The sequence below is a fragment of the Mesoplodon densirostris genome, chromosome 17 (genome assembly GCF_025265405.1).
Source record: "Mesoplodon densirostris isolate mMesDen1 chromosome 17, mMesDen1 primary haplotype, whole genome shotgun sequence".
NCBI classification, from domain to species: Eukaryota; Metazoa; Chordata; class Mammalia; order Artiodactyla; family Ziphiidae; genus Mesoplodon; species Mesoplodon densirostris.
In genome coordinates, this window is record NC_082677.1 from 17,927,036 (window position 1) to 18,043,482 (window position 116,447).

General features: G+C 39.0%; 1 protein-coding gene and 1 non-coding gene across 3 annotated transcripts; one reads left to right on the forward strand and one right to left on the reverse strand.

Moving 5' to 3' along the window:
• The first annotated feature begins 23,006 nt into the window (after positions 1 to 23,006).
• Positions 23,007 to 113,373, forward strand: KPNA3 (karyopherin subunit alpha 3). 2 transcript variants are annotated; one of them, XM_060079681.1, is made up of 17 exons: positions 23,007 to 23,159; positions 70,725 to 70,769; positions 83,401 to 83,490; positions 83,683 to 83,712; positions 83,800 to 83,852; positions 83,991 to 84,086; positions 87,335 to 87,420; positions 89,434 to 89,520; positions 89,885 to 90,054; positions 91,456 to 91,500; positions 104,279 to 104,410; positions 105,343 to 105,471; positions 107,719 to 107,823; positions 107,922 to 107,993; positions 108,153 to 108,315; positions 110,339 to 110,433; positions 110,818 to 113,373. In XM_060079681.1, the coding sequence occupies exons 1-17, from the start codon at positions 23,091 to 23,093 to the stop codon at positions 110,914 to 110,916; spliced, it is 1,566 nt and encodes a 521-aa protein (XP_059935664.1). In that variant the 5' UTR covers positions 23,007 to 23,090; the 3' UTR covers positions 110,917 to 113,373. The 2 variants fall into 2 exon arrangements, with proteins under 2 accessions (XP_059935664.1, XP_059935665.1); XM_060079682.1 differs by lacking the exon at positions 23,007 to 23,159 and adding an exon at positions 28,891 to 28,916.
• LOC132477820 (U6 spliceosomal RNA) lies at positions 92,354 to 92,460 on the reverse strand. The gene has a single exon (XR_009530326.1). It is a non-coding gene; the product is annotated as a U6 spliceosomal RNA (small nuclear RNA).
• Positions 113,374 to 116,447: the final 3,074 nt, after the last annotated feature.

The following is a 116,447-nucleotide window of genomic DNA, read 5'->3' on the forward strand; positions in this document are numbered from 1 at the left end:
TCTGTGGACGAAAGGGCTTAAAAGTCAGTCCTTTTGTTTTGGAATGTGATTAGTTGCAGCGTGGGTAGCATTTTCAGGTTGCTCAGCAATAACAGGGCCAACGCTTGGCTGGAGGATGACACCGGGAAAGAGACGTGGAGTACTCCTGCACCCTCCTGCTGCCCCGCTCAGTTCTTCCTGCTGCGTTTGTACTGCTCTGCCACTCCCAGGAGCAGGGCCACTTTGGAAGGCTGGGCAGGCTGTGCACTGCACAACTCCAGGGAACTACAGAGCCTGTGTTAATGACGCCGTCTGCACTTCTGCAGCATGGCAGCTTCTGGCAGGAGCCTGGTCACCTCATGTCATCTCTGAGTTTAGACTCCTTAGTCCTAACTAGGGCTATTTCCTCAGGACCCTTCCTTTAGTCTCTGCTAAGGTCAATGGGTAATAATGGCGTAAATCCATATTAGCTCTTTAAAATTGGTATTTCTCTGGTATTTCTACGAAAATCTTTTTTCCAGTGATGAAATCCCCATGTGTATTCATCAGGATAAGCTGACAAACAACTCCCAGATCTCAGTAATTTAACAAAGTTAAGGTTTATTTCTTGCTTCTATCACAGTCCAATATAGTGGTAGGAGAGAAAGGGGACCTGGCCTCTTGCTCTTTCAAGCTCCATCCATCCAGGGCCTCTGTCATCATCTCCAAAAAGTCCTTCACTGGGTCTGCTGCAAGGGAAGAAAGAGCATGAAAAGGCTTCTCCATCTGAATGGCCTCTGACTGGAGGCCAACATACAACCTTCACTCACATTCCATCAGCGAGAACAAGTTGAGGAGCAGAGTGCCAAGGAGGCAATGCTGATGCTTGGGAATAACCAGCTAGTCTCAGCCACACTATGGGAGGTAGCAAAGCCTTACTGCAGTTAAATTACGAAGCCTGTACTACAGAATACTGTAGAGTCCCTGGCCCCTCAGAGAGGTGAGGGAGAGGGAGATTTCTGGTGGGACACCTTCCTGATGCTTTTAAAACTTCATGTAGCTACATTCCTTAAGCCACCTGCCAGGTGGTAATTGCTTTCAGGACAGGAAAATTTGGAAGAGGAATTATTCAGTTATATCCCTTTTACTAGCTGGAGGCCCAGGAGGTTTTAATTTGAGAGAGGGAATCCATGATGTGCTTCAAAGATTTGGTGATTCCCTGGAGACCATAAGTAAAGCCTTTGGTTGCAGGGTTTTTTGGGGGGTTTGGGGAGAAGGACCATAGTTTGGCACATAGAAGGCATTCATTAAATATTCCTTCTAAAAACTCAAAGAGGGCTCTGTATTACTCAGTGTTCTCCAGAGAAACAGAACCATTAGGATGTATAGATATAGAAATTTATTTTAAGGAACTGGCTTACGCAAGTCCAGAACCTTCAGGGTGAGCTGGCAGGCTAGAGACCCAAGAAGAGTTGATACCATAGTTCAAGTCCAAAGGCTGTTGGGCTGGAGAATTCCTTCATGCTCAGGGGAGGTCACTTTTGTTCTATTCAGGCCTTCAGCTGATTGGATGAGACCCACCCACACTACAGAGGCAATCTGCTTTACTCAAAGTCCACTTATTTAAATATTAATCTCATCCAAAAACACCTTCATAGAAACATCCAGAATAATGTTTGACCACATATCTGGGCGCTATGACTCAGCCAAGTTTAGGCATAAAATTAACCATCACAGGGTCCTTGAACCAAACAAAGGGTAGAGGTCAGGAACTACGGTTCTAAGAAATTTCCACCATTCTTCTTCCTTCCCTCTGGTCAGGCTTCAGTGCTCAGCCCAGGTTCTGTGCCTAGCCCTAGAATAGGTTACTTATTTTGGCGGCATGTAGAAAATCCACCTAACAATTCCCTTCTAGTGGCTTCCTCCTGTTCCACATTAAAAGAATTGGCTCAGGAATTCCCAATTAAGCTTTAGAAAATGTTAAATAATGTTAAAGAAAGCATTACTTGGGATTTCCCTGGCAGTCCAGTGGTTAAGCCTCCGTGCTTCCACTGCAGGGGGCACAGCTTCCATCCCTGGATAGGGAACAAAGATCCCGCATGCCACGTGGTCCAGCCAAAAAATAAAATTAAAAAAAGAAAAGAAAACATTACTTTTCTCCTGGGGAAAAAAAAAGTTTTGACAAAACCTCCAGAAATATTGCTTAAGGAAAACACTTTAGCTTTCCCACCCTGTATATGTCAATGATAGTATGTCAGTGGCTACGGTATATATTTTTAATGCTTATATCTTACATCCCTGCTTCTAGTTAGTCATTGTTTGAATAAATCCTCCAGCAAAATGAAGTACCTCAAAATCACAGATTATTGGGCCTCCCTGGTGGCGCAAGTGGTTAAGAGTCCGCCTGCCGATGCAGGGGATACGGGTTCGTGCCCCGGTCTGGGAGGATCCCATATGCCGCGGAGCGGCTGGGCCCGTGAGCCATGGCCGCTGGGCCTGCGCATCCGGAGCCTGTGCTCCGCAACGGGAGAGGCCACAACAGTGAGAGGCCCACATACCGCAAAAAAAAGAAAAAAAAAAAAAAAAAAAAAAAAAAAAAAAAAAAAAAAAATCACAGATTATTATTATTATTATTTGTGTGTGTGTGTGTGGTATGCGGGCCTCTCACTGTTGTGGCCTTTCCCGTTGCAGAGCACAGGCTCCGGACGCGCAGGCTCAGCGGCCATGGCTCACGGGCCCAGCCGCTCCGCGGCATGTGGGATCTTCCCGGACCAGGGCACGAACCCACGTCCCCTGCATCGGCCGGCGGACTCTCAACCACTGCGCCACCAGGGAAGCCCCAGATTATTTTTTATTCCTTTGCAATTCTCTACAGTGTTGAAAATGCTACTGGCACAGGCAGGAACACCGATTAACGGGTGGTGTCGTCACGTTCTGTTTTATTTGACTCCACTCATGTTAAACCACCAGCTAGCCCTGGTAATAAAAATAGCCCAGATTTATCTTTCAGGATTATCACCCAACTTTGACATCTCTACCATGCTTCCACAGAAAGAGCTTCACATAAAGAAAACTGAGGCAGGTTTGGGAGAAGAATCATCTTACTTTATGGCTATTTCTTACCATAGGTAAAGTCTGGTGATTTAATGCAGATATTTTCTCCCATCCTTCTCAACCTAACTTAAATTTCATCTGAAAGAGTCCAGTAGGTTCTGTCTGCAGGAAAAGGGCTCTTTCTGCCCCTGATTCTGCAATGGCCCCTACTTGTGCTGTAATGCAGTATGGCTGAGACCTCTGTTCCTTGACCTGGGAAAGAAAGGATGTTCTGTTTTGTAAAGTGCTGAGGGACGTAGATGGGTCAACACTGCTCTATTAATATAAAATGAGATTATTCACCAGCTGTTCTTTCACTGCTTTCAGCAGAGCCACTGAAACAGTTGCAAAATAGCAAAGGGTTCCAGATGGGAGCGGCCATTGTTCAAAATTCAGACAACCCAGTGGGCACGTCAGGTAATGGGCTTTGCGCCTGACCGGTGCAGAAATTCAGTAATACATCACGGGTTTTGCATGATGGGTCTGTGCCATTGGGAAACCACAGCACCCTCCTTTTCCTTCCCACTGGCTTCTTTTTCCCCATTATTTTCCCCTTTTTCTTGTATGACCATAGATCTCCCTAAAAATCTGTTTGAGAGGAGTTACTAGATAAAGTAAAAACCAACCCAGTTAAGGAGATAGTAAATGTTGTTTTGACATAAACTTTGTCTTTTAGAGCCCATGATATGACCTACTATGTGTTTGATTTTCATACAGTCATAGAACATCATCCAAGATGGGAGGGAGAATGCCAGGGAAAGGGATCTATCTGGAGCAGCGCACTCCTCAAGCTTCATGTGCACACGAAATAAGTGGCCATCCTGTGAAAATGCAGATTCTGATTCAGTAGGTCTGGAGAGGTACCTGAGAATCTACATTTCTGAAAAGCAGTCAGGGGATGGACAGCTCTTTGAGTGTCAAGGGTCTTGATTCAGTGTTTTTCCCATTCACATTTTGCAGCAAATCTTGCCCAAGATTTAGAAAATACAATCCAAAGAGGTGATCAAGGTGGCAAAATTGTTCTCCTTAAAACTAAATTCCTGGGACTTCCCTGGTGGTGCAATGTTAAGAATCTGCCTCCCAATGCAGGGGACACGGGTTCGATCCCTGGTCTGGGAAGATCCCACATGTCCACGGAGCAACTAAGCCCGTGTACCACAACTGCTGAGCCTGTGTGCCACGACTACTGAAGCCTGCGTGCCTAGATCCTGTGTGCCGCAACAAGAGAAGCCACCACAATGAGAAGCCCGCGCACCGCAATGAAGGGTAGCCTCCGCTCGCCACAACTAGAGGAAGCCCTGCGCAGCAATGAAGACCCAACGCAGCCAAAAATAAATAAATAAACAAAAAAATTTTAAAACTGAATTCCTTAATAAATACTTTGTTACAGAAATACATGTGAGAATAGAGCATCATACAGTATCCATTTTTTAAAAAAATGGTTCTCCCCTTTCTACTGATGTATCATTCAACCTTGATTGTCACTTTTGTTGATTTTCTACTGAAGTGTAAGTACGGGATACCTATTCTCTCTTTGGATACAGTTTACTAACCTAAAACTACCTTTCCCACGAAATAATGTGGTTTTTGAGAATGAATTTCCTAGATGGCATCTTGGTCGTGTGACAGGAAAGGTCAGAATCTGGCTCTGCCAATTAGGAACTGAGAGACTTTGGACAAATTGCTTAACCTCTCTGATCCTTAGTTTCTGCACCTAAAAGAATAAGTGAGGAGGGGAATTAAAAAATTAAAAAGAACATTTTTTAAGTGGGAAAATAGGACTATCTACCTCACAGGATTATTGTAAGCTTTAAAGCAAGATAATGTACTCAAATTACTTACTACATTACATGGAGTAAGTACATAAGCCACGTGAAGTGTTCCATAAACTGAGCTTCAAAACAAACAAAACCCTGAAGTTTACATTTAGAATTGCTAAAATGTTTTCCTGTAAACCATTTTGGAAGGAAATCTTTCCAAAACATTTCTTACCCCCTACCTTGTGTACAGTGTATTCTGAATCTAATTTAGCTCTTTCCTCATGACTCAGGGTCCTTCTTGTGAACATGAGTGACTGCACTGTCCTGGAACACAGGCATGACCTCAGGGCGATGATGATCTTGGTCTTTCTAACATCCACCCTCCTGCCCCTTCCCCGACTAGCACTCCCTCAGCCCTCTGCTCATACTTCCACAATAGCTCTTACCACACAGAGGCCAAAATTATGTTTACCCAGTTTTTTGGCCTCAGACCCCCTTTCTTGGGGCAGAGGCCAGGTCCTCAGTAAATGCTATTGAATGAAGATCTCCCCAGGCGCCACTTAAAGGGTTGGGTGTCAGGAACTCAGAAGCATGCCTTGTGTTCATCCATTCAGACTCTTTAAAATGCCTCCATGTTCTCAGCAAAGTGCTAAAAGCACTGCTCTATTTTATCTTTTAAAGATAGCCAAAGACAGAAATTACATTCCTCTTTAGAATCTTGTAATGGTTTTTAATTATTGCAGGGCCAAGAAGTTATTTATCCTTCTGGTAAATTTTAAACCCATTCATTTTTCGTTCTTTGTTCTTCTTTCACTGGCAGTAAGGTCATTGAAGCCAGGCAGCCCTGGATTCAAACATGGATCTAAAATGTGGTAGTTGTTTGACTCTGGGCAAGTCACTTCAAGACTCTGCTGCTCAGTTTCTAAATCTGTACGATGGGGTAATTACAGTCTGCAGAATTGCTGTGTATATGGAGATGACAGTAAAGGTATTTCCAGAAGTCCTCTTGGGGAGGCATTTTAACATCCTCTGCTTTGATAATCCCACTAGGGTTAAGGGCAGGGGTGGGACTCTAAAGATCCTCCCTGAGTAATACTAGATGGCTATGAACTAGACTTCCAGGGAGCATGGCCTGTTAACAGTCAGGCATTTTACTTGGCAGAGCACAGAAGTGAGCAGGATACCAAGCTGCTTTGTATGGCCAGGACTAGTGGATCACTTCTCAACAACCATTCTCTCCCCACACTTTGTCCTTGTTGCCAGAACCCACTTTCCAACTCTAGAGGCTAAAACCACCAATTAGTTACTACAAGCCTGTAACCCAACCCTGGTAGATGAGTTTAAAGATAAATCTTCTGAGATATTACTGGGAAACATTTTCCTTCCTGATTTAGGGTGGGAGGTAGGGGACATGAAGAGAAATGCTCCTCTTTCTATCTTTAGATGTAGTTATCTGCAGATATAATTCCTGGAGCTATGGCAGCCATCTTGTGACCGTGAGGGACAACTCTGAGGATTAAAAATCTACCTGCTGTGGATGGCAAAGGGAAAAGGCAGAAAGCACCTGGGTTGGGTGGTTGATGACATTGTTATGCCTCTGAATTAACCAAACCTGGAAATGATACCTCCAGCAATAATAAACCTTATTGTTTAAGTGATATTTAAGCTATATTTATATTACATATTCTGTTACCTGTTACTTTATTATACATTCAGCATAAAATTGAGGTGGCTGAGCCTTGGAGGTGGGAGAAAAAGGAGGAGACCTGCTGGTAGCACAGCAGGAGAGGTGGTCAGAGAAAAGCCACTTCTGTTGAGGATTTTGACTTCTATTGGATGCGCAGTGTAGAACTCTGTTCCACTCCTTTAGGGATGCATCAGTAAATTTCACATTGCTTTCAAATACTTTTGGTGCTAATGGATTGTATGAGGGACTTGAAGAAGGGTTGAAATCTACATCAAGAATGGTGCTTGATGGGGAATTCCCTGGCGGTCCAGGGGTTAAGACTTGGCGCTTTCATTGCCGGGGCCCTGGGTTTGAGGGAACTAGGATCCTGCAGGCCCAGCGGCACAGCCAAAAAAAAAAAAAAAATGTGCCTGATGAAAACAGAGACACACCTGGAAATAGCAGTACTTCTAGGTTACGTAAGGATTAGAGATCCTATCTGTCAAACATCTAGAATGATGCCTAGAATTTAGGACATATGCGATAAGTTATAGATGCTATTATTACCTTATATTACCAGTATTTTTTTGGGGGGGGGTCTCACCTCACGGCTTGTGGGATCTTAGTTCCCTGACCAGGGATTGAACCCAGGCCCTCGACAGTGAAAGTGGGAGTCCTAACCACTGGACCACCAGGGAATTCCCACCAGTATTATTATCTCAGCTCCTGATTTGCATCCAGAAAGGAGGCAGAAATTAGATGCTTATGGGTGGGGCTGTACTTCGGGGCACACCCAGTAGTAGGCTTTGAGAAGAAGCTCTGTGACAAAGGCTGTATGAAGACAAAAAGGAGCCAAGCATTGCTGGCAGGAGCCCTGGCAGGTGGGCAGGGAAGTCCAGCAGAGATACTGTGACCCTACAGATGGGGCAAAAAGCTAGATCCAGAGACTGGAGGGAGAGGGAAATGGGGAGTTACTGCTCAAAGGGCATAAAGTTTCAGTTATGCAAGATGAAGAAGTTTGGGAGACCTGTTCACAGCAAGGGCATATAACACTACTGTACTGTAAACTTAAAAATGGTTAAGATGACAAATTTCATGTTACATGTTTCTTACTACAGTTAAAAAAATAGGGAGGATCCCAGCTACTAGAACTAAGGCCTGCAGTCAGAACAGGCTCAACAGAAGCCTGAGAATTGTTTGGACAGAGGCTTCCTGAATTTCCCAATGAGAAAATTACTGGAGATAGCCTCATCCACCAGAGGGCAGACAGCAGAAGCAAGAACTACAATTCTGCAGCCTGTGGAAGGAAAACCACATTCACAAAAAGAGAGACAAAATGAAAAGGCAGAGAACGTTGTACCAGATGAAGGAACAAGATAAAACCCCAGAAAAAACAACTAAATGAAGTGGAGATAGGCAACCTTCCAGAAAAAGAATTGAGAATAATGATAGTGAAGATGATCCAGGACCTCAGAAAAAGAATGGAGGCAAAGATTGAGAAGATGCAAGAAATGTTTAACAAAGACCTAGAAGAATTAAAGAAGGAATCAATAGCAGAATAACTGAGGCAGAAGAATGGATAACTGACCTGGAAGACAGAATGGTGGAATTCACTGCCATGGAACAGAATTTTAAAAAAAGAATGAAAAGAAATGAAGACAGCCTAAGAGACCTCTGGGACAACATTAAACACACCAACATTCACATTATAGGGGTCCCAGAAGGAGAAGAGAGAGAGAAAAGACCCGAGAAAATATTTGAAGAGATTATAGTCGAAAAATTCCCTAACATGGGAAAGGAAATAGCCACCCAAGTCCAGGAAGTGCAGAGAGTCCCAGGCAGGATAAACCCAAGGAGAAACACGCCAAGACAAATGGTAATCAAATTGACAAAAATTAAAGACAAAGAAAAATTATTGAAAGCAGCAAGGGAAAAATGACAAATAACATACAAGGGAACTCCCATAAGGTTAACAGCTGACTTCTCAGCAGAAACTCTACAAGCCAGAAGGGAGTGGCATGATATATTTAATGTGATGAAAGGGAAGAACCTACAACCAAGATTACTCTACCTGGCAAGGATCTCATTCAGATTTGATGGAGAAATCAAAAGCTTTACAGACAAGCAAAAACTAAGAGAATTCAGCACCACCAAATCAGCTCTACAACAAATGCTAAAGAAACTTCTCTAAGAGGGAAACACAAAAGAAGAAAAGGGCCTACAAAAACAAACCCATAACAATTAAGAAAATGGTAATAGGAACATACATATCAATAATTACCTTAAACGTGAATGGATTAAATGCTCCAACCAAAAGACACAGGCTCGCTGAATGGATACAAAAACAAGTCCCATCTATATGCTATCTACAAGAGACCCACTTCAGACCTTGGGACACATACAGACTGAAAGTGAGGGGATGGAAAAAGATATTCCATGCAAATGGAAATCAAAAGAAAGCTGGAGTAACAATACTCATATCACATAAAATAGACTTTAAGGAATGTTACAAGAGACAAGGAAGGACACTACATAATGTTCAAGGGATCAATCCAAGAAGAAGATATAACAATTATAAATATATATGCACCCAACACAGGAGCACCTCAATACATAAGGCAACTGCTAACAATTGTAAAAGAGGAAATCGACAGTAACACAATAATAGTGGGGGACTTTAACACCTCACACCAATGGACAGATCATCCAGACAGAAAATTAAAAAGGAAACAAAAGCTTTAAATGACACCATAGACTAGATAGATTTAATGGATGTTTATAGGACATTCCATCCAAAAACAGCAGATTACACTTTCCTCTCAAGTGCACATGGAACATTCTCAGAATAGATCACATCTTGGGTCACAAATAAAGCCTCAGTAAATTTAAGAAAATTGAAAGCATATCAAGCATCTTTTCCGACCACAATGCTGTGAGATTAGAAATCAATTAAAGGGAAAAAAAAACGTAAAAAACACAAACACATGGAGGCTAAACAATATGTTACTAAATAACCAAGAGATCACTGAAGAATCAAAGAGGAAATAAAAAAATACCTAGAGACAAATTACAATGAAAACATAATGATCCAAAATCTATGGGATGCAGCAAAAGCAGTTCTAAGAGGGAAGTTTATAGCAATACAAGCCTACGTCAAGAAACAAGAAAAATCTCAAATAAACAATCTAACCTTACACCTAAAACTAGAGAAAGAAGGACAAACAAAACCCAAAGTTAGTAGAAGGAAAGAAATCATAAAGATGAGAGCAGAAATAAATGAAATAGAAATAAAGAATAGCAAAGATCAATAAAATTAAAAACTGGTTCTTTTAGAAGATGAACAAATTGATAAACCATTAGCCAGACTCATCAAGAAAAAGAGGGAGAGGACTCAAATTAATAAGATTAGAAATGAAAAAGGAGAAGTTACAACGGACACCACAGAAATACAAAGCATCATTAGAGACTACTACAAGCAACTCTATGCCAATAAAATGGACAACCTGGAAGAAATGGACAAATTCTTAGAAAGGTATAACCTTCCAAGACTGAGCCAGGAAGAAATAGAAGATATGAACAGACCAATCACAAGTAATGAAATTGAAATGGTGGTTAAAAATCTTCCAACAAACAAAAGTCCAGGGCCAGATGGCTTCACAGGTGAATTCTATCAAACATTTAAAGAAGAGCTAACACCCATCCTTCTCAAACTCTTCCAAAAATTGCAGAGGAAGGAACACTCCCAAACTCATTCTGTGAGGCCACCATCACCCTGATACTACAGACAAAGATACTACAAAAAAAGAAAATTACAGACCAATATCACTGATGAATATAGATGCAAAAATCCTCAACAAAATACTAGCAAACAGATTCCAACAACACATTAAAAGGATCATACACCATGATCAAGTGGGATTTATCCCAGGGATGTAAGGATTCTTCAGTATATGCAAGTCAATCAATGTGACACACCATATTAACAAACTGAAGAATAAAAACCATATGATCATCTCAATAGATGCAGAAAAAGCTTTTGACAAAATTCAACACGCATTTATGATAAAAACTCTCCAGAAAGTGGGCATAGAGGGAACCTACTTCAACACAATAAAGGCCATATATAACAAACCCACAGCAAACATCATTCCCAATGGTGAAAAACTGAAAAAATTTCCTCTAAGATCAGGAACAAGACAAGGATGTCCACTCTCGCCACTATTATTCAACATAGTATTGGAAGTCCTAGCCACGGCAATTAGAGAAGAAAAAGAAATAAGAGGAATACAAACAGGAAAAGAAGAAGTAAAACTGTCACTGTTTGCAGATGACATGATACTATACACAGAGAATCCTAAAGATGTCACCGGAAAACTACTAGAGCTAATCAATGAATGTGGTAAAGTTGCAGGATACAAAATTAATGTACAGTAATCTCTTGCATTCCTATACACTAACAGTGAAAGGTCAGAAAGAGAAATTAAGGAAACAAACGCCTTCACCATTGCAACAAAAAGAATAAAATACCTAGGAATATACCTACCTAAGGAGGTAAAAGACCTGTATTCAGAGAACTGTAAGACACTAATGAAAGAAATCAAAGATGACAAAAACAGATGGAGAGATATACAATGTTGGTGGATTGGAAGAATCAGTATTGTGAAAATGACTATACTACCCAAAGCAATCTACAGATTCAGTGCAATCCCTATCAAATTACCATTGGCATTTTTTACGGAACTAGAACAAAAAAACCTTAAAATTTGTGTGGAGACACAAAAGACTCTGAATAGCCAAAGCAGTCCTGAGGGGAAAAAAAGGAGTTGGAGGAATCAGACTCCCTGACTTCAGACTATGCTACAAGGCTACAGTAATCAAGATAGTATGGTACTGGCACAAAAGCAGAAATATAGATCAATGGAACAGGATAGAAATCCCAGAGATAAACCCACACACCTATGGTCAGTTAATCTATGACAAAGGAGGCAGGGATATACAATGGAGAAAAGACAGTCTCTTCAATAAGTGGTGCCAGGAAAACTGGACAGCTACATGTAAAAGAATAAAATTAGAACACTCCCTAACACCACACACAAAAATAAACTCAAGAAGGATTAGAGACCTAAATGTAAGACTGGACACTATAAAACTCTTAGAGGAAAACATAGGAAGAACACTCTTGGACATAAATCACAGCAAGATCTTTTTTGATCCACCTCCTAGAGTAATGGAAATAAAAACAAAAATAAGCAAATGAGACCTAATGAAACTTAAAAGCTTTTGCACAGCAAAGGAAACTACAAACAAGACGAAAAGACAGCCCTCAAATGGGAGAAAATATTTGCAGACGAATCAGTGGACAAAGGATTAATTTCCAAAATATATAAACAACTCATGCAGCTCAATATTAAAAAAACAAACAACTCAATCCAAAAATGGGTAGAAGACATAAATAGACATTTCTCCAAAGAAGACATACAGATGGCCAAGAAGCACATGAAAAGCTGCTCAACATCACTAATTATTAGAAATATGCAAATCAAAACTACAATGAGGTATCACCTCACACTGGTTAGAATGGGCATCATCAGAAAATCTACAAATAACAAATGCTGGAGAGGGTGTGGAGAAAAGGGAACCCTCCTGCACTGTTGGTGGGAATGTCAATTGATACAGCCACTATGGAGAACAGTATGGAGGTTCCTTAAAAAACTAAAAATAGAATTACCATATGACCCAGCAATCCCACTACTGGGCATATACCCAGAGAAAACCATAATTCAGAAAGACACATGCACCCCAATGTTCGTTGCAGCACTATTTACAATAGCCACGTCATGGAAGCAACCTAAATTCCCGTTGACAGACGAATGGATAAAGATGTGGTACATATATACAGTGGAATATTACTCAGCCATAAAAAGGAATGAAATTGGGTCCTTTGTAGAGATGTAGATGGATCTAGAGACTGTCATAGAGAGTGAAGTAAGTCAGAAAGAGAAAAACAAATATCGTATATTAACACATATATGTGGAACCTAGAAAAATGGTATAGATGAACCAGTTTGCAGGGCAGAAATAGAGACACAGATGTAGAGAACAAACATATGGACACCAAGAGGGGAAAATGGCGGGGCGGGGGTGGTGGTGGTGTGATGAATTGGGAGATTGGGATTGACATATATACACTAATATGTATAAAATAGATAACTAATAAGAACCTGATGTATAAAAAATAAATAAAATTCAAAAATTCAAAAAAAAAAATAAAGAAAATTACTGGTTCCAGAGCTCAAGTTGAGGCTTACCCTCAACCTGTCATGTAGAAGTCAAGTTGCTTCAGGAGCGGTATAATACTTTAAGACTCCGTGCTTCCACTGTAGTAGATGTGGTTTCCATTGCTGGTTGAGGAGCTAAGTTCCCGTGTGCTGCGTGATGAGGCCAAAAAAATAAAAATAAAAAAGAAAGAGTGGTATAATACTATGTGTGTATGTTTGTGGGTATGTATACGTATAAAATTTCCTCCTCTCTGTGCTTGTATGTGTGCAGGTATGTATCTCCTTACCTTACTTAACCTCTCAGAAGGGCCTTGGGTGTCAACCTAATTTATCCTGATGGCTATGAGGAGCCTTCAAAGCAAGGGACTTGCTTTGGTCAATGGGATGTGAAAGGACATAGCACAGACACCATTTGAACTGAGGCTTTAAGGGCTATTGTGCATGTTTCCACCTATTTTCTTGCTCTTTGCTGTTCTGGCACAGGAATGGCATGTCTCAAATAAGAGCTACTCCTGCAGCCTTGGTCCCAGAATGTGAAAACACACGGAGCAGAAGCACAGCCTTCACCAATATAGTGGCAGACATGATAGCAGAATAAGGAGCACTGGTTGTTGCAAGCCACTGGGAGTCAGGGAGTCATTTGTTAGTTTGCTAAAGCTGACTAATACATCTGGAGAATCACCTATTGCCAACACACAGAAGCAGGAAAAATAATAAATCATTGTTTTCAGCCACTGCATTTTAGGATCCTTGTAAGGCAAAAATAGATAACTGGAGCATCCTGTAAAGAAGTGATGCCAGCTTAATCCCAGGTAGGGTAGAAAAAGAGAAGATAAATTTGAGAAATATTAAAAGGGTGTATTTGAAGTCTTTCAGTCACTAATGATAGAACTCAAGCAAAAAATGGAATCTATTGGCTAAAGGCATTGAAAATGTTTGAGGACTCAAATGATGTCACAAGGTTGTTTCTCTCCATCTCTTGACTCTACCTTCCCTTAGTTGGGTTGGTACCCTGGACTCAGAACAGTGGATTCCAGCAACCTTGGGTACAGCATCTCCAGGCTCATGTCTTTCAAGGTTCAAGTTCAGTTTTCTACTGAGCTTCTTTTCTGGTCCTGCCCACAAAAGCCTGAGATCCACTCTGAATAGACTGGCTGAGGTCATAGCCCACCCCTGAGACAACCCCTATGGCTGGGGGGAGATGGCAGTGGCTGCAGAAGAGGATATGTATTGGTTATTGGGTCTTTTTTTTTCTTCCTTTGGCCGCATTGCAAGGCTTGTGGGATCTTAGTTTCCCGACCAGGGATTGAACCCGGGTCCTCAGCAGTGAGAGCACAGAGTCCTAACCACTGGACCACCAGGGAGTTCCCAGTTATGGGTCTTTCTGTTGAAACTCAACCAGGTTTTTTGAAATGAAAGTTTATTCAGTTATATAACTTAAAAAAAAAGAGAGAGAAAATTTCATGAACTATTCCAACTTCAGGTGCAGTTTGATTTAGAGCCAAAACAATGTGACCAGGATTCACCTCTTGACTTTTAAAAATTACTGCCAGCTGAGATACTCTTCCTATTGAGGATTTTGAAAACCAAGGAGAATTGCGTTTGGTGAATAGACTACAATCAAGTGTTTGGTGTTTGGGGCTTCCCTGGTGGCACAGTGGTTTAGAATCTACCTACCAATGCAGGGGACAAAGGTTCAAGCCCTGGTCTAGGAAGATCCCACATGCTGTGGAATAACTAAGCCCAGTGCACCACAACTACCGAGCCTGCGCTCTAGAGCCCGCAAGCCACAACTACTGAGCCCACACGCCACAACTACTGAAGCCTGGGTGCTCTAGGGCCCGTGCTCTGCAACAGGAGAAGCCACTGCAATAAGAAGCCCACACACCGCAACAAAGAGTAGCCCCTGCTCGCCGCAACTAGAGAAAGCCCACGTGCAGCAACAAAAACCCAAAGCAGCCAAAAAAAAAAAAAAAAGTTCTGGGTTCTTCTTTTTAATTGGTTTCTGCAAACATCCATAGCTATAAAATATCAGTCTTTTTTTTTTTTTTTTTTTTTTTTTGCGGTACGCGGGCCTCTCACTGTTGTGGCCTCTCCCGTTGCGGAGCACAGGCTCCGGATGCACAGGCTCAGTGGCCATAGCTCACGGGCCTAGCCGCTCCGTGGCATGTGGGATCCTCTGGGACTGGGGCATGAACCCGTGTCCCCTGCATCTGCAGGCGGACTCTCAACCACTGCACTACCAGGGAAGCCCCAAGATACCAGTCTTGATGTATGATCATAGGTTTGTGAGTAGTAAGGAATTGTTCTTTGTTTAAGTTCATTATTGTTCCAGCTGCCCACAGAGGCAAGAGTGTAAAATGAATCCAGATACCCAAGCTTAGATCCTGGCTCTCACACTGATTAACTGTGTGACCTAGGGCAAGTCATTTTAACTACTCTGTGCCTCAGTGGATCCATCGGTAAAATAGGAAATGGTATTATCTACCTACCTTGTAGGATTGTTAATAATAAGTGTGAATCACTTAGAACAGTGCTTAGAACATGTTAAGTACTCAATTATTCTCATTTCTACAGTAAACAAATGGCTACTAATGAAGACAGGTTTTCAGAATTATGGCTATTTCAAATGGCAGGGCTTGGCTTGGTTCAGGTTTTGCTTTGGCAGTTAGTGACTGGAACTGTATCTGCTCATACTGTGGGTCAGAAAACATTCTTATGGTATTTTTCTATGTATTTTCAATGTATTCTTTTGTCCCAGCCATGTTCCCATCAGTCACTGGGCTATAATCTTCTAAGAGAGATGACTGCCTTCATTGGGCTTCTTTGATATGAAAGAAAACCTGAGCAAAGCTCAACTAAATTCTAAGGAGAAACAAACTAAAGTTTTCTTTAATTAGAATATTTTGCAATCCACCTTTGAATAGTAAGGACAGAGTATTGTCCTCTCTCTTTTTATCACCTCATTGCATAATCTTGCTTCTCCATTTTATTTTTCTTTGAGAAGCTTAGAAAAACCGAAATTTCCAAATGAGTGTGACGTTAGCAGTTCATATGATGAGATGTAAGTTACCCATAGCTTCTCTTGGTTATTTTTGTTTGGGTTGTTTTGTGATTGATTGAACAATTGTCCTATGAGTCTGGAATTATCTTGGCTCTGGCTGATCGCATTCCTATCTGTAATGTGTCCCTCTGTGAGAGTGGCAGGGATTAAGCTCTGTGGGCACATTATCCACAGCTCGCTCTTTCAGTTTGGGATGCTGTTATACAAGGCTCCAGATTGATCTGAAAGTGGGGAGAGTGGGAGGGGCTGGAGAGATGCCTAGATAAGTTGAAGTACTTTCAAAAGTCCTGGAGTGGGGCTTCCCTGGTGGTGCAGTGGTTGAGAGTCCGCCTGCCGATGCAGGGAACACGGGTTTGTGCCCCGGTCCCGGAGGATCCCACATGCTGCGGAGCGGCTGGGCCCGTGAACCATGGCTGCTGAGCCTGCGCGTCCGGAGCCTGTGCTCCGCAACGGGAGAGGCCACAACAGTGAGAGGCCCGCGTATCACACACACACAAAAAAAGTCCTGGAGTGTGCAACTAGCATGGGTTTTATCTCCAAGCTAAAGGGTGGTGGGGAGGGGGGAGTGTGAATTTTACTTCACTGCTCTGCAAGCCAGACTTAGATCACCAATAGACATCCTGTTCAAATGCAGACATTTGCTGGACATGTTCCTGAATTAAATTTTAGGGATGGTTTGGGAATCAGAAATCTCCTGGGTCAATTTATGGGTTTAAACAGCTACCCACACCTTAGGTTTCTCCAGGGCAATTCAACTTGTTGTTTTCCTATAGAAGTTTGATGTCATAAATGAAGAAACAAACATATGTGTATCCGGGGATTTCCATGGCAGTCCAGTGGTTAAGACTCCACGCTTCCACTGTAGGGGACACCGCAGGTTCCATCCCTGGTCTGGGAACTAAGATCTGGCATGCCGTGTGGCACGGCCAAAAATTTAAAAACAAACAGACAAAAGTATCCTATGATGTTTTTAATTTTTAAAATCTTTTTGAATAGCCAGCAAGATTTATTGAGTACTCATGGTATGAAGAAAATATTGGTGTCGAATATTTGAGTCTCAAAAGCTTGAATTTTTGATCCCTAAGCATTAATAATAATAATAGCTTTATTAAGCAATTAAAATGTGCTGGGCATTAACTGACTACTTTACAGGTGTAGGTATTTCTGGCTCTACTTTATAATGTAAATAACTGAAGCTTTGAAAGTTTAAGAACTTCCTGTGGTCACAAATCTAGTAAAGGATGGGAATTAAACACAGGCCTGTCAGTTGCTAAATCTGTGTTCTTTCTAAGGCAGTGCCGTCTCATGGAACTTTCTGTGATTATGTTCTATATCTCTGTGGTCCAATATGGTAGACACAGTATTGGTGGCTAATGAACACTTGAAATGACACTTGTGTGACTGAGGAAATCAGTTTTAAATTTTATTTAATTTTAATTAAATTTAATAGCCGCATGTGACTAGTGGTTGCACAGCTGTAGGACATCACACTGCCTCGTCTATAAACACTCAGGCTACCGTGATTTCATGCGTAGTGGATCTAGATATCGAAGAGAGCAAATGTGAACAAGTAGTTGGAGAAAAAGATAACCTTTCATCCGAATCAAAGTCATTTAAATTACAGATTTTAAAGGAAGGTAGACCTCAAAAGGCTCACAAAATTTAGGTAGGGAAAACTTCTTTTGGCAAGCTTCTATTGTATATTTTACTTAGGGATTATTAATATATTGACAATGTTGATTATAAGGGACATAGCAACTTGAAAACAGGAAAAAAGTTGTGCCTAGAACTATAGTCTTACTGCAAGATTCAGTTCTCTAGGCGTTTTCCAATCTAGGAAATCACGAATAACCCAAGTAGTAAGGACAGAGGAGTATGTTTACAATCAAACTAATTAACCAAGCTTTTTTGATTTCTGTTTTCAGGCGTCTCCTGCCTCCAGTTATCCTGTTCTCCGTGAATGGTTTAGAGCTGAATATTTACAAACTGGAGCCTTTACTGCTCAATATTAATAAACAGACTAGGCCTCCTACGAAGGGTGATATGCAAATGAAACATAGGTGCCTACTTAATAGAAGTCTACATGATAGTCCCTTTTTTGTCTGACCTCTGGATTTACGGTTTGTCTGGATAGGTTCCAGCTCTGCTGACTTGATTGTAAAATCTCTTTTCACTAGAGACTAACTTTTCACACTTCTTTAATTCTTTCCTTGGTAACCAGTCTACCTAGACTTTTTTTTTTTTCTAACAATTGACTATAGCTTCAGTGTCCTGTGGAAACCCTTTCATTTATACTCGATGAAGGCAGTGTCTCAATGTGTTGTGGGCCAGAACAAGGCACATGGCTCTCAGATGCAAGGGTCCTGCAGGAGACAGGTAAGCTGGCCAGACCCTGCAGATGCCCCAGCTCCAGGCTGTGGAACTACTCCTGTCCCCATCCCTCTGTGCATCTACACTCAGAAAAACAAATTACCAATGTGGGCCCTGGAATCAAATTGCCTAGGCCCTGTTTCCTCGTGACCATGAAAGAGTTACTTGACATTTTTTGATCTGACCATGGGGAAGGAGTCCATTCATTCACTTGTTAATTCATTTATTCATTCAGAAAATGCATGAGATCCAGTTATTCTCAGCTGGGGAATACAAATATTACAAGCCATTTTAAGGGTTTCCAGGTGAGTGAGAGAGACAAGACTCAACACAAGTTGCAGCAATATGGAACAGTAGGTGAGTTCTTCTGAGGATCAGAGAAAGATATGGGTCCTGGTTGGAAAGAGAAATAACTAGGATGAACATAGCAATTTCAAAGCACTTCACGCATTTTAGAACTTCTCACGAAAACCGACGATTCAGAATCCTCATTTGTAGATGAGAAGATGATTCAGGGAAGGTAAAGTGACTTGCCTGGCTTGCTCTGGTAGGAAGTCCGCCCTACGGTCTGAGTTTTCAGATTCTGAAGTTCTCTCCACTGTACCATGCTGGGAAAGCTTCAGGGAGAAGGTGACCTCTTAGGCTGAGTCTTTAAAGAGGGACCAAATTTGACAGGCAGAGATAGGCCAGGGCCTTCTAGGTAAGTGGAAAAGCAAAGATGTGAAAGCTTGAAAGATTAAGACATACTTGGGAAAGGGTGAGTAGAACATGTTAGCTGAAGCATAAGCTATGTGTAGGGGAGTCAGAAGAGAGAAAAGTGTACTGCAGTATGACTGCATCACACGTGGTCTTAACCCCTACGCTGAGGAGTTGAGAAATGATTTGACAATCACAGAGGGAGAGGAGTGTACTGAATACCGGGAGAAGAGGTAAAATCAGGAAGATCTGGGAGGTGAGTCAGACTGTTGTGGAGAGGATGGGGGAGGCAGGGGAACCTGTTAGGAGTTATTGGGGGAGGAAGAGCTGGATTCAAGAAGTATTGAATGGTGAACTGACATGGTGACTGGGTGAGGGAGTTGAAAAAGGCAGGGAGTAAAGACGGTTGTTAGCAGGAGTCCCTGAAAGAATGTTTATGCCATGAGCAGAGTTGGTGGATTTGCAGAAGGAGTTGCCCTAGGGGGAGAATCATGAGCTCCTTCTTGGATCTGTTGTTTGTGGTGCCTTCTGTGAATTGTCACCTGACTGTCCACTGGGAAGGTGGGTAGTGAGTCAGAGGAAGAAGAAAAGTCTGACTGACTGCCCAGGCAGAGGGGCCTTCCTTCCTGTCTCTGCGCCCCACCCCCCTGCTCTTTAATGTAAGTGCCTAATGAATACAATGTTTGGTAGATGGTGGACACTCAAAGTACGTTTGGAAAAGAAATCCATTTGAAAGTTGTCAGAAGTTTTGGGACAAAGGCAAAGACTAGAGTGAGGGAAAAGAGAGATGGTGGCTAATGGTGACAAGCCCCAAATGTGAGTCACTGGAGACAGTCATTTCCAAGAGATGGAGGACTTTGGAAGGCCTGGTGGGGTTTCAAGTGGTAGAAACCTGGTCCAGTTAAGAATGTGGAGGGACTCTGGGGTCGGGGTACTAAATGTGTGGATGTGGAAGTCACCAGAAATAATGGCAAAGAGTAAAACTGACTAAGTTAGAGCTGGGTAAGAAGGGACCCTGCTCTGGACCCTGCCCCCCCCCCTTTTTTTTTTTTTTTTTTTTTTTGCGGTATGCGGGCCTCTCACTGTTGTGGCCTCCCCCGTTGCGGAGCACAGGCTCCGGATGCGCAGGCTCCGGACGCGCAGGCTCAGCGGCCATGGCTCACGGGCCCAGCCGCTCCGCGGCATATGGGATCCTCCCAGACCGGGGCACGAACCCGTATCCCCTGCATCGGCAGGCGGACTCTCAACCACTTGCGCCACCAGGGAGGCCCTCCCCCCTTTTTTTTTGCTGCGCTGTGCAGCTTGTGGGACCTTAGTTCCCCAACCAGGGATTGAACGCAGGCCCTTGGCAATGAAAGCTCGGAGTCCTAACCACTGGACCGCCAAGGAATTCACGACCCTGCCCTTTAGAGGACCTAACTCTGGCTCTCTTCTGCTGCACTCCTCCCCTTGCGAAGTCCATGGAGTCAAGGGGTCATGCTCACTGGAACCTGTGCCCCTAGACGTAGCTCTGGATACCAGGGCTCTGGGATTCCCTGTTCAAACGGCCAAGCCTGCTTCCAGGGCTTCTTCCCAGGCTTCTTTTCTGGGTCTGTTTTCCTGGGGGCACATGATGCCACAGTTTTGCACACTTTAGGCCTGAGCAGTGGCCAAAGGGCATCTCTTGAGGAGGGTAGGGGGATGTGAATAGAGCTTTGGGGGTGAGTGGGGTGGAGCCAGGACAGGGGAGAGAAGGGGAACAAAAAGTGGGCTTGGGGCTGGCTTCCATCCTTCTTTGCACGGTCACATTCTGAAGCAGAAGTCCAAGAAGTCAAGAAATTTAAAGTCAAACCCAGACTTCCAGGTTGTAAAGGAAGCGCATTTGTCAATGTCAAAGGTTAGAATATATTTTGAGTTTGTAAGCTTGATTTATAACTTTTAAATTTTAGATATGTGACATGTAGACCTCTATTTGGGATCTTGCCCTCACACATTAGGAATCAGCAGGATCTTATAAGGATCTTCATGCTGTGAGCCTTGACACCCATAACACATTTGGGGTGATAACTTGTTTTATTGTCTGTCTACTCTGATAGATATGAAGTTGTGTGGAGGCAGGATACCAGGCTGCCTTGTTTACAAATATATCCCAGTGTTAGTACAACGACTAACCCATGGTAAGTGCTCACTAAGTATGTCTAAAATTCTAAAATGGTAACTTACGTGATTGGTGATAGCAAGTGGGTGAAGAGAAGAGGTACAAAGGGATAAAATAATCTGAAAAGAGAAGTTCTTGCTAAATTGTAATGGAGATTGAGCAACAGTCTGGAAGTTTCTCTTCAGTCAATCAGGAGGAGTGGCAAACATGCAACTTCTATCGCCTTAAGAACTAGAGTTGAAGTAATCTACTTATTCATTCTGAGCTTTAGGTGTTTTTTCTCCCCAGCAACTGAGTGTTTGGACCAGCATCACACAATGTGAGGGCTTGGAGTTCTTAAGTGACTGATTCCCTAAAGTCCAGTAAAAAATATAAATCGACATTTAAAAATGAAGAAAAAAGAACCCAGCTTTTTGGTTTCCCTTGAAAAATGGGACCTTTGTCAAGACCGGCCCACAGTCCAATATGGCAACAATGGTCTGAAGCCTTTAAATGAGCCTGTGTTTATCAACAAGCCACCACCCACCACTCACAAAAGTGGCCCAGACATAGCCAGGCCAGCAAAGGCCTCTTAATTCATGACCCCTGGACCTTGGGCTCTCTAAGTCCCCTTTGCTTTGAAAGAATATCTTCTTCAATCTCTTCATGGTTCTATTTCTCCCAACCTTTGAATGACCTCAGTGTCATTTGAACTGTATTATAACATCGCTTGTATCTGCCAGAGATTCTGAAACTAAATTATTTCACATACATTCAGAGAAGCCCACCTGCTCCAGAAAGCAACTATTAGCGTTATGGATCCAGAAAGCAACTATTAGCGTTATGGATCCAAATTTCCCGTGATCATTCCTACGATGACCCTAAAAGGAGATGCTAGACTGGAGAGTCTGCGTATCAGGGCTTGACTACTTCCTGAAGGCTGAGAAGATTATGTGTGGTGGCAGAACGGAGGTATTGAGGGCACATAAATGCAGGAAATGCCAGAGTGGAGGCTGCAGAACGGGGCTCGGGAGGATGATGAAGAAACAGACGCTAGAGCGCTAATGTGTTCAAGTATTTATTATTCACGACGTGCCAGGCACTGTATTAACAGAGGGCTTCAGCAGTAGACCTACCAATGTCCCTACTTTAACTGAGCTAATTCCGATGCAGTAAAGCCAGGTAACACACACACATAAACACATATATCACATACATACATATGTACATGTCAGGTGGAAATAAATGCTAATTATAAAACCAAAGCAGAGCAAGGGAACAGCGAATGAGGGTGGCTGCTATTTCAGGAGACTCCCCCAGCCCCCCACCCCCACCCCCACCCCCACCCCGACCCAAAGAAGCAAGGGAACAAAGCACGAACCGTGGATTCGTTTCTAATTTTCTAGGCTACGGGGAGAGAGGTGCGCCTCCCAGGAAGCCCCGCCCCCTCCCTCAATGGGGCGCAAAGTACCAACTCCGGGGGAGCTCCTCCCACCCCACCCCGCCCAGAGGCGGCCTTGGGGGCGGAGTCTCGCGCCCAGGCGCTCAAAGCGCAGCGCGCAGAAAGCCGCGCGCTTAGGGTTCCCGGCATTCTCCTGGTTCTGTCAAGGCAGGGAGAATTATCCCCGCCGAAGAATGGCATGCTGGGAGCTGTAGTTTCCTGCCGCAGCTCTGCGTCTCGGGGGCAGTAAAAGCGGCTAAGTCTGGCTCCATTTCTGGCGCATGACTTGCAGCTCCGAGGGGTTGTGGGGAGTCCTTGCTGGGGGGGCGGGGGTTGGCGGGGGTCATCCCGAGAACCATCGGGCACATCCAGTCGGCTAGCATCCAGGCCGGAGGCCGCCTGCGTCACGTGACTCAAGGCTCTCCAGGCTCCCGCGGTTCCTCAGCGCTGTTCCCGCCCCGCCCCTCCCGTCTGTCCGCCTGAGCCTCCCCCGGCGCTGCTGCCACCTCGCGCTCGGAGGCGTCACAGAACGTGCTCTTCTCTCCCCCTCCCCCTCCCTTCCCTCCGGCCCTCCCCCACCTCCCCCTCCCGCGCCGAGACTCGCCGCCGCAGCCGCCGGAGTAGCCGCCGCCGGAGCAGCGCGCAGCCATGGCCGAGAACCCCGGCTTGGAGAACCACCGCATCAAGAGCTTTAAGAATAAGGGCCGAGATGTAGAGGTGAGTGTGCTTCCGCGGCTGGGGCCCGCCCGGCTCGCCAGCCTGGCCGCGCCGGCCCTAAGGCGGCAGGGAGGGGCGGGGGGCCGGCGCCGGGCTGGTTCTTGCCGGCTCGCGGTGGGTCGGAGTTGGCCGCCGCCTCTCGTCATCGCGGCTAGGGGCTGGCCGGAGCGGGCGGCGGGACGCGGGCCGGGCTGCAGCCGCCCCCCGGAGCTGCCGGCGCAGAGACCTGGAAATACCGGGGTTTTCGGCCCCGTCACGCGGGCGCGGCCTGCTGTCGGCGAGGAAGAGGTGTGGAGCTGAGGCGGGGTCCGCGGGCCGGGGCCTCGCGGGCCGGGGATGCTGCCGCCCGGGTCTGTCGACCGCCCCACCGAGGGGGCGGCCGCGGCTCACGCCCGCTCCCCATGCAGCCTTGCCCGGCGCAGCCCCCTCAGTGCCTCCCGCGCTGCCGCACATGGAGCCTCGACTCTGCCGGTCCCCGCGCCTACCTTCTGCGAGCCGGGCCCAGGCGGGCGGTGGCGGCCCGCAGAGGGGGGTGGGGACCAGCCGGGTAACTGACTTGTCGGAGGGTGGTGGATGGGGGAGGGTAGGATGCGCCAGGACCGTTTTCTAATATTCCGGTGCGGTTCTCTGGAGCAGTCGTGCTGAGCTTTTCCAGCTCATACTCTCCTTACTGCTGGCATTTGGAGCAAGCTGAAGGTGGACAATAGTTTACCATCTATTGTGTGGAGGCTTTGGAAGAGACGTTGTTCCGACCTCCGCGCACAGGACCTGTTTTCTGAGCCTTTTCTTGTAGTGGGGGTGTGCATAGGGTGATCATTTCTTTGACACGTTTTACTGAAATAAATTGGATATATACGTTCATACGGCCTTGTATATATTTCTTGCTCCAAACTGGTAGAATTTCCAAATGATTGCAAAACTGTAAACATTCATTGCGGTTACTCTGTTGCTACTCAGCATGTTGCCATTGTCTCATTAAGGTGACATTAGCAGGTACTATTTGCAAACTCGGCTTATCCAGGCAGCGCTAGAGGTCTCTCTGCAGCTACCAAAAGCAGTGTAGTTTAATGCACAAACTTCACTGGGACTCTCACCTCTGGATTTGTTAGGGGGAAAGTGTTCCAAGTCCACAGCCTCCTCTTCTAATACTAGGTGACATGATTTGCAGTTTTGTCATTCTTGCTAAGGGGCCATTGTGACTAAGAAGTGTGCATTTTATCCTTTCATAAAGAGAGAAGGTGGTGAGGGAAAATAATGCCAGTCAGCGTTCTGTTTTGTAGAAAAATAGAGAAAACACCGGCCATTTTTTGGAGCTATAAAATTACATACCAATTAGGAAATACTATGGAATTCCCATTTGATTGAGACAAATAAAGTTCATCTATCTCTGTCCTGGTCATGGTTAAATTTCTTTTATGAGAAATATTGACACTTAGAAGCAAAAGTGAAACCTAGGGAATAGCAACAAGAAATTCTGGAACTGCCTCTTGTTATTGGTCCACTTGATGATAGGACTTAAGTTTGAATTTTGCCCATCAGTAATTGTTCTTGAAGCTAACCCCTATTATAAAACAAAAGTTAATGTAGTTTGAAAAAATACCTGTATTGTTTGTACAGAAGAACTAATTAACATTCTTTCCTCTCTTGGATACTGGTACAGGTTTTTGTCTTATTTTTTACCCCTATTGTTTCTGGTGGCTCAGTGATACCTAGTAAGGACTTCTGTACATAATAGGCACACAGTAAATATCTGCTGATAATCAGAATGTAACCAGTGACTTCTGGATGCATGCTTGCTAAGCCTTTCAGCCTGAAAATATTGGTGACATTACAATTCCCAGGATTCAGGAGGGTAACTAAGGCATGAAATAGCAGACATTCAAATGGTAGTTCCGTGTGTCAGATACTATACTAAGAGCTTCATGATACCTCTTTTAATCCTGTGACAACTTTATGAGCTAGGTGTAACATTATCAGCACTTTACAGGAGGAAAGTACTTTAGATGAGGAAACTCAAGACTGTGTGTACAGCCTGCACAAGGTCATGGAGTGGGTATGAGCATTCATTCATTAATTGTCTATTGGGTATCTAACATTGTTCAGTCTGTACCTCAAGGAGTTTACCTTTACAGTTCTGTAGGAGTGTAGGAAAGTAAACTGATAATTACAATGCAGTACATCAGTAAGTGTATTCTGAGAATGCATGAGAAGATCCTGACTTGGAGCTGAACAGTCAAGGGAGATATTCTGGTTGATTCCTAGTGGATGAATGGGAGTGAGCTGACCCTGAATGAAAGAAAGTTGGCCTGGGAGAGGGAGAGAGCAAGGAAGGGGGCATTCCAGACATCAGGGAGTGGTAATTGAAGAGTCCTGGGGATGTAGGACTCTTCAGTTACTGCTGTAGTAGGACTGCTGAGAGAGAGGGATGCTAGAAATGTGACTAAAGGATGAACTGGGATCAAATCTGATCAAGTGACTTTATTGTAGAATTTGGTGTAACTGAGACTAGACACCATATCTAGTTTAGTCTTATCCATTTTAGAAACTATATTACACTAGAAACTTATGTTGCAGCTTAGCTCTGTGACTAAATAGCAGTGATTATCAGGCTATTTCAAAAACAGTGAGATGTACTTTGATGAGATAACATTCCTACTTTTTCACACATAGGATAGATAAAAGATAAAACATATTATAAATTATATAGCCAGCTGATACACAAATAAGATGCTAGGCGCAAGAATAAAATACATATTTTCTAAAGAAAATAAAAGTGTGGGGTTACGCTAGGGAATTGTGAGTAGGGAGAGGGTTCAGGAAGAAAGTAGTTTCATAGTCATTCAGTTGGGAATAGCTTCATAGAAGAAAGGTTGGTGAATTTTATAGAAAGTATGGACTAAACTTGAACAGGGCACATGAGAAATTAGTGAATAAAGATCCAGGTGAAAAAGAAGAGATTAGATTAAGGAGTGAAGAGGTGAGACTTCCAGGTGGCTTGTGGTGGTCTGAGAATATTTTTGTGGCAAAGAGTTGCTTGGAAACTTCTTGATATAGAGATCTGAAGGAATTTATTCTAGAGTAGAGTTAGGAGGTGTAACATGATTACAGGAATGGAAAAAGGTGACTGGCAGTAATATCTAGAATTAATTCTGGAGGAATGGTACTGTTATCCCATATGTAAAGAGGAATTTTCCCAAAAATTGAGATCGGGGATGGTCCTAACATGGAATGAGGATTTGAACCTCCTCCTCTTCCGTTCTCTTCCTCTTCTGTGTGAAGCTCACAGGAGAGAAAAGGGATAACGCTTATCGTGAGGTTTATAGATGGAGGTAGGGGAGGGAGTAATTATCATGGACAGCAGTTCAAGGCTTGGGTAGGGTGAATGGATTTTGTAGCTACAACTAGGAAATACATAGTTCCATTTAGTAAATACTTAAAAGTCAAACATGCAGGTAACTGCCAGCCAGGTCAAGTTTTTCTTGCTCCTGTACACTTCAAAGATATGACATTTTCATCAGTGACAACAAATAATTATTTGCAAATTCTTAACACTTACTGAATGTTTACAGTCAACCTGTACCAAGTACTTTATATGGATTATTTATCTAGTCTTCACAGTCCTATAAAGTATGTATGTATTATTATCCACATTTACTTCCAAAGAAACTTGAAGCCTGCAGTTCTTAAGTTACTAGCGCCAAGTCCTAGGGTGGTTTAAGTGGCAGAGCCTAGACTTAAAGTGAAGCCGCATGACACTAAAGCCAGAACTCGTGCTCACTATGCTTTACTGTCTCTTCACTGAGTGGAGCCTAAGACTTGACTTGTATGGATGCATATCTGAAGGTTAATGAATGGGGAAAATATTTAATAAATCTTGCCTATATCAGGGAAATTCCTATTTTTATATTTTAAAACCTTGCAAATAAAAACTTTTGAAATCCTATTTATCATTTGATTTATTTACCTTCTATTTTTTCACTTTTGCAAAGTTTCCTTATTAGTAAGAAGCCAGTTCATCAGTTTCACTGAAAAATAAGAACCCATATCTTTGGCCTTAACACTTAAACTTTAGGCTTCAATTTCTAATACTAGGGATAAATAAATATCTTCTCATTTGTAAATTCATCTAGCACTACCAAACTTGCTTCTCTCTCTGGAACCTTTGTTGGTAAGAAATACTACCTAACTGTTCAAGCTTCAAACCTTATCCTTGACTTTGACTCCCTTCTTCCCTTCCTTCACTTTTCTGTGTTAGTCATCTGATGAGCCCTCATATTTTCACCTTTGTTACCAACCTTACACCCTGCCCTAGTTTAGGCCCCTATCACTGTCTCCTATACAGGTGTGATAGTGCGCCTGGTTTCCCTGTATCTTCCCTCCCCAGTGAACTTATGGATTGATCTTTCTGAAATCTTTCTGTGTTACTTCCCTGGCAAATCATCCCATTGCATTCAGCATAAAATTAAAAGTCCTTAGCATGCCCCTGGCAAATCATCCCATTGCATTCAGCATAAAATTAAAAGTCCTTAGCATGCCCCACATAATTTCATAAAAAGGTCTGCCTTTTCTACCTCACCTACCGCTTTTCCTTATATTTCCTATATATTTTGTATTGCTATCGATGATAAAGTACTTGAGATGGGGCTGTAACCAATACGTTTCCTTCCCATGCCTTTGTATATGCTGTTCTCCTGAATGCCTTCTTTTGCTGTCTGTTTGGTGGGGCTCACTCTGGCAAACTCTTTCTTCACTCATACTCCTTAATATATCTCTGGAACACCAAGATTGCAATTCTGCCATACCATGTCATTATAGTTCAAAAAAACCTTCAGAGGGCTTCCCTGGTGGCGCAGTGGTTGAGAGTCCACCTGCCGATGCAGGGGACACGGGTTCGTGCCCCGGTCCGGGAAGATCCCACATGCCGCGGAGCGGCTGGGCCCGTGAGCCATGGCCGCTGAGCCTGCGCGTCTGGAGCCTGTGCTCCGCAACGGGAGGGGCCCCAGCAGTGAGAGGCCTGCGTACCGCAAAAAAAAAAAAAAAAACCTTCAGAAATTCTCCACAGGGCCTTTCCTGACTAATAACATACTTATTTACAATCAGTCCCTATTTTTTCCCTTCTCTCTGTGCTTTTTTCTAAGTGAGTTTTCCTTTACCTCTTTGGGATAGATTGCTGTGATGTACAACAAATTCTGTGTGTATATTGCAGCTGTTAAAGTATGTGGTCTCTGTCAAGAAGCCCACTCATGGTAGGGACCTTGGGTCATTTAGTGACCAGTATATAAAATTTAATAAATACTCTTTAAAAGAGACTAGATAATGTACTTGGGAGTGAAAGGTACAGTATTATTCTAAAATATTAATAATTTCTTTTGTTATTGACTTTATGGCATTGATACTGTTGCTTACAGCCCTCCTTTGACAATCTGTTCTGCTATAATGTATTTATGTAACATAAACTAATTCTTGCTTGAATGATAAAGAGGAATGATGTTAGTTCATGCAGAATTCATGTTGGTTGATATTTGATTTTTACCAGCACATTAACTGTTTAGCCCTCCCAAGTAGCAGCAGTTGAACACAAGTAGTTGAAGTACAGAAACAGTTGAAAATAGCAAGCCCAGGAGTATGCCTCTTGGCTCCAATTAACCATATGTTCTGTCTTAAAGGTGCTTATTGCTCCGTCTTGATATATTTCCCTCTTTCTTCCTAATTTTGCAGAATATGAAGTTTTTCAGGAATCTATACGTCATATAGCAGGTACACTTATAATTATCTTTTCTCAAATTCACTATCTGGACATATAATCTTTCCTGGTCCTTCTCCCTCATTGATTACTCTTTTTTGTTGGCTTTGCTGGCTCTTCTTTCTTCCCATTGATTATAGGCATGCCTTGGGATTCTTTCCACAACTCACTTCTTTATTGGCTTTTTCTTGCCCATATTAGCAGTTCCCTTAGTTTTAACGGTCATTTCAGTGTGGGGAACTTAAATCTGTTTTAATCATCTGCTGGAAATTAATCACATGAGCATCACATCAGCTTCTCAAGCTGAAAGTGTTTAAAGCCTTTGTTTTTTCTTTTTTCTGTTTATGGCATCATCACTCTCACTGTGACCTGAACTTGAAATTTGAGAGGTATCTTGGACTCCTTCCTCATCTTCCACATTCAGTCAGATGCCAGTCATGTAGCTTGAATCTCTGTGCTGTCTCTGGATTTGGGCCCTGCCTCTCTATTCCACTGCCTCCAGCCTACTTTCAGCCTTATTACTTATCATCTAGCAGTTTAAAAGTTGCCTCCAAAGTGGTGTTCTTCCCCCAGTTCATGAGATTTTTTAGTGAGCCTGATACCTGGTTATTTTTCCAGGTTCTGTGTCCGTCCCCCACCCCCCATCTCCACACCTTTAAGCTCTAGCAACAACACTGAACTTCTTATATGCTTATACATAATCTGGAATCCGGCCCTCCCCTGCTTGCCAATTCTGTTTCTATTCTCAGGGCTATCCTGCTGACTGGAATATCCTTCCCTGCCTCCTGTTGCATGGTTAATTCCTACCCCTCTTAAATACTCACCTCTGGATTTAGCTCTGAGAAATCTTTCTGAATCTCCCCTCACCCCCCCAGGTTGTTAGGAACCTTTCTTCCCTCACTGTGGTTAGATAATATATTTTTATTATGTTTTATCTGTTTCTCCTATATGTACCTCCATTACCTAGTTCTTAGTACAGTGGCTAGAACAAAATAAGCACTAAAATATTTCTTAAATAAGTACCTTCATTGTAAGTATCACCAGCACAATAATTTTCTTAAAGTATGCTTTTTAACTGAAACTTCTACTCTTTCAGTGCCTTTTTTTTTTTTACTGCTTCCCAAATCAAGTCCAAACTTTTTATTATGATAGGTAAAATATTGGGAGATTAAGACACATTCATAGAGAAATAATTTTTAAAATTTTCTTATATGTCAATCATGACAATTTACTCCTGAAGACTTAACATACTTCTCTAAAAAATAAGAGTGCATTCTTAAATAAATACCACATCACCCTGACACAATTAATCATTTCCTAATAACAGCTAATGTAATCCACATTTAAATTTCCCCAGTTGTCCTTTAATTTTTTTTTTTTTAACATTTGGTTGTTAGAACCATGATTCCACAAGATCTGATCACATTTGGTTATATTTCTTAAGTCTCCTTTAAGAGACTCCTCCCACCATGATTTTTTTTTAACATCTTTATTGGAGTATAATTGCTTTACATTGTTGTGTTAGTTTCTGCTGTATCAGCTATATGTATACATATATCCCCATATCCCCTCCCTCTTGCGTCTTCCTCCCACCCTCTCTATCACACCCCTCTAGGTGGTCACAAAGCACCGAGCTGATCTCCCTGTGCTATGCGGCGGCTTCCCACTAGCTATCTATTTTACATTTGGTAGTGTATATATGTCCATGCCACTCTCTCACTTTGTCCCAGCTTACCCTTCCCCCTCCCCATGTCCTCGAGTCCATTCTCTACATCTGTGTCTTATTCCTGTCCTGCCCCTAGGTTCATGAGGACCTTTTTTTTTTTTTTTTTAGATTCCATATATATGTGTTAGCATACAGTATTTTTCTCTTTTCTGACTTTCTTCACTCTGTAATGACAGACTCTGGGTCCATCCACCTCACTACAAGTAACTTAATTTCGTTTCTTTTTATGGCTGAGTAATATTCCATTGTATATATGTGCCACATCTTCTTTATCCATTCATCTGTCGATGGACACCTAGGTTGCTTCCATGTCCTGGCTATTGTAAATAGTGCTGCAGTGAACACTGTGGTACATGACTCTTTTTGAATTATGGTGTTCTCAGGATACATGCCCAGTAGTGGGATTGCTGGGTCATATGGTAGTTCTGTTTTTAGTTTTTTAAGGAACCTCCCTACTGTTCTCCACAGTGGCTGTATCAGTTTACATTCCCACCAAAAGTGCAAGTGCAAGTCCACACCCTCTCCAGCATTTATTGTTTGTAGATTTTTTTTTGAATTTTATTTTATTTATTTTTTATACAGCAGGTTCTTATTAGTTATCTATTTTATACATATTAGTGCATATATGTCAATCCCAATCTCCCAGTTCATCCCACCACCACCACCACCACCCCCCAACCCCTGCCACTTTCCCCCCTTGGTGTCCATACGTTTGTTCTCTACATCTGTGTCTCTATTTCTGCCCTGCAAACCGGTTCATCTGTACCATCTTCTAGATTGTTTGTAGATTTTTTGATGATGGCCATTCTGACTGGTGTGGGGTGATTGTAGTTTTGATTTGCATTTCTCTAATGATAAGTGATGTTGAGCATCCTTTCATGTGTTTGTTGGCAGTCTGTATATCTTTGGAGAAATGTCTATTTAGATTTTCTGCCCATTTTTGTATTGGGTTGTTTTTTTGATATTGAGCTGCATGAGCTGCTTATTGTTTTGCAGATTAATCCTTTGTTGGTTGCTTTGTTTGCAAATATTTTCTCCCATTCTGAGGGTTGTCTTTTCATCTTGTTTATGGTTTCCTTTGCTGTACAAAAGCTTTTAAGTTTCATTAGGTTCCATTTGTTTATTTTTGTTTTTATTTCCATTTCTCTAGGACCCCCATGTTTTTTATTGTGGTAAAATATACATAATATAAAATTTACCATTTTAACCTTTTAAGTGTACTGTTCTGTGGCATTAAATACATGCACATCATTGTGTAACCATTCCCACTATCCATCTCCAGAACTTTTTCATCTTCCCCAACTGAAACTCTGTCCCCATTAAACTAACTACATTTCCACTCTCCCCAGCCCCTGGCAACCTCTCTTCTTTCTGTCTTTATGAATTTGACGCTTCTAGGAAGGAACATCACTTAAGTAGAATCATACAATGTTTCTCCTTTTGTGACTGACTTATTTCACTTAGCATAATATCTTCAAGGTTCATCCATGTTGCAGTGTGTGTCCGAATTTCCTTCCTTTTTATGACTGAATAATATTCCATTGTATGGATATACCACATTTTGCTTATCCATTTATCCACTGATGGATCCTTGGGTTGCTTCCTCCTTTCTGCTGTTTTTCCCCACCATTTAAAAAATGCCATTAATTTAGTGAAGAAGAAATCAGGTCAGTTTCCTTATATTAAGTCAAACCGCATGAAATGGCCATTTTTGAGGTTCAAAACAGCCAAATACCAGCAGTTTCATATGATTCAACCTATCAGACTGTCCTAATTACTGGATATGTCTTTCTCTTTGTGGTGTTGCTTAACTAGTTCCTCCTATTTCTTACGACCCTCTGAATTTTCTGTAAACTGGAGGTTAGTTTGAAAGGCTTAATTATCTTTAGTTTAAGTATTTTTGATTTAAAAAAACCTTCAATTGGTGATGCTGTGTGCTTCAGGATATATCCCAATATTGATGTTAGACTGATCAGGCGGTTCAGATGATAAAGAGTAGTTTAATCTCATGATGTCAGAGTTATCATATTTGGTGAAATGAATTTTAGTTGTTTGGGTGAAATATGATAAAGACTTGAATAACATTTGAAGTGAAAAAGTCACCTGACTTCTTGGGATCCAGTAAAGGAGTTAGAAAATGTATCTAGAAAATCTAACTTCAAAGTCAGTGATATTTTCTTTCCGTGACTGACAGCATTCCTAAGTTGATTTTTTGTTTTCTTAGCATAAGGTTTGGCTATATTCTCATTTCCAAGTCTCTATTCCTTTACCTTCAAAGTAGAGCAGTATTAAATATGTAAGGAGGATGTAGCTATACTTCGTCATTTTGCCATTAAAAAATTTGCCACAGCTTAGGATACGAACATTAACAATTAAAACATGGTAAAATGAATCATGACTATATTAACTTGGAATTAATCATTCTGAACTGTTGAGTTTTCTGGGTTATAAGTTTATTTGTTTACATACCAAATTTTCTTTTATTTTGAAATGTCAGTGTTTCTAAAAATGTCCTATGCATGTCTCTGCCTTCTTAAGTAGAATAAAATTTAGTTATTTTCTTGGTTCTTGAGAATCATCGTTATGCATATGGCTATTACTTTTTGCTCTTATATAAGTGATGCCTTCAAGTTCTTAGATTTGTCAGAATTTTGGCCTTAATTTCTGTACTTATGGAGTTTTTGCTCTTCATAATTTTTTTTGCCTGTCATTCCCTTGCTCTTAGTCTGTCAGCTTTTTCTTTGATATTGTAAGCATGTTTACCTGTAGTAGCTCCTTTCTTCCCTTTTAGTTTGTTGCTTCATATACAGTTTTTATCCTAGTGACTTAGATAACAGATTTATTAAACACTTATATAACATTTGCTATGTGCCAGGGAGGCATTGTTAATTCCAAAGACTGTAAATACGAATAATGCTGTCCTTGCTCTAGGGAAGTTCAGTTTGGTAGGAGAGACCGATATCTAAGCATATGCTTAATGTGCAGTATGATAAGTTCTCTTATATAGGTACATAATTTGCAAAGTACTATGAGAGCATGTAGAAAGGGAGTGACTATATCTGGGGAAATTGAGTAGGGTTACACAAAAGATCACCCTTGAGCTAGGTCTTGAAGGAGGAGTTTGCAAAGACAGAAAGAAAAATAACATGAATAACAGTGACTAAATCATGGAATGTTGAAAGCATAGCATGTTCTAGCAACAGTTGATATGGTGATCTTTTATCTGTTCCCCTTTCTTTTGGAAACAGCATTCTGATTTCGCCTTTGGAAGCTACTCTTCTTCCATTGGATACCTCTTGGTGGAATTTTTAATCTAAATGCTCCTGCTTTTTCGGTTAATTAAAGTGCTTCACTTTTTCTGGATGGTACAAAATAGGCCCATCAGATGCTGTACCCTGGCATTTAAGTCTTGAGTGAGCTGATACTGGGACCTAAGTGATTCATCCTGGCAGAAGTACTGTGAAGAAATCTTCCATAATTCCTGCCACCTAGATCTTTGGAGTTGCTTTCATCCTGATTTTTTCATAGATCTGATTCTTTAGATTTTCCTTTGGTTCTTTGAATTGTGCTGTATTTTTCCAGTAATTCTCCTGTCTCCCCGCTTCCCCTTGTATCTTAAATTAACTCAGATCTGTTTTTTATTGTTTGCAACATATCTCTAATTTAAGGTGATGACTGTCCTGGTTTGGTTAGGACTGAGGGAGTTCTCAGGACACAGGACTTTTCAGTGTTCAGACCAGGAAAGTCCTGGGCAAACCTTAACAGATTGGGTACTCTAACTGAAACAGTTCGGAGTAAGGATAACAAGTTTTGGGATCCAAACGTTGTTCAAATGGAAATATTCAGTATGCAGCTGAAAATAATGTGTGCAAAACTAGCTTGCTTCAGTTATTTTACTCAGAAGTTATCTGAATTCTGAACTAAGTGTGGGGGATAAAACAATGAAAATAATGATAATCAGTGATTATCAATATCAATAATCAATGGTTGTTGAGCACTTACTGTGTACAAGGTACTCTGCTTATAAGAATAATCTTAAATAATCCTTACGAAATTGCCATTATACAGATGAAGAAAATGAGTTAAGTAATTTGCTTAACAATTTATTGACTGGAGATGTATTAATACATCTTTTGTTACCCATACTTTATCAACCGGAGATGTACCAATACCTTTTTAGAGAGTGATACAATTAACATCACCATGCAAAGTTTTTAGAACTTAAAATTCATCAAGGTTTCATTATACAACTTAATGATTGTTGTTATCATTCACATTTTGCTCCATTAGGTTTTTGTTCCAACCTTGAGTATATTATAAATGCAATGTACCATAAAATTTTAAAAAATGACGCATCGCGAAATTTTGAGTGAAGAAGAATTTTTCAGGTGAATTTTATGCAGGTACTGTCTCTGATTGTCCGAGCAACATAATACTGGTGTCTCAGAAGATGATAGCTCTTCAGAGTATAGTTCTGATTCAGACAATGTGAATATTAGACGAAAAAAAGGCAAAAAACCTTAGTTATTGATTCTCATATGGAAATTGAAAATGAAACTCACGGTGCTGGAGAATGCTCCTTTGCTTCTACCGAAGAGTGGATTGAAGACGACATTTCACGAAAATTAGAAGACTTTATAGGCGTGTCAGGTGTAGCTTTTTTTTTTTTTTGCGGTACGTGGGCCTCTCACTGTTGTGGCCTCTCCCGTTGCGGAGCACAGGCTCCGGACGCGCAGGCTCAGCGGCCATGGCTCGTGGGCCCAGCCGCTCCGCGGCGTGTGGGATCTTCCCGGACCAGGGCACGAACCCGTGTCCCCTGCATCGGCAGGCAGACTCTCAACGACTGCGCCACCTGGGAAGCCCCTAGGTGTAGCTATTGAATGTAATAACCCACAAAGTGTTAGTGAAATAGCAGAATTAATTTTTGGTAATGACTTTGTTGAGTTGGTCACTTCCCAAACAAACGTGTATCACCAACAGAATGAAAAATCATATAAAAAGTATGATAAGGGGGCCTCCCTGGTGGCGCAGTGGTTGAGAGTCCGCCTGCCGATGCAGGGGATGCGGGTTCGTGCCCCGGTCTGGGAGGATCCCATATATGCCGCGGAGCGGCTGGGCCCGTGAGCCATGGCCGCTGGGCCTGCGCGTCCGGAGCCTGTGCTCCGCAACGGGAGAGGCCACAACAGTGAGAGGCCCGCATACCGCACAAAAAAAAAAAAAAAAAAAGTATGATAAGGCTTTACAATGAACTGATGTAACCAATAGTGAAATGAAGAAGTTTCTTGGATTAATAACTTTGATGGGACAGATAAAGTCACACTGGAAAGAATGTCCCGACTGATCCCTTACTTGAAACACCTATCTTTGCAAAGATTATGACGAGAAGAAGGTTCAAACAAATAATGACATTTCTTCACTTGAACAATAACTCGGAAACTCCTCTTCCTGCAGACAGAATTACAAAAGTTAAGCCTCTTTTGGATTATTTTCTACCAAAATTTCAATCGATTTATATACCCAAACAAGAGCTATCACTTGAGGAGGCAATGATAAAGTGGAGAGGATGACTCAGATTCAAAGCCTGTAATGCTGGAAAACTTACAAAATGTGGAATTTTGGTCAGGATGGTTAGCGAAAGTGAAACTGGATATATATGCAACCTTGAGATTTACACAGGTGAAGGAAAGAAACTGCAAGAAACAGTATTATCGATCCTACAACCTTATCTCGGTTCATGGCACCATATTTACCAAGACAGTTATTACAATAGTATGTCCACATCTGAAATATTGTTGAAAAATAAAATCAGAGTTTGTAGACTATAAAAGAGAATTGTGGTCTACCAAACCAGTTAAAGGAGAAATCTAAAAATCTACAGAGGGGAGAAATGACATTCTTACGGAAGGGAGAAGTGATTCTTCTTATATGGAAAGATGAGGCTAGTCCGCATGGTGACAACTATTCCTGATGCCTCCGTAGCATCTACAGGAAAGGAAGACAGGAGGACTGGCCATCAGATAACTAAGCCCACTTCTATATTAGGTATAATAAATGTATGAAAGGAGTTGATCAATCTGATCAATATCTGGCAAACTTCAATATCCTCCAGAAAACTCGAAAATGGTATAAGAAAGTGGGTTTCTATCTGAGCAATTGCGGTTTATTCAATGCATTTAAAATTTATTGTAGCCTTAATGCACAGAATAAAGGGACTTACAAGCAATTTTTGTTAGCAATAGCTAGAGAATGGGTAACTGACCATTCTGGTGAATGTAGTGGTAGTCCCACACCTGGTCCTTCTTGTGGCATTTCTAAAAGAACCCCCCCACTAGGACTTTCCTGGTGGTGCAGTGGATGGGACTCCTGCTCGCAATGCAGGGGACCTGGGTTCGATCCCTGGTCAGGGAACTAGATCCCACATGCATGCTGCAACTAAGTTCGCATGCCACAACTAAGGAGCCCTGGAGCCACAACTAAGGAGCCCACGTGCTGCGACTAAGGAGCCAGCGCAACCAAATAAATACGTAAGTAAATATTTAAAAATAAATAAAGAAATAAATACAAAAGAGCCCCCTACAAAGATCCACCTTGTCGACTATCAGGTAAAATAAAAGAACATATTTTAGAGGAAATAATATCCACAGGACTAAAAAAAAAAAAATGCCGTCAGAAAGTGTAGAGTCCGTTCTTCCAGGGGAAAGTGCAGTGAAACACAGTATGTTTGTAATAGATGTTCTGTTCCCCTGCACAGAGGTGCCTGCTCTACTGCCTATCACACTCTAACAAAGTATTAGAATGCTTTAGTAAGACATGTACAAAGTTGTTGCAAAAAGTTGTTTACAAAGTTGCAAAAAAAGTTGTTGAGGGCTTCCTGGTGGCGCAGTAGTTGAGAGTCCACCTGCCGATGCAGGGGACGTGGGTTCATGCCCCGGTCCCGTAAGATCCTACATGCCACGGAGTGGCTGGGCCCGTGAGCCGTGGCTGCTGAGCCTGCGCGTATAGAGCCTGTGCTCTGCAACGGGAGAGGCCACAGCAGTGAGAGGCCCGTGTACCGCAAAAAAAAAAAAAAAAAAAAAAAAAAAAAAGTTGTTGATATTTACTCAAACATGAGTGTTTCAGTATTCACTTACAGAACAAATCGCTGGCCACAGGAGTTAGTTTCTGCAAAAATACCCTGGTCAATAATTTGTTAAGAACGTATAGCCAGGAAGAGGCGAAACTGGCATTCAGTCCTAGATTTCCTACTTTAAAATCCTGTGCCCTGAATAACCATTCTCCTACTTTGCCTCAGGGTTGCTGCTCAAGGAAGACTAGTCTGGAAATGATGTAAAAGCAAACAAATAATTACTATAATGGAATTATGTAGAGAGTACAGTGGGCACATAGGGAAAGCGTGGGTGAATCAGAAAAGGCTTCATGGAGATGACTGTGCCTAAGCTGAAGCTAGAAAAATGTGTAGTCATTTCTTTGGTAGTAAATCTTGGGTGGGCCTGGAAGTAAGAGACAGCATCATATGCTCTGGGGAACTAAATTCATTCAGTATTTCTTACAGGTGGAGTGATTAGAAAGTTGGAAAAGATAGGCTGGGGCCAGATTGTGAACAAGCTTTACTGTGGGGAAAATTTTAAATCGGGAAGTGGGTTTTGTGCATTGAGAACTATTGCTTTGGTTGTACTGTAGGAGATAGACTGGTGAGGGTGGGAAGAAAGCTTGGGAGGAACAGTTAGGAAACTCTCAGGGGTCTTAGAGATGGATGGTCTGACTGATAGCACTGGCATTGGGGGCCAAAGGCAGGAAGTTATCAGAACTATTTACTTCGTATGTTTTACCTTCTAGAGCAGAGGTTAGCAAACTTTCTCTGTAAAGAGCCATAATATGTTAGGCTTTGAGGGCTGTACTGTTTATGTCACAACTGTTCCACTCTGCTGTGAGCATGAAAGCAGCAAAAGACAATAGGGAAACAAAGCTTATTTACAAAATCAAGTGGAGGGCTGGATTTGGCTCACAGCCCCTATTTTGCCTACCTCTGTTCTAGGATGATGTGGCCAGTGGTGAAGGTTTGGAAAATAGTTTAAACAGTGATTAGAGCATTTAAGAGAATATAGATAAGGGCTCGTAGGGGTAAGAAGAAAAGAGGACTAGGAGGAAAGAACCCCAGAAACCACATCATTTTAGAGGACTAGTGAGTGCCACTGAAGAATGAGTCTGTAGGAAGCTTACAGCAAAGAGTCGCATCAGAACTTTAGGGGAGGAACTTCCCTGGTGGTGCAGTGGTTGGGAGTCCGCCTGCCAATGCAGAGGACACGAGTTCGAGCCCTGGTCCGGGAAGATCCCACATGCTGCGGAGCAACTAAGCTCGGCACCACGACTACTGAGCCTGTGCGCCTAGAGCCAGTGCTCCACAACAAGAGAAGCCACTGCAGTGAGAAGCCTGCACACCACAACGAAGAGTAGCCCCCCGTTCGCCTCAACTAGAGAAAGCCCGCGTGCAGCAATGAAGACCCAATGCAGCCAAAAAATAATAATAATTAAAAAATTAAAGAAAATAAAATAAAATTTAAAAAAGAACTTTAGGGGAAAAGAGTTTCCTGAAAAAGGGATAACAGTTGCGGCATTAAATGCTGCAGAGGAGAGGTATGATGAGGACCTGAAATAAGCCGTTCATTGTGGTTGGGGGCTGGTGATTAAATGGAAAACTCAGAGAGTGGTGGAGGCTGGGAGCTAGGTTATAATAGGGTGAGGAGTGAGTCAGAGTTGAGGTAGTAGATGGAACCAGTCAGTAGAAACTCAGTTTAAAAATTTGGTACTCGGGCCTCCCTGGTGGCGCAAGTGGTTGAGAGTCCGCCTGCCGATGCAGGGGATACGGGTTCGTGCCCCGGTCTGGGAGGATCCCATATGCTGCGGAGCGGCTGGGCCCGTGAGCCATGGCCGCTGAGCCTGCGCGTCCGGAGCCTGTGCTCCGCAACGGGGGAGGCCACAACAGTGAGAGGCCCGCATACCGCAAAAAAAAAAAAAAAAAAAAAAAAAAATTTGGTACTCATGGGAAGGAGGGACCACAGGTTAGCTTGAGGAGGAAGTATGCTTAAAAGAATTATTTTTGTTGTTTCTCAGTTGTTGAGAAGTATGGGATTGACTACTGTTTGTGAAGAAACTGGAGCAAAATGGACTTAAGGACCTGGCTAGAAAAGGAATAAATGATTGAGCCTGGAATACTGGGGAGCTGTTACGGATGTGAAGTAAGAGATATATGTTGTGGTTAGGTTTTGAAGGGGCCTCGGTTGGAAAGGACTTGGAAGAAATAGAGATAGAAGTAAGGATGGGCTGCAGTAGGGTATGGAAACTGGAACAGATTATGCCTGATGGCCTCTATTTTCTCTGACAAAGTTATCTCCAGAGAATAAAGAGTCTAAGAGAGGTAATACTTGAAGAAAAGGTGTTTGGGGGAATGCAAAATATCTAGGAATGAAGGCCTAGCTGAGATAAGTACAGCCATCCCTTGGTATTGGCGGGGAATTGGTTCCAGGAGCCCCCTTGGATACCAAAATCTGTGGATGCTCAAGTCCCTTTAAAAATGATGTATGTAATACAATGAATACAGTTGGCCCTTAGAATCCAAGCAGACTGACAGTACTATATTGTTATTTTGGTAATGGTTTTGAACAGTTTTCAGTTCATTGCATCAGATTTAGCTATGAAAGCATCATGGATTATAGTTAGAATTGTTAAGCCAAGTATAAAGTGTAGAAATCATACTCACTTGAATCATTAAAAAATTGAACTAGCAAGATGCAGAACTTCAGTCCAAACCCTTTTTCTCACAGATGGTGGAAACCGAGGGCGTAGAGAAATAATGAATATTGTCCACTCACCTAGTTGATAACCAGGTTTTCTGATTCTAGTACTTGGGTAACACAGCACACTTAAAAAGAAAAGCAATATTTTAGAAAACTTTGAAACATACAGTAGTAGAATAATACATGGAACTCCTGTATACCATTTTAAAACAGTTATAATTTTTGGCCAGTCTTGTTTCATTTCTATTCCTACCCACTGTTACCCTTCCCTGGAATATTTTGAAGCAAATTCCAGATATCCTGTTTTATATATCAGTATTTTAACATGTATGTCTAAAAGGTAAGTCTGATTCTGACACCAATTCCAGTGTGTGGATTTTTTTCCCCACACCAAGCAATTCTCCGACACCAGCTGGGTTTCCTACAGTTCAGCTAAATTCTAATGCCACCTACCTGGAGATAGCGTCAGATTCCATGGGTTAAGGGTTCACTCCTACAAGACTGCTCCCCACCCCCACCCCTGCCTGCCTTTGATCAACTGGCCATAAACCTCCTTGTGTTGAGTTACTTTGGCTCACAGAACCCAGAGAAACATTTTGCTTACTAGATTATCAGTTTATTATGAAAAGATACAACTCAGAAACAGCCAAATGGAAGAGGTGCATAGGGCAAGGTATGGGGGAAAGGAGAAGACCTTTCATGTTCCCTCAGAGCGCACCAGTCTCCAGCATCTCCGTGTATTCACCAACCTGGAAGCTGTCCAGACCCTGACCTTCCGAGGTTTCTTTCTTTCTTTCTTTTTTTTTTTTTTTTTTTTGCGGTATGCGGGCCTCTCACTGTTGTGGCCTCTCCCGTTGCGGAGCACAGGCTCCTGACGCGCAGGCTCAGCGGCCATGGCTCACGGGCCCAGCTGCTCCGCCGCATGTGGGATCTTCCCAGACCGGGCCACGAACCCGTGTCCCCTGCATCGGCAGGCGGACTCTCAACCACTGCGCCACGAAGGAAGCCCCTGAGTTTTTATGGAGGCATGATTGAATAAATTGTGGGCCATTGGTGGTGGAACTCAATCTCTAGCCCCTCTACCCTCCCCCGAGTTTGGGGGGTGGGGCTAAAAGTTCCAACCCTCTCATCACAGGTCTGGCATCCAGCCCCCAACCTTAGGTTACCCGAGGTGATCCCAAAGTTGCCTCATTAACATAACAAAAGACACCTTCACTGTGCTCTACACTTAGGAAATCCCAAGAGTTTTACGAGCTCTGTACCAGGAACAGTGGACAAACACCAACTGTATATTTCATATTATAAATCACAATATTATAGTCAGACATATGATATTATTATACTTAAACAAAAAACCTGGACCAGTATTTGTCATGTCATTAAATACCCAGTTAAAAACACACTTTTGATATGAAATTTCAAAGTAAAAATACCCACTATTATACCGCACATTTATAGACCAAAAGGAACCTTCTTGGTCAGTTGTTTGGGGTTGGGATGTGACATAGGAAATTAATAAATATTTTTAATAATTTTTTCCTCTCTCCAACTAAGGAAGAGAAGTAAAAGAATAATCCTGTCTCTCTCAAAATAGCTGATGATAACAGGTAGTTAATTTGTAACTTCCAAAGATGGTATACAAATTATTATAGAATGAGGAGACTTTATGGAAATAAAGCCTTTTTGAAATGAAGATGACTAATAAATGCTATACATTGTAAGAAAGATGTTAAAACACTTCGTGTCTCTGAAACAGCTTGATGTATTCCAGTTTATTATACCTTGACTGTAAAAAAACACACAACAAAAAGTTTTCTTATTAAATGTAGAAGCGTTAAATTACAGAGAGACAAAGTGGGACAGCAATGAATTTGTGTTATAGACCCTTCCTTTGTTGAAATAGTGTATACTCTTTCTTTGCATTCCCTATCTTAGAATTGCGAAGGGTAAATATCCAGTTTTCCAAACATCTTTGCGATGTTTTCAGAGGGTATTCAGGTAGACACTGTAGTGATTTTTCTTTATTTAAGATAACAGTAGAGAGACAGAGGTAGAAAGCTGAACAGAGTATGGAGGAAGGTAGCTGGACAGACATGGAAATAATTAGATTGTGTAGTACATCTACATGTTCCTCTCAGAATTCAAATGTGCAAGAAAAAAGTAGGTAGCATGAAAAGGATGATCATGTTAACTAAGTACTGGGCTATATATAGACGGTAGAGATGCATACGTAGATGATAAACAACCTAGCAGCTAGATGTTACACGATATTAATCTGTGTAGCAGAGAGCCATGGACTATACAGGTAGTATCTTTGTAAATTTGAACTAATTTTGTTAATTTGAATCTAGTTCCATGAATATCATATATATGTATCTTGGTTTTGGAATAATGTATAATTAGGGACATTTATTGACGCTTTTTTTCTTTTTAAACTTTGTAAAAATTTTTCATAACTTTAACAACTGGTGTTTTAAACAAAAACATAGGAAGTAGATAGAATATTTGGGGAATGGTGCTGCATGACATTAATTTGTGTACTAATTCATATTAGTTAATTATTCACTTCTTACTTATACTTCTATTTATTCTACTTACTATTAAAAATTAAATATTTTAAAGGGGAAGGGAAGATGAAAATACAAATCATGATTCTAAATAAGAAAAATTTAACATTCAGATATATTCACAAATTTTGGGGAGAAGGGTTATAAACTGGTAATTCCTAATTAAGGTCCTCATACTGTTTAATGATAAAATGCAGATTTATTCTTGTATGAGAATAAATTCTCGTTGCCTAAAATCCTTCGGTAGAAGTGACAGTGATTTAAAATGCTTCCTGCAAGTAACAATTTAAAGTTACTGTTATGGACTGTGGCTGGTAGCAGCAGTGTTTTCAGTTTTGTGCTGGATTTTGGGAACATTGTTTTTGATTGGAATAAAGGAATTGATACTTGGATGTTAGAGTTCTATAATGGTTGGACATTTTCTTTTGTTTTCTAAGTTTTGCGAACGTGGGGCTAATGCAAACTAACGTTTTTGTGTATCCTTTGAAACTTTGGGAAAGTGGAATATTTGAGAGTGTTGAGCTAAATCAAATTTTGGAATAGAGAGGGAGAAAAGTACATGGTCTGTACAATGATTATGGTAAAGTTCAAACAGCATTGTCGGTGAACATGACTCAACGCAACTTCAGATTTAACATTAGTTGTTCAAACTACCTTTTTTTTGTTATTGTGGAGTACAGGGAAATAAAAATGAATGAAACAAGATCTCTGCCTTCAAGAGGTATTTAATCTAACAAATAAATACAGCTATAGGTAACTATAAGACAGATTGTGATTGTTTAATAAAAGTAAAGGTGGTTTGGGAACATAGAGGAGGGACAGGCCTTAAAGATTTGACAGAGCTTTATAGTGGAGATGACATGAACTGGGAATGTTTCATGGTTTGAACAAGAATTGTAGGTTAGATATATGTATAGCAGAAGCAATTTTTTTATTAAGCTAATTTCTTGATGACAGTGTATCGATGACCTTCCCTCTGGTTTGCTGCAGTGACCCAGAGCATTAGCACGAGGGTCTGTTAGATCAGTGTTTCTCATCTCATGTGTTGCCCTAGGAGTGGCCAGCCAGGGATCTGGGTGGTGGAGCCCTTGCAGTCTTGTCCCTTAATCTCAGTGTGCTGTACAAATATTTGTGTGCGTGTATGTGCGTGCGCTATGATGTGAAAGAGGCTGGGAAGCGCTATTTCAGATTACTTCATACTTCTCTTCTGGTAATAAGTTCTTTAGTATATTGTTTAGCTTTTGTGAAAAACAGCTAGAATATTTTCATAATAAGAACACATTCTGGATAAATTGTATTAGGTACCAGTGCAGACAGAATCTTCTAGTAAACTAGACATTAGCTCCATGCAGTGATTAGGGGGCCCTACCAGGTTTTTTAATTCTCAGATTTCTATTTGTGAACATGATGGCATTAAGTGAGGATATGATGTTTGTGGTCATGGCTACACTTTAAATATAATGTGACCAAAATAACCCTCTGTATGCTTTTCTTCTGGTAAACATAGTAGGTACTGGACCTATTTCTGAGAAAACTATACTCCTCTCAGCAGAACAGGTACTTGGGAGGAAGGGAAGTTGGGCAAATTTGCTTACAGTAGGAACAGCCTTGAAAGGAAGTCCAAAGGCCCCTCCCAGCAAGAGGCAGAAAAGGGAGAAGCAGAAGACAAACTTAGTTTATAAGTTCTGAGTTTATAACGCAGAAGAAACCAGGCATCTGGACACCCAGGCCTAGGTGTTACAGGAGTGCCCTAGTTGTGAATGCTGCCAACTGTTGAATTCAGGATATAGCTGTAGATTTGGGGGGCTAGTATGGCTTGAAATACCCTCCCCCCACCGCCGTTGTACTGAAGAGGAGAAATAGGAGTCCCAGCTTTCTTCTGTCAGTGAAGGGGACTAAGATGGTGGTAGCAAAGGGATAGTTTTGGTGCTACAGACTTTCGGAATATGGTTACTTTTTGTTTGTTTGTTGTGGTTTTTGTTAGTGAAGTAAAAGATATCTGGTGTCTTGGTATTATAGGATCTTAAGGAAGGACTCAGCACCTTCCTACACTTCTTTTTCAGTTCCTCTGCCTAGTAAACTTCAGTAATGTCATTTTGGCTATATAAAAGTACTGTAAATAAAATCACTTTGTATAAAGTAAATAAGCACAGCATTAAGTCAGTGTCATATAAACATTATTGTAAGTTGTATTTATTTATAACACTGTTATGGGTTAGTTATTGACGGCTTATAAATTTTTTGAATTACAGGGAATATTTATCAACTGCTACAGTGGTGATAAGAAACACAGATCCAGTGCACAATATAGTATTACTAGGAGAAAAAAATTAGACTGTTATTGGTAATTATATATTATAGAAAAGTAAATCTTTGAAGCAATTTAATTTAGGAAGGGTTTTAAATAATTTGAGTACTTCTCAGTAATGAACTGATTTTAAGTTACAGGGGTAATACACATATTGATAATATAAATTCAAAGGAGAAAATGACACATGTCACCCACACCTGCCACCTCTCTTCCTGCAAGTAACAACTGCTTATAATAAACTTTGCTTAGGTATATTTATCCATTTTAAGTGTTCAGCTTGACGAATTTTGACAAATAATTACTCGCTTGTAAGCACCATCACAATCAAGATGTAGAATATTTCTGTCCCCCTCAAAAGTTCCCCCATGTCCCTTTTTAAAAATTAATTAATTAATTAATTAATTAATTTTTGGCTGCGTTGGGTCTTCATTGCTGCATGCCGGCTTTCTCTAGTTGCGTCGAGCGCGGGCTACCCTTCATTCTGGTGTGCAGGCTTCTCATCGCGGTAGCTTGTTGCAGAGCATGGGCTCTAGGCGTGCGGGCTTCAGTAGTTGTGGCACATGAGCTCAGTTGCTCTGTGGCATGTGGGATCTTCCCAGACCAGGGCTTGAACCCGTGTCTCCTTCATTGGCAGGTGGATTCCTAAACCACTGTGCCATCAGGGAAGCCCCCCCACCCATGTCCCTTTGCAGTCAGTCCTCCTTTCCCCCCAGCTGCAGGCAAATACTAGTTTGCTTTCCGTCATTATAGACTAGTTTGCCTTTTCAACAGTTTTATATAATGTAATCACAATACATACTCTTTTGTGTCTGGCTTTTTTGTTTGTTTAATATAACGTTAATATCATTTTGTAAATCAAACTTCTTCTCAAGTGCGACTTAATACTGAGATATTGGGCTGGCCAAAAAGTTCGTTCGTTTTTTCTGTCTGCTGTTACAGAAAAACCTGAACGAACTTTTTGGCCTACCCAACATCTTTGTATTCCAAAATGCTAAAGGATGGTTTTCCTTCATTTCACACAACACTCCCCAATTCTTCTCTTAACGTCTCTGCCAGATGATCATCAAGTTTCTCCCATCAATGAGGGTCTCACAACCACAAGAGGCACTCATTTTGACAGTTCCAAATGATTTATAGTCCCTTTATGGATAAAACTGATACACAGTCTCTTCGACATAAAATTCTTTCCCCACAACTTCCTCCTGCCATTTCCAAATACTGTACTCTGGATTCTCACATCATGAATCGGTTTTAATATCTACAAGGCAATTCCAAAAACACCTTTAAAAAATAAAAATAAATCAAGCGGGTAATTTAAAAAAACCCAGCAAACAAAAAACTATTGTTTTGTTTACTTGGAGTTAATTCTTTTAAATTGCCGACCCATATTCCATTGTATGAATATATCACAATTTGTTTATCCATTCACTTGTTATTGGATATTTGGGTTCTTTCTAGTTTTGCACACTTATGAGTAAAACTGCTATGATATTTGTTTACAAGTCTGTGTGTGTGTGTTTTCTTTGGATAAAGACCTGGGAGTAAAATGGCTTGGTTATATGGTAAGTATGTCTTTAAATTTATAGGAAACTTTGAAACTCTTTTCCAAAGTGGTTGTAGTATTTTACATTCATATCAGCAGTATGTGAGTTCCAGTTGCTCCACATCCTCACCAGTATTGGCAGTCCTTTAAATTGTTGTCATTTTAGTGAGTGTATAGTGGTGTCTTGTTATGGTTTTAATTTGCATTTTTCTCCTTTGTTTCCTTCTGAAATTTGTTAGTTTCACCTGTTACATTTAGGTTTATAATTCATTTTGAATTAATATTTGATATACTCTTAGATAGGGGTTGATGTTTTTCCAGCACTCATTGAATAACTTTGGTACTTTTGTTAAAAATCAGTTGATCGTATAGGTATGGATCTATTTCTGAACTCCATTCAGTTTTATTGATCTGTGTGTCTATCCTTATGCCATTACCTCACTGTCTATTGCTGGAACTTTATAGTAAGTCTTGAAATCAGATGATGTAAATCTTCTAACTTTGTTCCTCCTTTCAAGATTGTTTTGGCTACATAACAGACATCTGTGTATCATTCATGCAACAGCAGCAGAATACACATTCTTCTCAAGTTCACATGGAATATTCTACAGGATAGATCATGTTACATTAGGCCATAAAAGAAGTCTCAATAAATAAAAAAAAATATTAAAATCATACTAAATATGTTCTCTGACCACAGTGGAATAAAATTAGAAATCAATAACAAAGAAACTTGGAAAATTCACAAATAATGTGGAAATTGAATAACACATTCTGAATAACCAGTGGGTCAAATAAATCGCAAGGGAATTAGAAAACACTTTGAGATGAATGAAAATTAAAACAACATATCAGAATTTACTGGATGAAGCTAAAACAGTACTCAGGAAAATTTATAGCTGTAAATACTTACATTAAAAAAAAAGTATAGGGACTTTCCTCGTGGCGCAGTGGTTAAGAATCCGCCTGCCAATGCAGGGGACATGGGTTCGATCCCTGGTCCGGGAAGATCCCATACATGCCGCGGAGCAACTAAACCTGTGTGCCACAACTACTGAGCCTGTGTGCCTAGAGCCCGTGCTCCGCAACAAGCCACTGCAGTGAGAAGCCCGCACACAGCAGCGAAGAGTAGCCCCCACTCGCCGCAACTAGAGAAAGCCCGCGCACAGAGACGCAGACCCAATGCAGCCAAACATAAATAATAAATGAATAAATAAAAATAATAAATTTAAAAAAGTATAAATGAAATGAAATAGAAGAGAAAAACAATAGAGAAAATCAGTGAAACCAAAAGTTGTTTCTTTGAAAGTATCAACAAAATTCACAAACCTTTAGCTAGACTGATGAAAAAATTACCTTACAGAAATAAAACAGGTAGTAAGAGAATACTGTGGACAATTATAAGCAAGCAAATTACATAACCTAGATGAAATGGAAAAATTTCTAGAAAGATACGTACTACCAAACTGACTCAAGAGGAGATAGAAAATTTGAATAGACTTTGTAGCAAGTAAAGAGATTGCATTCATAATCATAAAACTTCCCACAAAGAAAAGCCCAGGACCAGAGGTTTCACTGGTGAGTTCTACTAAATGTGGTATATCCATTCAATGGAATATTATTCAGCAACAAAAACAAGTACTGAAATATGCTACAACATGGATGAATCTCAAAATCATTATGCTAAATAAAGAAGCCAAACCAACAAAAGGCCCACATATTATGGTTCCATTTATATGAAATGGCCAGGCAGTCAGATCCATAGATACAGAAAGTAGATTTGTGATTGCCAAGGGATATAGAGTAGGGGGATGGGGAATGAATAATAAAGGGTATGTGGTTTTTTTTGTGGTAGGAAAATGTTGATGGTTGCGCAACTCTAAATATATTGAAACCCACTGAACTTATATTTCAAAGGTAAATTTTATAATATGTGAATTATATCTGAATAAAGCTGTTACTAAAGAAAAAGGCAAATTATGCTTAATACTAGCACAAATTACCTTACTTAATGAAGGCATTCAGAATGGAAAAGTGTATGTAATAAGATTAACATGGAGTTCTGTCTTCTAGTAATGCTGCAGTACCTTAGAGTTATTGAACAACTATAAACTCTGGACAAAATATATTAAAATTTTCACTTAAAGGTACTGGAGAGTGATCAAAAGCAGGCAGAAACTAGAGGCGAGCCGGGTAAAACATAACCATCTGATGAAATTTGTGAGTTAGTGGGTTTTAGTATGAGGGTCACTCTATAATCGTCCCACTTCTTGGTGCAGAATACTACAGCCTTATTGGCTCGAAGTATAAGAGTACAGAGTTCCAGGCTGACAAAGCAGCCAGAAATCCTGGAAGATCAGGAGCTATAAAGAGAGTGAGGCCTAAAATTTGCATGTAAGATCTGCCCAAATGCTTGGCAATCTGCTGTATTATGCATGCACTTGTGTGCACACGTGCACACACACACGCACACACACATGCACAAATGCTGGGCCATTTAGTTTAAGTTGAGTAGTAGAACATTAATTCTATATAGATTGTTTAAAGTTAAAGATTCAAATTGTAATCCCTAGTAAGAAAACTAATAAAAAAATAAAAAGGCAAACCTAAAAGGCTAGTAGAGCAATCAAACAGAATACTAAAAAAAAAATGATTAACCTAAAAGAAGGCAGGCAAGTGGGAATAGAGAAATAGACAAAAAATAGATGAGACAATAGAAAACAAAAATAGGACAACAAATGCCTAATTTCAGCCACATCGATAATTACATTAAATATAAATGAACTAAAGTACTCTAATTAAAAGGCAGAAATTGTCAGACTGGATTAAGAAGCAAGACCCAACTATATACTGCCCACAGTAGCTGCATTTTATTTTATTTTAATTTATTTATTTTTTGGCTCTGTTCAGTCTTCATTGCTGTGTGCGGGCTTTCTCTAGTTGCGGTGAGTGAGGGCTACTATTTGTTGCGTGCACAGGCTTCTCGTTGTGGTGGCTTCTCTTGTTGTGGAGCAGGGCTCTAGGCACGTGGGCTTCAGTAGTTGTGGCTTGTGGGCTCTAGAGCACGGGCTCAGTAGTTGTGGCTTGTGGGCTTAGTTGTTCCATGGCATGTGGGATCTTTCCGGACCAGGGCTCCACCTCATGTCCCCTGCATTGGCAGGCAGATTCTTAACCACTGTGACACCAGGGAAGTCCCGGTAGCTGCATTTTAAATATAAAGATACAAATAGCTTGAAAGTAGAAAGATGAAAAATGATAATAGAGGTATGTACATTTTGGACCTTGATTTAGGTTATATATAAGGTAGATGTGTTTGCTTTTGGTACTCACAATGATTTGATGAATTACTAAAGCATAAATTTGAATGAATGGCTTATATAGGTACACCTACTTTGTAGAGTAAATAACAAATTGTATTTCGTAGACATCATGAAGGACCAGTTATTGCAAGTACTTTCACTGTACTGTCCCAGGGAGATAGATCATGGTATCTTCATTTCTTAAATAAGGAATCTGGAGTTCAGAGAGTGAAGTGCTCAAGCACATTAAGTAATGTGCTCAAGATCACATAACTAGTGGCATAACCATTCAGGTACTCTTTCCGTTGCATCACCCTTGTAGCTTTAATACCTTAAAAAGGTACATAGAAGTATGGTTTTTTAATAGTTTGAGTCATATTCACTAAGGCTTATTTTTTAAGCCTTTGCTCTTTGAGGTATAATTAACATACAATAAACTGCACATATTTAAAGTACACGTTTGATAAGCTTTGACATATATATTCTCATGAATGCATCACCACAGTTAAGATATTGAATATATTCATAATGTGTAACAATTCTCCTTTCTCTATTTTGGGTAGCATTCTTGCATTAAATTATTTCCTGGTGTTGCTCTAAAATTTTAAATTCTTTGAAACATAAAGACCTATCTTCTTGTCCTGTCTTTCCAGCCCTCTTGTGTTAATCAGGAGAACTTATGTTTTAAAGGAATCCCATTGCAAAGTTATCTGTAAAGTGAAAAATCTCCTCCGTTTTTTAAAATGCTAGCTGAGTACTGGTGCAAAAACAGAAATATAGATCAGTGGAACAGGATAGAAAGTCCAGAGATAAACCCATGCATATATGGTCACCTTATACTTTGATAAAGGAGGCAAGAATATACAATGGAGAAAAGACAGCCTCTTCAATAAGTGGTGCTGGGAAAACTGGACAGCTACATGTAAAAGCATGAAATTAGAACACTCCCTAACACCATACACAAAAATAAACTCAAAATGAATTAAAGACCTAAATGTAAAGCCAGACACTATAAAACTCTTAGAGGAAAACACAGAATACTCTATGACATAAATCACAGCAAGATCCTTTTTGACCCACCTCCTAGAGAAATGGAAATAAAAACAAAAATAAACAAATGGGACCTAATGAAAATTAAAAGCTTTTGCACAGCAAAGGAAACGATAAACAAGACAAACAGACAACCCTCAGAATGGGAGAGAATATTTGCAAACAAAGCAATTGACAAAGGATTAATCTCCAAAATATACAAGCAGCTCATGCAGCTCAATATCAAAAAAACAAACAACCCAATCCGAAAATGGGCAGAAGACCTAAATAGACATTTCTCCAAAGAAGATATACAGACTGCCAACAAACACATGAAAGGATGCCAAACTCACTAATCGTTAGAGAAATGCAAATCAAAACTACAATGAGGTATCACCTCACAGCGGTCAGAATGGCCATCATCAAAAACTCTACAAACGGGCTTCCCTGGTGGCGCAGTGGTTGAGAGTCCGCCTGCTGATGCAGGGGACATGGGTTCGTTCCCTGGTCCTGGAAGATCCCACATACCGCGGAGTGGCTGGGCCAGTGAGCCATGGCCGCTGAGCCTGCGCGTCTGGAGCCCGTGCTCTGCGATGGGAGAGGCCACAGCAGTGAGAGACCCACGTACCACACACACACACACAAAATCTACAAACAGTAAATGCTGGAGAGACTGTGGAGAAAAGGGAACCCTCTTGCACTGTCGGTGGAAATGTAAACTGATACAGCAACTATGGAGAAGAGTATGGAGGTTCCTTAAAAAGCTAAAAATAGAACTACCTTATGACCCAGCAATCCAACTACTTGGTATATACCCTGAGAAAATCATAATTCAAAAAGAGTCAAGTACCACAATGTTCATTGCAGCACTATTTACAATAGCCAGGACATGGAAGCAACCTAAGTGTCCATCGACAGATGAATGGATAAAGAAGATGTGGCACATATATACAATGGAATGTTATCAGCCATAAAAAGAAATGAAATTGAGTTATTTGTACTGAGGTGGATAGACCTAGATTCTGTCATACAGAGTGAAGTAAGTCAGAAAAGAGAAAAATACTGTCTGCTAACTCATATATATGGAATCTAAAAAAAAAAATGGTTCTGAAGAACCTAGGGGCAGGACAGGAATAAAGACCCAGATGTAGAGAATGGACTTAAGGACATGGGGAGGGGGAAGGGTAAGCTGAGATGAAGTGAGAGAGTGGCATTGACATATATACACTACCAAATGTAAAATAGATAGCTAGTGGGAAGCAGCTGCATAGCACAGGGAGATCGACTCCGTGCTTTGTGACCACCTAGAGGGGTGGGATAGGGAGGGTGGGAGGGAGACGCAAGAGGGAAGGGGATATGGGGATATATGTATACGTATAGCTGATTCACTTTGTTAATACAGCAGCAACTAACACAACAATGTAAAGCAGTCATACTCCAATAAAGATGTTGGAAAAAAAAGTTAACCATAAATTCCAAAAAATTAAAAAAATAGAATAAAATGCTAGCCGACATCTAAGACTATGGATACAGTGAAATTTTGTCTGCAATGGAATTGGAATAGATTTTTTTTGAGCAGTTGAAATAAGTTTCACCTTTTTGATATTAGGTGTACAGTTAAACTTCTCCACCCCCTGCTATATTTTTTAAACTGTAGCTAGCAGACCAGTGGGATTTGGTAGAGAAGGTGTGAAGTTCCCTACTCATTCTTAAATATCCATACTAGACAAGACCTTTTTGATCAAAATGATGCTCATCTTGTGCTTCCCTGGTGGCACAGTGGTTAAGAATCCACCTGCCAATGCAGGTGACATGGGTTTGAGCCCTGGTCCAGGAAGATCCCCCATGCTGCGGAGCAACTAAGCCCATGCGCCACAACTGCTGAGCCCATGCGCCTCAAGCCTGTGCTCCGCAACAAGAAAAGCCACTACAATGAGAAGAAGACCGTGCAGTGCAATGAAGAGTAGCCCCCACTCACTGCAACTAGAGAAAGCCCACGTGCAGCAACATATACCTAACACAGCCAAAAGTAAATAAATTTACAAATAAAAAAATTAAAAACAAAATGATGCTTATCTTTCAGATATGATACCATTCAAATAGCAAATTTAATGTAATTTAATGTTCTGATATTTAGATTCTAAGTTGTTTGCTGCCCTTTTTTTTTTGAGAGAGAGAGTAGTGTTGGTACGTTTCAAGCTCATAAACTCTTGAGTCTTTGTGGGGGGAAATCGCTTAAGAAAAATGTCTTCTCTGGGAAATTTTGCTAATCCTCTCAGGCAGACCTATGTAGTTGGTACTTCCTGTGATCACACACAGTGTAACCCATATTTAAAGGATAAGAAAAGATTAAAGAACAAACCGTAGCCATCAGTGCGCTAAGCTGGAGTATGTATTTTAGTGAGATAAAATATGTATCAAGACTTCCCTGGTGGCACAGTGGTTGAGAATCCACCTGCCAATGCAGGGGACACAAGTTCGAACCCTGGTCTGGGAAGATCCCACATGGCGCGCAGCACCTAAGCCCGCGCGCCACAACTACTAAGCCTGCACTCTAAAGCCCGTGTGTCCCAACTACTGAAGCCCACGCGCCTAGAGCCCGTGCTCTGCAACAGAGACCACTGCAGTGAGAAGCCTGCGCACCACAATGAAGAGTAACTCTCGCTCGCTGCAACTAGAGAAAGCCAACGCAAACACCCAATACAAATAAATAAACAAATAAATAAATAAATAAAATATGTATCAGAATTTATGGCTCCTATGCAGCTAGGAAGCCCTTTTCAGTCTACATGCAGCCTGGAAGTTGTTCTCTTCTCAATATACACGCAAGGAGCTATTAATAGCCTTCTACCATGGAGACGATTTAATGTTCTGGTATTTAAATTCTGTGTTGTTTGCTTTTTAATTACTATTACAGAAAGACTAAGTATTTCAAATTTTGAGCAGTCCCTCTAGCACAGGAAAAGGACAGGGAAGTCCTTTTCCCCCAAGCTCACGATGCAAAATCATAAAACGCATGAAAAAGTAACTCTATTATAGGGCTTCCCTGGTGGCGCAGTGGTTGAGAGTCTGCCTGCCAATGCAGGGGACACGGGTTCGTGCCCCAGTCCGGGAAGATCTCACATGCCACGGAGCGGCTGGGCCCGTGAGCCATGACCGCTGAGCCTGCGCATCCGGAGCCTGTGGTCCACAACGGGAGAGGCCACAACAGTGAGAGGCCCGTGTACCACAAAAAAAAAAAAAAAAGAAAAGAAAAAGAAACCCACAGAATGCAGGAAAGTATTTGCAAATCATGTCTGATACGGGACTTGTATCTACAGTATATAAAGGACTCTTAAAACTCAATAATAAAAGGCCAACCCAATTCAAAAATGGGCAGTAGACTTGGATAGACATTTCTCCAAAAAAAATATACAGATGGCCAATAAGCACATGAAAAGATGCTAAATATCATTGCTCACAATGAGATGCCACTTCATGAAACCCACTAGGATGGCTAAAATAATAACAGTAATAACACATGTTGGTGAGAATGTGGCAGAACGAAAACCCTCATCATTGTTGGTGGGATTGTAAAATGGTATAACCACTCTGGAAAACAGTTTGACAGCCTCAGAAGGTTAAACATTGAGTTACAGTATGATGCAGCAATTCCATTCCCAGTTGTGTACCCCAAAGAAATAAAAATATTTCTCCACAAAACTTATTCATGATAGTAAAAAAGTAGAAATAATCCAAACGTCTATCAGCTAATGAGTGGGTAAATGTGGTATATCCTTACAATGGAGTATTATTCAGCAACAAAAGGAATGTAGTACTGATAAAAGGTAACAACATGAATGAACCTTGAAAACGTTGTTATGCTAAGTGGAGAAACCAGTTACAAAAGAACACATAATGTATGATTCTATTTATATGACTGTCCAGAAGAGGCAAATCTTTAGAGACAAAAAGTAGATTATTGTTGCATAGGACTGAAGTGGGAGTTGGGTAGAATGGGGAGGTGACTGCTAAAGGAAATAAGGTTTCTTTTTGTAGTGATGAAAATACTCTAGGGACTTCCCTGGCGGTCCAGTGGTTAAGACTCTCCGCTTCCATTGCAGGGGAGGTTGAGGTTTGTTTTTGTTTGTTTTTTTTTTTTCTCTTGCAACATTTAGCAAGCCCAGCTTTTGGAGTGAGACTTGAAGTGACCCAAGGTTAGCTTTTTGCCAGGGCAACAAGATTGAAATACAAGGGGCAAAGGTGTTGAAGTATGAGGACTATGTAAGAATGAAGCAAAAACAGGAAGGGGTTAATAAATTGGGAGAAAGTCAAGGAGCTAAGAGACTAAAGTAATCTTTGTGGATCTAGGTCAGTCTGTCAAATGGCTAATTAATGGGAAATTGTTTAATGCCTTAATTGGATGTAGGGAGAGTTTTGCCACTAGGGTCAGAGATTCTTCAAATTAGAGAACATTGTACATAGTGTTTAAGGGAAAGTCTGGCCATTTCATATTAAAATGTTGACCGTTCCAGAGTTTTTGAATGAAATGTAAAACATCCAAAATTTATCCTGATTGGACTGGCAAATCTCTGGCTGGTTCTTGATGAAAGGATTGCTGGAAATTTAGAAAAAAAGAAGAACCTGTACCTGGCCAGCCTATTGAACTGGGCTGTTTGAAGTATTGTTGAAGACACCAGGGATGTGGTCAGAACTTGGTTTGGAGAGGAAAACTAAGCCAGCTGCTAGTCACTAGTGATTATAAGGGCACTGGTGACAGAAATGAGAATGGGCACAAGGTGATATGGTTAAATGGTATAAACCTTTTCCACAGCTGGGTGGAAGCAGTGGTCTTGAAGTGGTATGGAGATAGATGCAACATTGATGCTGACACATGTGGAATATGGAGGCATCATTAATGATGATGAAGATAGCTAATATTCTTTGAGGACTTTCTGTGCCATGCACTGTTCCCATTATAAACATTTAACATGAATTTGACTCATTTGTCGCAATAATCCTATGAGGCACTGTTATCATTTCATAGAGAAAGAAGCTGAGGTAGAGAGACCAGTAACATTCCCAGTGTCATCAGCTTTGCGCGTGGGGGAGCCAGAATTTAACCCTAGACCGCCAACTCCAGAGCAAACGTTTCTAACCACTGTATTGTGCCATTGTAGGATAGTGCACTCATGTAATTTGTACAATATGTATTCAGTGTGTGTTGAATAATTTACATTAAACCTTAGAAGAAAATTGTTCAATATAATTTTGGATGCTTTCTAATTTAATGATAATTTTGTTGGATATTTTATGGAAGAAAATATAACCTAGAGCAGTGATTAAGAGTGTGGTTCCGGGCCTCCCTGGTGGCGCAAGTGGTTGAGAGTCCGCCTGCCGATGCAGGGGATACGGGTTCGTGCCCCGGTCTGGGAGGATCCCATATGCCGCGGAGCGGCTGGGCCCGTGAGCCATGGCCGCTGGGCCTGCGTGTCCGGAGCCTGTGCTCCGCAACGGGAGAGGCCACAACAGTGAGAGGCCCACATACCGCAAAAAGAAAAAAAAAAAAGAGTGTGGTTCCTTGGGCCAGCAGCATCAACATCAGTATCGTCTGGGATCTTTTTTATTTTATTGATTGATTGATTGATTGATTTTGGGCTACGTTGGGTCTTCGTTGCTATGCGCGGGCTTTCGGGCTTTCTCTAGTTGCGGCGAGCAGGGGCTACTGTTTGTTGCAGTACGCGGGCTTCTCATTGTGGTGGCTTCTTTTGTTGCGAAACACGGGCTCTAGGCACGTGGGCTTCAATAGTTGTGGCACACGGGCTCAGCAGTTGTGGCGCACGAGCTTAGTTGCTCCACAGCATGTGGGATCTTCCCAGACCAGGGCTCGAGCCTGAATCCCCTGCATTGGCAGGTGGATTCTTAACCACTGCACCACCAAGGAAGTCCTCATCTCGGATCTTGTTTGAAACAAATTCTTAACCCTTACCCCAGACCTGTTGCTGAGAAATCTGGGAATGGAGCCCAGCAGTGTGTGTTTTAACAAAGCCAGTTTATTCTGATGCAGGCTAAAAATTTGAGAACTACTAACCCAGAGCAAAGTGTAGTATGAGAAGGTGAATGAGAGTTTGAATTAGACTGGAGTGATACTGAGATTGTCAGTGTTTTCTGGATCACATTCTTAGGACTGAAATCTCATGGGGAATTATTAGCATTAGTTTACACTCTGCATGACTCCAGTTTGGTGTGTTGATGCTACTGGTCACAAGTGAGATGGGAGGCAAAATGTCAGTGGATCACAACTATTGACAACTCAAATTCATGGTTGTATGTCAGTAGTGCTATTTTCTTTCCTTTAAACATTTAAAAAATTTTGTAACATTTGATATACAAAAATAGATAATGTAGATATAAGTTTTGAAGCAATAATAAAAGAAATATCCATGAATCCAGTACTCAATTTAAGAACTAGAACAAAAGCTATCTCTCTGATTCCCACCCCTAGCTTCCTACCAGAAGTAATCCACGCCTAAGTAGGGACATTCTTGTTCAATTCTCCTGTCGCTGTACTGGCCATGGCAGGGCTGGGGGACTTGTACCCTGGGGGTTGGGCCTCTGTGTTGTAGTGAAAGTGCATGTATGACTCCAGAGCCAGAGCATGTATGATTTAATTCCACATATAAAAGAAAAAAAAAGTAAGCCACTGTCATAAATGTAAATCATTACTTTGCTTTTCCAGATTTACCATATATGTCTGTATCCTGAAATAACATGGCATTTAATTTTGCTTGCTTGTTTTTTTATATGAAATATTCATACTGTATTTATAACAGGAAAAGATAAAAAAAAATTTTTTAACATTTCTGGATTCATTTGTGTAGCTGTAGTTCATTCATCCTCATTGCTGAGTAATTGTTGTCTCACAATTCATTTGTTTTCTTTTTAATGAACATTTGAGTTGTTTTCAAAATTTTTTGCTATTACAAACCAATGATGCCAGAAACCACTTATATATATCTCATGATGAGTATATTTAGGAGTTTCTGTAGGATTTATACCTCGGAGTAGAATTGTTGTGTACTTGGGTATTTTTCATCTTTAGCATATTTTGCCAGATTTTCTCCCCAAAATGGTTGTACCAACTGACATCTCACCAATTGCTCTACATCTTTATGAACACTCGGTGATGTTATACCTACTAATGTTTTGGCAATCTTGAGTGCAAAATGGTGTCTCACTGTGGTCTTAATTTGTATCTTCCTGAGTAATGAGGTTGACCACCTTTTCATGTTGGCTATTATTGTTTTATCTTCTTTGAAATGCCTTTTCTTGTCTTTCTTCTGTCTTTTCCCAGTGATGTATGAGTACTTTGTATATTCCGGGCATTTATTAATTATTGTTCACGCTTTTAGTATTCTTCCGGTTTGGTTTCTTTTTTCACTTTCTGTGTGGCATCTTTCAAAGAACAGAAATTCTAAATTTTAATGAAGTTATTCTTCCGGTTTTAGCATTTTTGTATTCTGCTTAAGAAATCTTTCTCCACTTAGGGATCGTAAAGATATTTTTCTTTAAAAACTCACTGTTGCTTTTATAAATTTTCAAACCATCTAGAGTTGACTTTCCTGTATGGTGGTATAGTAGGTATCTAGTTTCTTTTTTTCCCCCACATGGGTAATTATTTGGCTCAGACCATTTATTGAATGGCCGGCCTGTCTTTTTCCCAGTGGTCTGCAATGCCATCTCTATCATATCAAGTGTCCATGTATGTTTGGGTTTATTTGAGGGATATCTTCTATTGGTGAATTTATTTTCTACTCTAATCTGTATGTACTTTATAATATATCTTTAAAAGTTTGCAATTTTTAAAATTACAGCTAAACATAATTAATAGTAGTAACTTAGTATTAAATATCCAGTGTTCAGATTTCCCCAGCTGTCTTTTATATATAACACACATGCACACGTGCTAATGTATGTATAAATCACATTATAGTTTGTTTGGATCAGTATCCAGATAAGGTCCATGTATTGTGATTGGTTGATATGTCTTTTAAATCTCTGTCAATCTGTAGGTTCCTACTCCATTTCCCAAGCCACTCCCCCTTCCCCTTTTGTCTTGTTGCTTGTTGTTGTTAGACAAATGGGGTTGTTTATCCTGAATTTTGCTGATTGCAACCTTGTGATGTTTAGTATGTCCTGTTCTTTTTATTTCCTGTAAGTTGGTTGTTAAATGTAAAGGCTTTGTACCCTCCCTCCCTCCCTTCCTCCCTTCCTTCCTTCCTTCCTCGCTCCCTCCCTTCCCCAAGACTGATTTGTATGTGGTATTATATACTATAAAAAAACCAAACATTTTGAGATATAATTCACATACATTTTCATATCTGCTCAATATGCTTATTTTTAGCGTATTCATACTAAATATGAGTTGTGCAGCCATCGCCATATCCAATTTTAGAATATTTTCATTACCACAAAAAGGAATGTTATGTCCTTTAGGAGTCCTTCCCCATTCCCTCCTCCCCCACAACTAATCTTCCTTCCTTCCTCCCTCCCTTCCTTCCTATGCAGCTAGGCATGTGGAATCAGGGATCAAACCTGTGCACCCTGCAGTGGAAGCGTGGAGCCCTAACCACTGGACCGCCAGGGAATTCCTTAATCTACTTTCTATCTCTATAGATTTGTCTATTCAGGACATTTATATAAATGGAATCATATAATATGTAGCCTTTTGTGACTGACTTCTTTCATTTAGCATAATGTTTTCAAGGTTCTTACATGTTATTAGTATACGTGAGTACTTCATTCCTTTCTATTGCCGAATGATTTTCCATTGTATGGATATACCACATTATATGTATCTATTCATCAGTTGATGGACATTCATTTCCACTTTTTGGCTGTTGTGGATAGAGTTGCTATGAACATTCGTGTACAAGTTTTTGTGCAGGCATATGTTTTCATATCTCTTGGGTATATACTAGGAGTAGAGTTGCTAAACCATGTGGTGACTCAATGTTTAACCTTTTGAGGAACACCCAGACTGTTTTTCAGTGGCTACACCATTTTGCAATCCCACCAGCAGTGTATGAGAGTTCCAGTTTCTCCACATTCTCACCAGTACTTAGCTGTCTTCTTTACTTTATCCATTTTAATGGGTGTGTCGTGATTTTGATTTCTGTTTCTCTGATTGCTAATTATGTTGAACATCTTTTCATGTGCTTATTGACCATTTGTTTATCTTCTTTGGAGAACTGTCTATTCAGATCCTTTGTTCATTTTAAAATTGTATTGTCTCATTATTGAATGGTAAGGGTCCATTTATGTCGTCTAGATACAAGTCCCTTATCAGATATATGATTTGCAAATCGTTTCTCATTCCATGGGTTGGCTTTTCACTTTCATGGGTAACATATAATTTTTATTAGGTGGTACATAATGTTGGGTTCTTTTTGTGATATTAGCAACCATTGATGAACATTGCCTAGATCCATTAATTTGTTAACTGTTGTAAAGTGGTGGTATTTAAATTCTACAACTCCTTCTTTATAAGAATTCTGAGTTTGAAGTTAATGTTCCGTCAGCACATGGAAGATTATCATTTCACTGCCCTGGGACTTCCATTGCTTTTCAGAAGTCAGCTTTGTCATAAATGCCTTGAAACATGAATGAACCAGTTGGTGGCAAATTTAGTTTTTATTGTCCCAGAGCTATTGTTTTCTAACTGTATCACCACTTGACAGGCCAATTTTATATCCTTATATAGTCTTCTACCTCCTTCTCCCCAAGTAAAATTTTTACATTTGCTTCAATTAGTATATTTAGAAAAACAGACTGGGTAGCCCAAGGAACAAGTATATAAATATCTGTATTGTAGAGAATTTTAAAAACAGGCTTATTTAGGTATAGTTTATATATAGTATAATTTGTTCATTGTTAGTATAAAATTTGAATTTTAGTAGATTTTTCAGTTGTGCAGCCATCACCAAAATCCAGTTTTAGAATACTTCCATCACCCCAAAAAGTTCCTTTCTGTCCTTTTCTGAAATTATTTATTTATTTTTGTTATAGAGAGTCTTAACCTGGAGTTGACAGAGGCTTTCTGATGGCTCTAAAACCACATGAAATTATATGTAAACAATATGTTCTATAGGGCCTGTGTTTTTAAAAGGGCAAAATTTTAATAAAGTGTCAATTATACAAATGCAGGCTTCTCTTGTCTTTAGGGTTGACTGGGGATATACAAATTACTATGTTGAAAAGTTGCATAGGAAAATATGACTATGCTACCAACTGGATGCACATTTAGGTTCATAATTTTTTTTTAATTTTTATGGATTGCTTTTTCTTAAAGTTTAATTTTGTCATACACATATATAATTCATTTTCATACGGTTCTAAAGTCAAATGTAGCCTAGTTTCCTTGAGCTCTCTACCTTATTTCCTCCCTATTCCCATATATTTATGTGTAAAATAGTTCTATGCAATCTATTTTATGTATTTCTTTCAGTATTTTTTTTTTTTTTTTTTTTTAGAGAAGGCTTTGGGTCTTTTTTTTTTTTTTTAAATTAATTTTTGGCCCCATTGGGTCTTTGTTGCTCCACGCGGGCTTTCTCTAGTTGTGGCAAGCGGGGGCTACTCTTCGTTGCGGCACATGGCCTTCTCATTGCGGTGGCTTCTCTTGTTGCGGAGCCTGGGCTCTAGGCGCGTGGGCTTCAGTACTTTGGCACGTGGGCTCAGTAGTTGTGGCTCGTGGGCTCTAGAGTACAGGCTCAGTAGTTGTGGCACACGGGCTTAGTTGCTCTACGGCATGTGGGATCTTCCCAGGCCAGGGCTTGAACCCGTGTCCCCTGCATTGGCAGGTGGATTCTAAACCACTCCACCACCAGGGAATCCCTTTCAGTATGTTTTTTGATATTTTAGAAGGTTTATATTTTTGTTATGGTGGTTAGTTAGCTTTATTTAGTCCTTTCTCTTTTAGTTATTATCTACTGCTTCCCTATTTTGTGCATTTTGGAAATTGGTAGTGACCTCTTCTTCCCCTCCTCCTCAGCATCTGATGTAAAATATATCCTTTTTTTAGAAAGGTTTTTTTAAAAAAAGGTTTGCTTGTTTATTTATTTATTTGGCTGTGCTGCACAGCTTGTGGGACCAGGGCTTGAACCGTGCCCTCGGCAGTGAAAGCACTGAGTCCTAAACCACTGGACCGCCAGGGAGTTCCCTTTAAAAGTTTCTAAAAATTGACCTTTATTTTGAGATAATTGTAGAGTCACATGCAATTGTAAAACACAATACAGAGAGACCCTTTACTTAGTTCCCCCAATGGTAACATCTTGCAGCGTTATAGTAAAATACTGATATTTATACAGTTAAGATATAAAACATTTCCATCACCACAGGGATCTCTCATGTTGCCATTTTGTAGCCATGCTCACTTCCTCCCATCCTGCCCTCTCCTCAGCCCCTGGCAACCGCTAATCTCTTCTTCATTTCTATAATTTTGTTACTCCAAGAATGTTATATAAATGGAATCATATGGTATATAACCTTTTGGCATTGGCTTTTTTTCTCTTAGCATAATTCCCTGGAGATTCATCCAAGTTGTCGCTTGTATCAATAGTTTATTCATTTTTATTGTTGGATAGCATTCCGTGGTATGGATGTACCACAGTTTCTTTAAACTGCGAAGAATGTCTGGGTTCCAGGTTTGGGTTATTATGAATAAAGCTTCTATAAACATTTGTGTACAGGTTTCTTGTGAACATAAGTTTTCATTTCTCTGGAATAAATGTTCAGTAGTTGCTAAGTCCAATGTATTTGCACATTTAGTTTTTTTTTTTTTTTTTTTTTTTTTGCGGTATGCGGGCCTCTCACTGTTGTGGCCTCCCCCGTTGCGGAGCACAGGCTCCGGACGCGCAGGCTCCGGACGCGCAGGCTCAGCGGCCATGGCCCACGGGCCCAGCCGCTCCGCGGCATATGGGATCCTCCCAGACCGGGGCACGAACCCGCATCCCCTGCATCGGCAGGCGGACTCTCAACCACTTGCGCCACCAGGGAGGCCCGCACATTTAGTTTTTTAAGAAATGATTTTCCAGGTATTGTTTTACATTCCCACCAGCAATGTAGGAGTTTCTCCACATCTTCCCCAGCATTTGTGTTGTCTCAGTTATTTAATTTAGCTGTTCTGATAGGTGTGTAGTAATAACTCATTTTGGTTTTAATTTGCATTTCCCTAATGGCTAATAATATTGAACATCTTTTCATATACTTATTTGCCATCTGTATCTCCTCTGATGAAACGTCTCTTCATTTCTTTGGCCTGTTTTCTAATTTAATTGATTGTGTATTCTAATTTTGAGTAAGAGTTCTCTGTATATTCCAGATACCAGTCCTTTATCATATATATGTGGTTTGCAGATATTTTTTTTCTGTCTCTAGCTTGTCTTTTCATCCTCTCCACATGGAAGCTTTCTCAGAGCAAAATGTTAACATTTTGATGAGGTCCAGTTTACCAGTTATTCCTTTTGTGGATCATGCTTTTAGGGTCAAGTACTCTTTGCCTAGTTCTAGATCCTAAAGTTTCTTAATTTTCTTCTAAAAAATTATAGTTTTACTTTTAAACATGATTCATTTTATTTTTTGTGTAAGGTATGAATCTTAAGTTGAGGTTCATATATTTGTCTATCAATATCTACCTGAACAGCACCATTTGTTGAAGAGTCTTAACTTTCCTCCATTGAATTGCTTTCATACCTTTGTCAAAAGTCAGCTGAGCATACTTGTGTAGGTCTGTTTTGTGTTCTCTGTTCTATTCCATTGATCAGTGTATGTATTTCTTCACCAGTATCACACAAGTGTTTATTACTATAGCTATATAATAAATCTTGAAGTTAGATAGACTGATTCCTCCCACTTTTTTTTTCTCAAAATTGTTTTAGCTATTCTAATTACTTTGGCTTTCTGTATAAACTTTAGTATTATTGGGATTTGAAAGCAATTATGCTAAGTCTATATATCATTGTGAGGAGAATTGACATCAAGTTGAGTCTACCAATCCATGAACACAGTGTGTCTCTCCATTTTTTTTTTAGATTCTTGAATTCCTTCATCAGTGTTGTATCATTTTCAACATCTATATCCTGTACATGTATTGTTAGGTTTGTACCTAAGTATTTATTTTTTTGAGAGATTATTAATGATATTGTTTGTATTTTTAATTTTGATGCCCATGTGTTCATTGCTAGTATATTGCTGGAGGAATCAGACTCCCTGCCTTCAGACTATACTACAAAGCTAAAGTAATGAAAACGGTATGGTACTGGCACAAAAACAGAAATATAGATCAATGAACAGGTTAGAAAGCCCAGAAATGAACCCACACACCTATGGTCAATTAATCTATGACAAAGGAGGCAAAAATATACAATGGAGCAAAGACAGTCTCTTCAATAAGTGGTGCTAGGATTTCCCTGGTGGTCCAGTGGGTAAGTCTCCGCTCTCCCAATGCAGGGGGCCCGCGTTTGATCCCTGGTCGGGGAACTAGATCCCACATGCATGCCGCAACTAAGAGTCTGCATGCCACAACTAAAGATGCACGCCACAACGAAGATGCTGTGTGCTGCAACTAAGACTCAGCACAGCCAAAATAAATAAATAAATATTTTTTAAAAAGTGGTGCTGGGAAAACTGGACAGCTACATATAAAAGAATGAAATTAGAACATTCTCTGTATTTTTAATTTTTATGCCCATGTGTTCATTGCTAGTATATAGACATACAAATTGATTTTTATATTTTTATCTTGTATCCTGTGACCTTGTTGGACTCACTTATCAGATCTACCATACGTGTGTGTGTATATGTATCTGACGTCCAGAGGCATCTGTCTTGTCTTGTCTTTTCTTTTCTCTTCTCTTTTCTTTCTTCTTTTTCTTTTTTTTGAAATCCATTAGTCTTTGTAATATATCATGGTATTGGTTTTTCTGGGTTGATTTCCCAGGTACATTGTGTGCTTTTTCAGTATTTTATTTCAAGTCTTTTAGTTTCAGGATATTTTTCCGTTTAATTATTATCTTTATTGTCACTTTAATTCTAATAATTTTCACCTTCATTTCTTTTTGATTAAAATTTTAGTTCTTTGCACATTCTGTATCTCTTAAGCATTACCTGTTGTGTTGTGTTATTGTTCTTGGTTAGGTTTCTGAAATATTTTTTTATTTTATTCCAAATTCTTTCCTGATTTCTAGTACCTCATTACTGAGTTTTTCTAATTCTGTTTATAATGTTCTTTTACATCTTCTTTCATTCTCTAGGATATAATTTTTACATGTTTTGTTGGTACAGCTTTTTGGTAGTCTTTTAATGCATCATTCTGCTCCTTGTGTCTTATGGCATAGAATTTGACCGCAATCCTTTTATATTGTACACTTTATAATAGGTTTTCCTGAACTCTTTGGAGTGAGTGGGCAGTCAGGATAGCTTTGCTAGCTTTACCACTCTAGAACCCCTTCTTCTGTTTTTTTTTAAGTGATTAAATTAAAATCTATATATATATATTTATATATCTTCCTATTTTCTGAGATCTGGCTCTTGTTTCACAAACCACTTTTACCTGGATCTTCTCTTTACTTTTCCCCAATTGTGCATGTCTTTTTTTTTTTTTTTGTGGTACACGGGCCTCTCACTGTTGTGGCCTCTCCCGTTGTGGAGCACAGGCTCCGGACGCGCAGGCTCAGCGGCCATGGCTCACGGGCTCAGTCGCTCCGCGGCATGTGGGATCTTCCCGGACCGGGGCACGAACCCGTGTCCCCTGCATCGGCAGGCAAACTCTCAACCACTGCGCCACCAGGGAAGCCCCGCGCATGTCTTGATCACTTAGAATTCTTCTTTTGTTTGTTTGTTTATAAATTTATTTATTCATTTATTTAATTTTTGGCTGCATTGGGTCTTTGCTGCTGCACGCGGGTTTTCTCTAGTTGCTGAGAGCGGGGGCTACTCTTTGTTGCGGTGAGCGGGCTTTTCTTTGCGGCGGCTTCTCTTGTTGCGGAGCATGGGCTCTAGGCGCGCGGGCTTCAGTAGTTGTGGCTCGTGGGTGCTACAGCACAGGCTCAGTAATTTTGGCGCACGGGCTTACTTGCTCCGTGGCATGTGGAATCTTCTAGGACCAGGGCTCGGACCCATGTGCCCTGCATTGGCAGGCAGATTCTTAACCCCTGTGCCACCAGGGAAGTCCAGATCACCTGGAATTCTTTTCCCGGAAATTTCTTTTCAGTTATAGGGCTTTTTCCAGGTAGGGGGACTTAGCCCCTTGTTTTTGAGTCTACTCTCGTCATATTTTACAGTGTTAGCATGTGCAGAAGATCCCTTCCATTTGCAGCTATTCTCACATTGCCTTTCTAAACTCTAACGATTCATGATTTGGGGTTCTCCTCCCCTCAAGTCCTTCAGTTACCCAGTTACTTCTGCTCTTCTGTTTCCTTCTGCAGATATGCAGAAGGCCCATGTGAGTCCTATAGTTGGTGATTTAACCAGATCCTTCTTGTATTTGAGAATTTGTGGGGTTACCTTGTTACCCAATCTTGTAGATTTTATCCATGGGGTTTTGGTTTGGCTGTCCTGGTAACTTTTTTTTTTGGCCGTGTGGCATGTGGGATCTTATTTCCCCTACCAGGGATTGAACCTGCACTCCCTGCATTGGAAGCAAGAGTCTTAACTGCTAGACCGCCAGGGAAGTCCCATCAAGAGGTTTTATTCAAGAGAATGGCAACACAGGTTTGCATTAAAAAAAAAGAATGATCTGGCTGCATTGTGGAAAACTGATTCAGTGCATAGAAGGAGACTGGTTAGGAGACTAGTAGTGATCCGGGTGACATGTGACATGATGGTGGCTTAGTCTAGGATAGTGGCAGTAAAGCTAGAAGGTTTGAATATTATTTTGGTGACTCCATTGGATGTTAGAGAATGAGAGAGTGAGTAGACATGGATGATCTCCCAGGATGGGGGTTCTTACAACAGTTTGGATGGTTGCACTGTTTCCTAATATTGGGAATATTCATGGAATCGTAGGGGGTGTTTTTTTTGGGAGGGGAAGATGGGGGAGCAGGTGTGATATTTATAAGCAGCTGAGTTTGAGGCCTTAAAATGATCTGTCCTCTAATCCTAAACATACACACGTGCACACATATTTTAATTCTTCAGCGAGCCTTTTCCTGACCCTCTGATCATGTCTCCTTCTGATATAGAACTTTATTATTTACTTTCCTATCTTAACTTCTAACACACTCGTGTTACTGCTTATTATTACCATCTTTTTCCCTAGAACAGCTGCTGGCAAACTTTTTCTTAAAAGGAGAGATAGTAAATATTGTAGGCTTTGTGGGCCAAGAGACAAAAATTAAGTTAATGTAGACACAATATCATTTATAATGTAACCACTTAAAAATATATGAACTATTCCTCTGGGGCCCTGCAAAAATAGACAGCTTGCCAGAATTGGCCCATAGGCTGCAGTTTGCTCACCAGTGTACTAGACTGTAATTGCTATACTTGCCTCCTAGTTGCAGGCATATTGCCCTGGAGCATTTTGGTTGAATTTAGTAAATTTTTTTTTTTTTTTTTTTTTTTTTTTTCGGTATGCGGGCCTCTCACTGCTGTGGCCTCCCCCGTTGCGGAGCACAGGCTCCGGACGCGCAGGCTCCGGACGCGCAGGCCCAGCGGCCATGGCTCACGGGCCCAGCCGCTCCGCGGCACATGGGATCCCCCCAGACCGGGGCACGAACCCGCATCCCCTGCATCGGCAGGCGGACCCCCAACCACTTGCGCCACCAGGGAGGCCCGAATTTAGTAAATTTTTATCAAATGAGTGAATATTATACTTACAGATTTGAAGCCCAGGTGAGAGAGCTGAATAAAGATAGATATTTGGGAGTGGTCTTCAAACAGTAATTGAAGACATAAGAGTAGATGAGATCACTTGGGAAGAATGTAAGGGAGGAGAGGCCCTAAGAAGAAGCCTTTTTCTGTAACTTAAACAGAGAGGAGAATGAGTGGTGACTAACTCAAAGGTACTTGTATCATAGATGGTAGTCAGTACCTGTTGCTAACTGACCTAAGCCATTTGGCCATTTACACTCATAGGTTCTTTTGGATGAATAGGAGGCCTTTAACTATATAGACAGGTGAGGGCAATAGGTGGTTTTCCTTAGAAATTTTACTATCAGTGAGTTACGTTATTTTTTTTTCTTTCTTTTTGGCCGCTCTGTGCGGCTTGTGGGATCTTAATTCCCCAACCAGGGATTGAACCCAGGCCCTTAGTAATGAAAGTGCTGAGTCCTAACCACTGGACCGCCAGGGAATTCCCAGTGAGTTATAATAAAATAATAAAACAAGCCTTAGACAGAATTTGCTACCCATACAAACATGTATTACCAAGCAGTCACAAAAAGTCATATAGCTTGTTTTATGGGTTTAGCTCGTTTAGACTCTACTACCTTGTAATAAAACTTCAACCCTTAAGCACGTACCAGAAAGATCTGACTAGGATTAGCAGACAGAATCCTCCAAGATGCGGTGGGACACAGGATCAAAAGGAAGCTTAGACTCAGAAACTTCTCTGAAGACAGATTGCAGGGCTTGTCAGATTCTTAAACCGCAAACAGGTAAAAATCAAGACACTTGTACAGTGTTTCCAGTTAATCCGTATATCTTGAAGAATTCCAGTTCAGCAATATAAAATTATTTCCAACATCTCTTATGCTAATTAACAAACACATGTCTAAATTCAGATGTTGATATTCAAAACACTTACGAATTGGGAGCTAACCTCTGATTTGGGCACTTCACATGCTAACTAACCCCCTGTGAAGTGTGCATTCCTAATTTAGAGTACTTCAGAAGTTAACTCATCACTTCTATCCAAGCTGAAGTAGTACTTTAATGGAAATTACAGTGTAGCAGTAACTTGATCATATTTTGGAGGGGATAGGCTGCCTGGGTCTTTTTGTTGTGTACTATCTTATAACAGTTTGTAAACAATTAAATGTAGTAGTTATTGCAATGAAAATACTTTTTCTTCTCAGCTCTAGTAACAATTGGGTTAGATGTTTATACAGGCAAATTTTGACAATTGGTGCAATTCTAATCTTCAAGTGAATAAAGACAGCTTTCTTTACAGAGTGATCAAATAACACTTCATTAATATTGATATTTGATTGCTCAATATTTATTACAGTTTGTATGATTAATTTATACATAAAGCATTCTCTGTATTGATAGTGTTGAAGCCTAAATGCAGAAACATTAAATATAGAATTCGATTCAGGGCGCTTTCTTTGTACTGCTGAACCCTATTAGTGATAATAGTTTTATCAGTGCATCATTCCATCACATTAAATAAATGTTACTAATTTGAATTTTGTTTGGCAGTTTTGTTTATATTTAATATATATCTATATTTAAGCACGAGTTTATATCTAGGTTAATATTTCAATATATTTAACAAAGTTTGTAATTTGGGTTCCATGGGATATTTTTTCCCTGCAAAGAGATTAATTTATCACTGCAGTTTAAGAAAACTTGACAGAGGTACCATAACAAAAGAATCATTAAATAAAATAATAGCATACTGCATCTAGCAGTATATATTAATAATAATAATATACCATGACATATAACCTTTATTCGGAAAATGTAACCATTTATCATATTTGTATGTGTAATAAAGTAATCCATTATATCACTATGTCAAGGGGAGAAGGGATATCTAGTCATTTCACTAATTCCTGTTAAGACATTCCTGATAGAGCCTCTTAGTAAATTGTAGAAGGATACTTCTTTATCTTTTGATACAAAATATCTATCCCAAATTTATTTTCATTTTTATGTGATTTTAAGGCCATGACAATGAGGCATTTACTTTTTTTAAACATGAATCGTTTGCAATAGAATACATCAGTTGCAAGCATCAAAAATCAGCTCTGGCTGACTTAAGAGCAAAACCATAATTTATTAGAAGAATATGAGGTGGTTCAAAGAATGAGTTAATGAACACCGGGTAACTAGGAACACAGCAAGTTCAGGATATAGGCATGGTTCACTACCTTGTCCAAATGCTTCCTTTGGAAATTAATGTGCTTTTTTTTTTCTTTCTTTCCATTTTGCTCTAGGTTTAGAGTTATAGGGGAGAGTTCTGCTGGCTGAGTTTAAGCTCATGCCCTGTTTTTTTGCTAGGAGAAAGTGAGATGCTTTAATAGATGGTTCCATCAAGACTGTACACAATGGAGAGTATATAATTCCCCATAGAAACCTGGGTGCAGTTAGGAAACGGGGATGGATCCTAGGCAGCCAAGCTCTACCTGCCACTCCCCACAAAACTAACCAACAGATATCCAGTAAAATAGACAGGAGTTTTGGCTTTTTAACCTCCTGTAGTTCATCATTTAAAGTCTAAAATGGATTAATCCTTAATCTTTAAAAATAGAATCTTAAACATATTTAAATCTTAAATGTCAGAGGCCTTAATTTATGTACTTGCTGTATCAATATTTAGATACTTATGAAATTTTTGTTTTTCTTTTTAGACAATGCGAAGACACAGAAATGAAGTGACAGTTGAACTGCGAAAGGTAAGAGTGATTTGTGTTTAATAAAAAATAATTAGGGCCTCCCTGGTGGTGCAAGTGGTTGAGAGTCCGCCTGCCGATGCAGGGGATACGGGTTCGTGCCCCGGTCTGGGAGGATCCCATATGCCGTGGAGTGGCTGGGCCCGTGAGCCATGGCCGCTGAGCCTGCGCGTCCGGAGCCTGTGCTCCGCAGCGGGGGAGGCCACAACAGTGAGAGGCCCGCATACCGCAAAAAAAAAAATAATAATAATAATAATAATTAGATTTTTTCTGATGTTAAAATTTTGTATAACTTGAATAATGAAAATACTATGGCAAATTAGTGGCCATCCCTAAAACTACACAGCATAAAAATATATCATTAAATAATTTATAATGGTATACATTTATAGAAGCTTCCATTTATTGAGTTACCAGGCACTGTGTGAAGTACTTTACCACTGTCATTGAAATTCTCACAACATCTGATGAAGTTACTATTGTTTTTTCTTAATAACCTCTTTCTGTGTGGGCTATGTGCTAGACAGAATTCCTCCACCTTCCTCATGTAAAAGTTACATGTCCTTGTTAAAGACACTTTAGAAAAATAAAGTAGAATAATCTTATATCTTACCAATTGAATGCAACTACTGTTAAAATTTATTTTCTTTTCTTCCATTATTTTTGAATTACCTTCATTAGATCGTGTTTTCACGCAAGCAGATTTTATTTTAAGCAAATTTTAATTACCAGTTAACAAAGTACACATAATAAATTCTGTCTATATACATGTACATTAAAAAAAATAGATTTGAAACTTATTTCTAAATCTTTGTGTTTGTCTTAGATTAGATTTTCTTGATCTAATTCACTCCTAAAACTCATATATTAAATTATCATCTTGAAACTTTTCAGTTTTAGAGAGAAAGAAGGTCTTGATTCTGAGAGTACACACTCCCTCACTGAGTCACTAGAATCAAATGGACCTGTGCATTTATTTACTCAATAAGTATTATCATACCCACTTTGTATTATTAATTTTTACTCAGCATCGATGTTATGCTCCTTGGTATAGTATATAGTTCCTGAGATCCATTCTCTTGTACCCCCTCTGCTGCATTTTTTATTAAATTTGAAAAATACTTGCTAATCCCATGTTCTTTCAACTCCTGAACTTCATGGATACTTACAGATTAACATCAGTGCAAGTTTTTTCAGCTCCTTGGGTCATTTGGACCAGAGAAGTGAACTAAACCTTAGCTTAATAAAGTAAGGTGAGCTCCTTGCCAGTCATAACACTTTGGACTTAGCTTATTTTTCTTTACTTTTTAACTTTTTATTAACATATCACACACCTACAGAAAAGTCAACACAACTTAAGTGTACAGCTTGATGAATTTTCACAAAGTGAACACATCTGTGTAACCAGCTCTTAGATCAAGAAAGAAACACTACCTGTATCCCAAGGCCCCTTCACAGTTTCTGCTTTCCCCCAAAGGCAACCATTATCCTGATTTCTAATATTATAGATTATTTTACATATTTTGCATATTTTGAACTTTAGATAAATAGAATGGTGTTTATCCTTTGTATCTGGTTTTTCATTCATCATGTAAAGATCATTCTCTGTAATAGAGCTGATAGGAATAAAATTGGAATTAAGTAATTATTCATTTGTTGTTATCTCTTCACATTACACCAGCTCTCCCCAGATGTGAACCTTCACTTTCCCTTAACTTTTCATGCTTGGAATACAATTCTGAAACTTCTGTATTGGTCTTAGTATTACTCAGAATCCTCTCCTGTTTTAAGCTTTTTCACCCTTCTGATATGCTTATAAATCTAAGCTATTCACTTATATTTATATTTGGTGATTTGTTCCTTTTATAGTTGTGCTGCCCTCTGTATTTAATTTATAGAATTAAAATTTCTTGCTTATCAGAATACATCTTTTTAAATATTCACCTTGGTTTCTTTAGAGACCGCTTTCTTATCTCTCCTTTTTTTTCCTTCTGGATAACATTATTTCCTTTCCAATTACTATGATTAATTCCTGAAAAATCCTTGTAGGAGGATCAAAATGAAATTAACTGAAGAAATCTCAAGCAGTTCCTTATTTCACATTTCAGAATTCCCTAAGTAAGCAGCAGAAAGTGACCCTTTCCTGAAACAAAGCCTATACTTCAAAGCTTAATTGCTTTTGATATAATTCTCCAGAGGTGTGTAGAGCCCTTCAAAAGAAGATTCCTCCACTCTTTATGGTCAGAGTGTCTGCCTCTGATTTCAGCCTTGCTGTCTCTATTGCTCCATTGAGACAGCCACAGCATTGTTACTACTGACATTGAGATTCTTGAAAATACAAGAACGAGAACTAGTTCCCAGTTTCTTAGATGAGCTCTACACACTTCTGTTAGATGGTAAGCTTCTAAAGTGAAGGTAGTAACCACACTCCCTGACCCAGCCCCGAGCCCCCGCCCCAGTACTCCCAGATCTCTCTCCTAGCCCATCCCAAAATGCCCAGTCAAATTCTGGACATGTAGTTGGTACTCATTACATGCGCATGTTCAAGAATTTAATTGAATTATGATATCTTAAATTTTTACTTAGATTTAAATCATTTATTGAAGCTTTAAGAAAAACACTTTAGATATAGAACAGTGCTCAGAAGCACTGATCTGTGACAAGTCAGGGAGCTTGTGTCAAAATGTTAAACAAGACACTGCTTCCTTTACCACGGAAGTCTTTCTGCCTAAATAAATGAATAATGGAACTAAATGGTGTATTTATTTTCACAGTTGATTACTAACACAAGCTCCTTATCTTGCAGCAGACTTACAACAAATAGTTTGAGGACATTTAGCCAGTGACCATACTTTGAATAACACTGATACTGATCTATAAAAATTGAGGGTGAAATCTAGTTATTAATATGTAGTGCTTTACTGGCCTCAGACTCTTTTTGTTTGAACTCTTTTGTTTTCTTTTGTCTCCTTGATCTCTTGCATTCTTATTTAATTAGGCCCTTATGCATCAACATTTACACAGAAGTCTGTATTTCTGTTTTATATCATGTTGTAAACAGAGTGACATAGGAATTAAGTAACTTGCGTAAAGTCACACAGCTGAAAAATGGCAGAGCTGAGCTTCTAACCGTTATGCTATAATGCCTCTCAATGTGTAAATGTTTAAGTGAATAATGCCTTATACATTGAAAATTGATCTAAAACCTGTCACTGGCATTTATAACTTTGGCACATTGTATTAAACTTGATATAATCTTCTCTTGGTGATTGATCAGTCAGATATGCCATAGTACTTTACTGTCATTAGATCTGGGATCGGGGCAGGTTGAGTTGTTACATAAAGAAAAACACCACCAAAATGCCCATTGGACTCATCAGATCCAGTACTTGTTTTAGTTGTCTGACTTAAGTAAAATATCTCTTTTTAAAAATAGCCTAAATTCCCCATATTAACAAGCTAAAGAGGAAGCGTCATATGATCATATCAATTGACGCTGAAAAAGCATTTGACACCCCATTCCTGATAAAACTCAACAAATTAGACATAGAAGGGGATTACCTGGACTTGATAAACAGCATCTACAACAAAACCCATAGCTAACATTGTACTTAATGGTGAAAGACTAAATGCTTTCCCCCTAAGATCTGGGAGCAAGACATGGATGTCCATTCTCACCACTCTTATTTATTGTAGTGCTGGAAGTTCTAGCCAGTGCTGTAAGCCAAGAAAAAGAAATAAAAGACATAATTTGGAACAGAAGAAATAAAAACTCTCCCTATTTCTAGATGACATGATTATCTATGTAAAAAATGCTGAAGCATCTAGAAAAAAAGTTTCTAGAACTAATAAGTGAGTTTGCAAGGCCACAGAAAACAAGATCACACATAAAAGTTAATCACTTATTTATGCTAACAATGAGCTCGCAGAAACCAAAATTAAAAGCACAGTGCCATTTATAAGCACTCCAAAGAACATAAAATACCTTGATATACATTCAGAAAACATGTATAGGATCTGTATGCTGAATATTATAAAATGCTGATGAAAGAAATCAAATAAGACTTAAGTAAATGGAGAGGCATATACTGTGGTCATTGACTTAGTAAAGATGCCTGTTCTCAAATTTATCTCTTGTTTTCAAACTCTCTCCAAGGTTTCTTTGTAGACATAGACAAGCTTATTCTAAAATGTACATGGAAAGGCACAAGCTCTAGAAGAGCTAAAATAATCCTGATAAAGAGTAAAATAGGAACAGTTGCTCTACCCAATATTAAGGCTACTAGAATAGCTACAGTAATGAATACTGTGTGGTATTGGCAGAAGGATAGACATCAGTGGAACAGAGATAGAACCCAGAGATTAACCCATACAAAAACACCCAACTAATTTTTGGCAGAGCTGCAAAACTAATTTAATGGATGAAGGATAGCGTTTTAAACAAATGGTACAGTACTAGAACAATTGGACATCCATAGGCAAAAAGGAAAGAAAAAGAACCTCAACCTAAATCTCACACCTTGTACAAAAACACAAAATGGATCCTAGATGTAAAAGTAAAGCATAAAGCTTTTAGAAAAAAATTTGGAAGAAAATCATCAGGATCTAGAACCAGGCAAAGAGTTCTTATACTTCACCACAAAATCATAATCCATAAAAGGAAAATAGGATGTTAACAAATTTAAAAATTTTGCTCTGTGAAAGCCCATGTGAATAGGATGAAAATACAAGCTTAGAGACTGGAAGAAAACCACATATCCATTACAGGACTGGTATCTACCATATGTAATGAACTCTTAAAGCTCAGTAGTAAAAAAAACCCCAAACAATCCAATTAGAAAATGGGCAAAAGTTATGAAGAGACATTTCATTAAGGGAGATATACCAAGAGCAATCATGCTGCTGCTGCTGCTGATTAATGCATCATTAGCCATCAGGGAAATACGGACTAAGACAAACTAAAAGCATGTATCAGAGTGGCTAAAATAAAAAAATAGTGATAATGCCAGATGCTGGTGGGGATACAGAGAAACTGGATCACTCATACATTGCTGGTGGGAATGTAAAATGGTACAGACACTCTGGAAAACATGCAAACTACTGATAGAAGCAGCAGCTTGCATGAATTTCCAGAGAATTATGCTGGGCAAAAAAAGATTATATACTGTATGATTCCATTCATAGAATATTTTTGAAATGATAAAATTTTGGAAATGGAGGACAGATTAGTGGTTACTGGGGGTTGGTAGGGGCTGGGAGGTGAGAGGGCATTTTCTGGTTTTGGAACTGTTCAGTATCTTGACTATAATGGTGGATACAAGAACATATACAGGTGATATCTATGACATAAATCACAGCAAGATCCTTTTGGACCCACCTCCTAGAGAAATGGAAATAAAAACAAAGATAAACAAATGGGACCTAATGAAACTTCAAAGCTTTTGCACAGCAAAGGAAACCATAAACAAGACCAAAAGACAACCCTCAGAATGGGAGAAAATATTTGCAAATGAAGCAACTGACAAAGGATTAATCTCCAAAATTTATAAGCAGCTCATGCAGCTCAATAGCAAAAAAAAAACAAACAACTCAATCCAAAAATGGGCAGAAGACCTAAATAGGCATTTCTCCAAAGAAGATATACAGACTGCCAACAAACACATGAAAGAATGCTCAACATCATTAATCATTAGAGAAATGCAAATCAAAACTACAATGAGATATCATCTCACACCAGTCAGAATGGCCATGATCAAGAAATCTAGAAACAATAAATGCTGGAGAGGGTGTGGAGAAAAGGGAACACTCTTGCACTGCTGGTGGGAATGTGAATTGGTACAGCCACTATGGAGAACAGTATGGAGGTTCCTTAAAAAACTACAAATAGAACTACCATATGACCCAGCAATCCCACTACTGGGCATATACCCTGAGAAAACCATAATTCAAAAAGAGACATGTACCAAAATGTTCATAGCAGCCCTATTCACAATAGCCCGGAGATGGAAACAACCTGTGTCCATCATCAGATGAATGGATAAAGAAGATGTGGCACATATATACAATGGAATATTACTCAGCCATAAAAAGAAACGAAACTGAGCTATTTGTAATGAGGTGGATAGACCTAGAGTCTGTCATACAGAGTGAAATAAGTCAGAAAGAGAAAGACAAATACCGTATGCTAACACATATATATGGAATTTTAAAAAAGATGTCATGAAGAACCTAGGGGTAAAACAGGAATAAAGACACAGACCTACTTGAGAATGGACTTGAGGATATGGGGAGGGGGAAGGGTAAGCTGTGACAAAGCGAAAGAGAGGCATGGACATACATACACTACCAAACGTAAGGTAGATAGATAGTGGGAAGCAGCCGCAGAGCACAGGGAGATCAGCTCGATGCTTTGTGACCGCCTGGAAGGGTGGGATGGGGAGGGTGGGAGGGAGGGAGATGCATGAGGGAAGGGATGTGGGAACAGATGTATATGTATAACTGATTCACTTTGTTATAAAGCAGAAACTAATTAAAAAAAGAACATATACAGGTGATAAAATTGTATAGAACTAAATACACATAAACACACATACAGTGAATGCAAGTAAGACAGAAAATCTGAATAAAATCAGTGGATTGTATCAATGACAGTGTCCTGGTTGTGAGGTTTTACTATAGTTTTGCAAAGTGTTACCGTTGGGGAAACCTGGGCAAAGTGTACGAGGGATTTCTGACTGCATGCAGATTTACAATTATCTCAATAGAAGTTTTAATTAAAAAACCCTGAATTAGGGCTTCCCTGGTGGCGCAGTGGTTGAGAGTCCACCTGCCGATGCAGGGGACATGGGTTCATGCCCCGGTCCGGGAAGATCCCACATGCCGCGGAGTGGCTGGGCCCGTGAGCCATGGCTGCTGAGCCTGCGCGTCCGGAGCCTATGCTCCGCAACGGGAAAGGCCACAACAGTGAGAGGCCCGCGTACCGCAAAAAAAACAAAAAAAAAAACAAAAAAACCCCCTGAATTAGTAAGTTAGAATCCATTTGAAAAGAAGAAAAGCAGCCATTTGTTAAGATCAGTTAAGTGATTCTGCAGGAACAATAATTTGTGTTAGGTTGTCAGATTTTTACCTGATTGATGAACACGTAATGTTTTTTTTCCTCCAATTTTCAGTTGAGGTATAATGCACTGAGCAGAGTGCCCAAAATGTAAACATAATGTATAAAACTCCTGGGTGAATATTCATGTAACCACCCAGGAGTAGTGTCACTTCATAAATGTTTATATTGAGGGGAAGATCTATCTTGTGAGCATTTTTTTCCTACCTCTTTAGAAGCATTTAGATGCAACCAGAGTTGGACTACATCTTAAAAAAAGCAAGCAGTAGAATATATTTAAGAAACAGTCTCTGTAGCCAGCACAGTCTCAGCTCTGCAGTCTCTGGGTTCAAATCTTAACTGATATTTCCGAGATATATAATTTAGTTTAGCCAGGTTCTCTTTGTCCCCATTTATTCATCTGTAAAATAAAGATTTAAGTTTTACAGGACTGGCACTAGATAAAGATTTAAAACAATGAGGGTATTGCTGGGTAAAAACAAATTTAATTACTTATTTAAGTTTGAAGTGTGGCTGGTAAATAATTATCTGTCCTTCATCACATATGTAAGAAGTGACTGCTGACTTGTTCCACATATTTAGGTATGGTATTGCAAGCCACTTTTTCAAGATGGAATGAAAAAGAAGAATTTTATATAGAGATTAATAACGGAATTTGTTAAGTCAAAAAATATTAGTTCAAGTCATAAGAAATTGCCTGTAATTAAGCTTTTTGATCTACAAAGTGGCAATTCCATGTGGTTCAACCAAATGTCAGAAAACAGAAGATCTAAAAAGTATTAAATACATACATGGGATAATAGATTAACAATGGATTTCTAAAGGAACTTTAAAGTGGATGTAATCTGTGTGTATGTGTTTGGAGATAAGGTGGGTGTTGAAACTACTCAGTTTCCATGTCCTCTGAGCTCCCCTCCCACTTGACAAAAGAAGAAGATACCTTTTATAGGTGCTGAATTTATAGTATAGTCTCTAAGAGGGTACAAATCTCTAGGTGACAAGCAAAAGGACAGTTTAAGTTACTGGTTTTGGTGACGCCTCCTTTAATGGTTAATCACATCACCAGAAACCTGCCCAGAGACTGATTATCTTAACTTGGGTTGTACATATTTTTTTGCTGAGAGTGAAGTATGACTTTCATGCCCTAGGGTGCCCAAAATAGACTATGTTAGGATGTTTTCAGTTCAAATATGAAGGTTGTTACTTAATTTTTGATAAAAGAAACAACTTACTAAGAAGGTATAATAATACTAAACTTGTGTATGCCCAAATATATGTAAGCCAAAATCGACAAAATTACAAGGAGAAATTTGTCAAAGATATAATCATTGTGGGAGAACTTTTGTCAACAACAAACACACTAGTTAACAGGAGATAGAAAGGTGTAAATAGCTTAATATGTGAATATTATCTAATAAACACATATAAACCCCATGCATATTTGAAAATTGGTTTTGTGATAGTATAAAGCCATAGTTGCTACCCTGTGCAGTGAGGTACCATGGGACTCCATAGTGAATCAAAGGAATACCTTGGGATATTCTAAATTTTTGTGAGAAACACAGTGACACTTAACATTTCAGATACCACAGAATCATTAGATCTTGAAATAGTTCACAATTTAAACATTAGATTGCACTGTGTTTTTTTCAATCACACATTTTGTCTGAGTGAAATAAAATTATTTTCTTTTAACTTCGGTGTTTTTCCCCCCAAATTACTATTAAGTTGTTTGGACCTAACCACCTGATAAAGGAAACTGTGGGGTACTTCCTTTGGCCTACACTTAGGCCTATAGACGGAGAAACTTTGGGAAACTCTGGTATAAAGTAAATGTCAGCTAATTTCAGTGTTGTTCAGACTTTGTTCTCTGATCACAAAACAATTAAATGAGAAATCAGTGAATGAGATAGTTACAAAAACTCATAATTGTGGGAAAAAAGTAAGCACTTCTAAATACCTTGGGCATCAAGAAATCCTAATGGAAATTAGTTAATACCAAGATATGAACAATAGGAAGATGCTACATGTCAGAACCTGTGCAATACAGTTGAAGTGTTAACTTTATAAGAGAAGTTTATAGCAAGTAGAGAATAAAAAAATAGGATTTAAGGGACTTCGCTGGTGGCGCAGTGGTTAAGAATCCGCCTGCCAGTGCAGGGGATACAGGTTCGAGCCCTGATCCGGGAAGATCCCACATGCCGTGGAGCAACTAAGCCCGTGCACCACAGCTACTGAGCCTGTGTGATACAACTGCTGAAGCCCGTGCTCCTAGAGCCTGTGCTCTGCAGCAAGAGAAGCCGCTGCAATGAGAAGCCCACCCACTGCAATGAAGAGTAGCCTCCGCTCGACACAACTAGAGAAAGGCCGCACACAGCAACAAAGACCCAGTGCAGCCAAAAATAAATAAATAAATATTTTTTAAAAAAAAAGTACACCCATCACTTAGCACCCGGCTTCCTTGATTCTTAGCATTTTCCCATATTTGCCTTATTCTCACTTTCTCTCTGATATGTGTGTGTGTGTGTGTGTATATATATATATGTGTGTGTATATATCTCTGTGTGTGTGTGTGTGTGTGTGTGTATATATATATATATATATATATATATATATATATATATATAGTGGTGTGGTGCCCCCTTACACCCTTAACACATCGTTAATACATCAGTTCATACACCTTTCAATGTAACCACAGTGTGTTTGTCAAGTTCACGTAGATAAATTTCTACTATCCAATCCTTAGGCCCCCACTCATAGTTTGCTAGTTTTTCCCAATAATGTCCTTTATAAACCCAAGATCCAGTCCAGGATTAGACATTGCAGTTAGTTGTCACGTTTCTTAAGTCTCGTTCAATCCAGTAGTTCTTCAGTCTTTATCTTTTATGACTGTGTATTTGAAGAGTACAGACTGGTTTTTTAATAGAATGGCAGATTTGGGTTTGTCTGACTTTTCTCAGGTGGTGGTTATTACTACTACTACCACTACTACTATTATTATTTTGGTCGGGAGTACCACCAAGGTGATATTGTTTTCTTGGTACATCAGACCAGAAGGCATACCATGTTGATTTTTCCTTTACTCTTTTTTTTTTAATGTATTTGAAATTTTTTTTCTTTTTAATTTTTATTGGCGTGTACTTGATTTTGTGTTAGTTTCAGGTGTACAGCAAAGTGAACCAGCTATACATATACATATATCCACTCTTTTAGATTCTTTCCCATATAGGCCATTACAGGGTATTGAGTAGAGTTCCCTGTGTTATACAGATTCTTCCTTTACTCTTTTTTTTTTTAATGTCACCTTTTAAAAAAAATATATTTATTTATTTATTTATTGTTTGGCTGCATTGGGTCTTTGTTGCTGCGCGCGGGCTTTCTCTAGTTGCGGCGAACGGGAGCTACTCTTTGTTGTGGTGCGCAGGCTCTTGTTATGGTGGCTTCTCTTGTTGTGGAGCACGGGCTCTAGGCGCACGGGCTTCAGTAGTTATAGCACACAGGCTTAGCAGTTGTAGCTCGTGGGCTCTAGAGTGCAGGCTCAGTAGTTGTGGCGCACGGGCTTAGTTGCTCCCCGGCATGTGGGATCTTCCCGGACCAGGGCTTGAACCCGTGTCCCCTGCATTGGCAGGCAGATTCTTAACCATTGCGCCACCAGGGAAGCCCTCTTCCTTTTCTCTTTTTTTTTTTTTTTTTTTTTTTTTCGGTATGCGGGCCTCTCACTGTTGTGGCCTCCCCCGTTGCGGAGCACAGGCTCCGGACGCGCAGGCTCCGGACGCGCAGGCTCAGCGGCCATGGCTCACGGGCCCAGCCGCTCCGCGGCATATGGGATCCTCCCAGACCCGGGCACGAACTCGTATCCCCTGCATCGGCAGGCGGACTCTCAACCACTTGCGCCACCAGGGAGGCCCCCTCCTTTTCTCTTGATGATAACCTTTGCCACTTGGTCAAGATGCTGTCTGCCAAGTTTTTCCTCTATAAATTAATAAGTATTTTGTGGGGAGCCACTTGGGACTATAAAATGTGAATGCATGGATTTTCATATTTGTGAGTTGCATTAATTTTAAAGTAATGTAGAATTAATTACTTGAGTAGTTACTAAAGAAGTATGCTGTGATATAATTTGAAGTTGGTAATCTCTTAAGGGTTAACATATACATAAGCATCTGTTTAAACATGCTTACTTGTACATAGCACACAAGTAGATGTCATGCAGATAAGCCAGTAAGCTTCAGATGTCTATTCCTAGTTTTAATTTTCTATTTGATCTGAATTTTAACCTCTATCAATATCTCATCAATAGCTTTCTATTGTAATCAAACACTTCTGTAAATATTGTTTTGAAGACTAGAAGATCTTGAAATTTTTAATTGAAAAGAATCTTAGATATCATTTAGTCTTTTATCTAATTTGTTTTTTTTTTGTTTTTTTTTTTTTTTTTTTTTTTGCGGTATGCGGGCCTCTCACTGTTGTGGCCTCCCCCGTCGCGGAGCACAGGCTCCGGACGCGCAGGCTCCGGACGCGCAGGCTCAGCGGCCATGGCTCACGGGCCCAGCCGCTCCGCGGCATATGGGATCCTCCCAGACCGGGGCACGAACCCGTATCCCCTGCATCGGCAGGCGGACTCTCAACCACTTGCGCCACCAGGGAGGCCCTCTAATTTGTTTTGACTTAATCCTGTAGACAAACTAAAACCTTAGAGGAAATTTTGTTTAATCTATATATTATGTAAAATGGCACAGGTTGCCATTACAAACAGTTGAAATCCCATAAAATGTAGAAGTATTGTGCTGTTGCAAAAGCCAGACAGGAGACTTCCCTGGCGGTCCAGTGGTTAACACTCTGCACTTCCACTGCAAGGGGCACAGGTTCAATCCCTGACTGGGGAACTAAGATCCCACATGCTGTGCTGTGCAGCCAAAGAAAAAAAAAGGAAAAGAAAGGTTAAGATGATTTAAAAAACAAAAAAGAAAAGCCAGATAACAAGAGTTTAAATCTGAGATTATAGCAAATAGATAGCATTTATGCTAATGAATTCCCATTCCCCCCCGACTCCCAACAAACATACAAACCTTAACATTTGAGAAGAAAACTCTTTTTCATTAAGCTGACTTCTTAATAAATTGCTTCAGGCAACCATTAGCATTAGCAGTAAGTTGAAGAAAGCTAGCATACTAGTTGAAATATATTTGCTAGACTTTTATAATAATAATAATTTAAATTTAAAAATTTAAATCTTCTTTACAGATTAGGAGGCACAGTATTGGTCAAAACAGTTGGTGCTTAGTAAATTTTGTGTCTGTGTGTATGAATGCTGGCCTTTAAACCAGTTAATTTTGTTATCAAATCCAGAATGTGGCCTGTCATTGGTTTGCAGTATACACATTTAATTCATATTATCCTTATGTAGAGATTTTGTGTTTGTTTCATAGTTGCCTGATAAAGTTGAAATAATTTTAGTGGATTTTTCATTAACAGCAGCCTTCACGACTTCTTAGCTATTTAATGGTTGTCTTTCAGAACAAAAGAGATGAACACTTACTGAAAAAAAGAAATGTTCCCCAAGAAGAAAGTTTAGAAGATTCAGATGTTGATGCTGATTTTAAAGCAGTAAGTTACCTTGTTCTTATAAGGTGTTTTAAAAGTAATTTTATAATAACCAGAGAACTTCATTCTCAATCTAAGACCAGTTTTACAATGATAATTAAGGTATATTAACTCTTATCTTTAGTAAATAGATTATTCAATAAATGTAATTTTGCTATTAAACTCTTTGCTGAACTATCTTTTTTTCTTTTTAAGCAAAATGTAACACTAGAAGCTATATTGCAGGTATGTTATTAATTTAATATTTTCATTTTGAAGTATTTTGAAATTGATTTTTTTTTTAATTTCTGAAATTTACATTTGATGTTGCAGAATGCCACAAGTGATAACCCAGTGGTCCAGTTGAGTGCTGTCCAGGCTGCAAGGTAACTACTGATTTGTCCAGAGAGAGAAATAGGTGTCATGCCTAGGGTGTTTTAGCTCATAGTCTAGAAGTAGTACATTGTTATTTCTGTACTTATTTGAAAATTATAGCAGTTAATTTCTTATATTTCTTTTTCTAGAAAGCTATTATCCAGTGACAGAAATCCACCAATTGATGACCTAATAAAATCTGGGATTTTACCAATTCTAGTGAAATGTCTAGAAAGGGATGATAAGTAAGTATGGATTTGACTCCCTGTTCACTTTTTTCAGCTAACTGAAAATTTGTGATTATTATTTAACCAATGGGTTCCATTTGGTTTTGCATTTATCACATTTGTCATGTATTTTAATGTAATTTTCTTATTCTGTGATCATACTCAGTAGACCTAAAGTGCTTCTCTTTTTAGTTTATGAAGTGTGTGTATATTTTCTAGGAAAATTTTAGCGTCTGTTTATTGTCTATTCTAACTTATCTCAAATATTTATAGTCTTTATTTGTTAGTTGGTTTTTTTAAAGTAATATTTTAAAACAACCCAAATAGTGTTTGAGTCACTCTTTGCTTATGAGTCTATATATAGATTAACCTCATGACTTGAGTCAACATGAATGGTTTCCAGAACTGAGTAGCTCTTTCTTACCCTGGGAATATTCCAGCTGATCTGCTGATACTCTGAGAAGTCTTTAACAGAACTCCAACCATGAGTGGTTGTTTATCATCATGGTTTTTATTTGTGGTAAATTAAAAATAAGAGGGCAGATTATAATTTTCCAGAATAGAAAGGGAAAAATACCACTTGGTATCTTTTGAGGTACTGGCCCCATTTCTGTTAGTGTTTAGAGAGATCTCGGTGTGCTATATCTTAAACTTCATCAGTTTGAGTTAAGTGGGGAGAATGTAAGTTTCAACTCCAAAATACATTAAAACAAAGGCTAATTTTGCGTTTAAGGGGCGTTTAGACTTGGGATATTTTGCTAAGTGTTGTCTGTGAGATTTTCAGGTGACTAGATAAAAAGGTGATATATAAATGTTTCTACTAAGGGTTTTCATTATTTAAAAATACTTCCTTCTGCTTTGATTATGTGCCACAACCATCCCTCCAAAAGCCCTTAACACTTTTTTAATACTATTATATATTTTTTCTATAACAAGATTTATTTAAGTAAAAATAAGTTTTATTTCAATTGTTAAACAAAAATTCTATTTACCTCTACTTTTAAGGCCCTCTTTTTGTTCTTGATTTGCTTTTCTTTCTTCTTCTCCTTCTCCTTCCTCTCCTTTTTTTTTACTTTTTGGTCTTTGGCATGGGCTCATTTGTGTGGGTGTATCTGTGAAATACAGCATATATACAGAAGAATATGCTAAAATGTATGCAGACCTGTGTAACTACCACCCAAAGTAAAAATAGAAAACTACCACCAGTCAGTGGTCTCCATCTGACTTGATGAATTTGTCATGGGAAATTGTGTCATAATATAAAAGACCCATAGACTTTGGAGCTAGAAAGAACTTGGTTTAAATCCAGGGTTTGTTGCTGACCAAAACCCAAATAGCATTTGAGCCTCAGATACCTCATCAATAAAATTTAGGTGGTTGTGAGGAATGAAAATAATATAAACAAAACACTATACAATATCAAGCATATAATACATGTTCATTTATTATTTACTTATTGCACTCATTATTTATTTTTTCTCTGTCTTCTCTTTTTTTCAAATGACATCTTAGAAGACTTTCTCTAGCTTTTTAATTGTATTTTTTACATCTTTGTGTTTTCTCATTTAAGGCCCTCATTGTCAGTATTTTGCCAAACCACCTAGCCTAGTTTAATAATCCTTTCTTCTTCTAGTCTGAGACAACATAAACTGTCTCATCATCTTTGATCTTGTCATCCCTTTATTTCTCCTCAGCCTCGATACCCTCTTATTTCTTGCCTTTTGCCAAAGTTCATCATGTAGTTCTTGTCTGCTCCTTCATTTTCTCATCTGTTCCATCTTTTTAACCTCACTGCTTGCTATATCACTGACATTTATTCTCCTTAAAACCTTTTCCTTCTCCGATCTCTCTAACCTTTTGATATTAACAACCTCACTCTCTTTCTTTGATATTTACAGAGTTTCTTCTAAGTCCCTAACCTTTGGCTCCCCTTGGTTTTTGCTCACTACCACCCCCTCCTACCTCGGCATTCTATTTAAAAGAATGTGTGTTTTTCAGCTATCTATCCTAACTTAATGTAGATAATTTCTTAACAGATTTTTCCTACATTGGACTTTAACCTTTTTAATCTATTCTGCATGGACTCCCAACAGTGTTTTTTTTACTTCACTTTTCAGTAACACTCTATACTTAGTATGTCTATAGAATAAATTCCAAGTTCTGAAGCCTTGAGATTTGAGTCCTACTCCCCATACCACACACATAAACTTAGGTAACCTACCCTTCCAGTTTCATCCCATGTTACATTTTTGCACACCTTCTTGGCTTTAGCTCTCTTGATCCCTTCGTAGTCATCTGTACACATCATGATCATCCCACCCATGATACTTTTATTTGTATTTCCAGCTGTCAGTGCCTTTCTTTCTTTATCCCTCTTTGAAAATCTAGTTCAGTTTTCCCTTTCTTTGTGAGGTCTTCCATCACCATTCCAAATTATAATGATCTCATCCTTTCAGCAAAATTATGTAGCCTTGTAATAACTCTGGTATGTAAAGCAGATGGTGTAGTGGAATCACAGCTTTAAGACCTGTCTAGAGGTTGTGGCAGTGATTCAACTGAGATGATGAGGGCTTCAGCTAACACAGTGATATTAGGGGTGGTGCTATAAATATAAGAAATATTTAAGAGGTAAAATTGATATGACCCTATTGATTAGATGTCTGTGGGAGAGGAAGGAGTCAAGGAAAATAATGACTGGCTAAAAGTTGCAACTACCGGACTTCCCTGGTGGTGCAGTGGTTAAGAATCCGCCTGCCAATGCAGGGGACACGGGTTCAAGCCCTGGAAGATCCCACATGCCTCGGAGCAACTAAGCCCGTGCACCACAACTACTGAGCCTGCGCTGTAGAGCCTGCGAGCCACAACTACTGAGCCTGTGTGCCACAACAGCTGAAGCCTGAGCGCCTAGAGCCTGTGATCCATAACAAGAGAAGCCACAGCAATGAGAAGCCTGCGCACCACAGCAAAGAGCAGCCCCCGCTCACTGCACCTAGAGAAAGCCCATGCACAGCAACGAAGACCCAACGCAGCCAAAAAAACAAAAAAACAAAAACAAAAAAATGTTGCAACTACCAATGGACGTAAAGAAGTAAGTTTATATTGACTGACTTTGAGAGCAAATGAGACATTCAGGTGGAGATAGCCAACAGGCAGTTGGACATAATAAGACAAAATTCAAGGACAAGGTAAAGGATAACCATATAATATGCAGGTCATAAGTGTAAATGGTAGTTATGTGTCTAAAGATTTTTTATTGTTTTTTACAGTCCTTCATTACAGTTTGAAGCTGCGTGGGCATTAACTAATATAGCATCAGGAACTTCTGCACAGACTCAAGCTGTTGTACAGTCTAGTAAGTAAATTAGTTAATTTAATTCCTTACTTGCTGGACCCTTTTTTTTTTTTAAGGGGAAAGAAGTGGTGTTTTATTGTAAAGACAGTTTTATTTAAAAATTGTGAATATTATAAGTTACTTATGATAGTTGATATCTTTCCTATAGCTGTCATTAATCTATCACTGAATAATTTTAATTGTGGTTACTAAAAAGTGAAGAGTTTTATCTTTTTGGGTCAAGACCATCTCCTAATAATAGGGTTTAAATTTTCTATTCCTAATGTCTCCAAGGTGCTGAGTAACTTATGTCTTTTAGCTTGTAACATATATTTTTAAAATTTTGCTTACCTCAAGATGGGCTAACTATTATTAGCATGTTGACCCAAACTGTCAAAAGCTCTTTGAAAAAAACTGGATGTCACCAGGTAGTCTTAAAGTGTGGCACACTTAACTTACTTCAGGTGGTACTTAAGGTGATTCTAAGTAGTAAATGATATAGCAAAAAGTTACATTGAATCAAGTAGTGAGAATACTGTTTTCTTTCACTTTTGTTTTAGATATTTCAGTAATGTCAAAGAGAAGATTTCTAGGTAGATGTTAGATGCAACAAAAAGGGAACAGCAGATTTTAGACTAGGGCTTTCAATAGAGACTAGTAGGTACAATTAAATAACAGTGTTTTGTTTTCATTTTTAATTTTTTGGTTATCTTCTATGTGTGGTGATTGATACTGGTATTCTATTTACAGAAGTGATGAATAAAATTAGTTAAAATACAAATGTGAGTCAATTCAAACCCTCATACATTGCTGGTGAGAATGTAAAATAGTGCAGCCTCTTTGGAAAACAGTTTATTAAAAGGTTAATCATAGAGTTACCATATGACCCAGCAGTTCCCCTACTACATGGAACCAAGATATGAAACCATGTGCACAGAAAGACTTGTACAGAAATGTTTGCAGCAGCATTACTCATATTATTCATAATAGCCCCAAAATGGAAATAACCCCAGTATCCATTAGCTGATGAGTAGATAAACAAAATGTGGTATACCATTGAATACTATTCAGCAATAAAAAAAAACGAAATACTTATACATGTTATAAGATGGATAAACCTCAAAAACATTATTCTAAGTGAAAGAATCCAAACAAAAAACTACATATTATACAAGTTCATTTATATGACGTGTCCAGAAAAGTAAAGTCTGTAGAGACAGAAAGCAGTTAATGGTTGCTTAGGGCTGGGGGAGAGGGTAGTAGGACTTCTCTGGGTATGGGATTTGGGGGTGATAGAAATGTTGTAAAATTAGATTGTGGTGATGACGACACAACTCTGTATAAATACTAAAACCATTGAATTGTACACTTAAACAGATAAATTATGTTGCATATAAATTATGTCTCGATAAAGCTATTAAAAGTGTGAGTAGGTTTTAATTTAAATGTTAAATAAATAATACAGGTAGTGCAGAGATACAGCTAAAAATCCTAGAGGTAGTGCACAATTGACTGAAATTTAAGAAAAAGTGATCTAGCTTATGCTTAGTTTCTGCAGGTAATAAATATGATACCAGTGTTTTGGAATTTGAGTTAAGACATAAGTTATGTAAGGAGTAAGGATTATAATGGTAAATTACCTTGAAATATAGGGTAGGCCTGATATGGGGATAATCATTTCATTAGTTAATCCCATGTCAGCAATTGGATCATATTGACTAAAGTATTATATTCTAAGGTTACATGTTCAGGGTAGAAATTTTTTTTAATGAATTATAGGAAAAATTTTATGCTGCTGTTTTCTTTTAATTAATAATATAATAGCAACTTCTAGACACTGTCAATAGGTTTGTTACTTGAATACTACTAGGGGAAAACACTAAAATTTATTATATTTAGGGTAAAGATATTTGCCACATTTATTCATTCAGTGAATTATCATTGGGCAACTATAGTGTGCCAAACTCTGTATACAGGCTGAAATCTATGACTCCAGCATTTTGCAGTGTAAATATTAGTTTTTCTTTATTATAGATGCCGTACCTCTTTTTCTAAGACTTCTCCATTCACCACATCAGAATGTTTGTGAACAAGCAGTATGGGCTTTGGGAAACATTATAGGTACGTTGAATTTAGGTTTGAAAAGACTCCAATTAAGTATCTTAATTAACTTTTTTCCTACATTGGCATAGCCATTACACACTATGTTTCCTCTAATTTTAATGTGGGTTGACTACCTTCTTGTTTCATAAATACTAACTTAAGATTGTACCTCTTTGAAATGGATATGCAATTTGCTATCAGGATTGGTAGGTTAAATTTGTGTTCCCTAATCAAAATCTGGAGAGATAGCAACACTTGATGCCCTTGACTAATGGTGAGGAAACATAGAACATCAGCGTCCCAACATGAGCCATTGCATACATTTCAGACTTTCTCATCCTGAATGTAATTTTTTTTTTAAATACAATTTTCATTTCTGTAGGTGATGGTCCTCAATGTAGAGATTATGTCATATCACTGGGAGTTGTCAAACCTCTTCTGTCCTTCATCAATCCCTCCATTCCCATCACCTTCCTTCGGAACGTCACATGGGTCATTGTCAATCTCTGCAGGAATAAGGATCCCCCACCGCCTATGGAGACAGTTCAGGAGGTAAATGAAGAAATGCAAAGGCCAGATGGTATATTTTCCCTATGTTTATGCCTTAGATTTTCATGCACAGGGAATGAAATAATGTATATACTGATTTCATTGCAGGTATGAGATATTTAAGTAATGTATCATACTTAATTTTGACTCCTGTGAAATAAAAGTTGAGACTCTATGGCAGCTGAGTGAATGTCAGTCCACCCTAATTCAAGCAGAAAAATACAAAAGAAGAAAAAATCTCAGTTTTATTACTACATTGCATTGTTGGTTTAACACTAAAAAAATAAGGGATTGCTACAGATAAAACTGGTCTACTTATGTGCAAATGTTCTTGAGTGAATTTGCATTAAGTCCAATTGAAATTTCCCTTGATTCCTGACAAAATTAGTACTCTTAATATGTGGCATGCTTTGTGTTAAATCTGCTAATTAAAGCAAAGTAAAATCTTTGCTATTTACATATAATTTGTAAATGGATCTGAGTATTTTAAGTTTTAAAAAATCCTGTGTAACCTTTAATCACTTGACTGTGCAGAGAAATGTTGACTGTGAATCTTTAATCTTCGTAACTGATATCCTTTACAATCTTCTGCCACCTCTTGCCCTTATGGAAGGGGTACTTAGTGATTCTCCCTGCTAATGCCCCCTCCCTCCCAGTTTTAAAAGAAGATCTGTAATGCCTGAATTCAACAAACTTTATACTTCATACTGGTCATAATTTTCTTGACTAAATCTGAGGTCAAAAACTTTAATTTGACTCAAGTAGCTAAATAAAATCTTATTTTTACTTTAAACAGGTAAGTGAGACAATGACATCAGTTTTAAGAGTAGCTTTTTCATTTTTTTTAATAATGCACTAGTTTTTCTTTTTAATATTTTATTTATTTATTTATGGCTGTGTCAGATCTTAGTTGTGGCATGCGGGCTCTTCGTTGCAGCACATGGGCTCTGTAGTTGTGGTGCACGGGCTCAGTAGTTGCAGCGTGTGGGCTTAGTTGCCCTGTGGCATGTGGGATCTTAGTTCCTCGACCAAGGATCGAACCCACGTCCCCTGCATTGGAAGGCGGATTCTTAAAATAGCTATACTACATACTTGCATCTCCATTCTTTCAAGTTGACATATGTCATAAAGAAGGTTATTGAAAACAAATGTTTTTCCTTTAAGGTACATTAATCTCTGCCAGACTTACTTGAATATTGCAATTAGACATCTGAAATATTTTTTTGGTTTTTCAGATTGAATTTATCATATTTTTATTTTCCTAATAGAGATTCAAACAAACTTAATGTTGTTTTTCTTGCCCTGCAAATAGTATTTACTGCTTTTTTTAATCACAGTTATTCATTTTTACAAAGACATCTTTATCAACTCTAGTATTATTTATTGTTTGTCTTCTTTCCTCAGATTTTGCCAGCATTATGTGTCCTCATATACCATACGGACATAAACGTAAGTAAAGCAGAAGTTTAGATTTGGGATTTTGCTCTGGATGGGACTGAAAGGGTCTTTATTATTTTTTTTTAAAGGGTTATTTATTCTTATGCTTTTAATAAGTGTCAGCATATATCTTATTAAGTTGTCAAGCTTCCACAATGTATGTGGTTTTCAGAAACAGGATTAAAGTTAAATTAAGTTTGTATCTTACATCATTCAGATAGCAAAAATGCTAACTTTAGAGAAATTATCACATATGTAGTTAATTTAGTTATTTGTATCATAATAGTGTTTTAAAGTATTAATATTTATAAAGTGGTAAAAGCTTTATAAAGCTTCTTCATATTTTTTAAAAATCTCATTTGATTCTTAAAATAGGTAGGCTAGATACTATTGTCCCCATTTTACAGAGTAAGAAACTGGACCTCAGGGAAACATTAAGTGACTTATCCAAAGTTGCAGAGCTTGTAAGGGTCACAGTCAGTATTTAAAACTGAGATCTTCTGATGACAGATGGTGTTTACTTTCTATGAAAGCACACGAACGCCCATGCTACAACCTTCTGAGATACAGTATTGAAGGATATCAAGTATAGTTTTATTTTTATTTTTTTAACATCTTTATTGGAGTATAATTGCTTTACAGTGGTGTGTTAATTTCTGCTTTATAAAAAAGTGAATCAGCTATACCTATACATATGTCCCCATATCTCCTCCCTCTTGCGTCTCCCTCCCACCCTCCCTATCCCACCCCTCTAGGTGGTCACAAAGCACCAAGCTGATCTCCCTGTGCTATGTGGCTGCTTTCCACTCACTATCTATTTTACATTTGGTAGTGTATATATGTCTATGCCACTCTCTCACTTCGTTAAAATATGGAACGCTTCACGAATTTGCGTGTCACCCTTGTGCAGGGGCCATGCTAATCTTCGCTGTATCGTTCCAGTTTTAGTATATGTGCTGCTGAAACGAGCACTCAAGTATAGTTTTAAATGCAAAGGCATCTTTACATGATTTGTTCATTACATGAGATTTCGTTAAGCAATTACTATATATATGCCGGCAAATTTTTTATCAGGCAGGCTGAAAATTCTCCTGAATGTAGCAAGGCTAAAAGTTAAATTCTTCCACAGAGTAAAACAATGGATAGGGCTTCCCTGGTGGCGCAGTGGTTGAGAGTCCACCTGCCGATGCAGGGGACACGGGTTCGTGCCCCGGTCCGGGAAGATCCCACATGCCGCAGAGTGGCTGGGCCCGTGAGCCATGGCCGCTGAGCCTGCGCGTCCGGAGCCTGTGCTCCGCAATGCGAGAGGCCACAACAGTGAGAGGCCCGCGTACCGCAAAAAAAACCCCAAATAAATAAATAAATAAATTTCAGTTAAGTTTCAGTGAATTTAGAACTGATTCTGGTGTTGATCTAGCATTAATTTGGCTTCTGATGTTCCAACTAAGATCTCTTTCTGATTTGTTGTATGTTTGTGTTTTTATAATCCTATTTTTGTTTATACACACACACACGTAATATGTATGTATGTGGGTGTCAGAATTATGTGTGATTTACCATTGGGATGAAGAAAATGCATCTTTGCTAACATTTCTCAAGAGGCAATGTATAGTTCCTGTATAAATATTGAACTGCACGTTTCACTAGTTAATTTTAGGACTTTAAGTTCTTAGGGTGTCTTTTAAAGGTAACTAAAGTAACTTTTTATTTGTGAAGTGTTAGCCTGAACTGTCATAAAAATTAAGTGAAAACTGTTTAGTTATATACTGTCCTGTTTTCAAAATGGATGTAAAAGTGACTTAGCAACAGACATAAGATAATAAATATCTTAAAAGAAAGGGGGAGGAGGTAAACTTCTTTTTATAAATGTATTTGTTGTTATTGAATGCTAAATTTAGTCCTAAGCTTTCTGAAAGCCAAAATTAAAAGGCAAATAAGCAAAATATCTGATATTTCCATCAAGACATTTCCCCTAGGACATTATGGAATTGATTATAGGCAAATAAAAGCTTCCACCACCTATTGGTCTTGTTTATTTGAAAGCCAGAGGTATTAAAGTGATGAAGTACTGTAGTTATAAGTATGTTTATCGAGTTTAACAAACACAGGTTGTTCCACTTAAGCCAGAATTGCACAGAGAATTATAGGCACAGAGATGAAGAAGACATCGAGGCCCTGCTCTCTAAGACCTCAACATTAGTAGCAGGTAAAAAGAGTGAATGGAATGAACTTTTGTTAGTTACTTGCTATACTAAATCTGTTTCTATAATCTCCTTTTATCTTACCAGCACCCTTATGAGATAAGTTTTGTTCTCTTTATTTTACAAGTAAGGAGATTGAAACGAAACTTAGTCAAGTAAAATAACCTAACTAAGGTCATACAGTGGATAAAAGCCGTGGCTGAGAATTGAAGCCAAGTCCAAGGCCTATGCTCTTTCATACCATGGTCACATAAGCACACAATATGTGTACAAACAAACAAGAAAAGAAAAGTAAAACAGAGGAATGACCAAAATGCTAGGATTATGAAAGCACATATTCTCTCTGGCAACCAGAAAGCTTCATTGAGGAAGTAACATTTGAAATAAGCATTATAAGGAGATGGTGGTGGAAGTGGTGATAGAAGTGAAAAAGAAGATTATGTTAATAGTTAGCATTTATTAAGGGTTTTAAAGTGTGCCAGGCACTGTTTTAAGTACTTTTCATATGTTTACTCATTTATTCCTTATAAAAATCCTATGCGATTGGTAACTATAATTATCTCCATCTTACAAACAAGGTAAAAAGAAAACAGATAGTTAAGTAATTTGTCTAAAGTCATACAACTAGGATAAGAAGGATTTTGTCAAGTTGAAAAGGTCATTTCGGGTATATGAGGAGCAATAATAAGGAATCAAGAGAACACATGGAGGGTGTGGAGAATACAGGTGGTTAGTAAACCAACATGTTTGCTGGGGAGTTAAGTTTCAGGGTTTTGAATGCTGTTTTAAGGAATTTGGGCTTATCTTGTAATCAGTGCAGAGTCATTGAAGATTTTCAAATAGAGGAGTGGTATGCTCATGTCCGTTATAGTCAGATAACTTGGAAGAGGCAAGGAGGGTCTGGAATGGGGAAAGTTTGAGTGTAGGCTGGCCTATTTTACTATCATAATAGGTTTAAGGAAGTTGATGAAGGTATGAACCCGAAGCTAATGGTTAGGAGAGAGAAAGTGAGTTAGAACTTCAAGAAGAAAGGATCAAAGAGAAGGAGAAGTAAAAATTACTTTGGTTTCTAATTTGGCAATCTAAAATGGATAATAATGCCATGAACCATCAGGAGTCAAACGAACGGATGAGACTGGGAGAGGAAGATGATGAGTTTATTGTAGGACAGACACATTCATTCTGATTTATTTGTTGTTCCTCCGTAGTAATGTTTCTAGGAAGGAAAAGGCCATACATCTTTGAGGTTTTTCAGTACTTAAGAGATTCATGAAAATATGGACATGGAGTAAGGTTCAGAAAAGGGCTAAAAATTGAATTCTGAGGAATTCTCTGCATTTGAGCAGTGGTAACAAGGGAAAAGGAACCAGCCAAGGAGTTTTTTAAAGTAGAGAGACGGAAGCATAAATTGTGAAGCAAAGAGTGGGGAAAAAATAAGGCAGAGATTTAGCAGGTTCTAGATCATACAGAGTCTTGTATACCACCTTAGGATTCATGTATCCTCTTAATGTAGCTGAGAGGGAGCTACATTTTGGATTGATAATTTATACCAATTATGAGTGGAGTGTAGATTTTAGAGGAAAGTGGAGTTGAGAAGACAGATTGGTGTTGATTTTGTGGTATGAATGAGAGAAAATGAGGACCAGAACCAGAGCTTAGACATTAGGAATAAAAAGACAAGGGAGGACTGTAGAAATGTTTAGATGATAAATTTGCTGGTTTTGATATGGGTGAGTGAAGAGGGGAGTCAGGGATAGTACCCAACTTTCTAACTTGGGTCTTAGGGTAGGACACGACAGAAAAGAAGAATAGCAGCAAGGAGAGGTATAAAACAGCAGGACAGACTTCATTTATGAGACAGTCACTAGTGAGACTGCTGGAGAAGCTGTGTTAGGGTGTGGAGAGAATTAGGTGGTTTATGGACATTCATATGCCTTTGTGACATTAGAAGAATCACTAAATATTGACCCCCGAGGACTAGAGAAGAAATCTGTACTGATTCAGGTCAGTCTGTGTTCATTTGCTTTCTAGTTATTGTGCTTCTTAAAGTTAAGGTGCAATTGCAGTGATTCTGTAGCATTTGGTTTTCCTGTTCTTTCTGAAGTTGTTCATCCATGGCTTGACATGCCCAGATAATTTTGAGTATTATCTAACTTTTGATACAAATCTACTGCTGTTACAAATGAAGTTAATCAGTTGTAGCAGATTGGTTATGTGCTGAGACTTGATGGTTAGTGACACTTGATGATATGTCAGGGGTCCCTGAGACCACCTTCAGGTTCAGTGATTTGCTAGAAGGAATCACTGAGAAGCTTTTACACTCATGCTTGTAATTTATAGCAAAAGGGTACAGATTTGTTTAGGGAAAACTCAGTCTTTTCCTTCTTGTATAGGGAAAAACCCAGTTCTTCCCTACGGTGCATATCTCTCCTGTGTGTCTCCTTCACTACTCGTACAGAACACTTCACTACTCATACTTCTTGTCACCAAATGTGTTGAGCAGGGCTGGAGGATTCCCCACAACAACAGGCAAGTCTCTCTGACCCACTAGGTGTCCTACAATTTAATTCAGTTCCTACACTACCCAGAAATAGTGTCGGATCCCACAGGTTAAGGACTCAGTCCCACATGATGGCCACCTCTTCCCCCAGCCCACAGGCACACTTCAGATGCCTGTCACAAAGTCACAAGCCCTGTGCTTCTGACCACCCAGCTATAGATTAGAGGTTTCAAAGACCCCTTCCTTGGGTTCTATTAATTTGCTAGAGCAGCTCAAAGATCTCAGGGAAACAGTTACATTTACTAGTTCATTAAAGGATATGATAAAAGATACAGATGAACAGCCAGATGAAGAGATACATAGAGCGAGATCTGGGAGGGTCCTATCCCCGTGAAGTTGGGGTATGTCAGCCTCCTGGTGTGGGTGTGTTTGCCAGCCGGGAAGCTTTTCACACCCCCTACTGTTGGGATTTTATGGAGGTTTCCAAAGGTAGGCATGATCAGTTGTTAACTCTGCTTCTAGCCCCTCTGCACTCTCTGGAGCGTGAGGAGCAGGGCTGAAATTTCCACGCTTCTAATCATGGCTCGATCTTTCCGGTGACCAGCCTTCATCCAGGAGCCCTCCAGGAGGCCGTCCAGAGTTACCTCATTAGAGCAAGAGATGCTTCTAGTGCTCTTATCGCTTAGGACATTACAAGGGTGTCAAGGATGGGGTCAAAGACCAGATATTGGAACAAGAGATGCTCTTAATGTTCTTATCACTTAGGAATTTATAAGGTTTTAGAGCCCTGTGCTAGAAACTGGGGGCAGAGACTAGTATATTTCTTACCATTTCACAAGATTAAAATCAACAAAGGCTAAAGGTACATAGGGCAGAGTTTAGGAGGACCCAGGTGCAAGTTTCCAGTTGTCCTTTCCCAGTAGATTGGTAAGGACAATGCTTTATTCTCCCATGAACCATGTGTGGCGACACATATCAAGTATTAACAACCAGGAAGCTCCTGAACTTTGATGTGTCCAGGGTTTTTACTGGGGAGTCAGTCACATAGGCTGACTGACCTTAACTACTCAGTCTCTATCCCCTCCCAGGAGTCAGACTGATACAGTGTGGCCCAGGGTCTCAGGAATGCAATGTTATTAAGCAGGATAATCCCAGGGCTCAGAGGTTATCTTGAAGGAGCTGATCAAGGACCAGTCCTTTCTTTGGAATGTATAGGATTTGAGCACCCTGCGCTTACTCAGTTACCCTTTACTGCATATAAGGGTAAGTATACAGTTTTAACTTGGTTCAGCTCTAGTTGTCTCTAAAGCATGTGTGATATTAACATTCCATAGACATTCTACAGACACCTACTAGGAAATGCTGTACATGTTAATAGCAGTTTTCGGTAAGGGTGCCTAACAGGACATTATTTGTTAGCATATTTACTGGAGGTGGTAAAAATTGGTAAAGCTCTTTGAGCTGAGTATATTATTGTTTGGAGACTTCGGATTGCTAGAGATTTTCCTTTGGTTCATAAGATACCAGTTTTCAAGAAGTTTGTTCAATACATTGACCCTTTGAGTTGCCTATCTTTTCCATGTATATATGTGTCTCATACTGTGTGTCTAGAGATCAGCTTTCTAGCAGTCTTCAAGTACATGAATTATTGCTGAAGTAAAAAATTTTTAATGTTTCTAGCCCAGAAAAGCAGACATAGTGAAAAATAAAGTAGCTCAGGATTGCCAAAGACTTCACTGGCACATGATTAATCTAACTATTAGCTGGAAGGAAAAGAGTACACCCACTGACTATTAGTGACTGTAAAAGCCAGGCATTTTACCATAGAAATCCAGAAAAAGGGAAAAACCAACAAAAAAGAATATTGGAGGAGGTGTAAAATAGCAGAAGCAGCTCAGATGGGAAAAGGCAGCAAAAGGTAAAATTACAAATGTCAAAAGACATTGAGGGCCTCCCTGGTGGCGCAAGTGGTTGAGAGTCCGCCTGCCGATGCAGGGGATACGGGTTCGTGCCCCGGTCTGGGAGGATCCCATGTGCCGCGGAGTGGCTGGGCCCGTGGGCCATGGCCGCTGGGCCTGCGCGTCCGGAGCCTGCGCGTCCGGAGCCTGTGCTCCGCGACGGGGGAGGCCACGGCAGTGAGAGGCCCGCATACCGCAAAAAAAAAAAAAAAAAAGACATTGAGCAGCTGTTAGCCTGATTATGGACATGAGGAAAGCAAACTGATGAAGATAGAAAAAACTAGAATAGCCTGATAATCTTATGCTGTGAATTTCAAAGTTTTAAAGCATTTTTAAAATGAGATTTTCAGTGAAGCCCCAATATATTATAAAACAAAATTAAAGAGAGACTAGAAGAGTCTTTACAGCTTCAGGGGGCCTGAGACCTAGCTATAGCTTACTTTCCCCCACCAGCCTTTGAGGTGGTGTAATGAAGATCTAACCAAAAACCATTAATTGATCTCAGCTTAGAAATCTTAAATATTTCATTTTTCTAGGCTACTGTATATTAGAAAAGAATGGTTTTCTGCTAATAGTAGGGAGCTATAATGGAAAAAAGTTACCTTTCATTTAGCAGCTTCCTAAAACATCACAGGCCAAGGCAACCCAAGTATTGTTCTGCACAGTATTCCATTTTGTGGCTATGGTTTATTCAAACACACTATTTTGGGTAGGCATTTAGACTGTTTCTTGAATTTTGCAAATATGAATAATGTAGCAGGCAGTAATCCTGTGTGTCTTCATATTACTGGAGATAATATTTCAGGGTAAATTCCTAGAAGCAGATTGCTAGGTCAAAGAGTGAATGCATTATAATTTTTGTTATACACTGCCAAATTCCCTGCCTTAGGGGCTGTGCCATTTGCATCCCCAGCAGCAACATACAAAAGTGACTTTCTTCATGGCCTTGTCCATGTGTTGTCATTTAAAAATTTTTGCCACTCTATGAGAAACTGTATCTCTTTTATTTTTATTTATTTATTTATTTGTGTGGGGGGGTGTACACGGGCCTCTCACTGCTGTGTTTCACTTGTGAGTGAAGTTGACCTTGATTTCATATGTTGAAGAACCATTTTTACATGTTTGCAAATAGTCTGTTCATCTTTATTGCTCATTTCCCATCAGATTTTTGGTCTCTTTTCTTTGGCTTTTAAGAGCTCTTTATGTATTAAGGACATTAACTCTTTATTTGTGATATATTATAGCCAAATATTTTCCTAATTTGTCCTTTAGCTTTGATATATCTTGCCATGCAGTTTTCTCCTTTTTATGTAATCAGAGTTATCAGTCATTCCTTTTGTTGAATCTAGATTTTTTCCTGAGTTATAGATTTTTTTTTTTTTGGCGGTATGCGGGCCTCTCACTGCTGTGGCCTCTCCCGCTGCGGAGCACAGGCCCCAGACGCGCAGGCTCAGCGGCCATGGCTCACGGGCCCGGCTGCTCCACGGCATGTGGGATCCTCCCGGACCGGGGCACGAACCCGCATCCCCTGCATCGGCAGGCGGACTCTCAACTACTGCGCCACCAGGGAAGCCCTATAGATGTTTTATTATGTTAAGGAAATATCCGTAAAATCCCATTTTGAGTGTTGACATCAAGAATGAGTGTTGGAATTTTTCAGTGTCTATGGAGATGATTATATGATTTTCTCTGTAAGTCTATTAATATGACATATATTGATGTTCCTAAAATTGAACCATCCTTGCATTCCTTGAGAAATCCCACTTGATTATCATATATTATTTTCTTACTGTAGTATGGGGTCCTTTTCACTAATATTTTATTCAGAATTTTTACATCTCTATTCACATAAGAGATATTGGTCTACAGTTTTTTATGCTATCTTTATTCAGTATTAATATTGTATTTATTGCATTTAAAAAGTTTAGGTATTAACATTATGCTTCATTTGTTTTCTATGCTCTGGAACAATTTATATAGCCTGAGGTCTATCTGATCTTTGAAGATTTGGTAGTTTCCCCCTTGAAACCTTTTGGGTCTTGATACTTGTGTGATTAGTCCCCTGATAATTTCCTCTGTTTTTGCTATTGAAATTGGCTTGTTTAAGCTCTCAATTTCTAGTGAGGTTAGTTTTTTGTAAACTACTGTCCTAGGAAATTATTCATTTCATCTAGGTTTTCAATTTTGCTTGCATTTAAGTATGCAAAGTAATCTTTATGATTTTTTTGTTTTAATTTACTGTTTCAAGAGTTATTTTCTTCATTATTTCTTATTTTGTACATTTGTACTCCTCCTACCACTTCTCTAATTAAGTTAACTAGGACTTTTTTTCATTTTTTTTGAAGAACTAGGATTCTGATTTTTAATTAGATCTGTGGCTTTTCTGTTCTTTACTTCATTACTTTCTACTTTTGTACTTACTGTTTCTTTTTGCTTTCTTTTGGTTTGCTCTGTTCTTTTTTTTTGACTGTGTTGGGTCTTCATTGCTGCACATGGGCTTTCTATAGTTGCGATGAGGGGGGGCTACTCTTCCTTGTGGTGCGTGGGCTTCTCATTGCAGTGGCTTCTCTTGTTGTGGAGCACGGTCTCTAGGCGCGTGGGCCTCAGTAGTTGTGGCTCGTGGGCTTAGTAGTTGTGGTTTGTAGTCTCAGTAGCTGTGGCTCGAGGGCTCTAGAGCTCAGGCTCAGTAGTTGTGGCGCACGGGCTTAGTTGTTCTGCGGCATGTGGGATCTTTCCGGCCCAGGGCTTGAACTCGTGTCCCCTGCACTGTGCCACCAGGGAAGTCCCTGCTCTGTTCTTTTTTTAGCTTTTTATTTGGAATCTATTTTCATTCTTTTAAGTTCTGTTGTATACATTTTTAAGGCTATGAACTTGCCTTTGAACACTGCTTTAGGTAAATCCTACAGATTCTGATATGTGGTGTTTTCATTATAATTTTTTAGAAAGTTTTTTCTGTTTTGTTGTTTTGTTTTAATCCAAGAGTTGTTTAATATAAGGCTCTTAAATTTCCATATGGTATTTTGGTATTTATTAATATCTAATTTTATTGCCTAATAATAGTTTTATAATATTTCTGCTTTATGTAATTGATGTTTTCTGTGGACCTAATAATATTTTTGTGCTCCATATGCAAGTTTATTATCTGTTATCAGGTTTAAATGTCAATGTATATTTATAAAATCTGTATCCTCACTTTTTATCTACTTGACTTCTCATACTGACAACAGTGTATGAAAAATCTTTTATCAGTATATTTTTATTTTTTTCTTGCATCTTTTTTTTTTTTTTTCTTCTTTTTGCGGTATGCGGGCCTCTCACTGTTGTGGCCTCTCCCGTTGCGGAGCACAGGCTCCGGACGCGCAGGCCCAGCGGCCATGGCTCACGGGCCCAGCCGCTCCGCGGCATATGGGATCTTCCCAGACCGGGGCACGAACCCGTATCCCCTGCATCGGCAGGCGGACTCTCAACCACTGCGCCACCAGGGAGGCCCTTTCTTGCATCTTTTTATTTTCTCCTGTGTAGTGGTATTTACAGGTTTACTTGGTGAATAGATGTTTTTAACAGTTACATATTCATTATAAATTGTGGGAAATAGCTTTACAAAGTAGCCTTCTTTATTCTTTGTAATACTTTGTAGAATGAATTCTACTGGTCTGCTAACAGGATTGCAGTCTCTGTTTTGTTATCATTTACTTGGTGTACCTTTGCTTGTCCCTTTATTTTTAGCCTTTTTAAATGACTGTTTTAGGAGTGTCTCTTGTATACAACATAGAATTGGGTTTTGTTTTAGGAGCCAATTTGAAAATCTATTTCTTGTAACAGGTGAGTTAAGCCTGTTTCATATTGTTTGATATGTTTGGTTTCAATTCTGTCCTGTTATTTTGTGTTATAATTTCTGTGTGTTTTATTTTCTACTTAGTGTTCTTTCTTCTCTCTTTTAAAAGTTTCTTTTGGTATTTAGGAATGTTTGTTTTTGTTCTAATGTTACCTTTATTCTTATACCTTTTATAATTGCTTTTGTTTTTTTACTGTCTGGTTTGATAGGTTTAAATGGTATTTTTTGACTTCTGTCTTTACCCATACATCAAGTGATGAGCTTATTTCTATTTTCTCTTTTCTCTCACCTCATTCTCCCATTTTTGAATCTAGGTTTGTGTCTTTTGCCCAATTTGGGAAGTTTTCCGTCATTATTTCTTCAGATATTTTTTTTCAGCTTCACCTCTCTTTCTGGGACTCTACTGACATAAATGTTATTATATCTTTTGTTATCATTCTACAATTCCCTAAAGCTCTGTTCATTCTTTGCAGTCTTTTTTTTTCCCGCTCAATTGGATGATTTGTATTGAACTGTCTTTGAGTTAGTTGATTTTGTTTTTTCTTTTCTCCCTTCTACTATTGAGTCCTTCCAGTGAGTTTTAAATTTTAGTTACTGAGTTTATTAGTTTTAAAATCCATTTGGTTCTTCTTTATTTTCCCTATTTCTTTGCTGAGACTTACTATATTTCATTTGTTTCAAATGTGTTCATAATTGCGTGCTGAAGTATTTTAATGACAGTTACTTTAAAATCCTGTCAGATAATTCCAATATCTGCGTCATCTCAGTGTTGGCATCTGTTGACTTTCTTTTCGTTTTTCAGTTGAGGTGATCCTGGTTCTTGATGTGATGAGTTATTTTCAGCTGTACCCTGCATTTTGAGCGTTATGTTATGAGACTCTGATTTCTATTTAAATCTTGCTACCTGTTACTGCCAGACTTGGTAGTAGACAAGCTTCATTCACACACACAGCATCTGTAGACACCTTCCAGCAAGGAGGCTTTCCTTGTGGGGGTAGGATGGTACATGGGTGGAGTTCTCAGGCATACCTTCTGTCCTCCCATTTGTCAAGTGCAATATTTCAATTTTTCTGGTACATATAACATTTAAATTATTCTTCCACTCTTATCTTCACATTTGTGTTAGTCTTTGATCTACAGTGAAATATTTCTTCAGTTATCTCTTAGTTGAATGAAATTCAACCTCTGGTAAAGGTGTCAGCAAATTTTTCTGTAGAAGACAGATAGTAAATCTTGTAGGCTTTTGAGCCACATGGTCTCTGCCCCACTAAAGTGGAGTAGTTTTACTAGGATAAGTTACTTTAAGCTCTTCACTCTGCTCTCCTCTGAAGTCTCACATAGCCTTAGGGCAGGAGGTCCAGACAAAAGGTAGAATTTAGTTTTTTCTCTTCTTACAGGTAATTTGAAATTTGTAGCATTCTCAGACTCCTAGTAATGTTGAAGGTGCAGGCTATATGTGGTTTTATTTGCTCTTGTTAATCCATATACTTTTTTGAAGATTACATAGAGATTTGAATTCAGGTGACTGCTGTTATTTTAGAGCAACAAATGTCTTTAATATGAATATTCTAATAGGAAACATCTCTGGATTTCACATGAGATCAGGCCTATGCTTATATTCCTCTGTGAAGACACCAAGGAAAACTACATATAAGCTCTTTGACTTTGAATGAGTCAACAAACCTGAACCTGTTTTTTGTTTTTTATTATTTGCAAAATTAGATGGATGTAAGGCATGGTTTATACTGTATGCTCTTCAATTGGGACGTTTTTCAAGAGATTTACAAATAATTAATTTTTTCCCCAAAGTTAAAATGTCAAGTCATTTCTTTTATGTTTACTTTAATAGTCTGAAAAATTACGTTGCTAAACATGTTTAAAAACTAACATGGATAAATGATCTCTTTGGGCTCTTCTAAACTGGAAGCAGCATGATATATTGGTCTCATTCTGTGTATAAAGTGTTTCCTTGTGATTATTGGATATTTAGTTTGTGGGGGCAGGGAGAATTACTTTTCTGCCTGTTTTTAAATTTATCTACCTAATATATAGATATGGAAGTTGGGGTAGAAGTTGTCCCAGACTTCTGTGTCTCACTTTTGTGAAGAGTGGCCTGAGGTAGCCATTGAGAGAGTTTTATTTACTATGTAGTAGATGTATTAGCTTAGCAGATATTTTTGCTACCAAGCTAAAACAAAATTCAGTTACTTTTTATGTCACCATTCCATAAGTGTGTTATGTATCTCAAACCTTCAAACAAATACATTAAATGGTAATTCTTTTTTATTTCCTGAAGATTCTTGTGGATACTGTTTGGGCACTGTCATACCTGACAGATGGAGGTAATGAGCAGATACAGATGGTTATTGATTCAGGGGTTGTGCCATTTCTTGTGCCCCTTCTAAGCCACCAGGAAGTGAAAGTTCAAGTAAGTACTTAAACATTTTTTCTTACTTGTGTAAAGTTTGTATTTGCTATAACCAGTTAACTTGTACAACCAGGCTTCAGTTCTGTCTATAAGCACATTTCTTCAATATTTCTTGTGCTATTTTACTGAATCTGCTTTTGTTGATTTCTAAATCTTCATCTCATCCAGATTCTTTGCTGAGTTGCAGACTCATTTAGCCAATTGTCCTTGAGTCCTTAGACATATCCTCTAAGAACTCCATTGTCATTTCAACCAGACAAAAATGAACATACCATCTTCTCCCACAAACCTGCTCCTCTTCCTATATCCCCTTTCAGTGGACAGCATAGTCCAAGCTAGAAACCTTGATATTCCTCCTCTTGTCTCCCCTCCATTACAAAACCCTGTCAATCCTTATTATATAGCTTTCAAATCTGTTTTCTCCTTGTATCTAGAGCCACTGATTTAGTTCAAGATTTATTTTCTTTCCTCTGATTAATTGCAACAGCTTCCAAACTGCATTTTCTCCTCTCCCTCTCGTTTCTCCTCACTCTAATTAGGGGTACATGGCTGATAGATCTGTTCATCCCACTTCTGCCAAAGTGACTTTCTAGATAGAAATGTGTGCCCGTTAAAGGCCTTTATTAAAATCTTTCTGTGGTGCCAATTTACTAATAGGTAAAAATAGCTGTTAAAAAAGGACCTTTACAATTTTTACTTTAATATTTTTTCCAACTATTTTCCACACAATTTTTCTATATAGTTCCAGTTTTCATAAGACTATTGCTTAAAGTTCAAAACTACTTTCCAGTTCTGTGAAATGATTTGTGTAAGAATGCAGTAAATTTTAATCATTCACCCTTTGCATTTTTACATTTTCTCAGTATTATAAAAAACATAGTATCAGTTTCATCATAAACAAATTTATAGAAAACATTTTATCCCCACCCCAGACAGCAGCACTCAGAGCGGTTGGCAACATAGTGACAGGTACCGACGAGCAGACCCAGGTTGTGCTCAACTGCGATGTCCTGTCACACTTCCCAAATCTCTTATCACACCCAAAAGAGAAGATAAATAAGGTAAGGCGTATAACAGCCTTGTCAGTGCATTTCTTTCTCTTTGTAGATCTCAATTTTGACTGCCTTCTTGTTTCTGTTTCTGTTCCTGTTTGCTTGTGATTCTCTTCAAAACCACTCTAGTTGAGATGAGAATTATTTCAAATCACCTCTGCAGTTACTTTGTTTCAGTTTTTAATTGCTTGCTATTAAGTGCTGCCATGATCATCACAGAATAAAATTATTTGTATATTAACCAATGTTTTTATTTCAGTAGATTGAGCAGTAGCAAATTAGTAGCCACTAGGTGAGAGTACATATAAAATTTTCCATTGGGTGGCCGGTATCTTTTTTTTTTTTTTCCTTTTTTTGCTGGTGTGTTTTATAAACACATAGATCATAGATCTATGATAGGTCTAGAAATAAATCATAGTTTAATCTCCCTATGAAATTAGATTGAACGAAAAACTGCAGTGCCTAAATTAAAGGATCATTAAAATTGCTTTTTTTAAAAAAAAAGATTTTAAGCTTAAGATACAATCTTACTGTTAAATATGTACTTAAGTACTTCAGTCTTCATGTCTGGCTTATTTCACATTGCATGTTTTCAAGGTTCATCCATGTTGGAGCATGTATCAGAACTTCATTCCTTTTTATGGCTGAAAAAATATTCCATTGTGCCTATATACCATATTTTGTTTATTCATCTATTTGTTGATGGATACTTGGATTGTTTCTACCTTTTGGCTACTATGAATAGTAATGCTGCCAGGAACATTGGTTTGAGTCCCTGCTTTTAGTTCCTTTGGGTATATATCTATGAGGAGAAGTGTCAAGTCATATGGTAATTGCATGTTCAAGTTTTTGAGGAACCACCAAGCTCTTTTCCATAGGAGCTGCACCATTTTACATTCCTACAAGCAATGTTATGAGGGATCCAGTTCCTTTTTAAAATTATTATTATAGCCACCCAGTACTGTGAAGTGGGGTCTCGTGATTTTGATTTGCATTTAATTTAATACAGTTTTATCTGCCTGAAATGCCACTATCCCTCAAACTAACAAAACTGATCATTTCTTCTTTGTCATAATTATATTTATATAGTTGCATGACTATAATTTGACAGTTGGATTCTTTTTAAATATTTATTTATTCATTCATTCATTCATTCATTCATTTTGTCTGCTCCGGGTCCCAGTTGTGGTATGTGGAATCTGAGTTTCCTGACCAGGTATTGAACCCAGGCCACAGCAGTGAAAACGCCGAATCCTAATCACTAGACCACCAGGGTACTCTCCTACAATCTTTTCATTGTAGAGGAGGACGAAGATACACATTTGACACTAAACTTATAATAAACCTATTTGTTCGTGACATAAATCGTTTAAGGTTACAATAAAATTTGTCATATAGACCATCCTAGACTAGTTAGAAGCTTAAGTTCTAAATATATCTTGCAAGTAAAAAATTTTTTTAATTATTTATTTTCTTTATATTTTTGGCCGCACTGGGTCTTAGTTGTGGCACGTGGGATCTTTGTTGAGGCATGCGGGATCTTCCGTTGGGGTGCTCTGGCTTCTCTCTAGTTGTGGCATGCGAGTTTTCTCTATCTAGTTGTGGCGTGCAGGCTCCAGAGCATGTGGGCTCTATAGTTTTGTGGCACGCGTGCTCTCTCGTTGAGGCACGCAAGCTCAGTAGTTGTGGCGTGTGGGCTTAGTTGCCCCATGGCATTTGGGATCTTCCCAGACCAGGGATCGGACCCACGTCCCCTGCATTGGAAGGCAGATTCTTTACCACTGGACCACCAGAGAAGTCCCTGCAAGTAAATATTTTTACAATAAAATAATTCACCTTTCTTAGAAGTAGTTTTAATGCAAAGTATTAGGAAATTCAGTCTTCTATTTATTTCTATCATCTGTCTTTTAGAGGGAGCTCATGCGCCAAAAATACAAGGTCCACGAGTAAAGACTTTTGTCTGTTTTTTTCACCGCCATATCACCATTGTCTAAAATAGTGCCTCCGGTATAGTCCTAGGTATCTATATTATTGAAGGTTATGCTAGGTTAATGGGCCCAGATATTATGGATAGAAGTTTCCTTATATGTTTAAAATGGGAGATTCTGTATAACCTAATCACTCTTAGATGTGTTTCCCTTAATGCAGCTGAGGTGACTTGTTACTGTATATATAAACTACATTAAAATAAAAATATAAACACATTAAAGATACAATTTTTCAAATAAAGTTACCCTTTATTTTGTTCAATTATAGGAAGCAGTGTGGTTCCTTTCCAACATTACAGCAGGCAACCAGCAACAAGTTCAAGCTGTAATAGATGCTGGGTTAATCCCTATGATTATTCATCAACTTGCCAAGGTCAGTCATTGTTATGAGTTCATCATGTCTGTTAATATATTATAACCAAGACTGTTTGACCAAAAAATTCATTTTAACATTTCTTTTTTAACCTTCAGGGGGACTTTGGAACACAAAAAGAAGCTGCTTGGGCAATTAGCAACTTAACGATAAGTGGCAGAAAAGATCAAGTGAGTTTGGAAAAAAACTGTTAATAGTTGTTAATACTGGAAAGCATACTACTCTCTTAGGTTTAGGAGTTGTTGATTGTTTATTAGCACTGTACTGTGTTCTTTTGGGGGGAAAGATAATTATATTAATAAGAGTATCTCTTCTCTTCTGTTGTCTAGGTTGAGTACCTTGTACAGCAGAATGTAATACCACCATTCTGTAATTTACTGTCAGTAAAAGATTCTCAAGTTGTTCAGGTGGTTCTAGATGGTCTGAAAAACATTCTGATAATGGCTGGTGATGAAGCAAGCACAATAGCTGAAATAATAGAAGAATGCGGAGGTAAGAGGGTTGATTAAAGAAAAATAGTTGAGCACTGGAACTCTGAAACATTAGTTCCTTTAAAGACAGCTAATTAGAAAGAAAACTTAGGATATATTGCTATTAATATTAACATCATCCAAGGATGCTGCTATTCTTTGTTTGCTATATTAGTAGTCCAAGAAGATTTTCCAGAAAACAACCGGTTGTGAAAGTCACGCCATAACATTCCTAGAGATTGACAATGCTTTTCAGGAAACACAAATACTCCTCCTGGAGTCACATTGCATAAGAGCAAATTAAAAGCTCTGAAAACCACTATAATAGAGAAACTTACAGGCTTTGTTTAATCCAGCATTTCTCAAACTCCTTGACAGTAAAACACTTGTTTTCATGTTATACCTATTATCATGTGATTCTGTGGACCTCACTTTGTGAAATATTATTCCATATATTGGAATAGGTTATGGAAAAGGTTAATGACTTCACAGTCATCTAGATATTTTGTTTCAGTCTTATGATTGCTAGAACTCCATGCTAGGGATATTACTACAGAAATTACTTTGAAATTTTAATAAGAAAAAACTGTGATTTGAAATACTATATCATTATTTTCTCTGGTAATGACATATGAAGCATATATTTTAAAATTCTGTTTTTAAAGGTGCCTGTTCAATGTGTACTAAATTGCTCAAACCTTAAATTAGCTTATCTTAATGTCATATTTTATTTTATACGTTTTGTTGACTAATTTGTTTGATTATACTACCGAGTTTATTTTTTTAAGAGAAAACAAATGTGATAGCATCATAGAATGTTCACACTGGAAGTATTTTCTTAATAACAAGAAGAAAATATTCTGGAGATGTTAAGGAGTTTTGTCCACGGTCAGGGGAAGTAGTTAGTGATAGAAGCATAATTAAAAGCCAAATCTTCTTACTGTACTACTATTAATTCACTGTTTATTTTGTTTTAAGATGTTTTACTTTTTAAATAATTTGAAATGAACATTGTAGTCCGGTTCAGAACAACTTAACCCAGAAAGTTTGAGCTTGTTACTCCAGCTTTTTATCAAGATAGTTGCTTCTATGAGCTAAATACTTATAATTAGGATACATATTTACTTAGCATTTTATGATTTTATAAGGCACTCTACATCCATTATCTTTGACACCTATTTTCCCATTTTTCTGGTTTGAATATTACTATATAAAAAATGAAACTATTTCAAAATAACTTAGCAAAAAAGACATTTCAAGGAAGAATATTTATTACTAAGGATTTAATAGACTTATGTACATGATACATGGAGTAAATATATTGGGAATATAAATAAAGGCATTCTATAGTTACTTTTCTGAAAAAATATTTCCCAGATTCACTGTAGCTATAGGACGTAAGCACCCTATTCATTTTTTTTTTTTTTTTAAGAAATTATTTCAGGGACTTCCCTGGTGGTCCAGTGGTTAAGACACTGTGCTTCCACTGCAGGGGGCATGGGTTTGATCCCTGGTTGGGGAAGTTCCACATGCCCCATGATGCGGCCAAAAAAAAAAAAGAAATTTACTTCAAAATTTAAAGTTTTATCTTATATTTATATCAATCATTAAGTAACATTTGGAAAACAAACAGAAGGATAAAAATTACTGTATGCAACAGTATGATTATATTAAAGGAGTCCTGGGGGGGGGGTGGCAGAGATCTTGGTTCTAGTTCTGTCACTAACTTGCCGTGTAACCTGAAATAAATCCCCTTACATCTCTGTGCCCCAGCTCCCTCATCTGTCAAATGGGGTGTTTAGGTTTTTTTAAGCTGCCTACCTCAGGGACCAGGATACCTCTAGGGCTTCTAAAGAGGAAGAAATTAGTGGGATGCTGGCCCTCTAACCAGAGCAGCTCAGGGTTTTATCTGTATTTTAGATGAACTGTCATCTTTGGAGGGTGGTGGGAGGGTGTTCTGAGTTCTTTAGGATTTTCCATGATTACAATGAGCACAATTTTTATTAGTATGTGCCTAATTATTTTGACTATTTTATTTTTATCAGGTTTGGAGAAAATTGAAGTTTTACAGCAGCATGAAAATGAAGACATATATAAATTAGCATTTGAAATCATAGATCAGTATTTCTCTGGTGATGATGTAAGTATATATTAAAGTATGATGTGTCTACATGTACATTAAAATCTATACATAAAGTAAATTTTCTAAGAATTTTTCATGACTAAATTTATACTGTATTTCTGTCACCTTGTTGCTTTTGTAGTTTGTTAAATGGGAAGAAATGGTAATTATAGAAATGATGTATGTTCAGATAAGTAAAGTAAATCTACAGGTACAGGAACTAAAGCATGGGGCAATTTTTAATAGTTAGATTTCTTAATAACATTGTTGATTTACTTAAAATATTTTTTAGGTGACAAAAACATTCATATGGAATTCTCTCCTAAGAAGTAAAGCAATTCTGCTTACACTGTAATGTATAGTATCTTAACATAATAAAGACTTTTTTCTTGTTTATTATAGATTGATGAAGATCCTAGCCTCATTCCTGAAGCAACACAAGGAGGTACTTACAACTTTGACCCAACAGCCAACCTTCAAACAAAAGAATTTAATTTTTAAGTTCAATTGAGTGCAGCATCTTTCCCACATTCAATATGAAGCACCACCAGATGGCTACCAAATGACAAGAACAACAAATACAAAAGGCTCCAAAACATACATGCCTCTTTGTTTTGATGCTTCTAAAGCAAGCCATGTCTCAGTCACTTTGCAGTTGCCAAAAGTCACTATCCACATGGACTGTAAATGCATATGCATGATTTCCTAAACTGTTTTAGAATTCTCCTTAACAATCTCAACTACCCTATTTTTCCCTGTTCCCTGGTGCCACACGCTGACAACCGCAGTCTCCAGTTTAGAATATTCTGTAGTGGTGGCATGTCAGCTGCCCACTTGATATTCCTTTGGAAAATGGTGCGCTATGGATCAAGACACTTTGGTATGACACATACACATGTTGGAAGACTTTAAAGAGGTGCAGTCTGATCTGAGCCTCCATCATTGTCCTCCACAAACATATTTTCATACTCTTTATGTGGAAGAATAGATTTTAAAGTACAAGCCAAATGATTTTCATTGGTGGAACTGACACAAACAAAAAGTAACTTAAAAAAAAGAAACTTGGTTATTGATTTAAACAGATAAGTTTTAAAAAACTGTACTTCATCTACCAGTAATTGATGTGTTTATTATCTGCCTCAGAAGCCAGGGTTGGAGGAAGAACTTTAGCTATGGATGGTAATGCTTTCGCCATTATACCTAATTTTTGAGAACAGCAAGCCCTATTTGACCACTCACTTCAGCCTGTGTGTTCCTGCTGTTTTGAAGTAATCAAATGCTGTGCATGGTATTTTACCTGAGCTGCAACCTGTTACGGACTTGAACTTCTGTTTAAGTTGAAAGCAAGAGTCCCTGACTATAAAGAAAAAAATAAATAAATAAAAACAAAAACAAAAAATTCTGAAGTACCCATTGGTGATATTAAAAAAGAAAATCTTGCTTTCAGCTTTCAGGAGTTAATATTTTTCGTTTTAAATTGATAAATTGGGTATGGTTGATTTATATTGGGTTTAAACTGTGGAGCTTTCATGTTTACTGTAATTTAGTCTTAAAATATTTTTTACTTAGTAACCAGTGCTTTTGATAATGTGGTTGGCAACAAAACAACAACTATTTAGAAGTATCATAAAACTTCATTCGTTGATTATTGGAAAGTTCATTCAGATCCTACTCTAAAAGCATATTCACATATAAAAAGATTCAGACAAGGATCTGCATAGAGGAATAATCTGCAGTTATTTAACATAAACCTGATTTGCAGTGATCTTTAAGTAATTCTGCAAAATCTGGTATTGCTATGTAAAGTCATTGCTTTTGGTAAATTGTCTGACCCAGCTATTCATGAAAGAATTTGAAATTTTTTAAACGAATAATTTGTGCTGTCACAGGAATGGTTTTGTTGCTATTGTTTACTGGGTATAATTTCCCAATGCATTGATGTGAAGGGATAGAAAATCTAAACTAATTTAGTTATCCGATGGGGGGGGTGTGTATTTACTGTGATGAAGATGAGACAGATGCCATCAGAGCTTTGTGAATCAGCGGGGGTGTTTTCACTGATAAACAACACATAGCAGGTGTGCATTCATTACAAATATATGTATCTGCCAAGGTGGAGCCACTTTAAAGAGTGAGTTTTGTCTTGTATCTAAAGTGGATACAAGAGTATGTTTAAACTGCAAGATTTTTACTTGCTAGAGAATCTGTTTTAATATAGTGGTTTGGCCTCTGATTATTTATAGGTTTTATAAATTTTAGAATCAATTTCTCTTTAAGGTGGCTCAGATTTTTCAACTCTTGTGCACATAAAATTGAGTTGAAGTTCATTGTGCCTTTTTTTCTTTATCCAAATTTTGAGTTAAAGCTTCATATGGTAACTGCATCCTGTTCAGTAGTCTAAATTTTTGAAACTGTGTGGTGTTCACTAAAAGTAGGAATAACAAAGTCAAAGCTAATTAAGGTCACAAACTTCGGTGAAACCCTTGAAGTCCAAATCTTCTCAATATTGTGAATTGTACCCCTTCCAGTTTACTTTCTTCTGGACTCTCCATACTTACTGACAGTTACCTTTTAAATTTTGCACACATTGAAATTAAATTGGGCCTCTACTGTGCCGATTCCTATTTCCTCTTGTGTTTTAAGTGCAAACTAACATAAGTGAACATTAGCATCAAGTAGTGCAGACATACGTATGCATTGGCTTGATCCAATTTGTTGTGACCTTATCAGTTTGGAAATGGAAATGCAAAATTTCGTAGGTAAAGGAAACTAAGTATATTGCTGCACTTTTAAGTTTTCAAAACAGTGTTGAAAAATTGCATTGTTTTTATTTTTTTTTAACTCAGTTAAAAAAGACTAAAACATTCTTTCAAAAGAGGCATCTAAATGTGTTCCTAATTTTGTATATGGGCTTAGGTTTTGTAACCAATAAAAAAGCTGCTATCAAATATGATAAAACATTGAAGAACTTATTTTTGAAAGTATCTTAATTTCCTTTTGCCTTCATCATCACATGGTGTTCTCTCTATGTATCTCAGGTTTAAATACCACAACTCATAGAAAGCCCATTTGAGATGATAGTGTAATTATGACTTTCATAAAACAAAAATTCAAGCTTTATTTAAGGCCTGTCTAATCCTTAAAAACAAGAACTTTGGAAGACAGTCATTGAAGTAAGGTTGAGGCTCTAAATGAAATCTTGGATTCATTGAAAGAACAAAGGAGGAGCCAAACCTTTTAGTATACAGGTATTTTTACTTTCATATAATGACACTTCAAAGTATTTCTGAAAGAACTCAGTATATAAGTAAATAAGTTACAATACTGCTATTTAATCTTGCCATAATTTACTTCAGAAGGGTTGTCCTTCTGAGGAGATTAATTAATTAATTATTGCAAGTAAAAATTTGTGAATGTCAGTTGTCTTACAGTGATGGTTATGAATTTTCTTAACTCTAGTTGAACTGGGGGTTTTAATTAAATCTATTTGGAGAAAGGGAGTATAATTTCTGTACGTTAAGCTGTAAGTCTTAAGGCATATAGGCCAAGGAGTTCTCTCTTTTACCCACCACTCATTTGTCTAAAGTGTAAAAGGAACTCTTCATATAAATGTTGTACTTAGTTAAATAAGTGAAAAACAGTGGTAGAATGCTTCTCAAAAGAACAGTATATAGTTGAGGTCCTATCTGTACATACCTATATACAGTTGACCCTGGAACAACATGGGTTTGAACTGCATGGGTCCACATATGTGTGGATTTTTTTCAATAGTAAATACTATAGTACTACACGATCGGCAGTTGGTTGAATCCTCGGATGTGGAACCACTTACACAAAGGAACTGCTGTATGGACAAACTGTGTATGTGGAGCGCTGACTATAACTTACAGGCGGATTTTCGAATATGTGGAGGGTCAGCCCCTCGAAGCCCTGCATTGTTCGAAGGTCAACTATATAGGTGGGCTCAGTACTCTATAAGAGAAAGTGTTTAGGAAAATGGATGTGGGAATGCAGCCTGTTCACATCCTTAGCCTCTTCATTTGCCCATGAAATTCCTCAACTAACTTTAACGTAAGTCGGGGTTTTTCAAACCCTTCAATATTGACATTTTAGGGAATTCCCTGGCAGTCCAGTGGTTAGGACTCCGCACTTTCACTGCTGTGGGCCCAGGTTTGATCCCTGGTCAATGAACTAAGATACCGCAAGCTGCATAGTGCAGCCAAAAAAAAAAAAAAAATTGACATTTTAGGCTAGATAATTCTTTGTTGTGGGAGGCTGTCCTGTGTATTGTAGGGTGCTTAGTGGCATCCTTAGGCTCTGCCCACTAGCTGTGGGTAGTACCTCTCCACCTTCCAGGCAGGACAACCAAAAATGTCAAGACACTGCCAAATGTTTCCTGGGGGCCAGAACTGCCCCAAGGTGTGAACCGTTGGCCTAAATCAATTCAGGTAGAAAACATCTCCAAAGGAGAGAGCCTAAATCATGCCTTTTTGTTCTATGAATAGTGCCAGGCTTTTTTTCAGATACATAGGATTAAAAAATGAGACAAAAAATGTGCCTTTTCTTCATTCTCAGTTTTAGAAGAAAGCAGAGCTATACCTAACCACATTTCCCAAATCCCCTGTGGGTGGTGCTGAGCCCGTCTACTGCAAAGGACTTGGATAGGAATGGGAATGTGGAGTAACTAGTTACCCTCTTAAATGTATCCTGTGTCTAAAAGAAGTGTGAAACAACCAAATGTGTTGATTGCTCTTTGTCTTCTCAGCACTGCCCTGTAGCGGTGTTTTTCAAACTTGGTTAGTTGAAGATCTTGAAGTTCTCTGAGAAAGCTGGGGTTGGAGCAGAAAAATCACAGCACAGTTTGAAAAATACTTCTTTGAAGCATTATGAGAGAGTGGCCTCATCAGGAGACTTACAAGTTAATTAAAAATGATTAAAAGCAGGGGATCAGTGGCTGAGCAGAGCTATAAAGGATGTGTTCCCTGCAGGGAATTTCTTCTACAACATCCCTCTTCCCAACTCTGAAGAACTGCCTGCCATCCACCTTCTTGAGTAATTCCCTTTTTTAAAACTGTGGTCCCTGAAGAAAAATGGGACCTTGTGCCAAGTAATGTGTGAAGCTGCAAGAGAAGCCGGCCATCTTCACAGGACAGCCATTTTACTTGATGGTAAGGAAGACAGTTTTATGTACTATAAGCCTAAGTGTTAGAGAGTAAAGGACACATTTTGCATAATGTTTTAAAGATAAAATCAGGGTTTTTTTGAGGCAGGCCATTTTTATGGACACATTCCTACAGGACTAGGAGTCAGGAGAGTTTGAGAAGTAAATGGTGAGGCACTCACTCCAAGTGGGCCAGTTCTACTTGTGGAATAGCTTCAGTTGTGACCAAGTCTTTTCTTAATATTGAATAGAAGTCACCACTCTTTTTTTTTTTTTTTTTTTTGCTGTACGCGGGCCTCTCACTGTTGTGGCCTCTCCCGTTGCGGAGCACAGGCTCCAGACGCGCAGGCTCAGCGGCCATGGCTCTCGGGCCCAGCTGCTCTGCGGCACGTGGGATCTTCCCGGACCGGGCCACAAATCCGTATTATGACAAATGTTAGAAAAAGAAGATACACAATGATACATAATAGAGGGAATCAGTCTCGTTAGGAAGGTGATAATCAGGCTGGCAGAGTTCTTACTAAGTGCCAGCCACTGGCTTGAGTGCTTGAGAAGTACCAACTCAGCCCTCAACAACTCTATGATGAAGGTTCTATTATCAGGCAGAGGAAGGTTAAGTTTGCCAAAAATTACACAGCTTATAGTGGTGAAGGAAAAGCAGAGTTAATAGAGCAGATTCACTGGAAACTCTTTTCTGGCAGAAGAAACAGTACATACAAAGTAGGAAGCAGCATGGGAGTCCAGGGAGGGAAAGAAAGTACAGCTGGAGCCAAGATGATAGTGGGGAGGAGGACTACCGGGGCAGGGGAGGGGCTGAAGAGATAGGCAGGTGCTAGACCACACGCCTGTAAGTCATGTAAAGAAACTTTGG

What these genes read in the sequence shown, in the direction of transcription:
- KPNA3 (XM_060079681.1), top strand. Translation starts at nt 23,091, where the DNA reads ATGGCCGAGAACCCCGGCTTGGAGAACCACCGCATCAAGAGCTTTAAG. An exon ending in GGCTTTGGGAAACATTATAG is followed by an intron (nt 89,521 to 89,884) that starts GTACGTTGAATT and finishes TCATTTCTGTAG; the next exon opens with GTGATGGTCCTCAATGTAGA. An exon ending in AATAATAGAAGAATGCGGAG is followed by an intron (nt 108,316 to 110,338) that starts GTAAGAGGGTTG and finishes TATTTTTATCAG; the next exon opens with GTTTGGAGAAAATTGAAGTT.